General features: G+C 39.1%; 2 protein-coding genes across 3 annotated transcripts; one reads left to right on the top strand and one right to left on the bottom strand.

Moving 5' to 3' along the window:
• Positions 1–23715: 23715 nt before the first annotated feature.
• MRPL19 (mitochondrial ribosomal protein L19) lies at positions 23716–31846 on the top strand. The gene is made up of 6 exons (XM_025868317.2): positions 23716–23840; positions 24013–24130; positions 27345–27463; positions 27699–27833; positions 30620–30801; positions 30937–31846. Exons 1-6 carry the CDS (start codon positions 23738–23740, stop codon positions 31156–31158), a joined length of 879 nt encoding a protein of 292 aa, XP_025724102.1. The 5' UTR covers positions 23716–23737; the 3' UTR covers positions 31159–31846.
• A 20610-nt stretch (positions 31847–52456) lies between these two features.
• On the bottom strand, positions 52457–100203 carry GCFC2 (GC-rich sequence DNA-binding factor 2). Of its 2 annotated transcripts, XM_025868312.2 has the most exons (17): positions 99862–100203; positions 96350–96475; positions 91881–92105; positions 90681–90775; positions 85885–86000; positions 80442–80628; positions 78310–78433; positions 77286–77367; positions 76690–76802; positions 75553–75752; positions 73356–73506; positions 68662–68783; positions 62184–62260; positions 59928–59994; positions 57916–58062; positions 54754–54878; positions 52457–54063 (listed from the first exon to the last, which is right to left on the bottom strand). In XM_025868312.2, the coding sequence occupies exons 1-17, from the start codon at positions 100136–100138 to the stop codon at positions 53946–53948; spliced, it is 2352 nt and encodes a 783-aa protein (XP_025724097.1). In that variant the 5' UTR covers positions 100139–100203; the 3' UTR covers positions 52457–53945. The 2 variants fall into 2 exon arrangements, with proteins under 2 accessions (XP_025724097.1, XP_025724101.1); XM_025868316.2 differs by lacking the exons at positions 52457–54063; positions 54754–54878; positions 57916–58062; ... (7 more) ...; positions 78310–78433; positions 85885–86000 and having other exon boundaries at positions 80448–80628.
• Between the last annotated feature and the right edge of the window lie 14546 nt (positions 100204–114749).

Here is a 114749-nt window from a genome sequence, read left to right as displayed (position 1 = left end):
TCAATGAGGATTCCAAACATTGTAGTTTGGGCAGCCGAGGGGCTGAGTATTTCTTTTTTTTTTTTTTTTAAGATTTTATTTATTTATTTGCTAGAGAGAGAGAGATCATAAGCAAGGGAGAGTGAGCGAGGACACAAGCAGGGGGAGCTGCAGGCAGAGGGAGAAGCAGGCTCCCTGCTGAGCAAGGAGCCCGATGGAGGACTCGATCCCAGGACCCTGGGATCATGACCTGAGCTGAAGGCAGACACTTAACCGACTGAGCCACCCAGGCGTCCCAAGGGGCTGAGTATTTCATCAAGATAGAAATACAGAAGCGGGTCTGGGTAGGTAGGAAATGATCAATTCAGTTTGGAACATGGTGAATTTGAGATCCCTGTGGGAGATTGTGTGGGGATGCCCAGCAAGCCAGGAGTCTCTGGACATGTGTGAAACATACGGAGAAAAATCTCACACAAGAGACTGAGAGGGAAGAGCCAGCTTTAGGAAGCACCCAGGGACTAGTAGCATCTGGGGGAAACAACCCGCCAGCACACACAGACCCCTGGTCATTCTAGGTCAGCCATGCTTCCCCACTGAAGCCTCCTGTGGCCTTGAGGACCCACTGCACAGATAGTCCGTGGCAGATAGTCCTGGCTGCCCCAGGACCAGCACGCCCTTCCTGGCGTGAGCTGGACCAAACCTTGGCAAATGCAAATTTAATAACACTGGAACCTGCATAGCATGTCTCTCCTGGGGGAAATAGCAAGGGGAGGAAAGATAATAAAACCAACTAATCAGGTTCCATCCCACGTGGAGGGGTGGCTGGGGAGAGGCATTTAAACCACAAACCCTTCTCATTTATCTCTATCTGGGAGATACATAGGATGCAGATCATAATTTTTGTCAATATCTCATAAAGTCCTCAACAAACACAGCTTCAAGCTCCCCCTACCTACACATTGCTGCATCTAACTCCTCCTGCAAGAGAACCCTGGGGCTGCCACAAATCGCATCACTGCTGCTTCGTGGACCTCACATTCTCATCCTTAATCCTTCCTGGGATGTGTCAGCAATGCTGAGTCCAAGGGGGAAGGATTCTCAGAACATTGCTCCCAGCAGAGAAGGACTGGCCTGGAGCCAGCTGTCAGGCCATCATCTGTAGGTTAGAAATGTGCCCACCTCTGAGTTCCTAAGAAGTCTACTCAATATTTTCAGGAGGATAATTTCTTGGTTCATTTCTTTTGTTCCTTTCACTTGTTCACCCCATGAGGGATTATTTCTAACATGTGCTACTGGTATTTCTGGGTCCCCAGCTCCCCAGGTACCAGGACGGCGAGCTGTCACACTGAGAACACACAGCCCGGCTGGCCTGTGTTGTCACCTGAGTGGCCACTCTCTTCTTCCCTTGGGAAAGTGAGAGGGAGACAACACAACCCAAGTCATGGTCTTCTCAGATCTTGTCTTGGTTTATTTACTTAGTTGTTCAATCTGAACATTTTCTTCCTTTGTAAGATTATCAAGACAGATGTTGTTTTCTTGTATACTTCCTGCTCAATTCATTTTCTGTTACAGTTTTAGCACCTCACATGCATCTCTGCTAATTAATATCAAGATATACAAATACAGTAATTTCCTCCCAAGGATTCTACACAGATCAAGCAATCATTTTTCCCCCCAACTTCAATTTTGAAAAGTAATATAGCATCTTATTTAGCTATTACCAAAAAAACCACATGACATCATTGACACCCATCATAATGAATACTTGGTGTAAAAATACTTGCTTGAGATTCCCTCGGGTTTGGTTTCTTGAGGGCAGAAGCATGAACTCTCAGTCCTAGCAGAATTGCCAGTCTGTTAGCATCTCAGTATATATTTAATAAACTGAATGAAGAGGAAATAATGAATAGATGATGGAATAACATAAAGAGCTCTGAAATATGACCCAGCTTGAGGAGCAGGGGCCTTCTGAGCTCAGAACTGAATGTGGTGTTCTGCTGTAGAGATCAGTCCTTATTCAAAGCCATTCTGGGGCGACTCTGCTGAAATTTGACAGCAGGCTGGTGAAAGGACAATTGTAGGCTCTGTGAGGAAACTCTCACCACATTCTGAGACAGAGGACATTAGCACCATCTCGGGGGCACCTGAAGTATCATCCTTGAGATTTGGGGAAATGGAGACCCCTCAGGGACCCTTCCTGAGTGAGTCATCCCAGTCCCAAGTAGTAAGTCCAATAATATATAAGGAGTTTTAGCTATCCCTAACAGGAGCATTTATGCCACAGTTTCAAACACATAATCAGCTGAATTTGATGTGTGACTCCAGTGGTTGCCCATAAAGCTCGCTCAACTTCGGATCCATTTTGTAGAACTAAATTAACAACGAAGTTGATGGAAAATGTATGTAAAAGGTAGATTTTACTCCTTATTTATGTTTTCACCTTTCCTATAATAGGTACTATTGGGAGGGATAATCCTCCACAAGTCTCTGGAGCTCCTACATGTCTTACTGGGTATGCTCTGACTGCTCTTTATCCAGATCATTACTCAGGATTGAGTTTGCAGTAAGCAACCTTGAGGGATAAGGTCATGTTTCACCAGGACAAAGAATAGGCTTGTTTACTGTTTGCTAAAAAAGTAGAGGATTCACCAAGTTCACTATTCCTCAGGTGCAAAGCAAACCCATTGCATGTGCACCATCTGTTTGTGTCCATGGTATCACCCATGTGGGATGGGGAGGGGGCAAAGGGAACTTTGCAAACATGTGGATGCATGAGCAATAAAGTCCTTTGTCTCTGGCCAGCAGCCTTGTGTTTTCTACCAGTATCCCTGAAACAGCAACAGGCTCACTTACTTTTGCTGATAAGTAGGGTAAAATCAAATCCCACTTCCCTCAAGTATGTGTTACTTTTGTGATAGCAAACCAATAAACATTATTATAAAAATGATCCTTCTCTAGCAACTTGTTACTTTCCTTCCTTGAGTCTCTAGTTAACATTGATTAAAATGCAGTGATATGTTTCTATAAACAATTGCCTAGGACAGAAAATGGGAGCCTAAGTCATTACATTTTATGACTATTTCCCTTAAGATTAGAAAACATATTACTCAAGCTAGTATTCCTCAAGTCTCAGCAAAAATCAGTCTTCTAGGGCGCCTGGGTGGCTCAGTCGATTAAGCGTCTGCCTTCGGCTCAGGTCATGATCCTGGGGTCCTGGGATTGAGCCCCACATTGGGCTCCCTGCTCCGCGGGAAGCCTGCTTCTCCCTCTCCCACTCCCCTTGCTTGTGTTCCCTCTCTCACTATCTCTCTGTCAAATAAATAAATAAAATCTTTTAAAAAAAATTCAGTCTTCTAGTAAAACTAATTCTTCTGGATAGTCTGGGGCTGATCCCTGCAGCACCCCTCCCTTCCATGATTGGCATCTTGCAATGATTTCCCCATCCAGCCTCCTATATGCCTAACAGTGGGCAAGGGACTCTGCCCACACATTGTGCATTCTTCCAGACCCAGGCCCCCCTTCTTCAGTAACAGCTAGATCTACTCTTTCTAGAGCCCAGGCGGGGGGTGGGGGGGTGGGGGGGACGACGACACTTCAACCTCTCTTCCAAACAGAGGTCTCTCTCCTTGTCTTCCCAGAGAGAAGCATGATCTCCTCAGGGTCCTAAAACCCTTAAGCTCTGGATTTCCCTGGGAGGTGGAAAGAGGGGAGGCGAACTCACATCTTTAGACCTACAAAGGAGGCTTGCCTTCCAGTGGGGGTGGGGGAAAAAAGCACTAAGACTAATTAGCTGTAACCCAGCAAGTGACTCTGTAATATCTGTGCTCAGTGTTTTCAGGCCCTCAACTCTGGGGGCTCCTGGCTGGCTCCCTCAGTACAGCATGACTCTTGATCTCAGGGTCGTGAGTTCAAGAAAGAAAAATCAATCCCTCAACTCTCATACGTTCTCTAAAAATGTACTGATTAAGTTAACACTAGCAATGTGGCTTCTTACTAAATGGTGCTCACTAAGGTTACCATTCAACTCTGGAACGATATCAAAAGCCAGCAGTCAGCTTGCTCTCAGCAGACAAGCCAGGACTTTGGTGCTGGCTGACCATCCATCTGCTGCCTCCTCTCTTCCATCAGCTTGCCCGCACATCCGGCTTTCTGTCTCCGGCAGCTCCTTTTCTGGATCCTTTATGGCTCACTTTACCTACATGTCGCCTGGAAGTTGCTGTTCACCCGGCCTCTGTCCTAGGCCCCCTTCCTGTCTCACATCCCAGCCCCTCCTGAGCGGCCTCCTCATTTCCATGGTTCCACCGTCTGCTGCCCCACCCAGGGGTCTCTCCCGAGCTCCAGGCTCCTCTCCAGCTTTCTAGTGAACATTTCTTCTTTCTTTTTTTTTTTAAGATTTATTTATTTATTTATTTGAAAGCGAGAGAATGAGAAAGAGAGAGAGCACAAGAGGGAAGAGGGTCAGAGGGAGAAGCAGACTCCCCGCTGAGCAGGGAGCCCGATGCGGGACTCGATCCCGGGACTCCAGGATCATGACCTGAGCCGAAGGCAGTCGCTTAACCAACTGAGCCACCCAGGCGCCCCTTTCTTTCTTTTTCTTTCTTTCTTTCTTTTCTTTTTCTTTCTTTCTTTCTTTCTTTCTTTCTTTCTTTCTTTCTTTCTTTCTTTCTTTCTTTCTCTCTCTCTCTCTCTCTCTCTCTCTCTCTCTTCCTTCCTTTCTCTCTTTCTTTCTTTCTTAAAGATTTTATTGGGGCACCTGGATGGTTCAGTCAGTTAAGCATCTGTCTTCTGCTCAGGTCATGATCCTGGGATCGAGCCCCACATCGGTGTCCCTGCTCAGCTGAGAGTCTTTGTCTCCCTCACTCTCTGCTCCTCCCTGCCCTGCTCATGTGCTCATTCTCTCTCTCAAATAAATAAATAAGATCTTAAAAAAAAAGATTTTATTTATTTATTTAGAGGGAGGGAGTGTGTGAGCAGGGGGAGGGGCAGAGGGAGAGAGGGAATCTTCAAGCAGATTCCACGCTGAGTGTGGAGTCCAGCTTGGGGTTCGATCCTACCACCCTGAGATCATGACCTGAGCCAAAATCAAAAGTTGGATGCTTAACCGACTGAGCCACCCAGGAGCCCTTCTAATGGACTCCTCTGCTTGCAGGTGACACATGCACCCCAAAGTCAACAGTTCCAAAGCATACTTGGCCTGTTCCCCCAAATCTGCTCCCCCCTCAAGCCCCCTATCTCAGCACATGATGCCACCACCCACTGAATTGCCCAGGAAGGAATGAGAAGCTTCCCCATACCCTGTGAATTAGCAGGGCTTGTTGATTCTTTGTCCTCACTTCTGTCACTTCTCATCGGCCCTCAGATGCCACCTGAGTCCAAGGCGCTATCATGTCTTGCTGGGATCACCCCCCCCCTTAAATCATCTCCCTAAACTCTGGCTGCAATCCATTCTCCACTCTGCAGTGACAAAGACCTTACTAAATTGCAAACCTGACCTTGTCATTCTTTTTTTGTTTTGTTTTGTTTTGTTGGGGGGGCGGTTCTCATCTGGGATATGAAACCCTTGTCATTCTTTTTCTTTAAATATCTGAACACCCGTCAGTGCCCTCCTAAAGAAGAAATCATTATGACTTCCAAATCCGTGCATGCCCTGGTTCCACCTTCCCATCCTCATCTTCTCGGGAGCTAGAACTTCCAGCCTTGCTGTGTGGTGCTGTATCCACCAGAGGGCAGCCTAACCAGGACCAAGGCGGATCTCGGCCTTCCAGAATCCCAAAAATGCAGTTTTCCAGAGAGCTCAGGCCTGATCCCTGATATCGTACATCTCAGTTTGGTGAAGGAGGCAAATGAAAAAAAAATGAACCACTGACAGAATAGCTGTCATTTGTTCCAAATGTTATTAAAATAGGTAACAGGAATAACTAGGGACTCTATTGGGAGGGTGGTCAGGTTTGGTTTGCTAGGTTTCCCCAAGACCAAGGACCAGGAGGAGGAACAATCCAGAAAATATTATAAAGATCTGATTTTGGTAATAAGGATATCTGTAATACATTTTTTAAAGTATCGGCTACTAGTTTTAAAATATATTTATACTACCCAAAGCGGTAACTCAACTTGCCAGAAAACTTGTCCAGTTGAAGACTCTAGAACTTCCCGTGAAACGGAGCATTCACCATCCGTCCATCTTCCAACTGAAGTCTCGTATTTGTGTCAGGGAGGGGGGTGATATCCTTCCCTGGTCTCCTGACTGAGCTAGTCTTCGGACTTCCTCAGTTATATACATTGTATCTTCAGAGCTCAGTGCAATTCTCCATCCTGCTGGGAAACTTTCCCAACTGCCCTAGTCTGGACAAAATGCATGGTGCACGCCTCCATCCTAGCAACCGTCATTCTGTACTTTCACGCTTTCTTCAGAGTAAATTATTTCCCTATGTCCATCTCCATGACTGGTTCATAGTAGATGCACAATCTCTGTGGCTACAGAAAACATCCAACACATGTGCTGTGTGACCTCTGACCAGTCATTGCTTTCCTGCAAGCCTCAGTTTCCTCGTCACTTGAGAATAACAGCCTACAACATTGTGAGAAGGCTTACCTAAGTGTCTTATACATATTAGTTATAAGAATAGGATTCGTTAGCAAAGGACTGTCTGGAATATCAGAACCTGGTGTATTTGCTCCAGGGTTTCTTCTCCAACTTATCTTCTGGGGTGTTTGCTGAGGGTACCATTCCATTGTAAAAATACAAGCCTTCTGAGGAGTGGACCTCGAACTTCCAGCCTCGCTGTGTGGTGCTGGATCCACCAGAGGGCAGCCTAACATCAATGTTGCGGAGCTCAGCCTTTTCAGAGCCTGGAGAACGCCCTGTTTTCCAAAGAGCTCAGAAGCAACTTTCCTCCCCTCCCCGCCCCTCCCTCCCTCCGCCCCCCCCCATTTGGATGAAAATCTTTATAAAATGTATTCCATGATCTCCTAACCATTATAAGTACATTGTTATCACGATTTCCTGTGAGTTAGCCTCACCATTTCCTGTCAACTGTAGGTATTAGCTTAATTTGGTCATTCAGTCATTCTGTAGAAAAAATCGTGTAAAGGAAGTAAGAACTGGCCATAGTCTATTCATTCATGTTTTAGAAATAAAGTAGAAAAAATATATTAAAAAATAAAAATAAAGTGGATTGCTTTCTCATTGGAAACCCAAAATACACTTATTTGAGAAGATTTAGATGAAAAAAACAAAAAAAAAATGGGAAGACCCCCAACCCCTTACTCTCATCACTTTTCTGTACTTATCAGGAGCTAGGATATTCCAGATTTTGTGCTGGGCCTTAGAAGTGCAAAGCTGAATACAGTGATGAGCTTGCCTTTAGGGGGGTGTGCCGTCCAGTGAGAAAGGTGGACAAGCAAGAGATGATTATAATCAAGTGTAATGAGTGCCTTAATACAAATATGCACCAGGTTCTTTGAGAGCACGCAGTGGAGGCCACTTTGGCTTGAGTGACGGGAAATGCTTTTGGGAAGAAGGAGCAATGAAGTTGGATTTTGAAAAATCGTGTATGATGAAGGGGTGTGGGTAGAGGGAACAATAAATCAACAGACAGAAATATACCTTCCTCTTTCCATATCCTTATGGACAGCAAAATTCTGGCCTCCCCAGCAGTTTGTATTGTTAGCACCCAGAACAGAGCCTGGTACACAGTAGGGGCACAGGAAAAGTTTGTTAAATATACCAATACGAACCTCTGATTTTGCGGGACTACTGATGCTCCTATAAGTTTTTGTCCCTATGCTACTAGCCAATTTCAGGTGTTCACATGACCTGCTCCTTCTCTTCATTCTGCTCTCTGTTCACATTATCCACTTCATTCTCTTACCCTTCAGAGCACTTACTGTTCCCCGATATCATATTATTCTTACTGTCTGTGTCCCCCACAAGAATGTAAGCTTAATAAGGGTAGAGGTCTTATTTCACTCACTACCGTATCTCTAGTGCCAATAACAGTCCTTAAAATACAGGAGGAGCTTGGTAAATACTATTTTGAGAAAGAAAAAAGAATGAGTATGAGTCATCAGCCTTAGCTTTACTTTGTGATTGGAAAATACGAATATTTTTTTAAAGCAAACAATGGAGTGAGTTTGCTCTAACATGTTGGGACATGTATTGGGACATCCAATATTTTACTGGAAAACTCACAAATAAAATAAGAAAAGAAAGAAACAGTTGTGCCATTCAGCTCACATCCTCTTCCTCTTATTTATCCTAAGGAAAGAGAAGAAAATCATCCATGACAAGTCATGGCGTCAGAAAGGCAGTTTCATGCTCGGGGGAAAGCGAACTCTCCCGCCATCAGAGCGGCGTAGGTCAGCTTCAAGTACACTTTTCTTCTGGAGGAAAATGAGCTCACGCATCAGCATTACCTCCACCCTTCCTTGTCTTTGTGGTATTTTACAGCTCTGCAAGTTATAGAAAACTGCCAGTAATACAAGTAATTCTTGTCCATAGAAAACAAATAGAGTTTGATGGAAAGTGAGGTCACTCTATGGCATCTATTGGTGAATTCCTTCCGGCACTTCTCCGAGTATAAGTGTGGGCAACTTTGAGTCTCCTTTGAACTGTTTATATAGCATGCTATTGCTCTCCTCAGTAATTAATGAGCTAAATGGGACATTTCACAAGTGTTTATTTTATATTTGTATGAGAGTCATGATTTTACATTTTTTAAAGATTTTTTAAAAGATTTTATTTATTTACTTGACAGAGAGAGACCCAGCAAGAGAGGGAACACAAGCAGGGGGAGTGGGAGAGGGAGAAGCAGGCTTCCCGTGGAGCAGGGAGCCCGATGTGAGGCTCGGTCCCAGGACCCTGGGACCATGACCTGAGCTGAAGGCAGGCGCTTAACGACTGAGCCACCCAGGTGCCCACATTTTTTAAAGATTTTATTTATTTGAGAGAGTGTACTCATGAGCAGGAGGGGGGTGTGGGGGGAGGGGGACAGGAGAGGCTGATGACTCCCTGCTGAATGGGGATCCTCGTAGGGGCTTCATCCCAGGACCTTGAGATCATGACCTGAGCAGACAGCAGATGCTTAACCAACTGAGCCACCCAGGTGCCCCATGATTTTACATTTTTAAAAGAATAATCTTTTAACACTCGTCACGTATTAGAAAAATATCACCAGAAGTATTGTCATATTATGCAATGCACCTTTTCAGTGGAAGGATACTCATTTGCATTTCCCTAATGAAGGGAATTTTTTCATCCCTATGACTTAAGGGGATGGAGTGGGGGGTTCTACAAAACACCCCCTCCAGATAGCAAAGGTCAACAAGGTATTCTGAATGCTGTTGAGAACTACTTTTTAGTCCTTAAAGACTGGGCATCTCTCATGAACATGTTACTGCTTGATAGCCAATCACAAGCTTGCCTCTCTATGCTGTTAATGCTATTCTGCAGAACATCCCCAAGATAGCTTGTTTGCAGTGGATGTGTGTGACAGGAGTTAGGAGAAGAATATGCATTTGCTGCTGAGAACGGTGACAGGACCCACAGCAACCAGGAACCTTTGTTTTCATGGGGAAGAGGGCAGTCTTTTGAACAAATGGTATTGGGTAAACTAGATATCCACATGCAAAAGAATGAAATTGGGCCCTTACCTTATACTCTACAGAAAAACTTATCTCAAAGTGGATTAAAGACCTAAACCTAAGAGCTAAAACTATAAGACTCTTAGAAGAACACATAGGAAAAACACATAATGATATTGGATTTGGCTGATTTCTTGGATGTGACACCAAAAGCACAGTCAACAAAATAGATAAATTGGACTACATCAAAATTACAAATTTTGGTGCATCAAGGGAAACTATCAAGACAGTAAAGAGTCAATCAATAAAATGGGAGAAACTACTTGCAAGACATATATCTGATAAAAATTAATATACAGAATATAAAGAACTCCTACAACTCAACAACAAAACAAACAATCCAATTTTTAAATGAGCAAAGAACTTGAATAGACATTTCCCAAAAGAAGACATATGAATGGCCAATGAGCATATGAAAAGATCCCCAACATCACTCATCATCAAAGAAATGCAAATCAAAATCTCAGTGAACTACCACTTCACACCTATTAGGATGGCTATTTTCAAAAAAAAAAAAAAAAAGGAAAAAGGAAAAAACGAAAGAAAGAGAAAATAACAAGTATTGGTGAAGATGTGGAGAAACTGGAGCCCTCCTACCTTGCCAGTGGGAATGCAAAATGGTGCAGCTGCTGTGAAAAAGTTTGAAGGTTCCTCAAAAAGTGAAACATAGTATATGATGTAGCAATTTCATCCCAGGGTGTATCTCCAAAGAACAGACAGCAGGAACTCGGATACTTTTACATCAGCATTCATAGCAGCACATTCAGGATAACCAAAAGGAAGAGATAATCCAAATGTCCATCAACAGATGAATGGATACGCAAAATGTAACATATACACAAGGAACATTATTCAGCCCTTAAAAAGAATGAAATTCTGATCATGCCACAACATGGATGAACCTTAAAAACAGCATGCTAAGTAAAAGAAGCCAGACACAAAAAGGCCACATGTTGTGTGATTCCATTCATATGAAGTGCCTAGGATAGACAGATTCATAGAGTGAAAAAAGTAGAGTAGAGTTTACCAGGGGCTTGGGAGGAAGTCATCGAGATTTAATGTTTAATAGGTGCAAATTTCTGTGGGGATGATGTTCTGGAGATGGATAGAGTAATGGTTGCAACAGCACTGTGCAATTGAATGGTCACTGAATTTTACACTTAAAAATAATTAGGGGAGGGGCTCCTGGCTGGCTCAGTTGGTAGAGCATATGACTCTCGATTTCAGGGTTGTGAGTTCAAGCCCCACATGGGATGTTGAGCTTACCGAGAATAAATAAATAAAAATTAAAATTAAAATGGTAAAATTTATGTTATGTACATTTTACTACAATTAAAAAAAACAAAAAAAAAAAACAAATTGGTATGTTACTGGAAATGACAAAGCTGAAAAGGAATTAAAACAAGAGACTAGGCAAGACTCAAATGTTATGGGAACAACTAAATAGCAAAGACAACATTTTGAACCAGTAGGGAAAGGATGTTACTCCCATGCACCAAAAAGTATCACAGTCAAAAGAAATAGTAATATCTAATTAAATAAATGTCTAATGTGGGAGTAGGTAGATACAGTGTCCTTTTGCACCCAAACCTGACTCCACTAGCTTCCAAATGTATGTATTTAATTTGCATTGGTTGACTCTATCCAGAATTTAAAATGGACTCTGTATACTGAAGCTGGGGACTTGGGGGCAATGAGGTGAAGAGACCCAGGACCAGCTGGAGCGTGGAGAGCATGTCCAGGCACCACACCTTCCTTCTGTTGTTTCCCCTCTGCGGGCTCTTTCCAGAGCTCCCTTCCCTCTTACCTGCTTGCCTGGGAACCAAAACAGCGGATCTGCTGAGCAGCTTTCATCTGCTGGAGAAGCAACCCCTCCTCCTCAGAACATATTTCCCTCCCATGTTCAACTAGATGATGCTTTTATGCAGTTATTTCAGTAGCTTCCTAACTGGTCCCCTTGCATCCATCCCTGCATCCATCCCTGGATCCATCCCTACATCTATCCCTGTGTCCGTCCCTGTGTCCGTCCCTGCATCTGTCCCTGCGTCCGTCCCTGGGTCTGTCCCTGTGTCTGTCTCTGCGTCCATCCCTGCGTCTGTCCCTGCATCTGTCCCTGCGTCCATCCTGCATCCTTCTCTGTGCTGCAGCCAGAGTGACCCTGCTAATGTGAGATCATGGTGCCCCTCTGCTCAGATGCCTCTACAACTGTCCTTTTCACTCAGAGTTAAACCAAAGTCCTCCCAAGGCCCGACAGAAGTTGGTCTCCCATTCTCTCTCTCTGCCTTCATCTGCCAGACTCTTATCTCCTCAGGCACTCTGGCCTCTTTGCTGCTCCTCTCTGTACCGTGCAGAACAGGGACCCTCGCAACTCAGGGCCCCTGTGCTTGCTGTTTTCTAAGGCTGGAAAACCCTCCTTCTAGATACCCACATAGCCACATAGCTCAGTCTCTCAACTCCTTGAGGTCTTTGTTCAAAGTTTACCTTCTTGGTGACCTGTAAAACCATCTCACTTAAAACTGAACACAGCACTGCAGGCTCCATCCTGTCTATTCCTTTCTGCCTTGTTTCCTTTCATAGAACTGGTTGGTATCTAGTGCATAACATAATTTCCTTACTTATGTGTGGTTTATTGTCTTTGTTCCCATTAGAGTATAAGTTCCATGAGGTAGGGAGGTTCTTACCTGTTTGGTTTATTGATAAGTGACAAGCTCCTAGAATAGTGGCTGGCACATAGTAGGGCTTACTAAATATTTGTTGAATGAATGGATGGTCAACTGTTGACTCTGCACAAAGACCACTATTAAAAACCTGTTGACCAAGCAAAGCTGATTATTACTTATTGCAGCATGGGGAAACACCACCTGATAGAGTCAAAGGGAAAGGTAGGGGGAGATATTTATAGAGTCCTGGAGTCTATGCTCTCATGATTTAAAGTAAATTTTTCAAGGCAGGGAACTGGTTGGGATTGAGCAAAAGTCCTGACATAATAGTTTAGGATTGGTGGTCATGGAGACTTAAGGTGTGTTTTTATGAGGAAAATGTTGTCCTGATAAGTGACTTATTGGTTCCAGTAAACAAACTGTTTTCTTGATAAGATGGCTGTTTGTCCAGGTAGCAAACCACCCAGGTAACTTGGTTTACAACAGTTTTCTGCAGCACACAGTAAAGTTATTAGTTTACAGTCTTGTTCTGTTAAGTTTCTGTTGATGCAGGAGGTCTCAGCTCCCAACATCAGTTAGTGTGTACAACTCAGTGGATTCAAACATGTTTGGCCTTGGTACCTTTTTTGGAAACAGAATCTTACCATGGAAGGCTAGTTCACAGAACAGATCAATAATGGAACTGCCTTGGTGGAGCTGAGACAGCCCAGATTCTGCTGCCCATGCTACCCCTGACCCCAGCAACATTTGAAAAGCAAATACAAATTTGGAAAACAGAAGATACCTTGCTTGAGGACATCCTTTTCCCAAACAGTGCTTTTCCAAACATTTTTTCAAGATAATAGGTTTACAAAGCTTTTGTTATGGAGTGATAATAGGCTGATAGAAGCAGCGGGTATGTACAAGAATTGGCACATTCTTGGGGCGCCTGGGTGGCTCACTGAGTTAAGTCTGCCTTTAGCTCAGGTCATGATCTCAGGGTCCAGGGATGGAGCCCCGTGTCGGGCTCCCTACTCAGTGGGGAATCTGCTTCTCCCTCTCCGTCTGCCCCTCCCCCACTTGTATTTTCTCTCTCTGTCTCAAATAAATAAATAAATAATCTTTAAAAAAAAAGAATCGGAACATCTGTTCTGACTGGCTGATGCTCCTGCCGTAAGATTGTGAAATAATATTTGAGTACCACGCATGACTACATCTATGATGGAAAGATGTTAGAGGAGGCAAGAAAGAAGGACAATTGGGGGACATGTACAGAAGACAGGGTGGGTGCCTTTTTCCACATTTGCTCTTCCTTTTTTTTTTAAATTTTATTATGTTATGTTAGTCACCATACAATACATTATTAGTTTTTGATGTGGTGATCCACGATCCATTGTTTTCATATAACACCCAGTGCTCCATGCAGTACATGCCCTCCTTAATACCCATCACCAGGCTAACCATTCCCCCCTCCTCCCTCCCCTCTAAAACTCTTGTTTGTTTCTCAGAGTCCATAGTCTGTCATGGTTCATCTCTCCCTCCGATTCCCCCCCCTTCCTTCCCCTAATGTCCTCCATGCTGTTCCTTATGTTCCACAAATAAGTGAAACCATATGATAATTGACTTTCTCTGCTTGACTTATTTCACTTAGCATAATCTCCTCCAGTCCCATCCATGTTGATGTAAAAGTTGGGTATTCATCCTTTCTGATGGCTGAGTAATATTCCATTGTATGTATGGACCACATCTTCTTTATCCATTCGTCTGTTGAAGGGCATCTCGGCTCTTTCCACAGTTTGGCTATGGCGGACATTGCTGCTATGAACACTGGGGTGCAGATGGCCCTTCTTTTCACTACGTCTGTGTCTTTGGGGTAAATACCCAGTAGTGGAATTGCTGGGTCATAGGGTAGCTCTATTTTTAACTTTTTGAGGAACCTTCACACTGTTTTCCAAAGTGGTTGTACCAACTTGCATTCCCACCAACAGTGTAAGAAGGTTCCCCTTTCTCCACGACCTCTCCAACATTTGTTGTTTCTTTCCCTGTCCATTTTTGCCATTTTAACTGGTATAAGGTGGTATCTCAATATGGTTTTGATTTGAATTTCCCTGATGGCTAGTGATGATGAACATTTTTTCAAGTGTCTGTTAGCCATTTGTATGTCTTCTTCAGAGAAGTGTCTTTTCATATCTTCTGCCCACTTTTTGACTTGATTATTTGTTTTTTGGGTGTTGAGTTTGAGAAGTTCTTTATAGATCTTGGATACCAGCCCTTTATCTGTAGTGTCATTTGCAAATATCTTCTCCCATTCTGTGGGTTGCCTCTTTGTTTTGTTAACTGTTTCCTTTGCTGTGCAGAAGCTTTTTATCTTGATGAGGTCACAAAAGTTCATTTTTGCTTTTGTTTCACTAGCTTTTGGAGATATATCTTGAAAGAAGTTGCTGTGGGCGATGTCAAAGAGGTTACTGCCTATGTTCTCCTCTAGGATTTTGATGGATTCCTGTCTCACATCGAGGTCTTTCATCCACTTTGAGTTTATCTTTGTGAATGGTGTTAGAGAATGGTCGAGTTTCATTCTTCTGCATGTGGCTGTCCAATTTTCCCAGCACCATTTATTGAAGAGACTGTCTTTTTTCCATTGCATGTTTTTTCCTGCTTTGTCAAAGATTATTTGACCATAGAGTTGAGGGTCCATATCTGGGTTCTCTATTCTGTTACATTGGTCTATATGTCTGTTTTTGTGCCAGTACCATGCCGTCTTGGTGATCACTGCTTTGTAATATAGCTTGAAATAGGGCAACGTGATGCCCCCAGCTTTGTTTTTCTTTTTCAACATTTCCTTTTTGATTCGGGGTCTTTTCTGATTCCATACAAATTTTAGGATTGTTTGTTCCAGCACTTTGAAAAATGTCATTGGAATTTTGATCGGGATGGCATTGAAGGTGTAGATTGCTCTGGGTAGCATAGACATTTTAACAATGTTTATTCTTCCGATCCATGAGCGTGGAATATTTTTTCCATCTTTTTGTGTCTTCTTCAATTCCTTTCATGAGTGTTCTGTAGTTCCTAGAGTATAGATCCTTTACCTTTTTGGTCAGGTTTATTCCGAGGTATCTTATGGTTTTTGGTGCTATTGTAAATGGAATTGTTTCTCTAATTTCTCTTTCTACAGTTGCGTTGTTAGTGTATAAGAAAGCAACTGATCTCTGTGCATTGATTTTGTATCCTGCCACATTACTGAATTGCTGCATGAGTTCTAGTAATTTGGGGGTGGAGTCTTTTGGATTTTCCACATAAAGTATCATGTCGTCTGCCAAAAGAGAGAGTTTGACCTCTTCTTTACCAATTTGAATACCTTTTATTTCTTTTTGTTGTCTGAGTGCTGTTGCTAGGACTTCTAGTACTATGTTAAACAATAGTGGCGAGAATGGGCATCCTTGACGTGTTCCTGATCTTAAGGGAAAGGCTCTCAGTTTTTCCCCATTGAGGATGATATTCGCTGTGGGTTTTTCATAGATGGATTTTATGAACTTGAGGAATATTCCCTCTATCCCTATACTCTGAAGAGTTTTAATCAGGAAAGGATGTTGTATTTTGTCAAATGCTTTTTCTGCATCAATTGAGAGGACCATATGGTTCTTCTCCCTCCTCTTATTAATGTGTTCTATCACATTGATTGATTTGCGAATGTTGAACCACCCTTGCATCCCCGGGATAAATCCCACTTGGTCGTGGTGGATGATCCTTTTAATGTATTGTTGGATCCTATTAGCTAGGATTTTGTTGAGGATTTTGGAATCCATATTCATCAGGGATATCGGTCTGAAATTCTCCTTTTTGATGGGGTCTTTGCCTGGTTTTGGGATTAAGGTAATGCTGGCCTCATAGAATGAGTTTGGAAGTTTTCCTTCTGTTTCTATTTTTGAAACAGCTTCAGGAGAATAGGTATTATTTCTTCTTTGAATGTTTGGTAGAATTCCCCAGGGAAATCCATCAGGCCCTGGACTCTTGTTTTTTGGGAGGTTTTTGATCACTGCTTCAATCTTGTTACTGGTTGTTGGCCTATTCAGGTTGTCAATTTCTTCCTGTTTCAGTCTTGGCAGCTTATAGGTTTCCCGGAAGGCCTCCATTTCATCCAGATTGCTCAGTTTATTGGCTTATAGTTGTTGATAATAATTTCTAATAATTGTCTCTATTTCCTTGGTGTTAGTCATGATCTCTCCCCTTTCATTCATAATTGTATTAATTTGGGTCCTTTCTCTTTTCTTTTGGATAAGTCTGGCCAGTGGTTTATTGATCTATTTAATTCTTTCAAAGAACCAACTTCTAGTTTCGTTGATCTGATCTACTGTGTTTCTGGTTTCTAATTCATTGATCTCTGCTTTAATTTTAATTATTTCTCTTCTAATGCGTGGCTTAGGTATCGTTTGTTGCTTTTTCTCTAGTTCTTTAAGGTGTAGAGTTAGTTGGTGAATTCGGGATTTTTCTGTTTTTTTGAGTGAGGCTTGGATGGCTATGTATTTCCCCCTTAGGACCACCTTTGCAGTATCCCATAGGTTTTGAACTGATGTGTTTTTGTTCTCATTGATTTCCATGAATTGTTTAAGTTCTCCTTTGATTTCCTGGTTGATCCAAACATTCTTGAGCAGAGTGGTCTTTAGCTTCCAAGTGTTTGAATTTCTGCTAAATTTTTTCTTGTGGTTGAGTTCCAGTTTTAAAGCATTGTGGTCTGAGAATATGCAGGGGATAATCTCAGTCTTTTGGTATTGGTTGAGACCTGATTTGTGACCCAGTATGTGGCCTATTCTGGAGAAAGTTCCATGTGCGCTGGAGAAGAATGAGTATTCTGTTGTTTTAGGGTGGAATGTTCTGTATATATCTATGAGGTCCATCTGATCCAGTGTATCATTCAAAGCTCTTGTTTCCTTGTTGATTTTCTGCTTAGATGATTTGTCCATTGCTGAGAGTGGAGTATTGAGGTCTCCTACAATTAACGTATTGTTATAAATATGACCCTTTATTTTGGTTAACAGTTGTCTTATATGGATGGCTGCTCCCATGTTGGGGGCATGGATATTTACAATTGTTAGATCTTCTTGTTGGATAGACCCTTTAAGAATGATATAGTGTCCTTCTGTGTCCCTAATTACAGACTTTAGTTTAAAATCTAATTTGTCTGATATAAGAATTGCTACCCCAACTTTCTTTTGAGGTCCGTTGGCATGGAAGATGGATCTCCGTCCCTTCACTTTCAGTCTGGATGTATCTTTAGGTTCAAAATGAGTCTCTTGTAGGCAGCATATGGATGGGTCCTGTCTTTTTATCCAGTCTGCAACCCTGTGCCATTTTATGGGAGCATTTAGGCCATTCACGTTGAGAGTGATTATTGAAATATATGAATTGTCATCATGTTGCCTGTGAAGACGTTGTTTTTATAGATTGTCCCCGTAAATTTCTGTTGTATATCACTCTTGGGGTCTTTCTCCTTCTGTAGAACCCCCCCTTAATATTTCTTGCAGGGCTGGCTTAGTGGTCCCATATTCTTTCAGTTTCTGCTGGTCATGGAAGCTCTGCATCTCTCCATCCATTCTAAATGAAACCCTTGCCAGAAAAAGTATTCTTGGCTGCATGTTCTTCTCATTTAATACCCTGAGTATGTCTTGCCAGGCCTTTCTGGCTTGCCAGGTCTCTGTGGATAGGTCTGATGTTATTCTGATGTTCCTCCCTCTGTACGTAAGGAATCTCTTCCCCCTAACTGCCCTTAAGATGGTTTCCTTGGTTCTAAGATTTGCAAGTTTTATTATTACATGCCGGGGTATTGGCCTATTTTCCTTGATCTTGGGAGGGGTCCTCTCTGCCTCTAGGACATGAATATTTGTTTCATTCCCCAGATTAGGGAAGTTCTCAGCTACGATTTGCTCAAATACATCTTCTAGTCCTCTCTCTCTCTCCACTCCCTCTGGGATTCCAATTATTCTGACTTTGGAACGCTTCATGGTGTCACTTATTTCTCTGATTCTATTTTCATGGATTCTGAGTTGTTTTTCCCTGGCCTCCTCTTTTCCCTTTTTATCTATTATATTGTCTTCCAGGTCACTGATTCGTTCTTCTGCCTCAGTTACCCTAGCTGTTAGATTATCTAGATTGGATTGGATCTCATTGATAGCATTTTTAAGTTCTGCCATTTCAGCTTTCATTTCTGCCTTAGAGACTCTATGTTGCCTTTAATTGATTTCTCCATTCTAGCCATTGTCTTCACAATTGCTAGCCTGAATTCCATCTCCGACATCTTGGTTATATCTGCATCCATTTGTAAATCTGCGGCATAAGTCATAATCTCTGAGTCTTTTATATTTTGGGGGTTCCTCCTTCTAGTCATTCTGTTGAGGCATGTTTGAGGGAATGTATAGAGTCCAAATTATTGAACAGAACCCAATCAAGATGCACTTGTTTTCTTGGGACCTTAGGGCTGTTGGCCTCTTGTTTTCCCAGCCTGTCTTCTGGGGGAGGGGCCTGCCATGCTGTTAGTCAGGCAACCCTGTTTGGGCCGAGTTGCCCTGCCCCCTGTGGTGGGGGATGGCCTCAGTGAGAACCAGTTTTGGGGGCTTTTGTTCTCTGGAGGCTTTCCCTGGCGGCTTTCCGTGTCTCTTCCGCGAGTCAGAGCAGAAGAGACCGTTTCCACCCCTCTGCCTCAGAGCAGAGACCACAGTCTGTTCTTCATTGAGCTCTCCAGGCCACACTATCTCCGTTTCTGTCTGTGCGGCTATAAACTGCATGTCCTGGGTTGTGCGCCCCTCCTCAGCGCCCCCAGTTCTGCCTCCAGGTCGGGGCACGTCTCTGCCCTTTGTGCTTCTAAAACTGCCAGCCGCCCCCAGATCGCACACGCGACCCCGCCGCTCCGGGTTTCCGCCCCGGGGGCTGCCCTAAAGTCCTTTCCCCGCTGCTGCCGGTCTGCGAGTCTGTGCCCCGTCCCCAGCGTGCAAAGCTGTCCCTCACCGGCGGTGTAGGATCCCCACGTGCCTCTTGTTTATCCTCAGACATCTGCCCGCGGAATCACGGCTCCCCTCTTCGCACCTCGAAACCAACCGCCTGCGATATTGTTTGTAGAGATCCAGATCTTCTTACATCTCAGGCTGGTTTCATGGGTGCTCAGAGTGGTCTGGTAGATATCCAGCTCAGTTCCGGGGACCCGTTGAAATAGGGTCCCCTACTCCTCCGCCATCTTTCCTAGTCCCCCACATTTGCTCTTCCATGGACCAATGGAACAGGCTCTGTTGAGCTGCAGTATTGAGCTGCTTGTAGAAGACAAATATTATACTTTTGCACATTTGAATACAAAAACAGCTTTATGGTGGGCAGCTTCTAACGTGGTCTCTAATAATCCCTGCTTCCTGGTGTTTATGATCCTGTGGACCTCTCCCCTTGACTGTGAGCTGGACCTAGTGACTTGCTTCTAATGAGTAGAACATGGCAATAATGATGGGATATCACTTCTGAGATTAGATAACAAAAAGACTGTGACTTCTGCCTTGCTCACTTTCTGTCTCTTGCTAGCTGACTCTGAGGGAAGCTGCCATCATATGATGCCCTTTGGAAAGGCCCATGTGGTAACAACTGATGTCTCCAGCCAACAGCCAGAGAGGGGCTGCCACCAGACACATGAGTGAGCTTGGAAGCAGGCTCCTCGTACTCAGGCCCACATCTTGATTACAGCCTGGAGAGAGACCTGAGTCAGAATAACTGAGCTAAGCACCCCCTGGATTCCTGACCCCCAGAACCGTGAGATAATAAATGTTTTAAGCTGCTAAATTTTGGAGTACTTTCTCACACAGTAATAGACAGCTAATATAGGGTGTGTGTGTGTGTGTGTGTGTGTGTGTGTGTGTGTGTGGCTTCTGAGGCCATATCAGAGTATTTTATCCAGGCAGGATGTATACCACAAGACTTTACATATAATATGTTTGCTTTGGAGATTTTGTCATGGCCTGGATCTGCCCTCTGGCTTGGAAGCCCAGAAACAGACTTGTCAGCTCAGCATAACAGATGCATCTTCAGTCAGTCTCACATGAACTAGATTTATGGGACTTATATGACAACACCAAATGCTAGTTATTAATTTATAATGAGACCAAAAAATAATCATACTGGCCAGCATAACAGAATACTTAGGTCTCTATGACAAGTACTTTCTCTGAAGGCAAAATTTAATGTCAAATAATGAGTGAGTTGCTTGATGAACATAGAATCAGAACAATGGAAGTTAATTATACGTTTCAAATGTTTGGTGGCAATAGTCTAAGTCAGGCTAGGAATAATTTCATCAGTGGAACCAGACAACTCCAAAATTGTTGGTTACAACCCCATGAGTCTATCTTTATCCCAAGAGGAACTCATCAATGGGCCTGGGATTTCCCCCAAATCACTTGGTGAAAGCTCCTTCCTTTTGTGGGCAGTGACTGGCCAACATCTTGTGTTATGACCGGTTTTCTAGACTACCATGATGACCAACCCCTCTCCAGAAGGGAAGATTTTTTTCTTTGGGTGAGTTAATACATGGACTAGCTTATATAGTCTCTTCTTGTTGGTCTAAGAGTTGTTTTTCAACTTTAAAGTAAGTTTAATGCTAATTATATTAAGACCATATTGTGATCCAGACATCTACCTAACAACTTTATTTATGGATTGTCTGAGTTTAATCCATACAGCAACCAAGTGAGGTAGGTATACTAAATCCTAGTACCAAGAAGTAAACTGGTAAAAGCAGAGAGAAGATACTCAAAATCTGACAGCTAATACATGTCAGACCCTAATTTTGCCTGAATTTGCTTCAGATTGATTTCTGCTAACCACCTTTTCCTATCTCCTTTGACCTACAGCAACGGTTCTCAAACTTGAACAATCATCAGACTCACATGGAAGATTGCTTAAAGCACAGATTGCTGGGCTCCACCCCCAGAGTTTATGGTTCAGTTTGGGGTGGGGCCTGAGAATCTGCATTTTTAACACATTCCCAGGTAGTGCTGATGCTGCTGATCCAGAGACCACACTTTGAAAACTTTTTTTTTTTAGGTTAGCAATATCTCTCTTTTGGAGTACTTTCCTGCCTCCTATTCATTTTCTAAGTGCAACTAGAATGACCCTTCTAATTTTCCTTGGAAATATTTAGAGTGTCAGGCACCATACGAGGCATAGAGGATGAAATAATAAGCAATAACCTGAAGTGGGGCATTTGCCTGGAACACTTTCTTTCCCTGGCTGAATACCATGTGATGTTGTTCATGTTCTCCTTTTTGTGGGTATAAAACACAGAAGTAATATAACTGAAGTTCTATTCCTGGAATCAGCCCACAAAATGGTTGAGGCAGCTCTGTGCTCTTTGATTTTGCTCTGTGTAGTTGTTTGGTGGAATAATTAAAACTATAGCTTCTTCTTCACTCTGAGATAATGTCAGAGTGAACTGATGGGTTTTTGGGTAAGCAGGAATACGGGAGAAGGCGATAAGATTCTTTAGGCTCATTCTCCTGGTTTTGTAAAACTCTACAAAACCATTTTTCATCCTTAGAAGGGTGGGACAACAGGAATGACTTGGAAATGTTTACAAAGTCCTGCCTGCCTCCTGTGAAAGTCTATCTTTTATTTCTCTGCCCCTACCCTATAGGTCCAGTCCCAGCAAGAGTGATGATCAAACTGTTCTGGGCTTAGTTAGCCCAGGAAAATCCTCACCACTACTGGTCACAATTATCTTGGTCTTTCCTCCCTTTCCCTCTTCTCTTAAAGTCTCCTTTTTGGGTAGGCAGAAAAAGTCTAAAGTTTAGCTAATCTGAAACTTTGGTTGTGTTATTCCTTGTTATTATAGGATAAATTCTGTTCTAATCAAGGAAGCTGGAATTAAATATTAAACACTGTTTCTCTTCGTGACATCTTGAATTCTGTCCTCAAAACATGGCCCTCTTTTCTCAGGCTGATGTAACAGCTCATGTATCTTCAAGTGCCCAAGTAGAGTACATGGGGTGCAGGCTACAGAGGTTATTTTGGGTGTTTTTTTGTTTATTTGTTTTTTGTTTTTGAGGGGGTTGTTTTTGTTTTGAGCATTTGATTTTTATCCCGGGGTCAACTGAAAACTATGGAAAACTTTAAACTGGGCAAAGACAAGGACAAGGTATGTATGGTATGTATGTCTGAGCCATCTTTTGGGTTGCTACTTGGAGAAGAACTGGAGGGACCTGGAGGAAGGAAGACCAATGAGAAGACAGGTGCAGTGGTTTGCAATGATCCTGAGGAGAAAGAATGGTGACCTGGATTAGAGATATGGATGACAGGATGAGAAAGTATAAGGATTCTTGAGATCTTTTATGGTGCCAGGTGTAGTTTTAGGAATTTTACCTAAGGAGAGACAGGGAGACATCAAAGATGGCACCAAGGTTTTTGGTGTTAAGCACTGGATTGGATGTCGAAGCCATTACTCGAGATAGCCAATAGTGGGGAGGTGGTTTGGAGGTGAACATAGTGTATTCAATATGGACATGGTGAGTTTGAGGTACTTTGGGACATTAATTCAACGGGAATGACCAAGTAATTAATGATCACATTACTCTGAGTGTGAAATCCTGTCAGTGGCTCACCACTGTCAAGGGTACAAATTCCAAATCTCTTAGCAAGACTTATAATTTACCCTTTTCAGTTTCATCTCTGCCACCTATCCCCAGGCACAGTTGCCCATCCCAAACTCAATTTTAGCTTTTTATTTATTTTTTTCAAGTACTCTCTACAACCACCGTGAAACTGGAGCTTACAACTGGAGATCAAGAATCAAGAGTCACATGCTCTATGACTGAGCCAGGCTGGAGTCCCCAGTTTTAGCTTCTTAAAAGAGTAATGCTCTCTGTAGTCTCAAAGACCCTGTGCCACCTGTTCTTTCAGGAACTATTTTCTTTTCCTTTTCTTGCATTCAACAAAGAGTGAGGGCCAGGTAGCTGGGAAGTGCTGGGATAAAATAGTGGGCAAAAGATTAACTCATCCGTCCATGCACTCTTGGAGGAGGGTAATGTCGGAACTAGACAATAATCCAATAATTACACAAGTAATTAAAAAATTAAATTAAATTAAAAATTGAATTGCAGATTATATCAGAGGTGCTAATGGAAGATACCGAATAAGGTTAAGAACTTATAACGGGGTTTTGAAGTAGTTAAGCCTGAGAAAGTGAAGACAGAATTGATTCAAAGGAGGAAGAAAGTTTTCTAGGCTGAGAGAACACCCCTGTGGAGGGGTGAAACTTGGCACATTGCGGGGAACTAGAGAAATACCCGCTTTCCCTAAAATACTTAGGCCGGGGTTGGGGGTTATTGGGGAGAGTGGAGAGGAAGTGGGGAAGTCTGGGCTATTTTGTCCCATAGCAGCCACCATCCAACCTCAGGTAGCCGCGACCTCGTCGCACTGATTATTGGGAACTGTAGTCTTGACCACAGCGAACAGGCATGGCGGCCTCCATTGCAGGGGCCTGCGGGGCCGCAATGGATTTGTCCCTAGGCTTTCGAGCCGCCAGGGCGCTGCTCCCTGCGCCAGCCTCCATCGCCTGGCGTAAGTGGAGCGGGGCTTGCAAGCCGGGGCCAAGAAGGAGCTCAGGGCCAGGTTCGAGGGAGGCGAGCCTAGAAGTCAGGGCAACCCTCGTGGGACCGCGAGTTGGGGGAGATTGCAGGGCTCCGCGGGAGCTCAAGGCGGGCACTGTTGACCTCTGTCGCCCGCATTGCAGGGGCCCGCGTGGGGCCGGGCCGGCCGCAGAGCACCGGACCTTCTGAGCCCGGCGCGTTTAAGCCGCCGCCGAAACCAGTCATCGTGGACAAGCGCCGTCCCCCGCTTCAGGAAAGGAGGTGAGGCCCAGGCCTGGGCAGCATTTTGGGTGTGTGCGCTCACGAACCTCCCTTTGCTTTGGAGATCTCGGCTGTAAAGCCGAGCTGGAACTCTTTGAGCTTGTGTGCGGGATTCATGAGGCTTATATGCAGAGCGCTACCGACTCAGGTTTGTCTTCCTCGTTTCTCCCAAGCCAGCGTTGAACTTTCTCTGCAGTCCTACTAAATCAGAACTTCAACCAAGGATTCCCCCGATTTGAAGCTCTTTGCTCCGGCATTTAGCCTGTACTGAGAATTTTTCTCGGAAGCACATCGTATTTATTCTGTTTAAGGAGCCAAACATTCCTTGCCTCGGTAGAAATGGATTGGCCAGAACTCACCAGTTTTCCCAGCTCCCATGTTTCAGTTTCCTGAAAATGCGATACATTGATAAATTTTCCGCTAATTTGCTTCTTAAATTTGCTTTTCAAAACAGGTTTAAAAGCCTGGCCCACTTTAATGAATGATGGTAACTTTGGAGGTACCTGTAAATTTAGATGACCTAGGATTTGCACAAAGTGTAGAACTTTATAGCAACCTTATTAAAAAGCCAATTTTAGTGGAAAAAATTTGGTGTGATTTTAGGCTTTCTGAAAGGGCCCTTCCTTGTTGATTGGATTATGTCTACGTGCCTTTGTGTTTAACATGGCAAATATCCTGTTTAAGTTGAAATAACACTGAATTTATGGAAGCTAGAGATTCAGAAAAGATTTCCTTATACAACCTTTTTTAAGGCGGGAAAGGAATATCTCTCTTGAATGGCAAAACTTCATACCATTCAGTTAAATGGGAATGTAAATCGTGTAACTACTTTGGGAAACAGTTGGACAAAATTTAGTAAGTTTGAGGTTGTGTGTATCTTTCCATCTGGTTGGTACACAACTTAAAAGTAATATGAACAAAAATAATAAAGCAAGTAATATGTGCAAGGAGACATGTAAGGGAATGAACATAAAGATATCCATTAGTAGGTGAATAGGAAAAATACATTTATGTAATAGAGTATGTTTACGGTGGTGAAAAACAAATGAACTAGAGCTAACATGGATAAACTTCACAAAAAGATGTGTGGAAAAAAAGCAACCTGCAGAAGAATTGATACAGTATGACAACATTTTTATATTGCCTAGACATACATGCATATGTAAAATATAAAATTTACAGGGGAAATTCTCCACTTTCACAGAGCAATCAAACCTAGCTTCCCCAGTAGCCATACAAGCTGACCTTATATACCTCCTGATGTGATAGAATAAGATGATCACATCATCACCTCTGTAATATTTTTACCCAAGATGTTTAACCTCGGTCTAGGCTTGTGGAAACAATGAACAAATCCAGAATCCAGGGATGGTCTATAATACAGTGGGCTTTGACTCTTCAGAAAAGTCAGTGTTATAAAAATACAAAGATGAGGAATAGTACTAGTTTAAGAGACTAGAGACTAGAGAGTAATATCCAGATGTAATGTGTGAAGCTTGTTAGTTTGGATTGAGTAACAAACAGCTATAAAAGACCTTTTCCAGGACAGTTGGATACTATGAGTTTAAATAGGTTTAAATTAGTTTAAATGCAAACTACATGTTAGATTATATTATTGAATTAATGCAGAAATTCTTAGATATCATACATGTAGCAGAAAGTTCCTATTCTTAGAAGCTTTCTAAAGTATTCAGGGATGAAACACCTTGCTGTTTGACATTTTCAAATAGTTCAGGAAAAAATTATATGTATATATGAAACAAGTATGTCAAAATCTTGGCAGTTGGTGAAACAAGGTGAAGTATATATGGGTGTTCATTGTATTACCATTTCAGTTTTTTGGTGGCTTTAATAATTTTCAAAGGAGGTAATTGAGTGTTGGGGATCATCATCATCAAAAAGACATGACCACTGGGGCACCTGGGTGGCTCAGTCAGTTAAACATCTGACTTCTGCTCAGGTCTTGATCTTGGGGTCCTGGGATCCAGCCCTGCATCGGGCTCCCTGCTCAGCAGGGAGCCTCCTTCTCCCTCTGCCTCTGCCACTCCCCAGCTCGTGCTCTCTCTCTGTCTCTCAAATAAATAAATAAAACCTTAAAAAAAAAAACGACATGACCACTGATTGATCTGTGGGCTGGGTGCCACCTCCTCACTCCTGCCTTGGAATGTGGGTTCTGCTTGCCTTTCCTGCTCCCAGAGGCAGCTCCAAAGACCTAGCCTTGAGATGTGATGATGTGTTGAAATGACTACATGGTATATATGACTGAGCCCTCTTAGGGCCTCTTTATAAATTTTTAAGATTAGGCAGTGGGTATGGGGATCGATTTGTCCTGCTGCCGCCCAAGACAAGCCCGTATGTTAAGTTCCCTTTGCTGTTATTGAAACTGCCACCTACCCACCTGGAGTGGCCTGCTTTCTTTCTTCAGTATCTCCTTGCCCTTAAGAGTATGGGGGCCAGTTTCAGAGTACACCTGGGAACTCCTTAGAGACTGGTGACTCAACTTTAAGGAAAAGGAAGAAACGCATAGGAATAATCATCACCAAATTTAATGAATTACGCCATAGTAATTAACTGAGGGGAGGGACTGGTGCATTGGGGCTTCAGGTATATTGATAATTTATTTCTTGGGATGGGTAATCAGGACATGAATTTTCATTGTCATGTCATTTATACCTTAAAGAAGTTAACTTAGAGAAGTTAAGGAAGAGAATAGGGAGATTACTTTTTAAAGTTAGTTTGCAGTTAATGATTTCTAGGTTTATATTTTTCCAGTGTTATTTCTTTTCACAAATACAACTCAGTGTAAGGCCTGTGGTTTATAGCCATGGGTTTTGTAGTCTGACAGACATGCCTACATCTAAATCTTGACTTGATAAGTTTGTAGCTAATATAACAATAGGTCAGTTATTTACCTTCTCCAAGCTTCGTTTTCATCTGTGGAAAGGAGATTGTGACCCCATACCTGTCTGATGGTTGTAAGGGTTAATTTAGGCTCTCGGCTTTCATAAACCCTTAAATACAGTGCCAGGTGAGTACTTGGGAATTGTTAGCTATTTTCATGAGCATTGACAACAATTTTAGAAATAAATAATTGACTTTTCTTTAGAGAAGAAAGAATAAAACACGTCAACATCATAGTCTTTCGTTTTTTTGGTAAAGCAACAGTTTCTCTTTTAAGTTTGCCTTTCATTTTTTTTATTTCTATTTTTCACAGATTCCTGAGTCCCGAATTTATTCCTCCAAGGGGAAGAACAAATGCTTTGAAATTTAAAATAGAAAGAAAAGATATGTTAGAAAGGAGAAAAATACTTCATATTCCAGAGTTCTATGTTGGTCAGTAAGAGCTGGATGCTTTTATTATTAGTGGTGGGAGGGGCTCGTTTTTGATATAGAAATTCATATAGATATATGAAAATAGAGAATATTGTTTTCCACCTATCTGTTTTTTGCCCAAATGGGGTCCTTCCTAATAGATTAAAATATTTAGGAAGTTATGAGGTTACCTAGACATGCTGTTTGTGTGTTTCTGCATGTCATGTCAAAGCTCACTTCTCCTCTGACTGTGTAGGAAGCATACTTCGTGTTACCACAGCCGACCCATACGCCAGTGGAAAAACCAGCCAGTTTCTGGGGATCTGTATCCAGAGATCAGGAGCAGGCCTCGGAGCCACTTTTATCCTTAGAAATACTATCGAAGGACAAGGTGGGTTTCATTGCGTTAGTTTGATTTTCTGGAAGGTGTTCTCTCAGGATTCCATTTTGCGTTCTGCATCCTGGGATGAGACACCTGGGACTGCCATAGAGCCTGGGGCCTGAGAGCGGACCGGACGGAGGCTGCTGGATCCACGGTCAGTGCGGCGCTCTCCTGTGAGGGCAGCTTCTGGCGCAGCCCAGTGACCAGCAGACCTGTCAGCCTCTGGCCGCATCACAGGAGGAGGCAGGGGACTGTACACAGTGGGGGGACATTCATTGGTGGAGTAAATAACCCATGAGAATGTTAAGATAAACACAGTGATGTCTGTATGAGTCACTTCTTCCTAAAATGGATGCCCCCATTTTGTTTTATATTGCGACGGTCACCACAGTAGATACTGTTTGATACGAATTGGAGGAATCTTTAAAAAGGCAAAATTTGTTTCTTATGCCGAGTAAGACAGAGGCCCAAGTGGCAAAATTCTAGAAAGATTATGAATCAAAATGGCAGTACAGTAAAGTTTTCATACTCCAAAGTTGTGTGTTTCATGATCCCCAACAGTGAAGTATTATATTCAAGGAAATTTAACAGTGAGAACAGTGACTCTTCCTTATCTGGTTGTGGCCCGTGGTGCCCTGCATGGAGGGGCTCAGCAGGACTAGACTGGTTGCAGAAATGTGTGCCTTCCATCAGGTCAGGTGCTCGGAGAAGTTTGTAACAGACATGAGCACACATGTGAATTAGACCTTGGTTTGATCTTTCTTAAAGTTGAGATAATAGTAGTTTCTACCTCCCAGGGTTGTGGTCAGCTGTGTGTGATACTATATATGAAGTACTGGACATTGAATCCTCCAGAGATGTTCACTCCCTGTTGCCCTCCCCTAAAGTATTTTCAGGGGACAGGTAGCGGCAGGGGGACAACAACAAAAAATAAAGTACTTTTGACTACTGCAACCTGCCTTGACCTTCCCCCTTGATACTCCTTTCTTTGGTGGTTCTTTTCAGTCCATTGGCTTTAAATACCATCCATATGACGATAAGCCTCAAAGGGAACTGACCCTTTCCAAGTTCCAGATTTGCACATACAACTAGCTTTTTGACATTTCCAACTGGATGTCTTTTAAGCATGAGACAAGTTCGGAATAGAATTCTGTGTCCCCTCACGGTGTGTTCCTTTCCGTTTTTTTGTTTTTTTTTAAGATTTTATTTATTTATTTGACAGAGACACAGCGAGAGAGGGAACACAAGCACGGGGAGTGGGAGAGGGAGAAGCAGGCTTCCCGCGGAGCAGGGAGCCCGATGTGGGGCTCGATCCCAGCACCCTGGGATCGTGACCTGCGCTGAAGACAGATGCTTAACTGACTGAGCCCCCCAGGTGCCGCCCTCTTTTTTCTATGTCCAGAAACACCTGCACTGCCTACCCATTTACTGAAACCGAAAATTGAGGAGCTATAAATATAGCTTATTAATAGCTTATAAATAGTTTGTTTATTCTCTTTCCCACATCCAGTCAATCAGTTTTTCTTGACTTAATCTCCAAAAAATATGTCCCAGTTTTTGTTTCTCCCATCTCCATGGCCACCACCCCGCCATGCCACCACTGCCCCCTGCCGGCAGCTGTGCTGTATTTCAGGTTTACTTTCCTAGCCCACTAACTTACTAGGCTCCAGCCAGAAGGACCTTTTTCTGTTTTTTCCCCAGTATGGCAAATTTGTTAAGACCCCAGGGCCTTTACATTTGCTGTCCTTTCTGCCTGGAGCTTTCTTGGCTATTTATAGTTTCCGTTTATTTATTTATTTTAAGATTTTTAAGTAATCTCTCCACCCAATGTGGGACTCAAACCTAAAACCCGGAGCAAGAGTCGCATGTTCTACTGACTGAGCCAGCCAGGTGCCCCTATCACGTCAGTTTAGATCATCTTCAGAGAGGCTTTCCCTGACTGTTCTATTTATATACTACTTATTCCCCAGCCACATGTCATCACTGTTTGTCTTGACTCTATGAAATTAGCTGAAATTATGAATTGTAAATGAAATAATGGTGTGTTTATTGTTTGTCATCCACTAGAATGTCAGCTTTATGAGAGGAAAAGGATCTTAACCTACTTTGGGTTTGCTCTAGGTATAGTTCCTAAATGCCTCGTACCTGGAGCAGGTGTATAGTAAATCATGGATTAAATCCTGGTGTTTAATAGTAGATGTTAATGATGATGATATATATTTGTAGTTCTCTTGGGGTTCTTTCAGGAAACCTGAGAATATGCTCTTTCCCTCTAGTGTTTGACACTACAGAGGATGTATCTTAAGCTGTTCCTAGCTTGCTTCACATGGAGAGCCCCAGCATGTTTTAAACCCAGGCCATCCTTAAGAGGGGCTTCTAAACCAAAGTTAGAACTTAAAATTTTATTTACCCTTTTTACATCATCAATCCTGTTGCCCTTAATGCAGAAGAATAAGTTTTACTTAAGTAATTGGGAAATAAACAAGAACATGACAGAAGAATTTACTCAAACTTTCTCCAAGTTAATACTATCAGAAGTGAAGAATGTATGCCTGTTTATAGAAGACATTTTTCTTTAGATTATCATTCTAACTCAGATTTTTTTCACTTTTAAATCTACACGGACTTTATTTCTTTTTCTTTTGATAATCTTCATCTTAAAAATGACAAATTTATGTCACAGTTCCTCTGTGCAAAACTCTATGCCAGTTCCATTATGAAATAGTTTTTACTGTTGTATGAGGCATATGCAGACATATGGGTTCAGACTGTAAGAATATATTTTCTCTTTTTAGGTGTTGAGATTTGCTTTGAACTTTATAATCCTCGAATCCAGGAGATCCAAGTGGTGAAATTAGAGAAACGGCTGGATGATAGTTTGCTATACTTACGAGATGCCCTTCCCGAGTATAGCACTTTGGATATGAATATGAAGCCGGTAGTACATGGACCTAGCCACGATGTTCCTGTGAATCAGGTATAAGTTGTACTTTTGGAACTGAAAGTTCTCTATACAATAAGAAAGAGTCATCTTAACGAAAGCTTTGAGAAGAATTTTTGCTTGTGACTATCAGCCTAAATTATTATTATTATTTTTTTCTATCTTCTGTAGCTGAAAGTAAAAATGAAGCCTAAACCCTGGTCCAAGCGCTGGGAACGTCCAAAATTTAATATTAAAGGCATCAGATTTGATCTCTGTTTAACTGAAGAGCAAATCAAAGAAGCTCAGAAGTGGAGTCAGCCGTGGCTTGAGTTTGATATGATGAGGGAATATGATACCTCAAAAATTGAAGCTGCAATATGGGATGAAATTGAAGAATCGAAAAAGTCCTGATTCTGAGAATCAGTTTGGTTATTTGCAGAGGGGATACTGCCTCCCGGAGGATTTATTTAAAGACCAATTTAATTTCATATATGAGGACATAATCATTAAATCAACTAAACGTTCATTAGTTTATGAGTACTGTTGTAAAAAAAATAAGATGAGCACACCAGTTTATTACTTTAGAGTTTAATCATTACCAAAATGCTCTTCATTGAGCCTGGATCCTGAACACAGAAGTGGTAGGATGATTTTTTAAGTTTGTGAAATCAATTATAAGTACAAGAAAGTGGATGATATGAAGAGTAGTAATAAAGTGAACATTGATGTGCCCACCTCAGGGTAAGAGGTAGAAGATTTAGTAATCTCTAAGAAGGTTAAGAAATAGAACATTTACTCGGATTTGAGTAGACCCTTGTGTGTGTGCAATTGCACCCTTCTCCCCTCCCTCAGATATAAGCACTATCGGGCGCCTGGGTGGCTCAGTTGGTTAAGCGACTGCCTTCGGCTTGGGTCATGATCCTGGAGTCCCGGGATCGAGTCCCACATCGGGCTCCCTGCTCAGCAGGGAGTCTGCTTCTCCCTCTGACCCTCTTCCCTCTCGTGCTCTCTGTCTCCCATTCTCTCTCTCTCAAATAAATAAATAAATAAAATCTTAAAAAAAAAAAGATATAAGCACTATCCTGACCGTGTCAATCATTCTCTTGCGTTTCTTTTAGTTTATGACGTACATATACATTCTAAAACAATGTACCTAGTTTGGGGAAACCTATTGGCAGATACAAAAGGACAACATCATTATTATGTGGAGGCTTCAGGGAGGATGTAGCAGTCTTTCAGTCATAGTCTGGCTGCATTTTCCCCGAGAGCATACCAAAGTCGCTTTGAGGCGGTTCATGGCCAAGGTCGTGAGTGAATCCTGCTTAAATAGAAGGCTCACCACAGGCCATCTGGTAGGCTAGAGTGTCAGTAATTGAGGCCTGGCAGAAATGTGGTTGGAGGGAGTAGACTGCTCTATATGTTCTGGTTTTCAGCTCATGATGAATCAAACTCCAGCTCATAGGACAGGTCAAAACAATACTTGCGTAGGATAATGTCAGTATCCTTGCGATCATGTAGCTGAGAATGGAGTGGAAATCTGGCGTGTAAGGGCACGGTGAAAACCAGCCTCCAGGTAGTTTGAGCTAGACTTCCTGAGCATGCCGTTCCTCGGGTTAGGAAGAGTACAGTACTAGCACAGGTCTTGATGAGGGCAACCCTCAACCTGTCTGTCTGAAATCATGCTGTGTGTATCTACCCTCCAGTGCTTGACTCATTGGAGTTTTGCATTCACTTCTCTCCTGTGCTGATTGGTTTTCTGGATTTTTTGTTTTCCATTTTACTGGTTACTAACCCTTTTGGAGCATATCTTTTGGTAGCTTCTAGGGGAAATATGTATGGAGGTAAATCTTTTGAGACCTTGCATGTCATCATATTTGATATTTTGTAGAATTCTGGGTGGGAAATAATTTTCCTTCAGGATTTTGAACATATTGCTACATTGTCTTGTTTCCAGTTGTGCTGAGAAATCCAAAACTACTTTATTTCTGTTCTTTGTATGTGACTTGAAAGCTTGTAGACTATCTTGCTCCTCAAGGTAATGAAATTTCACAGTGATGGGCCTTGGTGTGGATATATATTTATCCATTATGTTGGGCATTTGATGAATCCTTTCAGTATGCTAACTTGTATCTTTCACTTCAGGGGAATCTTATTCATTGATGATTTCTCTCTTTCGGGAGCAGTTATTTTGATGTTGGATCTCCAGCACTGGATCTCTATCCCTCCCTCCCCCAACCCCATCTCTGTTTTTTAGCTAATTCGATCTTCCAACTCTTCTTTGCTCTCGTATTTCTAAATCTGAAGATTCCTTTTTGATTTCTGAATGTTCCTTTTCTTATATAGTACTTTGTTCTTATTCTGTATCCTTGCCTATGGATTTGTTCCGTTACCATTGAGTATATTCATGATAGTGTTTGTGTGTGTGTGTGTGTGTGTTTTTTTTTGAAATTGTTTTTCTGCAGGATCTGTTTTCTTCAAATTTGTTTCTGTGTGTGTGTGTGTGTGTGTGTGTGTTCCTGTTTTAGGCTTTTCCAAGACATTAGGCAATTCTTGGCTGTCTACTTCTGGTTGAACAGTGGACTAAAAAGCTGATTAGGAGCCTTGGACTTGTGAGAAGGGGTTGTTTTCAGGATTATCTGGGTGGACTTCTTTGGGGGGTCCCATCCTCCATATGAATGTCTTGGTTTGGTTAAATTCTCCAGAGTAGAGGCTTCTAGTCTCCTTTCTGGATGGTAAGGATCTGTCTGCTAGTGTCATGGGAACCTTACGGGAGAAGAAGGATGGACTTCCTGCCATGGTACATATATGTGGCCGTCTTGTCCATCCTCCCCCTTCCCTACCAACACACTTCTGGCTTGCTACTCACGCAGTAGCTGAAGTACAGAAAACCCTCTTTGGCCAGACAAACCATGGTGAGGAATAGGGGAAGGGATATTAGGGATATACCCTCCAAATAGTTTTCATTAGGTTCTTATTTTAACCACTGTTAAACCCCCATTGCCGAAGTACTGGATCTGCTGACCGGACAGTTCTGAGGGGTGAATTAAGTGGATTCTCACCTTTCCCCACTGCTGGCTCGATTGGCCTTTCTTGAGTCTGCCAATCAATGCATATGCTTTGTCAACTTTTAGGGTTGTGTTCTGATTGTTTCTTGTCCTGTTCCGTCCCATGGTTTTATGTCTCATTTGTGTGCTTGCAGTGTTTCGTACCGCTTGCATGTTGTCCTGTTTGCTCCTTCCTTGTGGATTTGTCTCTTTCTCTGTGGTATATTTTAATGGTCATTTGAATAACTCATTTGACAAATTAACCTATGTAGCCCTTTTTTTCAATAATAGATGTCCTCTCCAAAAGAAATATTTAGGTATTAACCTTTGGGGTTCTCAACATTCAGCGCATCCTTGATCTTTTCCACAAATAGTTGTTCCGTGGCCATCTGACTGCTTTCAGAAAGGAGCGGATATACCATGTATGCGGATTACTTGCCGAAATAGCTTCTGAAAATAAAATTTTAGCAAGAGTCTGCATTTGGTATTTTTCTTCTCTTTAACTTGTCAAAAGATAACCATTAAATCCTGTTCATTTTTTACCTCGATAAACACACTTCAACCTTGGTAGAAGAGCAGATGAATGATCCATTTCAAGATCTAAAGCTGTGTAAATACGATCCGCTCATAAGTACACGTCATGCTCATAACAGCACAGCGAGTCATGGTTTTCACTCTGTAAAGTTATCTTTAAAATTCTTGTGAATTTTCCTCCAGAAACAAAGCAAATCTTAATGTATTAAATGTGTATAGGATAAAAACTTTATTGTAAGATATATAACATAAAATTTGCCATTTTAACCATTTTTAAGATGTAGTTTCTGTGGCATTAATTACATTCACAGTGTCGTGTAGCCATCACCACTACCTCTAGAACTTTCTCCTCATCCCAAACAGAAACTCTGTGACCATAAAGTAATAAGTATTTCTATCCCCCCCCCTCCAGGTTCCTGGTAAATCCCACTCTACTCTTAATTTGTCTATTCTAGATACTTCTTTTAAGTGGAATCATACAATATTTGTACTTTGTGTTTGGCTTACTTCACTGAATATGTTTTCAAGATTCATCCATATTGTAACATACCAGAATTTCATTTCATTTTTGGCTAAATAATATTCTGTCGTGTAATATACTTTATTTTGTTTATTCATTCACCTGTTGATGAATACTTGGGTTATTTTCACCTTTTGGTTATTGTGAGTAGTGCAGTGAACGCTTACATACACATATCTCTTTGAGCTGCTATTTTCATGTTCTCTTTATACTCCAGGTATATACCCTGGAATGTGATTACTGGTTCATATGTATTTAAATGTTCTTTCCAATTTCTTCTTTAGCCCATTGGTCCTATTTAATTCCTACATATTTGTGAATTTTCCACTTTTCCTTTTGTTACTGATTTCTAGCATCTTTCTGTTATGGTCAGAGAAGATACTTTTAATTTCAATCTTTTTAATTTATTGAAAGTTTTGTAGCCTAGCATATGATCTATCCTGGAGAGTGTTCTATGTGTACTTGAGAAAAATGTGTATTGTGTTGTTGGATGGAGTGTTTTATAAATGACTGTTAGGCCTGGTTAATTTATAATGTTCAAGTCTTCTGTTTCCTTATTGATCTCAGTGTTTTATCCATTTTTGACAGTGGAATATTGATGTTTTCAACAATTATTGTAGAACTGTCTAGTTTTCCCTTTAATTCTGTCAATGTCTGCCTCAAAGATTTTGGGGGCTTTGTTTGGTGCATAAATTATTATATCTTTTTGATGAATTGACATATCAATATGTAATATCTTTTGTTACTTTTACAATTTTGTGCTTACAGTCTGTTTTGTCTGATATTACTAAAGCCACCTCTGCTCTTGTTGGGTTACTGTTTACATAGAGTATCTTTCATGGGGCGCCTGCTGGCTTAGTAGAGCATGTGACTCTTGATCTCAGGGTCCTGAGCTCAAGCCCCACATTGGCGGTAGAATTTACTGGGGGGAATATATATATATTTATATTTATATACACACATATGTATATATCTACATCCTTTTCACTTTCAACATATTTGTGTCTTTGGTGCTATGGTGAGTTTCTTGTAGACAGCATGTAGCTGGATCTTGTTTTTGTCTGCTTTTTATTGTTTTGATAGTCTCTGCCTTTTGTTTGCAGAGTTTAATATGTTTACATTTAAATCAGATTGTAAAAGTCTGGACTTCTGATATTTTGTTATTTGTTTCCTTTAAAATATACCATTTTTGTTTCTTATTTTCTCCATTACTGCCTTCTTCTGTGTTAAGTTGATTTTTTGGAGTGAACTGATCCTCTTCTCATTTCTTTATGTATATATTTGTTAAATGTTTTCTTTGAAGTTACTGTGGGGATTACATTTAACATCCTAAATTTATAATAATCTAGTTTGAGTTGATACCAAGGACTTTAATAGCATATAAAATCTCCACTCGTATAAAGTTCTGTTCTCCCTTTATATTATTGATGTCACAAATTTCATCTTTCTATATTGTGTGCTCAGTAACTGATTTATAATTATTTTGTATGCATTTGTCTTTTAAATCATGTAGGAGTTAAAAACAAAATACAACCCAGTATTAGCTTTTATATTTGCCCCTGATTTACCTTTCCTGGAGTTCTTTATTTCATCATGCAGATTCAAATTACTATCTACTGTTCTTTTATTTCTGCCTGAAAGACTCCCTTTAGCATTTCTTGTAGGGCAGGTCTCATTGCGGTGGATACCCTTGGGTTTTGTTTATCTGGGAAAGTCCTCAGTTCTCCCTCATTTTTGAAGGACAGTTTCGTCAGATACAGAATTATTGGGTGACTGTATTATTCTTTGAATGTGTTAAATATGGCACCCACTGCATCTGGCCTCTATGGTGTCGATGAGAATTGGCTGTTAATTTTATTGAGGGTCTTTTGATCATGAGGAGCTGCTTCTCCTTTGCTGCTCTTGGGACTCTCCCTGCCTTTGTCATTTTATTTTTTTTTAAAGATTTTATTTATTTATTTGCGAGAGAGAGAATGAGAAACAGAGAGTACGAGAGGGAAGAGGGTCAGAGGGAGAAGCAGACTCCCTGCTGAGCAAGGAGCCCGATGCGGGACTCGATCCCGGGACTCCAGGATCATGACCTGAGCTGAAGGCAGTCGCTCAACCAACTGAGCCACCCAGGCGCCTTTGTCATTTTAGCAGTTTCATTGTACTAGGTCTTGGTGTGGGCCTCTGTCTTTATCCACTTGGAGTTTCTGTTGAGATTCCGGTATTTGCAAATTCATGTCTTTCATCAAATTTTGGATGTATTTGGCCATTATTTCTTTATTTTTTTTAAAGATTTTATTTATTTGAGAGAGAGAGAATGAGAGATAGAGAACACAAGAGGGAAGAGGGTCAGAGGGAGAAGCAGACTCCCTGCTGAGCAGGGAGCCCGATGCGGGACTCAATCCCTGGACTCCAGGATCATGACCTCAGCCGAAGGCAGTTGCTTAACCAACTGAGCCACCCAGGCGCCCCGCCATTATTTCTTTAAATATTCTTTCTGCTCCTTCCTTCTGGGACATTCATAATGCATATATTGCTGGTCTGTTTGGTGGTGTCCTACCAGTTTCTCAGGCTCTGTTCACTTTTCTTCTATTTTCTTTCCGGTCCTCAGACTTGGTCATTGTAACTGTCCTGCTTTCAAGTTTGCTGATTCTGTTTTCTGTTTGCTCCAATTAGCTTTGAACTCCACTAGTGAACTTTTTTTTTTTTAAAGATTTTATTTATTTATTTGAGAGAGAGAATGAGAGATAGAGAGCACGAGAGGGAAGAGGGTCAGAGGGAGAAGCAGACTCCCTGCTGAACAGGGAGCCTGATGTGGGTCTCGATCTCGAGACTCCAGGATCATGACCCGAGCCGAAGGCAGTCGCTTAACCAACTGAGCCACCCAGGCGCCCTCCACTAGTGAACTTTTAATTTCAATTATTATACTTTATAGCCTCAGAGTTTGTTTGGTTCATTTTTTTAAAGATTTTATTTATTTATTTATTTGAGAGAAAGAGAGAGAGAAACAGCATGAGGGGGAGAGGGACAGAGGGAGAAGCAGGCTCCCCGCTGAGCCGGGAGCCCAATGTGGGACTCGATCCCAGACTCTGGGATCATGACCTGAGCCGAAGGCAGTTGCTTAACCTTACTGAGCCACCCAGGCACCCTTTTTGGTTCATTTTTATAATTTCTTTATGTTTATGGATATTCTCATTTTGTTTGTATATCCCTTTTCTGATTTCTTTCAATTGCTTGTTCATGGTTCCCTTTAGCACTTCAAGCATATTTAAGACAGTTGTTTTAAAGTTCTTGTCTATTAATTCTGATGTCTGTGCTTCTCCAGGGATGTTTTCTATTATTTTGTTTCTTTGATGGCCATACTTTCCAGTGTCTTTGAATGTCTTGTGACTTTTTTGTTGTTGTTGAAAACTGAACATTTAAATATGATAATGTGATTCTGGAAATCAGACATTCCCTCTCCTTCCCCAGAGTTTCTTTTATCATGATTATTGGACTATAGTCCATTTGTTTGGACTATAGTTTCCAAACTATTTTTGCAAAGAATTGATCCCTTATTGTGTGTGATCACTGAAGCCTATCTCTTAACTTGTGTTTAGATAGCATTTCCTTGAAAGCCAGGAGCTAGAACAAACACCTCTCCCAGTCTTTGCCAATTGTCTCTTTTCTGGGTTGCTCCCCCAATACTTATCCAGGCTTGCACTAAGTCCAACAGCCTGAGTTGAAAGCTGAGAATATATCTGCCATTTTCAGGACTGCTGCCACATCAAAAGGGCAAGTAAAAAGGCCACAAATCTTTCCTATCATTTTGTTTTTTTCCAGTTTAATTGAAATAGAGTTGAGGGGCGCCTGGGTGGCCCAGTCATTGGACGTCTGCCTTCGGCTTGGGTCATGATCCCAGGGTCCTGGGATCAAGCCCCGCATTGGGCTCCCTGCTTGGTAGGGGGCCTGCTTCTCCCTTTCCCACTCACCCTGCTTGTGTTCCTGCTCTCACTATCTCTCTCTGTCAAATAAATAAATAAAAATCTTTAGAAAAAAAAAAGGCCTGCTATAAAAAAAGAAATAGAGTTGACATACAGCAGTATGTAAGTTTAAGGTGTACAGCATAATGATATGACTTTCATGTATTGTGAAATAATTATCACAATAAATTTAGTTAATATCAATCATTTCATACATATACCAAAAAAAAGGGGGGGGGGAAGTGGGTTTTTTCCTTGTGATGAGAAGTTTTAGCTTCTCTCAACTTTCAAATATACCATAGTTCAGTGTTTATAACCATTGTGTGGTACATTATTACATCCGCCCCCAGTACTCATTTATAAAACTGGAAGGTTGTACATTTGACCACCTTCATCAAGTTTCCCCACCCCCTGCCTTTGGTAACCATGAATCTGATCTCTTTATGAGTATTTGTTTGTTTTACTTCCACTTTTAAGTGAGATACAGTATTTGTCTTTCTCTGTTTGATTTTTTCACTTAGCATAATACTCTCAAGGTCCATCTGTATTGTCACAAATGGCAGGAAATCCTTTTCTGTGGCTGAATAATATTCTGTGTATGACGTGAATGTGTGTGTGTGTGTGTGTACATACGTATATAACACAATTTCTTTATCCATTCATCTGTACTTGGACACTTAGTTTCTGTGTCTTGCCTATTGTAAATAATGCTTCTGTAAATGTGGGGGTGCAGGCAATTCTTTGACAGTGTTTGTGTTTCCTTCAGATATATGCCCACAAGTGGAAATGCTGGATCTTATGGTAGTTCTTCTCTAGCTTACTTTATTGGAAGAATACAGTATATATATTGTATTAAATACATGTGACATACAAAATATGTGTTAATCGACTAGTTATGTTATCAGTAAGGCTTCCAGTCAATAGTAGGCTATTAAGTAAGTTATGTTTTGGGAAAGTGCAAAGTTTTATGTGGTTTTCGACTGCATAGGGGTTGGCACCCTTAAGCTCTACATTGTTAAAGGGCTATGGGAGCTTTCCTGGTGTTCTAACCAAGCTTTCTGGCCAGGTGGGATTCAGGAGCTACACTCAGCAGTGGGAAGGGCTATCAACCAGCTTCCCTGCCTGGGTAGAGTAGGAGTTTTAGCTCCAAGCAGCCTCCCACGTGTTCCTGATTAGTGTTTCTACTAAGATGGGGCCAGAAGCTACTCAGCAGTGATTGGGCCTGTGATATAGCTCCCTGCCCGGACTAAGCAGGAAAGCCAGCTCTAAGCATCCTCTTAGGTGTTTCTAGTCAGGCTTTCTGGTCAGGAGGGGCCAGGAGCTACACTCCGTGGTGTTATAAATTAGCTTCTCTGCCCTGGTGGAGCAGGGGAATTAGTTCTAAGTTTGGGCAAGTAGGTTGTTTATAGTCTTGATTCAAGCCGACTTGCATGCCAAAGTCTGGCTGAATGGTGGCACTGGCTTTGATCTGAGGATGACCAATTCTGCCTGCTGGACTCTCTGCTCAAGCGCCGCTGGGATATGCAACTTCCAGGTATTCTGAGCTGGTTTTTCCTGTAAGGTAAGACTGGGTGGGACTCCCAATAAGTGACCAAATGTTCTGGGGTTCAGGGAAGGCTCAGTGAAGACCTTGTTGGGGTGCTGCCCCAGCCAAGAGGAGGGGGCAATGTGGTGAACGTGTAGATGCTCCCCCTCTTTTAATGCAGTCTGTCTTGGTCTCTGGTGCGCACTGGGGGTGGAGGGTGGTGCGGCACCCCGCGGGCTTCAGCCTCACGTCCATGTTCTAGGATTTTTCAGTGGTGTCTTGTCCATGAGTACTTGTTAATTCTTGTGAGGAGGTGCAAAGTCTGGAATGACCTATGTTGCTATTTTAGTGACTTCTTGCCTTTATAAAGTTGCCTTTTTTTTTTTGATCCCATGTTTGCTTGGTTGCTATAAATGTGACTGTTTTCTAGAGTCCTGAAAAAGTTTTTGACCATTCCTGCTTGTTTTCTAATGTTTCTGTGGGAGGACGAGACCTTGACGCTGCCTACTCTATCATTTTGCTCAAGTGTGTGTTGTTTTTAAATCTCCCTTTAGCGCTGTGGTAGGACAATTGCTTAAAAGAAATAACTCCCTGAATCTTTTATATAATGCACAACATTCAGACTGTTAGGCTTTTCCAATTAGAAAAAGAAAAATGATGTATTTAAATTTTCAGTTTTCAGGGATAGGCTAGTCTCTGACCCGTTAGTAGGGCTGACATGTTCCAGACACTGAGCAAGGCATTTCATGTCTCTTGTTCACAAAACCTTGTGAGTCAGGTGCTTCTGCTCCATTTCACAGACGAGATCGCTTCAGAGAGGTAAGCAGCTTGTCTAAAGTGCCACAGATAGTAGGTGGTGAGGCTAATGTTAAACCTCAGGAGTGCCTGAGCCGGAACTCTTAAAATCAGTTTTTTTTTTTTTTCAAAGTCTCCAGATTATATCAGCACAGGATGAGATGGTAAGGGATGTTTTAAAAAGCTCCTGATATGATTCTAATGTACAACTAATTCTGAGAATCACTGCACTTAACATTTTGTTTCTCACAGAAAAACGGCGAAATGGAGGTGAAATTCAAGGCAGGTCATTTTGCTCTAAATTAGGCCTCTAACTAAAATGCTCGGGTCATTTCCAATGAAGGCAGTAGAGTAAGCAACTTGTCCTGGTTTGCTGGGGACTTCTTCCATTTTAGCACTGGAAGTCCTGCATCTTGAAAAACCCGAGCCCTGGCAAACCACTATGGCTGGCCACCCTATCAGGCAGATATTTATGGAATTTAATGATCTGTATTAGTCTTTTATGATTTAAAAATCCTAGATGTGTTTCTGAAAATTTGAGCACAGTAGAGAAGTGGTTTCCCTATGTATTTCTTTAGCTTTAAGAAGTGCCTGGCTGGTTCAGTCTAGTGCGTGTGACTCTTGATCTCAGGGTTGTAAGTTCGAGCCCCACGTTGGGTGTAGAGATTACTTAAAAATAAAATCTTAAAAATAAGCCCAAATGTGTCTAGGAATATTCTGCATTTCTTGATGAACAAATTCTCAGTGGTTCTTAACAGAGAACTTAGTTTTTTAGAAATTTTTAAAGGGCACCCCCTAGACCAGAAGAAATACTGAGCACCATTTATTAACCATTTAGGTTCAGATATTTAAAAATAATACACAGGGGCCCCTGGCTGGCACAGTGAGAAGAGCATGTGACTCTTGATCTCACAGTCGTGAGTTCAAGCCCCATGTAGGGTGTAGAGATTACTTGAATATTTAAAAAAACTGCATCCTTAAATTACAATTACTAATTGGGATGTTTGTATCTGTTGGCTACTGAACAACTTATCAGACCTTGGAATCAGATTGGACACTACCACTCATTTTCTGTTCCACATGGAATTTCATGGGGTACTTGCTTTTTATCACAGTGTCAAAAGTTCAGAAATAACAGGAGTAAAACCAGTGAATCACCAAAGTAGTAATTAGTAAAAATAGTTTGTGAACTAGGAGCACTTAAGCCAAAACATGGAACGAAGCTCAGGTGTATGCTGTTATTTATTTATTTTTAAAGATTTTATTTATTTATTTGACAGAGACAGGGAACACAAGCAGGGGGAGTGGCAGAGGGAGAAGCAGGCTTCCTGCCAAGCAGGGAGCCCGACGTGGGGCTCGATCCCAGGACCCCGGGATCATGACCTGAGCCAAAGGCGGATGCTTAATGACTGAGCCACCCAGGTGCCCCTGTATGCTGTTATTTTTAAAGTTTATTTATTTCAGTAATGTCTACACCCGTCGTGGGGCTTGAACTCACGATCCCAAGATCAAGAGTAGCACACTCTTCCAACTGAGTCAGCCAGGTGCCCCTCAGGTACATGTTCTTATGAACAGTTTGTATAGATAAAGCAGTGACTTTATTCTTCATTGGTTACATTAGAATTTTCTTAAATGATAGTGAATTGGTCAGTGGTGACCTTATATCAACCTGGGGAAACAGTTCAAGTTTTGCTTATGATTTCCAGAAGTGTAAACAAAAAATGGCCCAGGTCATGGCAGTCTTGCAAAATAAGCTAAATTAAACTTTGCCTGTAGGACAAAACTGGTTTTGCCTGCTCAGGGAATTTTCAAGGCTGGTCTCCATTTGCCTTTAACAAGAGCAACCTCTGGTAACCCAGCTACACGAATATATATAGTTTTCTAAAGTAATGTAACATGATCTAATGTTGACCCTGAACAACCTTGAGCTGGAAGCTCCAGTGGTTTGTGACTAGTGGTGAGTACTGCTCTCCCCCTTGAATGCCTTGTGAGTTATAGCAGAGCCTGGGGCATCTCAGCTCAGTTTGGGAACTGTGGGTCTATAGTTATTTAATTCTGTCTCAATACCATCTACATTTGTTATTATACATGAAAATACTCAATTGAATAGTCAACCTTAATCCTCCTTTGACATTTAATAAAAAGCCTGGAAAACCTTTATTGACATTAATTCACATTTCTTGGGACTAACTCCATGAGACTTGACGATTTAAGAGAATATTGTCAACATAAATTAGTCTTTGATTCTCTTACAGAATCTTCCTGGGGCATTTCTGGTTAGCAGATAACACTGAATCCCTAACAGGAAATCCTTAAGGGCAGTGGTTCTAAGGCATTATTCTTGATGGAAATCTGTTAGGTTTAGGTTTGTTTCGGTAGAAAGGGCTTAAAAACCACTAGTCTAATGGACTATGTATGTTAAAAACAAAAATATCTCTGGATGTTCCTATCCATTTTCCTCAGTTAATGTCCACTAATGACCTTTGAAAACTATCATGAAGAGCAGTTAGTATGGTCTTCAATGGTACTCAACCCATTGATAACTGTCTGAGATTGTTCACTATTCCAGACACTTGTCTGATCTATAACGTATTTAAAACAATTGATGAATCACTACAACATTCAGTAAAATACACAGATCTTAGGTTTTCCATTCAATGAGTTAAAAACCGAATACACCCATGTACCCATCATGGAAATCAAGTTATGGAGCATTTCCATCACTACCAGAAAATTCCTTGTCTATTTTCATTCCTCCATCATTTTAATTATGTCTGTTCTTACATTTGTTATACATTGAATCATAAGGCATGCATTCTTTTCTAACTTCTTTCATTTAATGATGTTTTGTGATTTAGTTGTTATATGCCTTGGCTCATTTCTAATGCTGAGTAGTTTTCTATTTTATGAATCCACCAGTTTATCCATTCTGTTTTGGGCTATTACTGAGGCTCATATCAACACTGTTATACTTACGTATACTCTAATGTTTTTGTGAACATTTTTAAGATTTTGGTTATTTACTTGAGAGAGCGAGAGAACACATGTGAACGTACAAGCCAGGGGAGGGGCAGAGGGAGAGGGAGAGAATCTTAAGCAGGCTCCATGCCCAGTACAGAGCCCAGTGCAGGGCTTAAGATTTCACGACAGAGATCATGACCTGTGCTGAAATCAAGAGTGGGATGCTTAACTGATTGAGCTACCCAGGCACCCCAACCTATTTTTATTTTCTTGCATAAATGCTTAGGAATGGATTTGCTGAATTGGATGGCAAATGAATGTTTAACTTTACTAAGAAACTGGTGAACAGGTGAACATTTTACACTTCCAGAAGCAATGTAAGAATGTTTCAGTGGCTTCACATTCTTGGCATTTGTGGATGTTAGTCTTTTTTCAGTTATTCTAGTGGGTGTGAAATGGTGTATCATTGTGGTTTTAATTTGTACTTCCCAGAGGACCTAAGATGTTGCATAAATTTTGAATTTTGATGAAGTCTAACTTGTCCTTTTTTTTCTTTCTTGGTTAGTACTTTGTGTCCAACCCAAGAAATCTTTACCTACTCCAAGATCAAAGATAAATCTTTTTTTTCTACATGCTTTTTCCCCCTGGGTTTTACATTTAAATCCACGATTTTGTGTGTCGGGGGGGGCACGCACGTACATAGGCACATCTGAGTAGAAAAGGGTCAAGGCTTTCTATTTCATACAGATACTCAGTTGTTCCACCAACAGTTATACTTTCCTTTTCCCATTGAATTAACTTGGCATCTTGGTCAAAAATTGTTTATGTGTAGGTCTGTTTCTGGACTCTTGATTCTGATATGTTAATCTATTCTCCTAATACAGTCTTGATTACTTAAACTTTTTTTTTCTCTAAAGATTATTTAGTAATCTCTACACCCAATGTGGGGCTTGAGCTTACAACCTCGAGATCCAGATGGCATGCTTTTTTTTTTTAATTTTTGTCTTTTTTTTAATATTATGTTAATCACCATACATTACATCATTAGTTTTTGATGTGTTCCATGATTCATTGTTTGTGTATAACACCCAGTACTCCATGCAGAACGTGCCCTCTTTAATACCCATCACCAGGCTAACCCGTCCTCACACGCCCCTCCCCTCTAGAACTCTCAGTTTGTTTTAGAGTCCATCGTCTCTCATGGTTTGTCTCCCCCTACGATTCCGCCCCTTCATTCTTTTTTTTTTTTTTTTTAAGATTTTATTTATTTGCCAGAGAGAGAGAGAGAGGGAGAGTACAAGCAGGGGGAGTGGCAGGCAGAGGGAGAAGCAGGCTCCCTGCTAAGCAAGGAGCCCAACGCGGGACTCGATCCCAGGACCCTGAGATCATGACCTGAGCCGGAGGCAGACGCTCAACCATCTGAGCCACCCAGGTGCCCCATCCCCCCCTTCATTCTTCCCTTCCTGCTATCTTCTTCTTTTTTTTTTAACATATATTGTATTATTTGTTTCAGAGGTACAGATCCGTGATTCAGCAGTCTTGTAAATTCACAGAGCTCACCATAGCACATACCCTCCCCAATGTCTATCACCCAGCCACCCCATCCCTCCCACCCCCCACCACTCCAGCAACCCTAAGTTTGTTTCCTGAGATTAAGAATTCCTCATATCACCGAGGTCATATGATACATGTCTTTCTCTGACTTATTTCGCTCAGCATAACACTCTCCAGTTCTATCCATGTAGTTGCAAATGGCAAGATTTTATTCCCTTTGATGGCTGCATGATATTCCATTGTGTGTGTGTGTGTGTGTGTGTGTGTGTGTGTGTGTGTGTGTGTGTACCACATCTTCTTTAGCCATTCATCTGTCGATGGATATCTTGGCTCTGTCCACAGTTTGGCTATTGTGGACATTGTTGCTATAAACATTGGGGTGCATGTACCCCTTCAGATCCCTACATTTGTAGCTTTGGGGTAAATACCCAATAGTGCAATGGCTGGATCGTAGGGTAGCTCTATTTTCAACTTTTTGAAGAACCACCATACTGTTTTACAGAGTGGCTGCACCAGCTTGCATTCCCACCAACAGTGTAGGAGGCTTCCCCTTTCTCCGTATCCTCACCAACATATGTCATTTCCTGACTTGTTAATTTTAGCCATTCTGACTGGTGTGAGGTGGTATCTCATTGAGGTTTTGATTTGGATTTCCCTGATGCTGAGCGATATTGAGCACTTTTTCATGTGTCTGTTGGCCATTTGGATGTCTTCTTTGGAAAAATTTCTGTTCATGCCTTCTGCCCATTTCTTGATTGGATCACTTGTTCTTTGGGTGTTGAGTTTGATAAGTTCTTTATAGATTTTTGGATACTAGCCCTTTATCGGATACGTCATTTGCAAATATCTTCTCCCATTCTGTCGGTTGTCTTTTGGTTTTGTTGACTGTTTCTTTTGCTGTGCAAAAGCTTTTTATCTTGATGAAGTCCCAAGAGTTCATTTTTGCCCTTGCTTCCCTTGCCTTTGGCAATGTTTCTAGGAAGAAGTTGCTGCGGCTGAGGTCGAAGAGGTTGCTGCCTGTGTTCTCCTTTAGGATTTTGATGGACTCCTGTCTCACATTGAGGTCTTTCAACCATTTTGAGTCTATTTTTGTGTGTGGTGTAAGGAAATGGTCCAGTTTCATTCTTCTGCATGTGGCTGTCCAATTTTCCCAACACCATTTGTTGAAGAGACTGTCTTTTTTCCATTGGACATTCTTTCCTGCTTTGTTGAAGATGAGTTGGCCAGAGTTGAGGGTCCATTTCTGGGCTCTCTATTCTGTTCCATTGATCTATGTGTCTGTTTTTGTGCCAGTACCATACTGTCTTGATGATTACAGCTTTGTCGTAGAGCTTGAAATCTGGAATTGTGATGCCACCAGCTTTGCTTTTCTTTTTCAACATTCCTCTGGCTATTCAGGGTCTTTTCTGGTTCCATACAAATTTTAGGATTATTTGTTCTATTTCTTTGAAAAAAGTGGATGGTATTTTGATAAGGATTGCATTAAATGTGTAGATTGCTCTAGGTAGCATTGACATATTCACAATATTTGTTTGTCCAATCCATGAGCATGGAACGTTTTTCCATTTCTTTGTGTCTTCCTTAATTTCTTTCATGAATATTGTATAGTTTTCTGAGTACAGATTCTTTGCCTCTTTGGTTAGATTTATTCCTAGGTATCTTACGGTTTTGGGTGCAATTGTAAATGGGATCGACTCCTTAATTTCTATTTCTTCTGTCTTGTTGATGTATAGGAATGCCACTGATTTCTGTGCATTGATTTTATATCCCACCAGTTTACTGAATTCCTGTATGAGTTCTAGCAGTTTTGGGGTGGAGTCTTGGGGGTGGATACTCCACATAAAATATCATATCATCTGCAAAGAGTGAGAGTTTGACTTCTTTGCTGATTTGGAACACTTTTATTTCTTTTTGCTGTCTGACTGCTGTGGTTAGGACTTCTAATACTATGTTGAATAGCAGTGGTGATAGTGGACATCCCTATCGTGTTCCTGACCTTAGGGGGAAAGCTGTTTTTCCCCATTCAGAATGATATTCGCTGTGGGTTTCTCAGATGGCGTTTATGATATTGAGGTATGTACCCTCTATCCCTATACTCTGAAGAGTTTTGATCAAGAAAGGATGCTGTACTTTGTCAAATGCTTTTTCTGCATCTTATTGAGAGGATCATATGGTTCTTGTTCTTTTATTAATGTATTGTATCACATTGATTTGCGGATGTTGAACCAACCTTGCAGCCCAGGGATAAATCCCAGTTGGTCATGGTGAATAATCCTTTTAATGTACTGTTGGATCCTCTTGGCTAGTATTTTGGTGAGAATTTTTGCATCCATGTTCATCAAGGATATTGGTCTGTAATTCTTTTTGATGGGGTCTTTTTCTGGTTTGGGGATCAAGGTAATGGTGGCCTCATAAAATGAGTTTGGAAGTTTTCCTTCCATTTCTATTTTTTGGAAGAGTTTCAGAAGAATAGGTATTAATTCTTTAAATATTTGGTAGAATTCCCCTGGGAAGCCATCAGGCCCTGGGCTTTTGTTTGTTGGGAGATTTTTGATGACTGCTTCAATTTCCTTAGTGGTTATGGTCTGTTCAGGTTCTCTATTTCTTCCTGGTTCAGTTTTGTAGTTGATACATCTCTAGGAATGCATCCATTTCTTCCAGATCATCTAATTTGCTGGCATATAGTTGCTCATAATATGTTCTTATAATTTGTATTTCTTTGGTGTTGTGATCTTTCATTCATGATTTTATTTATTTGGGTCCTTTCTCTTTTCTTTTTGATGAGTCTGGCCAGGGGTTTATCAATCTTGTTAATTCTTTCAAAGAACCAGCTCCTAGTTTCGTTGATCTGTTCTGCTGTTCTTTTGGTTTCTATTTCATTGATTTCTGCTCTGATCTTTACTATTTCTCTTCTCCTGCTGGGTTTAGGCTTTATTTGCTGTTCTTTCTCCAGCTCCTTTAGGTGTAGGGTTAGGTTGTATATTTGAGACCTTTCTTGTTTCTTGATAAAGGTTTGTATTGCTATATAATTTCCTCTTAGGACCACCTTTGCTGCATCCCAAAGATTTTGAACAGTTTTCATTTTCATTTGTTTCCATGAATTTTTTAAATTCTTCTTTAATTTCCTGGTTGACCCATTCATTCTTTAGTAGGATGCTCTTTAGCCTCCATGTATTTGAGTTCTTACCGACTTTCCTCTTGTGATTGAGTTCTAGTTTCAGAGCATTGTGGTCTGAAAATATTCAGGGAATGATCCCAATCTTTTGGTACCGGTTGAGACCTGATTTGTGACCTAGGATGTGATTAATTCTGGAGAATGTTCCATGGGCACTAGAGAAGAATGTGTATTCTGTTGCTTTGGGATGGAATGTTCTGAATATATGTGTGAAGTCCATTTGGTCCAGTGTGTCATTTAAAGTCTTTATTTCCTTGTTGATCTTTTCCTCAGATGATCTGTCCATTTCAGTGAGGGGGGTGTTAAAGTCCCTCACTATTATTGTATTGTTGTTGATGTGTTTCTTTGCTTTTGTTATTAATTGGTTTATATAATTGGTTGTTCCCATATTAGGGGCATGGATTTTTACAATTGTTAGATCTTCTTGTTGGATAGACCCTTTAAGTAGAATATAGTGTCCTTCCTCATCTCTTATTACAGTCTTTGGTTTAAAATCTAATTTGTCTGATATAAGGATTGCCACCTCAGCTTTCTTTTGGTGTCCATTAGCATAGTAAATGGTTTTCCACCTCTTCACTTTCAATCTGGAGGTGTCTTTGGGTCTAAAATGAGTCTCTTGCAGACCACATATCGATGGGTCTTTTTTTATCCAATCTGATAGTCTGTGTCTTTTGATTGGGGCATTAGCCCATTTACATTCAGGGTAACTACTGAAAGATATGAATTTAGTGCCATTGTAGTTCCTGTAAGGTGACTGTTACTGTATAGTGTCTGTGTTCCTTTCTGGTCTATGTTGTTTTTAGGCTAGGCTCTCTCTTTGCTTAGAGGACCCCTTTCAGTATTTCTTGTAGGGCTGGTTTCGTGTTTGCAAATTCCTTTAGTTTTTGTTTGTCCTGGAAGCTTTTTATCTCTCCTTCTATTTTTCAGTGACAGCCTAGCTGGATATAGTATTCTTGGCTGCATATTTTTCTCATTTTGTGGTCTGAATATATCATGCCAGTCCTTTCTGGCCTGTCAGGTCTCTGTGGATAGGTCTTTTACCAATCTGTTTCTACCACTGTAGGTTACAGACCTCTTGTCCCGAGTTGCTTTCAGGATTTTCTCTTTGTCTCTGAGACTTGTAAGTTTTACTATTAGATGTCGGGGTGTTGACCTATTTTTGATTTTGAGAGGGGTTCTCTGTGCCTCCTGATTTTGATGCCTGTTTCCTTCCCCATATTAGGAAAGTTCTCTGCTATAATTTGCTCCAATATACCTTCTGCCCCTCTCTCTCTTCTTCTGGGATCCCAATTATTCTAATGTTTCGTCTTATTGTATTGCTTCTCTCTCGAATTCTGCCCTCGTGTTCCAGTAGTTGTCTCTTTTGCTCAGCTTCTTTATTCTCCATCATTTGGTCTTCTATATCACTAATTGTCTCTTCTGCCTCATTTATCCTAGCAGTTAGAGCCTCCAGTTTTGATTGCACCTTATTAATAGCATTTTTGATTTCGACTTGGTTAGATTTTAGCTCATTTCTCCAGAAAGGGTTTCTCTAGTAATTTCCATGCCTTTTTCAAGCCCAGCTCGTATCTTTATAATCATCATTCGGAACTCTAGTTCCGACATCTTACTAAAGTCCATATTGATTTAAGTCCCTGGCAGTCGGTACTGCCTCTTGTTCTTTTTTTTGAGGTGAGTTTTTCTGTCTTGCCATTTTGTCCAGAGAATAGATGAATGAGAAAACAAAGTGCTAACAGGGTAACAGTGACCCCAGCAAAATATACACTAAACAAATCAGAAGAGACCTGAAACCAGGGGGAAAAGAAAGGGAATGAAGAAAGAAAAAAAAAAAAAAGATTAAATATGATCAGGCTGGTGAACAGATCAGTGCCACACACTAGGTTTTGGGTGTATTTTGGTCTGTTAGAAGAAACTGCCTCCCAAAATTTTAAAGAAAAACTTATATATGTACAAAAATAAGGGTAAATATGAAGGGATGGAATATGACTATAAAGATGAAAAGTATAAAAGATTTTATAAAAGGAGTTGGTAAGTTGGTTGAAAAAGAGAAATTAAAAAAGAATGTGATCAGGCAGGAGGCTAGAACAAAGCCATACACTAGAGATTTAGGGTACATTTGGTTAGAAGAAATTGTATCCCAAAATTTTAAAGAGAGAACAACTTATATATATATATATACCAAAAATAAGGTTAATGATAAAGGATAGAATGACTAAAAATGAAAAATAAAAAATTTTTAAAAAAGTGTTAAGATATTGGTTGAAAAAGGGAAAAAGGAAAAAAAATAGAAAAAGGAAAAAGAAAATTAAAATAACTATGAGAGACTAAAAGAATCATGGGGGAAAAAAAGCCATGAATTCTATGTGCTGTATTCCCCTAGTGCTCGCATTCTGCCATTCTCATTGATCTGTAAACTTGGTCTTGGTTGGCTGTCCTTGCTGATCTTCTGGGGGGCCTGTTGCAGTGATTCTTAAATGTCTTTGCCGGAGGCGGAATTGCCCCGCCCTTGCCAGGTCCAGGCTAAGTAATCTGCTCGGGTTTGCTCTCGGGAACTTTTGTTCCCGGCAAGCTTTCTGTACACCTTTGGAGGACGGGAGTGAATAATGGCGGCCTCCCAATCTCTGCGCCGGAGGAGCCGAGAACTCAGGGCCCCACTCCTCAGTGAGCCCCCAGAGAAAAGCAGTCAATCACTCCTGTCTCCCTGGTCTCCGGCTGCACTCTGTGCTCACCCAGCCTGTGACCAGTGTTTCTGTCTCTGGCACCCAAGCCCGTGTGGAGTCTCCAAATCCAGCAGATCCCTGCGGTGCGCTCCCCTGCCACTCCTCCCAGGGAGGGAGGGGAGTCTCCCCGGATCTGCTGCTTTTTGGGTCCCTGCTGGAAGAGCAGTGTCCCAATTGTGCTGCGGATCAATTTATGGCTACCCTGAGCTGAGAGCCCGCTCCTCGGCTCTGTCTCTGCAGCTGGCTTCCCTGCTCTGATACCCAGGAGCTCTGCTGCACTCAGGCATCCCCAGTCTTTCTGTGACCCTGAGGGTGCTGAGACCACACTGTCTCGCGAGGGTTCCACCCCCTGCTTAGCCATTGGAGCGATGTCCCTCAGCAGAGCCGATTTCTAAAAGTTCCGATTTTGTGCTCCACTGCTCTATCACTTGTCAGTAGTGGCTGATGGAGGCCCCCCCCCCACCGTCTATCTTCCCGAATATTGCCTCGGATTCACTTCTCCGCATGTCATACCTTCCAGAAAGTGGTTGCTTTTCTGTTCAGAGAGTTGCTGCTATTCTTTTCTTCGATCTCCTGTTGAGTTTGTAGGTGTTCAGAATGGTTTGATCCCTATCTAGCTGAATTCTTGGGACCAGATGAAAGTTAGGTCTCCTTACTCCTCTGCCATCTTGCTCCTCCTCTCACATGTTTTTGAATATCCTCAATCAGAGTATATGATGGATAAAAATCTCGAGGTTCAACCTCCAAGTATAATGAAGCCTAGTGTAATGAAATGTACTTAAACTATTGGGAGTTTAATTCAATTTGTAGTTTTAAAAGCAGGTTCTAAAATTTTCCATTCTATGAAAAAAGAAATCTCCCTGCCCAAATTAAAAATGTAGGGAACACATCCAATACATCTTTAATTAAAAATGCAGAAGTCTTAGGGAAATTTCCAAATACACATTTTAATAAAAATTAGAAATTTCATATGCAATAAATCTGTCATTTATGTTAACACACACACATATGTTTCTGTAAGTAGAGAAAAGGTCTGAAAGGATAACATTAAAATGAAAACAGTTACGTCTGGGACAGCAACTGTGAAGGAATGCTAAATGTCTCTCAGTAACAGTCTGAATTTTCTAGAAGAGATTCTATTCCTATATATTATGTATAAAAGAAAATTTAAATTGTTCCTACTAGTGAATCCCAAGTCTTCACTGCAGTAGAAATAACACATCAACTTGTTAAAATATACACAGCTTGAAAACTAGAGATGATAATGGCAGAAGCCACATGTTCAAATCAAATTTTTCCTGATTATCTTTGAGGCAATAATTTACAAAATACATATTCAGGGTTGCTCTTGTTATTTAACAAATAGATTTAAAAAAAGATTTCTCAAAATGAGCGTTTACTAATTTTTTTCAACTTCTTTTCAATTACACAAATTTTACCAGGAAATTTATCACATGTTCTGAGTATTTAAAATACCTGTTTCCTGTCTAAGCCTACCCCCAATGACAAAAACCCTAACAAAAGTAGTTAAGTACCTAACAAGTACTGCCTTAGCACACTAAAAACATCATACACAAAATTAAAATAAAAATGGCAATGAAGAAACTATAACATAGGACAGGTGAAACATCAATATCTTTAAAATATAAAGTTCTGACAAATCCCTAAGATGAATGGATTATTTAAAAAAAATTACAAATAGCCAAAAAAAAAAGTACTTACTCTCCAATAGCCAAAATGAATAATTAAAATAAGATTTTTTTTTACATCTAAATTTGTATTGAGTTAAAAAAAATGGTAATACCTATGCTGGCCTTTGATACACTTGTGTTGGCACAATATATTGGTGCAGATTTATTCTTTTTGAAAGATTCTGTCAGCATGAAGAGGGGGAGCAGCCTGCAGAGGGAGAAGCAGGCTCCCCGCTGAGTGGGGAGCTCAATGCGGGGCTTGATCCCAGGACCCTGGGATCATGACCTGAGCTGAAGGCAGATACTTAACTGACTGAGCCACCCGGGTGTCACTGGTACAGATTTCTGAAGGACAATCTGCCAGTTAATACTTAGCAAATAATTCATTCCAATTAAGATTTCCATTTTAACTTATTTGTAAATAGTTAAAATGAAAAGAACTAAAAGATATTTTTATGGTGTAGTTCAGAAGATTCACCAAAGCCCAAACAGCAAGATTTCTCCAATTTCTCTCTCCAATTGGAAACGTGAAAAGAATCAAAGGGAGTAAACTAAACTCTTAGTGCTCCCGTGTGCTTAATTCCTGCAACCACCACAGGGGGGCAGCCTTCATGATACCAGAAGGTAAGACGGGAATGGAGGGATGGAGTCCTGCTCCACCCCCCCCCAAGCAAAGGAGGCAAGTGTCACTATATTAAAATCTCGTGTTAGTACTTTCCTATAGTTTCTTCAAACTTCTTTAATTACTGATTTCAGATGGTCTAGGTGATACTCTTCTATGAAGGATTCTGCTTGATTCAAAGCTTTTATTTTCACCAGAATAGGAATTATTTCTTTGACTTCATCCCTGAAAAACAAAAAAAAGTTCGAGAGCCTAGTGAATCATTAGTTGTTAATCTGAAACAAAAATTTTAAGCCCATATCTAAAATAGCATAAAATATTCAGTTATCTTTTCCATACAGTGTTCAAATATAGGTTATTAGGGGATGTATGCTGGCAAATTTTAATGCGAATGACTGTAAAAAGCAGTTAAATCTATCGTCAGAAAACTGAGTTACAGTGTGGGGCTATCAGCTTGTAAGGACTATTACGGCGGGAGCCTCTGTGGGAATATTTACCCACAGGAATGCTACAAAGCTGTACTTTTAAAAATTTTTTTAAACTTTTGGGGAAGTGGTTTACCAGAACATTACTGTACATTTAGTGGTGTTAAGCCCCTAAACACTTAGTGCTGTTAATGAAACATCCAAAACAGATTCTAGTTATTGCTGGGTAAAGAGCAGGCTGCAGACCTGTACTTAACAACTGCTGAGATTTTAAAATGCTTATTTTGGAAGAGATTTACATTTAAAAATATGAACTATTAGGCATGAGGTGTGAGTATAAAATAGTGATTCCAAAGACTGCTAACTCTAGAGTGGTAGTCTCCACAGACTTTTAAAATAGAATAAAAGTACAAATCTTTCTAAAAATTGCTGAGTGTAAAACAGAATCCTTGAATTGTGCGTTTATGGAGATACAAATACGCAAAATTACCTGAATTCACTTCTAGATAATTTATGTGCAGACTGCAACAAAAACTGGATGAAGTTTTCTAGCTGGGGAACAGATGTTCTCATGGCAGAGTTTTGGAACCATTTTTCTGGTAAATATGCTGCTATCTGTTAATTAAAACACATGGTCAGTTTTTAATAACAGTTATCTAAGGCCTTTTGCTAACATCAGTCCATCTCATTTAATCCTTTATGGTTATGGTAGAATAAATTTTGAGAATTTTCCTTTGTCAAAGTTTATACTTCTTAAAAAAATTGTATTTTAATGCCAAGAGCTTAAAATAGACTATTCTTTATGATTACTCTCTAGGGGTATTTGTAATACTTTCTATACTCTGTATTCCTAAGCCATTAAATCTGTACAAATGCCATTTACAACTAAACACCAGAAATGCCTAGACACAAAACACAGTCAACATAAATATAAAATACATTTTAGTATTATTTCATACTAAGAAATTGGGTGACCTAGCATATGATCTACATAAACAAATTATAGTTAAGGAATCGAATAGAGGATTGTGAGATACACAGAATAAAAATTATGGTTTTGATCCTTTAATACACTGCTTTACATGTTCATGGCAGCATACAGAATCTGTTGCATTCAATTTTTCTTTTGGGGGGAAAGCACCAACACCATTATGCTAAAGGTAAAATATGATTTTGGGGAAAGTTTTAGTAAAAACAGATGTTTAAGTTAAAAAACAACAATAACAAAAAAAACACTTCCTCATAGCAGAAGAATAAAAGGAAAGAGAATGGGAGGAAGGAAAAACCTGAGATCATACTATGCAAAGAAATTCTTGGACAAATAGGTAGGTTATCCTACAGTTATTATCAAGATCAGTACTTGTAAAAAGTTGGGAAAAATACACCACATTATACATTATAAAGTATGTTAAATGAAAATTCTGGAATGTACTCTTTCAAACACAGTTGAGGAAAAAAGATTTATCCTATTCCTTAATCACCCTTTTCAGTTACAGAAAAAAATGCAGACACCCTGACTGCCTAGGGTAGAAATACTTATTTGTACATGCTTTTCTCTTGCTCTGTATCACATAACTCAATAACATTTTCACAGAACTACCTAGCTTTCCCATAAATGATCCCAGGATTTAAAGCCACACTGTCTTGGTATGGTTTTTCTTTTCCTTAAAGATTTATTTTCATTTGAGAGAGAGCATGTGTGTGTATGGGGGTGGGGCAAGCAAAGGGAAAGAATCCCAAGCAGGCTCCTCGCTCAGCAGGGAGCCTGAGGCAGGGCTCCATCTCAGGACCCTGAGATCATGACCTGAGCCAAATCAAGAGTAGGCCACTCAACCGCCTGAGCCACCCAGGTGCTCCTTGGCATGGCTTTCTAGCCATAAGCTGTGGAGAGAATGTCCTGCCACTTTTCTACTTCTGATAGCAGACTCATGGTCAAAAGGGACTAAACTGAACCTGAAATACATAGCATGGATGATGAATTCAATTTTGGGGGGGAAATGTAATTTAAAACTATGTGATATAAAGACCATAGCCCAAAAAATCATGGCGGGTTAGGAATTGCTATCTAATGATGTTTTTAAATTTATAAACATTTTTCCATACTCTTAAAAATGGCTTTTATCTGCTGAATAGACAATGTTTTTGGATATTTAGGTTGTTTCCAACTCTGTTATAAATAATGCTACAATAATATTCTTTGTATTAAAACTGATAAAGAAACAAGCCCCAAATAGTCATTTGCTCCTTACAACAGCAAAGCCAAGACTTTATCTGCAGTTTCAACTCATCCCAGTAATGTCACTTTTTTAACAGTCAATTCCCAAATGTCTGGATTCTCCTCTCCCCAGTAAGACCTTGTCCTGGCCTGAAATAATCCTTTTCCTTTGCTAATAGCTTTCTTGTCTTACCCTCTTTCTTATGAAAGCCTTCCATTTTGTACAACTCCTGAGAGTCTCTACTTGCTAGATGGAATGCTGCCTGATTCACGGATCCTTAATAGAGCCACTTGGATCTCAGATTTACTCCACTGAATTTTTTTTAAACAAATCTACATGTGCATCTCTTTTAACTTAGCAATTTTACTTCAAGGAATTTATCCTAAGTCAAGGGGTATGAACTTTAAAGGTTTGTAGCCATCATGCCAAAAGTCTCTAGAATTCTATCCCTCATTCCACCAGCAAAGAGTATTTCTCAGAACCCCAGCACCACCCATTCTAGGTGCCCGTGAAATAATGTGCCATTGTTTCCTCATTATGACAAGAATTAGGAAAAAAAAAAAACTGGCCAGCATAACAGGTAAAATAATATCCTTACTATATTATTTTGCATTTCTCTGATTAGTACTGTTAACCTTTTCCACGTGTTTAGAAATTTTTACATATTTTTTTGGTGAATTTCCTTTTGCATGTCTTGTCCATTTTTAATTGGAATATCTGAATTGTTTACTAACTTTAAAAAGGTGGATAGTAATCTTTGTGTGGCTTATAACTTTTATTTCTGTTTTCAACTCCCTTTCCTTTAAACTTTTCATTATAGAAAATTTCACACCAACAGAAGGAGTAAGTATGGTAACCCCAATGAACCTATCCTCCAGGTTTAACAATGATCACATAATCTTGATACCTTTTAAATGTTTTTTCATTCACTGAAGTTTTATACTTTCATCAAATTGCTTACTTTATCATTTCTTCTCTTGCTTTTAAATTCAAAAGGACTCTTACCATCAGATACATTTATCCTCTTAGTATAGTATTTTATAGTTTCATTTTTATACTTTATCTGAAATTTATACTGGTATATAGTGAAAGTTGAGGATTTAACATTCTTTTTATAAAGTTAAACTGTTGGCCCAGCACCATTTATTAACTATTTCTTTTCCCTGCTGGTGATAATTCAAACCAGTATACTAATTCTTAAATACTGAGGGGTTGGTTGCTTTTGGGTTTCTCATCTATTAAGTTGACTTATTATGTGAGTACCACAGTTTTAATTATTCTGTTAAAAATAGATTTTAAACTTTTTTTTAAAGTAATCTCTACACCCAAGGTCATGACCTTTGAGATCAAGAGTCACATGCTCTACCGACTAAGACAGCCAGGTGCCCCACAAAACAGATTTTAATAATTTTAAAAAATGATAAAATTACACTGACCTGGTCGCACTTTTTAACAACATCTGGCCCAGGTATGGCATTAAGAAGAGCTACAATAAGGTAACGATTTAGCAGCTTCCCTAGTCCTAGTTCTTGCAAGGTGTCATCTGGGAGGAGTCCATTCCAAAGAAGAATGTTGTGGAAGAGCTAAAATAAAGTATCAAGTGAGTATGTAGCTGTTTCTCTAAAGGAAAACTGTAGTAGTCTCCAACAAACATAAAACGTTGGTCAAACTATTTTATTTATCTTTTAAAGATTTTATTTATTTGACGGAGAGAGACACAGCACAAGCAGGGGGAGTGGGAGAGGCAGAAGCAGGCTTCCCGCGGAGCAGGGAGCCGGATGCAGGGCTCGATCCCAGGACCCTGTGATCATGACCTGAGCTGAAGGCAGACACTTACGGACTGGGCCACCCAGGCGCCCCTGGTCAAACTATTTTAAACTCATTAGAAGTATCAATTTTACTATCAATAGAAAACATTTCTGAACAAATACTTAATTCTTTCCAACCTCCATATATTTGCTCATCCTATTTTTTTTTAGGACTATCACCCAAAATCCATCTCAAATAACTTCACTGGTGCCTTTCCAGATCAATAATCTTCCTCTTCAATTCATACTCTCGGAGTCTGGGGCCATCAGGTGCAAGACCACAGGACCCAAGGATTCATGAAGGACTGCTGTTAAAGCCAGTGCCATTATTACTAATGTGTGATCCTGAGAAACCATTACTGCTCTGATATAGAAGATGAAAAAATATAAGATATTCTAATAAAATACTGGTTGCCTTTCCTTCCTCTAAATCCATACCTTTCTGTGAATTTTATGGTGTTTTCCATTTTCTTTCCAGTACTATATTTATTACTCTGCCATGCAATGCTTTTCTACACTTTGTGTCATTATTCATGTTGCTCCCTCTTCCTGGAAAGTGTTTTCCCTGACAACTACATAACAAATATGGATTCACCCTATTAAAAACTAAGTTTGCTGAGGGCACCCAAGACCTAATTGTCAAATTCAGTAAACATTTTCAGTCTTTCTCCTAATTCCCTTGGGTGGCATTTAATACTTTGTCTTCACTCTTAAAAACCTTTTGCTTAGTTTCCATAATGCTACCCTCTTGTGACCACTCTTAGGTTTCACAATAAATTCTAATGCTTCTTTGAAGACTTCACTTCCTCTGCCTGCCTCTTAGGTCAGTGTTTCCCAAGGTTGTGTTCTAGCCTTCTTCTCATGCTTCACCCCATCTCCTCAGAGGTTGTCATTCATGACCATGGCTCCAAATACTGCCTACATGTGGCTGACTCCCAAATCTCCAACTCCAAACTGTCCCCTACAATTCAGACTCATATCTATTTCTATATTTTCCCCCATCGATACCTTCAATTCACCATCTGAAACAGACCTTTATCTTTCCTTCAAACCTCTCCGTCCTGCATCCCCTCCAAAGCCCTCAAAGAATGTCACTAAGTTACCAAAGTCAGAAACTTGGCTAGTACCCTAGTCTTCATATACAATTATCATTTAGTCATCCTTTCAGTGCTCCAGCCTAAGTATCTTCTGAACCCAACTTTTTACCATCCCCTCCCTATTACCACTGACTTAGCAATGACTTCATCCTTTATCTTTTAGACTAGGAACTGGCCAACTATGGCTTGTGGGTTAAATCTAGCTTGCTGCCTGGTTTTGCAGAGCCAGTAAACTAAGAATGGTTTTTATATTTTGAAATGATTGAAAAAAAAAAAGTAAAAGGGTATTTTGTAACATGTGAAAGGACACTGAAATTTCCGTGTCCATAAGTAAAGTTTTACCAAAGCACAGCCATGCTCATTTGTTTACATACTGTTTATAACTGCTTTTGCACTATGAAGGCAGAGAGCTGAACAGTTCAACAGACATTCGAAGCAGAAAATATTTACTATCTAGTCCTTTACAGAAGTTTGATAATCTCTGCTCTACAGTATACGAGATTTAAAATAAAAAAAATTTTATTTTTGTAGTTTTCTACTTACCTTTACACCTGACCAGAACTGCCTTTCTTGGAACTTTGAATGTGGTGATGTTTTGTTTTCTACAGTCCTAGTTTGAAACCGAGACAGGACAAAATGCAAACTGTTAATCTTTCAGAACCAGAGTTTAAAAAACTCTTTTTTTAAACCAACCAAATTAAACCTTAACACATTAACAGAATGTAAATGGAGTGCTCTGATGATATCAAAATTACAATTCCATGTACACTTTGATCCAACAACCCCATTTCTGAGAATGCCTTCTGGAGGTATACTTGCACATGTACTGGATGGTGGGTCTATAAAATTCACAGCACTGTTGGTAATGGTTTACCACTCACGCTCACTAGTTACACTACATTATATGAAGGCATATTATGCAGCTTAAAGAATGAGGAAACTACTCTGGTGATGACATGATCTCAAAGATGTACTAAGTCAAAGTAAGGTACAAGACAATGGTTACAAATGTACTTCCTCTGCTATAGAATGGGGGGGGGGAGAAATAAGATTATAGCATATATAAGTAATTCTAATTGCATGAGGAAATTATGGAAAGGTAAAATTACTAACAGTGATTATTATGGCATGCATGTACGTATATGGAGGAGGAAGGGCAAAAACTGGATGGAGGGCAGGAGTGGGAGGGAGGAAGACCCCATTTTAAATATAAATTAAAAAATACTCATACTTTTGAACCATATGAATAGATTTCTTATTTAAACATTCTACAACAAGCCTTAACAGGGCATAATTTTTACATGCAGATATCTCTTCACAATTTAAATTAGCCAGAAACCTTAGAAGTTCCTTTCTTTTCTCTCCACAAAAACTCTTCGATCCTGTGAACACTCACTGGATAGCTTCAGTTCATGATCCAGTACTATAAACTGATGCCTTCTTAGCAAATGTATAAATATGCATCAAATACCACTTGCTTCATGATACTGTATATAGAATCCTGAAGATTCCACCAAAACTACTAGAACTGATAAGTGAATTCAGTAGTCACAAGATACAAAATTAATATACAGAAATTTGTTGCATTTCTATACACTAATGAAGTAGCAAAAAGAGAAATTAAGAAAATCCCATTTATAACTGTACTAAAAAGAATAAAATATCTAGAAATAAACTTAACCAAGGAGGTGAAAGATCTATACTCTGCAAACTATAAAACATGGATGAAAGAAACTGAAGACAACACAAAACACATGGAAAGTTAATTCCATTCTCGTGGATTGGCAGATCCAATACTGTTAAAATGTCCACACTACCCAAAGCAATCTAAAGATTTAATGCAATCCCTATCAAAATACCAACAGCATTTTTCACAGAACTAGAATAATACTAACATTTGCATGGAACAACAGAAAACTCCAAATAGTCAAACCAATCACGAGAAAGAACAAAACTGGAGGTATCACAATTCCAGATCTCAAAATATACTACAAAGCTGTAGTCAGAACAGTATGATACTGGCACATAGATAGACACATAGATCAATGGAACAGAATAAAGAACTAGAAATAAACCCATACTTATATGGTCAATTGATTCTACAAAAAAAAAAAGGCAAGAATATTCAAAGGGGAAAAGACAGTCTCTTCAACAAATGGTGCTAGAAAACTGGACCACCTTCTCAAGCCATAGATAAAAATAAACTCAAATTGGATTAAAGACCTAAATGTGAGACCTGAAACCTAAGAATCCTAGAAGAGAGCACAGGCAGTAATTTTTTTTGGCAACAGCTGTAGCAACGTTTTTCATCTAGAAAAATGTCTCCTCAGGCAAGGAAAACAAAAACAAAAAAAACCCCTACTTGTTTCCTAAAGTAAATCCACAATTCACAGACATTTCTAGCTTTCTGTGCCAGGCACTGTTCTGAGCATGCTCTTCATCTTCACAATGTCCTGTGAAGTAGGCATTAATACCTCACTTTACATACAAAGACACTGATGCACACAAAGGCCCAAAGTCAAGTATCTAGTAATGGTAAATTTGGGCTCCAGTGTATGGATTTAACCATTCTGTGATGCCCCCTGCTATGTTCTTAACATAAAAAAACTGATGTCCAAGTGTGCTAGGTATCATACATGGCATATAAAAAGTGAGAAATATTTTGTTGAAATCCAATTTGCACCTTAATAGGTGTATGTATGTTTGAGAGAACACTTAATAGTTTTTTTTGTATTACATTCTTAATTCTGTGTTACATGATTAGCTAGTTCATATAATCTAGAAATCAACAGCTCTTACCACTTTGGATACAGAGGAATAAACACATCATCTTCTATTGCTTTCTTCATTCTCACAACAACGGATTTAAGTAAATCCTATTATATAAAAATTTAAAAGCATCAGTGATGGCCAAAGGTAGAAGTCTATTTACCATTTTAAAAGTATAGTACAAATTTGTACACACAAAATTAGGTGTTAAAATAACTATCAATTAGGTACAAGAGAACTTTATTCACCCATGCTGGTGCATGTAGCTGTAGCTAGTGCATTCTCATTGCTATATAGCATATTCTGTCACATGAATACTAATGATGGGACCTTCAGGTGGTTTCCAGTTTGGGGGCTATATTACACACAATATTGTATAAAAGTTCTTATACGTGTCTTTTAATATACACAGGCCTACATTTCTAATGGATATACACACAAGAATGTAATTGCTGGAATTTAGTTTATGTCTATACATTCACCTTTGCACATGCCAAATTGTTTTCTGAAGCAGTGATATCCCATTTACATTTCCACCAGACATGTATAAGAAATCCTGCCTCCCTACACCTTTACTAATATGTGGTATCCTTTTATTTTTTAATGTTTACAATTCCTGGGGTATACAGTCATACTTTATTGATAATCCTGTTGAGTAATGTGATGATGAGCATCCACTCATATTAAGATTTATTTATTTCAGAAAGAATTTATTTCAGAGAGAGCGAGCGTGTATGTGGGTGGGGGGAGGGACAGAGGAAGAGGGAGAGGAGCTGAGCTCCTCCTCCATGCTCCGCTGAGCATGGAGCCTGAGATCATGACCTGAGCCAAAATCAAGAGTTGGATGCTTAACCGACTGAGCCAGCAGGGGATCTGAGTATCCACTCATATTCTTGTCATTTGGATATGCCATTTTGCTAAGTACCTAATTAAAAGCTGCTTGTATATGTATTTTTTAAAAATCAGATTCTTTCTTACTGATTTGTAGAAGTCTTTTATACACTTTAGCTATGGGTCCTCTGTTGGTTTATCAATGTCCTTTGATGTAGTAGTAAATTCACTTTGGCACATTCATTTTAATGTTTGTGAATCAAAAATTGGGAACAACTGGGCGCCTGGGTGGCTCAGTCATTAAGCGTCTGCCTTTGGCTTAGATCATGATCCCAGGGTCCTGGGATCGAGCCCTACATCGGGCTCCCTGCTCCGTGGGAAGCCTGCTTCTCCCTCTCCCACTCCCCCTGCTTGTGTTCCCTCTCTCTCTGTGTCTCTCTGTCAAATACATAAAATCTTAAAAAAAAAAAATTGGGAACAACCAAAATATTTGATCACCGAGTGTTTTTAAGATATCATGTTATATAATCCATTGCAAGAAACTATCACTAAGGTAAAGTTTATAAAGACGGTAGTAACACACAAAATTAAATAATGAGATAATGTTAAACGGAAAGAAGTAGGATACAAATGTACATATCCAATAGGATTATAACTTTGAAGTAAAAGGCTGGATAAAAATATCCTACAACGGTATCAAGTCCTTGTACGAGGATGAAAAGATAAGGGGAATTTAAATTTTTCATGTATTACCAAAATTTCTATAGTATTATTCTTATTCTTAAAAAGGAATCCATATTTGAAAATAAAAATGCCACAAAACACACTAGAATAGTTTTCAAGTCGGTGACAATGGGCATAGCACAAATTAAGCTCTCAAAAAGCCCATACTGGCCAAATCACTCATGAATGTAGAATTCAACCAAATGTATTTTTTTTCCACAAAAAGTATATCTAACTGAAGTCCTGTTTCTTCTTCCACTTAAATATCGAGGACATATTTCTCCAGTGGCCACATACCACTATTTAATGTTAAAAACAAAAAATTCAATTTTTTTTTACCCCATCTCTAAAATATTTTGAATTATTTTAAAAGAATAAAGATCATTTTTCTAGGCATTATCTCCACAAAGTAGTATCTGAACTTATAGAGATTACTGAGTTTGTGTTTGTACTAGACAGACAGTTATGTTTTGATTTTTTTCTAATTAAATTACATCATTGTAATTGAATGCTAGCCTTGACAAGTATTTCCATATCGTTTAAATTTTTGTTTCTTAAAAACAGTTCTCTAAGAAAATGCTATAAAGGACATTATTGAGTCAAATGATGGAAGTGGAATATGGATGGTAAACTAAGTATCATGAAGTTTACTGAAAATGGTAAGTGTCCCATGGTTATGTAACAGACTATCTTTATTCTGAGCAAATATGCAACTTACTCTCAAAGTGTTCAGGAGAAACAAATTGTGTATATATACAATGGGACAGCAGCTAATAAGGCAAAATATTAATGACAGGTGAATCTGGGTAAATGGCCTATGAGTATGCTATTTTTATTCATGAGAGTTTTCTCTAAGTTTGACATTATTTCCAAATATTTGTTTAAAACAAATTCATATATTTTATAACTCTGAGCTCATTAACTTTTTCAAGTTTTCAAATACATTATTTGGTGTGGGGGAAAAAAAAAGTTCTCCAAACAGTAAAGTTTTCTCACATACACACACACTATACATTCTTTAAAATAGCATTGAAAAGACTCTTAGAAGCTTTAGCTAGTAGTTTTTACACTGCTCTGTATATCCACGGAGATAATCCTGGGTGGCTTGGGCAGATGTTGAGGCCCTCAAGGGAGAGTGAGGGGAGGTGCTGACTATAGCAGAGCAGCTTTGCTTTTGTGTGTTTGTGTACAGGCGTGTGTTAAGATTTTATGTGAAAAAAGTTCTGTAGATAGAAGAAATTTGAAAACTAGCAATCTAAATACTTGATAACATTTTCACATTTCCACTAACTGGTCAACCAACTTATGCTTAAAAACATGTAGTGATAGGGAATCATGATCTCCTGAGGCCGCCCATAACTTTGGGCCGTTATTAACTATTAGATTTCAGTTAACAATGAGAAACAAACTTTTGTATACCTTCCACTCCTTGGTCCTAATTTACTTCTTAAGATCATACAGAACAAAACTAATCTCCCTTCCACATGACAATTCTTCAGATTCTAAGACTGGTATTTCACTTTTCTATACTTTCTCTTTCCCACACCATCTTAGACACGTTCCATTTAATACACTTACACCCAGAATTAAATGCAACATACCCAGGGAAGTCTTACCTGTGAGCAGAGCACATATTAACATTTTTATTCAAAATAGCACACACCCAGTAGAAAGAACTCCCCATAGTCTTTCTATTACTCAAGTGACACTACTGACTCATATTGGGTTTACTGTTGATTATACCCTTCTCTGGCTTACCAATGCTGCTTCAAGGCCGTTTCTTTCATTTTTGCAGTTGAATGTTTGAATCCTTTTACACCATATATTTTGAGAGTTAGTCCATTTTCTCAGTATTTGGAATCCTTTTGGACTATTCTACTATCCCTAAATCTATGCAGAATTCTTAGCTTTGTGCCATTGACAAATTTTATTAGCATGCATTTTACGTCTTCATCCAGTTCAATACTGAACATGGCAAATACTGAGAAGGTATCTAATACTAAATGACTCCCCGCAAAGGCAGCCACATCCCTCTCGGTCCAGTATTCTGTAGCTACACTCTACCAGTTTCTTGTACCTAACTGTACCACTAAGCTTATCTTTCCTCATTTAATTCACAGGAACAATCATAACATACTTAAATACACTACCTACTCTACCTGCACAGTATCTTAGTCATCAGTGAAAGTAACTGAGATAATATGGGAGAATTTGCTTCAATAAGCAATCACCTGTATCCTATCAGCAACAGATTATTGTAACTGCTACTTTCTTTTTGTGTTCATAGTCTATCTCTGTAATAATCTATTTTAGAATCTTAACAAGAATCAAAACTATTCTCAACCACGCATTAGCTTATAGATTCATTTGCTTCTCACTTCGAAAACAAGAACTACGCTGAGTCCATTCTTCTAGAACCTTTTTCATTCTCTTCAATTTCTTACACATCGCTGAAAAAAACACAGTGATCTCACTGGCAAGGCAAACTGTCTTAGTAACCAGGAACACTATGTAGTTCAGTGATTCTTACGTAGGAGTGACTGCGCCACGCCCAGGGAATATTTTATGTCTGGAGATATTTTTGGTTTTCATGACTAGGGAGCACTACTGGCATCTAGTGGTCAGAGGCCAGGGAAGCTGCTAAGCATACCATGGTGCACAGGACTTAACACAACAAATAATTATCTGCTCCAAATGTCAAGACTGTTGAAGCTGAAAAATCCTGATGTAGTCCAGTCTCCTACTAATTACACAAAGAACCCATTTGAAATTTCCACATTTATTGCGGGAGGGCTTCCAGAATAAAAATTACTGGTATAAAAACTTCATGAGTGAATCTGTAACACTTTTGAAAATTTTAGTTACTACAAATTACGAAGTGCCAGGTCTACCACTTTAGTACGCAAGTGACCTTTTACAAGGGACGTGGCCCTCTGGGCCCCAGCTTCTTCGTCTTTGAAAATGCAATTAAAGTCAATACATTTCGTAAGGTTGTGATGATCAAATGAGACAATGTGAAAATGTCTAATAAACAGTAAAACACTATACATATTTAGGTTACAATTACATAGTCCCATATAGAGAGCAAATGTCAGATTCCGTATCTACTTCCTTGTGGCTCTTATCTACTAATCCTGGTTCTATGCTCTGTAACAACACAGAATAAACCCATTCCTTCTTCAAATATAGAATCTTCATGTATATATTCTTCTAAGTTAAATATCTCTAATTTCTGCAATGATTTTCAAGTTATAGGTCTTTATTCTGTTGGAGGAAGGTGAAGAATGTCCTCTTCCCCATCACAGTTGCTATATGTTCAAATCCTTTACTTTCCATTAGGTCTCAGCTCAAATGCCACCTTGAACATTTCACAGTATTTTATCTGGGCTCCTCAGGTGGTGGGGGGTGCGGGAAGGTGGGGAGGCAATGTGGTCAGTGACATGAGCTTAGGCTTTAAAATAAGATTAAGGTTCAAATCCTAGTTCTAATTCAAGGTATTACTATGAACAAATTTCTGAGACTCAGTCTCTTCATCTGTAAAATGAAGCTATCACCCATTTTTTAATAGAGCTGCTAGAACTAAGATGACATTGGAACAAAACCTAACAGAGTACCAAGTACTTAGCAGGAATTAAATAAGTGTTCCTTGTCTTCCCCCACCTCTCACTTCCTATTTTAAATAACATTTCTTTTCCTTTTTAATGTAGGCTTCACACCTAGCATGGAACCCAGCGTGGGTCTTGAACTCATGACCCTGAGGTCAAGACCTGAGCGGAGATCAAGAGTTGGAGCTTAACTGACTGAGCCACCCAGGCGCCCCTTAAATAACAATTTATCTACATCTTATTTCCTTTTAGATTACATGCTTCTTGAAGATGGAATCATGCTGGTTTCCCTCTTCTCCCTCTTACTTCTTACAGCTTCCCTCCTTCGTAATTCCTAGTGCTAAAATTTAATGGTGTTGGGAATATGAATGCGACATGCCTCCTCACTTCTCAACCACCTTGCTTATCCAGAAGCTCTCCAGACCGTCAATCTCTCTCAATTTCCTTAAAGGTCAACATATAATTGGTTTACTGATTTAACTGTATGAATATATGACATTCTCATCAACAAACAGAATGACAAAAAACAGTACCACAATAAAAGTAAGATTTAAACTCTCACCAAAGCCTCTAAAAGGTCTCTCCTTATGTCTTATGTTGAATAAAAATTCTAAATCATGGTAAGATGAAAATCTATCCTATTGAACTTTTTTTAAGGATTTTTTTTAATTTTAAGTATAATCTATACCCCAATGTGGGGCCTGAATTCATGACCCCAAGATCAAGACTCACATGCTCTACTGACTGAGCCAGCCAGGTGCCCCATATTCACTGAACTTTGAATCCTTAAAGAGATTACTGCTTTTAACTTTGGCAGATTACAAATAACTAGTTCATATAATGAATGTTAACCTAATTTTAAAAATCATTGTTAAAGCAAAGCTACACTACTAGATTTTTGCCAAAAGAAAATAATTTTTTCCTCTTAGAAGAAACCAATTTGCACAATGCATTTATGCCTGTTCATCTCTGTAGGGCCAATGTATATTCACAAACCTGAAAAATGGCTGGCTGGACCATGAAAACAAAAACCAGACCACTGAACAGAGAGGAATAAACTAATAAAAATAATAATCTGGGTCTTATTACATGTATGTGTCTCCTACAATTAATAATGACTGTCATCCCTGTTAAGAGTGTTCATAAACATAAAGATATATTCTTTCATCTTATTATTCTAAAGAAGAAATGGTCAATCCTAGTTTCTATAAATCAGAAGTAAATCTATTTTTTCCCAAATTGTTTTTTGGTAATTACTTCTTTTGCATCTTCTGGAAACAAAGATTTAGAACAAAAGTACATTAACCTATAAATAAATCAAGAAGTTTATTAACTCTAGAAATTATTACCTGTTTGCCTTTACTAACTTCATTTGCACAAGTGGAAAGTTCTTCAAGAATCACTCTGCAGTGTGTTATTAAACTTGTTGTCTGTGAGGTCGACAAGGGATCCCAAATGAATTCTACAAAGTCTGAAACAAAAGTTTCAGTAGTGTACAATTTATTTACTAGATTGCTTTGCTTTTCACGTATAAACAACTGAGGCCTTTAGCAAAGACTTCCATCCTGTGCGATTTAAAATCCATGCCAATCTTTACCATTATGTATTTGCACACATCCTCAATTTCCTTGTCCTTTTTGGGCTCTGTTGAACTTGTCTAACTCAAACACAGCCCTAGTTAAATCCACTTGTCACCGAGTCTGTGCTCCAACCATATGGCTAAAACAGGGCTGGAAAAAAATACACTTTACATTTATCATGGTGAAACTCCAGTGAGCCCCTCATGCCGCCCAGCAATCAGATTTCCCTGGCCCACTCCCTCTCCCTCTCATCCAGGTGATCACTTCCTGTCCTTTTCTCCCTTCTTGCTTTCTCAGTTAATGGACTTGACTCTTCTAGACAACTATTTACCTTTTCTTTTCTCTTCCCTTGCTCTCACCCTCATGCTGATATTTCCTCAACTGATGAGAAAACAGAAGAAAAGTTCTATAAGCAACTACTGCAGAATCTACATACCTACCTACAACTATGCCCACATACTCGTCTTCCATTCTTATGGATGAAGCACCCAAGCTCCTCACTTTGTGCAAAAGGTCTCAACCCCTTTGGCTTACTGGAAGATCCTGTTCCCAGAATTCTACCCTCTTAACTTTGGTATTGCCATCACTTCTACTGGATCTTTCCCATCAGCCTACAAACAATTATTCTCTTATACTGAAAATAATCCCTCCCTTGACCCTTCTTTCCCTCTAGTACTGCCTTATTTCTTTCCTTCACTTTACAACAAAATTCAAAAAACTGTTGAAACTATCTCTGATTTCTTTCCTATTAACTCTTGAATTCACTTCAATTAGGCCTTATCTCCAACCATTCTACCTACACTATTCTTACCATTGCAGATGATCTTCACATTGCAAAACCTAATGGCTGATTCTAGTCCCCATCTGATTTATCAGCAACAATTGGAACAGCTGATCATTCCCCTTACAAACATTTCTTTTCTTGGCATCCAGGATAGCATTCCTGGTTTCCCACCTATCTCTGTGGTCTCCTTTGCTGGCTGCCTGTCATCTCCTTGATTCATAAATGCTGGAGTACCTCAAGACTCAGGTCACTTACCTTCTCTTTCCTGTCTACATTTATACCCTTAGTATTTAAGGTCAGTTTTGTGGCTCTAAATGTCATTTATGTGCTGATAAATTCCAAATTTATGTCTGCTACTTGGCCCTCTCCTTTAGACTCATATATTCAACAACCTAGTTGACATCTCTACTTGGATGACAGGCATTGCAAACTCAACATTTGTCAAACTGAGCTCCTGATAACACCCGCTTACCCTAACCATGCTCCTTTCAGTCTCTTTCACTTCAGGAAATGGCAACTCTGTCCTTCCAAATGCTCGGACCCAAACCCAAGCAGTCACTCTTGATTCCTCTCTCTCTTGCTCCACACAACCAGTCCATTAGAAAATTCTGTTAGGGCTATCTTTAAAGTGTATGCAGAATTCAACTTTTCAGCACTTCCACTTTTAACACCCTAGCCCAAGCCAGTATCATCTGTTGCTTGGATTACTGCAAAGACTTCCTAAGTGGTTTGCCTACAGTTCATTCTCAACACAGTAACCACAGTGATTCTGCTAAAATGTTAGGCAGACCAATTACTTCTCACTCTCTGACTTACAATAAAAAGTGAAGTCCTTACAAATGATTATAAGGATCCATATAATGTAGCCCCTGTCATTCTTTTTTTTTTTTTTTTAAGATTTTTATTTTGGAGAGAGAGAGAAAGAAAATCTTAAGCAGACTCCACACTGAGTGCAGAGCCCAATGAAAAGCTCAATCCCATGACCCTGATATTGTATCTTGAGCTGAAACCAAGAGTAGGATGCTTAACTGACTGAACCACCCAGGTGCCTGAGCTCTTACCATCTTGTTAACCTCTTCCTGTTCTCTGCCCATCCTCACTCCACTATAGCTAAAATGGCCTATGTGCTGTTTTTCAAGCAAATCAGGCTGACTCCTGCCTTGCTGTTTCCACTGCATTGGATTCTGTATCCCCTGATATTCTTATGGCCCACTTCCTCCTTTCAGAATCTATTCAGTTGTGACCTTCTCAGGAAGGCCTTTTCTGGCCAATCTATTTTAAATTGCACTCCTCTTTGATAATCTGTATCCCTTTCTCTTACTTTTTCATCTCAGCCCTCATAACTTTTTCCAGATTTTATTTATTATCTGTCTTTTTCACAGAATGTAAGCTCCAGGAGGGAAGGGATTATTATTTTGTTCACTACTGTATATGCTGAGTCAACAAAAGTGCCTGACACAGGGTAGACCCTTGTAAAATACAAGTTAAATAATAGAAAAAATGAGATACGTTAAAAAAAAAAAAAGAAAAAACAGTGCTTTCTCAAGCACCTAGAAGGTTAGGTTTTTTTTTTTTTAAGATTTTATTATTTGAAAGAGAGAGCATGAGAGAACACAAGCAGGGGGAGCGGCAGAGGGAGAGGGAGAAGCAGGCTCCCTGCTGAATAGGGAGCCCAATGCAGGGCTCAATTCCAGGACCCCAGGATCATGACCTGAGCTGAAGGCAGACGCTTAACAAACTGAGCTACCCAGGAGCCCCTAGAAGGTTTTTAATAACCTTAGAAATATTTAGTCAACTAATACTGAGAGCCTACTATGTGCCTAGTGTTCAATACAAGAGACACAGCAATGAATAAGATCAGGTAGGTAGCTGCCTTTGAACAACTTTATCTAAGGGCAAATACATTTATATAAGCAATTATAATTCAGTGTGTTGGTGTTACCGTAAGTATGAGTTCAGAGTGCTACAGGAACCCAGAGAGGTATGCATGAACCAGTTCCTAAAAGTGATGTCTATACTGAGTCCTGAAAGATGAAGGGGACTTAGCCAGGTGGAAGAGGTGGGGCTAGGAGGTTTGTCAAACGGATGGAACATAGAAGATACAAAGGCCTAGGAAGAATATAGCTGAAATGTGGGAATGAGGAAAAGAAGGAATAGAGCTTAGCAAGAGATGGGGCTGGAGAATTACTAAGCAGAGAGTGATTCTGAAAGGCCAAGAAAGCCATGTTAAAGAGTTTAGGCTTCATCCCAACGGCAGTTAAGAATAATGAAAGGGTTTTAAAAGTGAGGTATGACAGAATCAGACTCACATTTTAGACAAATTACTTTGGTTGTAGTATAGAAAATAGATTAGAAAATGGGAGAGAAAAGAAACCAAACAAACCCAAACCAGATGTGGCAACTGCTTATATAAGTGAGAAAGATGGAGTGAACAACTCGAAAATCCTGGTTTGAATACATGGGTAGATGGAGATGTCACTTTCTCGATAAGGAATATAAGAGGAGCAGATCTGCAGCAAAGATGGTAAGTATGATGTCACTTGTGGACTGCGAGGTGCCTGTTGGACATCCAAGTGGATGTACTTGGAAGGTACTTTGATAAGAGAGATCTGGACTTCCTCCGGTTCTTTTGGATTTAAAATTATGTAGAGCAGCACTACCCGAAGTAACTTTCTGAATGATGGAAAAAACACATTATAGCTCTACTATCTGATAGCTATGAGCTACATATATATGACTATTAAGTATTTAAAATGTCATTAGTGTGACTGAGCAACTGAATTTTAATTTTACTTAGTTGAAAATTTTAATAACCACATTTAGCTACTGGTTACCACACTGAACAACACAGATATAGATGGCACTAAAGGAGAGCATGAAATTACCCATGGGGATCATGAAGAGAACAAGAGGGTCCAGGATAGACCTGAGAATAAATATATAGTATTAATTTCTCATAATTCTACTTATTTGAGGGACTGTTTAATTTTAAGTGATGTATTTGGAGTTTTTAGAAGAGTACTTAAATGAGGCAAACATATTCTGTGCTATCATTAACAGAGCTGGGTAAAAGTAACTTTCTAATACAACCATGACTGTACTGCAAGATACACTGAGAAAAATAAAGTTTAATTAAACTGGTGAACAAGTAATACAAAGGTGGTTGCTTCACTTTTGAAGAGTTCTGTCGTCTTTGCTATCAGAATCTGTTCTCAAGGACATGGTCAATCAGATCCTTATCAAGTACAATTTCAAATGAAACAAGTCTTCAGACTGAAGCACAAACAAGCATCAATGATAAGTGCAGATGTGGGGAAGATGTAGTAAGGTTTTTTAAAGAAAGAAATGAAAAGAAACGGGGAGAAGTCAAGGGAAAGAAATCCTACTGTAGTAGGAATGAAAGTATGTCACTAACAAATGACTTAGGTGTTATAGAAGCAACACCAATGTCACAAATGTTAAAGGCTGAACAATACTAGCAGTCTGGTAGCCGATCACTTGTGCAAAGAAGCACTTTTTAATCACCTTCAATTATGACATCTATTGATTTTTACTGCATTTTACATTTCCCTGTGTTCAAAAACTTCTGAAAAAAAATCTGTGAATGTAAGAGAAATTAATGATCTTCGACTCTGCCAGAGAATAATTTAATTTTACCAAGATTACAAAGCAGTAGTACCTGTAAGTCGAGGAATAAGTGTTTTGTTGATGACAGTGGACAAGATTTTCTTGTCAGCACTATCTTCCTTCTTTGAATCTTCCATACTGCTAGCCATAAATTCTTCTATAGATGTGAACCATGGCATCTGTTTTATACCTATGGCATCAAACTTATAAATAAAATTATCAAAATTATCAATACATTCTGAAACATGATTTTAAAATAGTTATATTTTTCAGTAATCACTGGAACTTTTCGGAGAATCAAAAAAGAACAATTCCGTATTTTAACCCCTTGTATTTAGCACTAGACCACCAAAACTAGGCAGGATGACATGACTAAGACATGATGTCTAAACAGTATGACAAGAAACTACATTCTATCCATCATTCATATGACAAATACTCCAAAAATGCCCACTACGTTCAGAACCTACCACACTTTACTTTTGGGAACAAAATATACATTGGTAAGAATAGCGCTTAGAATAACCATGGAATTTATTTATTTATTTTTTTTAAAGATTTTATTTATTTATTTGAGAGACAGAGAGAATGAGAGAGAAAGCACATGAGATGGGGGGAGGGTCAGAGGGAGAAGCAGACTCCCTGCTGAGCAGGGAGCCCGATGCGGGACTTGATCCAGGGACTCCAGGATCATGACCTGAGCCAAAGGCAGTCGCTTAACCAACTGAGCCACCCAGGCGCCCCCATGGAATTTGTTTATAAAAATTCATTTACCTCATGCAAAATTAATTTCTGGTTCTCTCAATTCTCATAGGGACAAATATGTATTTTTACAGGTGGTTTAGCTTAATAGGCAAGTGGCAGATGGCCAATTATTATTTGTTGAATGAATGAACAGATCAGCTTGAGTGGTTAACAACTAGGCTGCTGTCCAACCAACTACTAATTTTCTGAGGGATCAGCTTAGTTCCTGTACTATGAAGACTGCCTGGACCTGAACCTAACACAGCAACAGGCATGCATGACTAGGACAGAGAAAGATAAAAGGACATGGTTCTGTCTCCTTTACTCTGTTAAATCTTTACCTTTGGTTCTCCTCTATTCCTTCAATTTCATTTTCTCATTTGTTTCCTTACTAGACATATCCACATGGATATTCCACTATCAGTAAAACTTCCTTCAAAATCTTTTTCTCTCCTGAAAGTCCCCATTCCTATTAATGGAACTACCACTGTTCTAATAACCCAGAATCAAAACATCGGGGTCACCTTTCGATGTGATAATGTGTTATTCTTAGTATTTTACGAATTCTTCCTTTTAATTCCAATATAGTTAACATACAGTTGAGTTAGTTTCGGGTGTACAATGTAGTGATTCAACACCCCATACATCACCCAGTGCTCATCAGGGACAAGTGCACAGCTTAATCCTCATTGCCTGTTTCACCCATTTCCCTGTCCCCCTCCCCTCTGGTAACCATCAGTTTGCTCTCCATGGTTATGAGTCTGTTTCTTGGTGTTTCTCTCTCTCTAATCAACCCTTTCTTTCTCTCTCCTTTGTCACTACCATTCTCTGTGAGGAATTCACTACCTTGGACTTGGGGTTCAGCAGTAGCCTTTCAGTATTATATCCACCTCTTATCTCCCTTCCCTCCAAGTTACCTTGCTGCTAGGGCTTCCTAAAACATTACTTTCATAATGCTACTCCTCCCATTATTTACCAAAATAAGTTCCTATCTCTTAATTTAGGATCTGAATCTCTATATAGTCTCTAGCTCCTGAAGTACGATTTCTCCTTATTCACCTTTACAAAAAAGTTTGTCTCCTGTTTAAATCTTCGAGACCCTTCCAATCCTCATTTCAACTCCCCCTCCTCAATGCAGCTTTCCAAACCAAATTACCACCAATATATCATCTCCAACTTCAGAACTCTTGGTACCTATGTTGAATTTCCTCAAACAGACTAAAATTCTTAAAATACTACCTTTACGTTTTTAAATCATTTAAAAATATCAAACTTATCATAGAAGAAGCTAAAAAAAAAAAAAGTGCTTCCTTGACAGATGCTTAGTGCTATTCAGGCTTAAAAATAAAGGGGGAACCAAAAATAAAAAAGATGAATGCAAACTATTACCCCAAAACACTAATTATCAATTCCAACTCTATGTATTTTAAAGCTAACCTGATACCAAGGGCATTTAAATAATGAACATGACAGAATTATTTCTTTTATATGTTAAGCTTAAATACCTTAAGAGGATTCCAATCAATCAACTGAACTCGGATTAGGGGATTTAAAAGCTTCGGTATGCACAAACTAATGAAAGCTTCATAGTAAGAATCAGAATACTTTTCTCGCCATTGTTGAAATTTCAACAAAATATGCTGGATATCACAAAAATCATCATGTACATCTTCAAAAATCTTCTTATGATCCTGTGAAATGTCACCTGTGAACAAAATTAGTCTCTGTATATAATACATTTTAAGTTTGTGAACTTTGTTTCCTATAAAGTCATGTACAAAGATGTATATAATCAACTGAGTTGAAAACTTTCCTTCGATATTAACATATAAATTAGCTTTTATTAAAAAAAATCACTTTAATAGCAATATTGACACTAACAAATTCCACCACTTACTGAGTCCCTGCTATGTCAGCATCACAACTACAGCAGGTATCACTACCCTATTTACAGACAAAAAACAAGCAAACAAGCAACATGAGATTCAGGGAGATCAATGGATCTGCCTAAGATCACACAGAATGCAGCCCTTCTTCAAACCCATCTATTTGACTGTAAGGCCCACATCCTTTCAAATATACAATATTTTACCTTCTCATATCACTAAAATTTTTAAGTACCCTCTACCAACAATGTGGGGCTCGAACTCACAATCCTGAGATCAAGAGTTGCATGCTCTAGTGACTGAGCCAGCCAGGCACCCCTAAATTTAAGTTTTCAATTAAAAATGATGATATACAAAGTATGTAGTAGAGAAACAAAATAAAAATGGCCATGGTTCCTTTACAAAAGATGAGGAAGGCTGAGGGAAAAAAACTATAAAGATGCAGAATACCCACAATGTTCCTCCATTTTATCCCATTTTTTCAGAGGAAGAAAAAGGTGTTTTTGTTTTGAGTAAACTCTAATCCCAAAGTGGGGGCTCAAACTCATGACCCCAAGATCAAGAGTCACATGCTTTACTGAGGCAGACAGGTGCCCCAAGAAAAGTCTAAAAAGGGGGAAAAATGTGTTCTTTTTTTCCTAAGTTTTCCCAATGATTTTATATAGCTTATGTATTTAAGGGGGGGCAAGCACTGTGAAGCATTTCCTACCATTTCAATATTTCAAATTAAGACATATTAGAAACTTGGTAACTGACCTTGGGTTTTTTGGAAGTCAGTCATGTCTGCTGAAGACAGTTCATCATCACTAGATGTCCCTTCCTGATGATCACAATTCCCAGAAAGTGTCCTTGCTTGTCTTCTTCGTGATCTATGTTTTGCAATAAACCGAAAACAAATTAAAAACAAACAGTTCCTGCTGAAAAGAAATGCTTTAAAACAAAAAGTTGGACTCATCAATGCCCAGAATATACACCACAGAATTTTATGCTAATATTTTTGGCATTTCAGCTTGATTAATCTGAATTGGTGGTTCTCTCCCTTTTTCTTACAGAACATTCCCATGGGCTACCCAGACTTTAAAGAGGTGGTAACAATATAATAACGACTGGCTGTAGTTACAAGCAATTCCTGGACCAATAAATGCCATCTTACCCATTCCTTTTGACTGACCTAATACACCACTGTGTCTTTAAACCCTGGGGGTGAGGACTGTTTAACTAAATTTTGGTTTTACATCATTCTCACAAATTAATGTTCAGTTATGGTTAATTATACCATACGGGTTAACTGTATTTAAGTAGTGAAAAATACTTGCTTAATGATGCTTTAAGTCTTCAGTTTATATAGCTACCTTCGAGATTCAATCTCTTCTAAAATCCATTGAGTTTTTTCATCTACAGCCAAGCTTTCATTCGTTGATGTCTCAGCTCTGCCTGTTAATGAATAAAATTGATTTCATTCTTAAAAGAAATAAAGTGGGACACTATTAAACCAAAATTGTATCTTGGGTGTATATACATATAGGTATATATAAATACACTTAATATGCTTAAATTGCATATTTCATCATGCAATGAAATTTCAATGGTAACTCCCTATCACAATATTAATAGGCATTATTGGGCTTGCTAGCCTGATACCTTGGCTGGTGAATACAGTTCAGCACTTGAGAATACTAACAAAATTCTACCAAGTTTCTTTTTCTCATATTCTTTTTCCAGTAGTTTTCACCATTTTTTTTCTGTCCCTGAATTGCCAGAATTGTTTGCATTACCAATATTTTATATTATTTTCTACTTTAGTATGTATAATTTATAACCAACTACAGTCATGTGTTTGAGAGTCACTTTGCTTTAATCAGCTATTTAGTTATGATCTCATCTCTTTCACTATTCCCTGGACTGCACTTTAATCAACGAAGGCATCTCTGAAAATACAAAACCAGTGAGAGAACTAAAAGGTAGCATCCAAATCTTATTTGAGATCTCACAGATGATTCTCTCCTGAAACTCACCAAAACATCTTTAACCTCCATAAATAATCTGTGGGAGGGCCATGAAATCTTTATTAAGTTAGATTTCTGACAGAGCCTATAGGTTTATGTCAACTCGTCTCAAAACACTCATTATCTGACCATATATCCTGTCTCAAATACTAAATGATTAGAAGTTATAATTTTTATTCTTACTTATGTCTTAGACTGAATTCAGGACATTTTGAAGCCCTAACTCTAAATATTTTGAAGTTTTTAAAAGGGGTGAAAGATCAGTGGGAAGATACCCAAAAAGCATTTTTTATACAGGAATAAAAATATTTTATTCTCTGATTGTCAGCTTAATGAATAATAAATTATATTGAACATGAAAAACACTAACGTGATAACTGCTGTAAATACGCTGATTCATGTTTTAATTCATCTTGCCTGCGTTTCATTAAGGTCATGGCTTGTTTTAAAAGGAGTGCATGCATGGATGATTCTATTTCTTGGATGCTGATAATCTGAAATACACATATAAGTAACATTTTGCAGGTCATCAATAATGAATTATAAAAAGTAATACGTTCTTATACAAAGGAACATTTTCAATACTACATTTTAATTAAAAAAAATATGGTGAGATACAGATGTGGTTGCCAATGTTTGTAATATTGATAAAACCAGAAAATCAACTTACTGTACTAAAACAGCTATAACTATCATAAATAATGAAAGCAAATGGGCTGGAGTCAGGAATATGGGTAAGAATGGATAGATAAGAAATAGGATTATTTGAGATATGAGGAGAAAATGAGGGGTGCACCTATTTTTCACAAGCCGAGGGGGCAGACTGTAAGAGCACACTTGACGAAACTGATAAATTTGAAAAAATGGAGAATGGAAGAGACCTAACCAGACAGGTAGAAAAGCTGTGAAGCAGAAATGAATGATTATTTAAAATCGGTGTTCTTACATTTCTTGGGCAACAATTCCCCCCACTCCAATCATGTTCCATAATAGCTGCCACGGGTACATCAATGTGTAGGCCAAGAAATTTTAACAATGTCATTCTTCAAGGATCAATGAAGAAAGTTGTATTGCAATAAATACTTCAGAAAGTAACTACCAAGGGACAGTAAAAAGTAGTCAGCTTGAAACAACAGGAGAGAAGAAATCTGATTGGTAACATTTTAAATGTAAATAAAAAGCAACGAAGAAAGTAGAGTGTATTTTTAAAAATGATTCACCCTCTGACCCTCTTCCCTCTCATGCTCTCTCATTCTCTCTCTCAAATAAAATCTTTTAAAAAAAATAAAAATAAAAATGATTCATCTACTTAAAAAGAAAAAAATGTCAACTCAAGACCCTAATGCATGGACTTAGTATGTATAAAACAGAAACAGAAATTATAAAGGGAAAAAGTGATTCACAGATTTGATTAACATAAAAATTTCAAAGCATCAGGATGTCAAAAAAAACCACTGCAAATGAAATCAAAAGATGAACCGTAAGTTTATCTACATCAAGTAGGATAAAATATTTAAAAATTTTAAGCAGTAAGAAATTTTCACCATATAAGGAAAAAAAGAAAGGAAAAAGAAAAATTCCCACTATGAACTAAAAAGATAACAGGGCAAAGAAGACAATTCGCAAGAAAAAAGACTACATGTGTTAATAAAACAAAGGGTTGTTTCAGATCAAAATAAATACGTTAAGACGAAATCAGAAAGGAAGACAAACCATGAGAGACTCTTAACCATAGGGAAAAAACTGAGGGTTGCTGAAGGGGGTGGGGGATGGGGGGTAACTGGCTGATGGACATTAAGGAAGGCACATGATGTAATGAGCACTGGGTATAAGACTGATGAATCACTGAACTCTACCTCTGAAACTAATAATACACTGTATGTTAATTGAATTTAAATTTTAAAAAAGGAAAAAAAATGAGAAAAAACAGTTATGTAAAAACAAAAATCATTTTTTAAATGAAATAAGCTAAAAAAAAGTGATACAATCCTTCTGGTGAATAATTAAACAATGTTTCATAAGTCTTAAAGATATTTAGACACTGACTTATCAATTCCCCTTCTAGGAATTTTTTTTTTTTTCTTTAAAGATTTTATTTGACAGAGCAAGTGCGCGCGCCACAAGCAGGGGGAGCGGCAGGAAGAGGGAGAAGCAGGCTCCCCATAGAGCAGGGAGCCGGATGTGGGGCTTGATCCCAGGACCCCGGGATCATGACCCAAGCCTAAGGCAGTTGCTTAACCAACTGAGCCACCCAGGCACCCTCTAGGAATTTTTCTTAAACAGATGGAATTTTAACATAAAAATTTATATATAAAACTTTATACCAAAATAATTGCAAAAAATCTGTCCAACATTAAGCGGGTACTTAATGTTGCAGTATGTCAAAGATGTATAAGAAAACCCTAGAGGAAAGTATTTAGTTGTAGGATTTACTTTTAAGAAATCTCATGGTAAGGGGATTTCTTTATAAAAAAGGAAATACTGTGTTTATAACCACGTTACCTTTTCATTAAGACAGTCAATTAAATTTTCCACATAAATTTTCATGCTTTTATAGAATTTAAAATTTAGAGCTTGATTCGATGAATTCTCTAGGTTCTGGATGGTACTCTTTGAGCTCTTGACATCTTGTATATATTTTTCATATTCCCTCAGGTGTGAGCGGTGAGTATCCTGTAGCAATGTTAATCTATAAATAAACAAAATAAAGAAAAATGAAAACTAAAAACTGCTTTGTTTTTCCAACTTTTATTTCTACTACAGTAAATAGCAGTCTAATGAAATTTTTTCAAAGCTACCTTTCAGAGACCACCAAGGAAACTGACAATCCTATAAACCTGGGTTTATGAGACTTGCTGTGCAAAGGAGAGCGCCACAATGAAAAGAGGTCTCAAAGGAAGAGGTAGGAGAGGACACTTACAGGTTTTTAGGTGCTCGAGCTAATCAGAGGGTAATTTTAGAAAGTTAGTAAGTGTGGACTGATCAGAATTGGTGAGTTTCTAGAACAATCCTAGGTCTTATATTTGAAACTCGGGAATCCATCTGGAGTTACTATTAGATCAGTCTGTGGTCTTTCTTGGAATATCTGAATAAGCTGGTATTAAAACCATTTGAGCATGTTATAATTTGGTATAATCTGTGACTCAATGGTTTTATCTGTCATTAGAATTCGATGTTCTTTGAGGCATATTTCATTTCCTGTTTTTGCTGTAGCCCCCATACACTTCTCTACTGATAAGACAGCCTTTGTTTTCAACCCTTGTGAATATCACATATATCAACTGATGTAACATGAAAAAAAGTGTCAAATGTAATTCAATGTTTGCTTATTTTTTAAAACAAGCTCTCTCTCCATACACCTGCCAGTAGAGGAGTAAGAAACCTATTTCTTTAAAAATATCTGGAAGGTATTTTCCACTAATATTCGACACTGTTAGTACATTAGAGAGAATTATCTACAAATGAAATATCAAATTTGTAGTATGTGGTCTTGAAGTGAACTTTTTTTCAAAAATTCAACTCCTCCAGCTAACCTGCTGTACACTGAAAAGTCATTAGTAAGTACTTGCTTAAACCAAATGTCATTAAAGTTTCCCTGGAACACTGACTAAATGCATTTGTCTTTCAAAGTTTTTCCTTGCTTTATGTAAAGAATGGAGACAGTTAAGAAATAAGACAATAACGGACAGAAAACATTATGAATAAAATGCTTGAATTGACTGGAATATTATTGGCTATAGCAATAAGCTCATAAATATGTATTACATGAAAAAAGCAAGGTAAGGACCAGGGTATACAGTGGGCTTCATGTTTGTATAAAAAAATGGGACAATACATAAGTATATATGTGCTTGTATAGATATACAGACTACTTCTGGAATGAAACATAAGAAACTGGGAAGAGTGGTTTCCTCTGGGTAAGGTGACTTCCTTTTCTCTGCATATCTTTTTGTATTGTTTGATTTTGTCTTTAGTATTTGGACCATGAAAACATATTTTCTTTTTAAAATAAAAAACCCAGTTAATAAAAAAATAAAATAGGGGCAGCTCAGTCAGTTGGGCATCTCTTAATTTTGGCTCATGTCATGATCTCAGGGTCACGGGATCAAACCTTGCATCGGGTTCCATGCTCAGCACAGAGTCTGCTTGGGATTCTCTCTCTCCCTCTGTCCCTCCCCTTGCTCTTGTGCCTTCTAAGAAATAAAATCTTAAAAAAAATGCACTGAAGTTGAAAATAAAACCTATCCAGATAAAGTGAAATGCTAATCTCTATCAGTGGTCTGCTACCTTTTTCCTATTCTATAATTCATGCAAGACAACTGTCTTCAACACAATTTCAAAAAAGCCAAAAAACAAAAACCCCCAAGTCCTGAGTTATATGCAATTTTTGATGCAATAAGTATAATTCTAGCTCTTTTCTTCCAATTAAGGAAGGACTATCAGAAGGAGAGTAAATAATAGTGAGGTTATTACAAAAATAGTCTTGAATCAAGGCAATCATCATCATTTAATATCACTACTGAAAAACAATGACCTACAACACAGCTTGGCAAACTTTTCCTATAAAGGTCAAGATAGTCACTATTTTAGGATTTGGAGTTACATGGTTGCTATTGCTACTATTCAATTCTGTGATGTAGCACTAAAACAGCCAAAGACAATACATAAATGCATAAGTATGGCTGTATGCCAATAAAACTTTATTTACAAAATAGGCAGTGGGGTGGTAGTTTGCTAACTCCCTATAATATAGTCTAAAACTAAAACTAGTACATCTAAAAATTTTTAAATTTATTTCACTATACAATGCTATAAAATGTCCTTTTCTATGTCAAACCATTTAAATGAGCGACTATGACCAATATATCTTAACTGCAATATGATTACGGAATGAACCTACTTTAAAGCTGATTTATACAAAAGATACAGGGGAAGAAAATTTGGAACCTATTACTGTGTATTAGAAAAAAAATTCCCATAAAAAAAAAAGCAACGAAAATGTTCTTTATGAACATCATCATTCCATTGTGTTTGGAAAAGATACTTGGTGTGACTTCAATCTTACATATGTTAAGACTTTTCTGTTACCTCACATTTGATCCTTCTTGAAGAGTATTCCATGTGTGCTTGAAAAGAATGTACATTCTGCTGCTGTTGGGTGGAATGTTCTATGTGTCTGGTTAGGTCCATTTTGTTCAAGAGCACGGTTTCCTCATTGATTTTCTGTTTGGATGTTCTATCCATTACAGAAAGCGGAATACTGAAGTTCTGTACTATTATTGTATTGCTATGTCTCTCTTCAGCCGTCTATATTTGCTTTATATAGGTGCTGTAATGTTAGATGCAAATTTGTAATTGTTTACAGTTATAATTCCTGATAAACTGATCTCTTCATATACCATAGTGTCATTCTCTGTCTCTTGTAATAGTTCTTAATTGTGCCACTACTGCTCTTTAGTTTACTATTTGCATGGAGTATACTTTTCAATCCTTTCACTTTCAGTCTATATGTATCCTTAAATCTTAAATGAGTCTCTTGCAACAGCATGTAGCTGGATCTTAAATTTTTTTATCCGTTTAGCCGCTCTGTCTTTTGATTGTACAGTTTAATCTTTTTAAAGTAATATTAATACAGGACTTGCTATTGCCATTTTGTAAATTGTTTTCTGTCTTGTAGTCATTTTCTGCCTTTTATTCTCTTGCTACCTTAGTGTTTTGTGGATTCTTTATAGGGACATGCCCTCAGTCTTTTCTCATTTTCTTTTGTGTATCTTCTATAGGTTCTGTGCGTGCGTGTGTGTGTGTGTGTACACCATAGGGATTACAAAATACATCTTATAGTTCTAATCTATTCTAAGCTGGTAACAACTTCAATCACATACAAAAAACTGTACTTATTCCTTCATATGTCCTCCATTTTTTTAATTGATGTCACAAATTACATTTTAAAATTTTGTATTCAGGAACAGTATTAGTTTTTTGTATGTGTTTATCTTTTAAATTCTATACCTGAACTAAAAGTGATTTTCGCATCACCTTACATTAGGGCATGAGTATCTATTTGTCTACACATATATGTTTACCACACAGCTTTATATTTTGTTTTCATATGCTTCATGTTATCGGCTGGCTTCCTTTCAACTTGAAGGACGTTTAATAGCAATTTTTGTAAGGCAGGTTAATGGTAATGAACACCCTCAGCTCTGACTTATCTGAGGTCTTTGTATCTCCTTCACTTTTTGAAGGACACCTTTACCGGTTACAGGTCTCGGCTGGGAGTTTCAGCACCTTGTATATGTGACCCTACTCCCTCCGGCCTATGATGTTTCTGTTGAGAAAGCTAATCATCTTATGAAGCTCCCTAGTATCTGAGGAGGTGCTTTTGTCTCATTGCTTTCAAAATTCTCTTTCTGCCTTTTGAAAGTTTGATTCTGTGTCTCAGTGTGAGCTTCTCTGGGTTCACTCTTCTTGTCCTCTTCTATGCTTGAGAGTGGATGTCCACTTCCTTCCTCAGATTGGTAAAATTGTGGCCATGGTATCTTCAGATAAGCCCCCTGCCCCACTCTCTTCTCCTACTTGGATTTCCATTAATGTATACGTTGTTCTGCTCGACGTATCCTGTAAGTCCCTTAGGCTTTCTTCACTTTTCTTCATTTTTTCCTTTTTGTTCCTCTGACTTGATAATTTCCAATGACCAGTCTTTGAGGTCACTGCTTCTTTTTTCTGCTTGATATCAAATAGGCTGCTGATCTCCTCTAGTGAAGTTTTCTGTTCACTTACTGTATTGCTGAGCTCCAGAATCTCTGGTTCTTTTTTATAGTTTCTCTTTGTTGGTATTTTCACTTTGTTCATGTATTCTTTCCCTGATTTTGTTTAGTTGTGTGTTCTCTTGTAGCACTTTCAGCTTCTAGCAGATTATTCTGAATTGTCAAGTAATTCATAGATATGTTTCTTAAAGGTTGGTTCTGGAGATTTATTTTACTCCTTTGGTTAGGCCAGGTTTTCCTGTTTATGTCCCCTGTTATTTTTTGTTGTTGTCTTATGCATTTGAAAATGCACTTAAGGGAAATAGTTTCATACGGGGAAGGAACATCACCAGTCAGCCTGTCTAGAGACATGGGGGGCAAGGGGAGGTCTCCTCAAATCTTTCATGGAGGATGTATCTTCTCTGGGCTTCTATATGAAATTTCCCTATTAGAGAGGTTGTGTGTTTCTTTTTTAAGGCATTCATAGTCTCTTGCTCCCTCTGGTGTTTGTCTCCAGTATGGCAGGTTTTCTGGCTCTGCAACAACTGAGCTGTCTTTTGCTCTTTGTGGTCCCCAGTCAACCAAGGTATGACAGTTCCCCATTACAGCTCTGAGACAGATGAGGTAGAAGCAGTCCCTCAGGCAATCCCTCCAAAAGCCAAAACGTTGGAGGTTCGTTCCACTCTTCTTTTTTCCCTCTCAGTGGAGAAGCTGTGAGTTGGGCTTTTTCTCTCTCACAAGCAATGCAGGCTTGCAAGAGTGGTTGATGCAGATGAAATGAAATGGCTTTGGTGACAGACATTAAGGAGGGCATGTGATGTAATGAGCACTAAGTATTATATAAGACTGATGAATCACTGACCTCTACCTCTGAGATTAATACATTATATGTTAATTAACTGAATTTAAATTAAAAAAAGAAATGGATTCTTACCCATTTCAGTGTGGCTATTCTTGGCTTTGAGCTAACTGGTTTCTGGAATTCTCAAAAAGGCTTTTTAGACTGTATATTAAATTGGTATCTCTAAGGGGAAATGAGGTTTGGGGCTTCCTACTATGTCATCTTCCTGACATCACTCCCAACTTATTTTTGTACTTTTGTACTTAAGTACTTAAATTTGTACTTAAGAAGAACACAGTGCTTTTTTTCACTATTAAATGTCTAGGACAAATGTATTTTAAAATCAGTATTTACTTACCTAGTATTTAATTGCTTCTTTATAATTTCTAAATTTACTGGTGGTAATGAAATCAAAGTATCAAACTTCTTTACTGTTTGAGGTTCACTGCTGTAGGAAAGATCTAGGTCTGGTCCCTAAAAATATGAAAATTTGTACTGTTTTAAAAGACTCAATCTTATAAAGATTAATAGCATGAAAGCAGACTGGGTATTCCAATGTCTCAACCAGCTCAAAATTCCGTGCCTTTGACGTTTTTTATAGTTACAATAAAATGTTTTTATAATTCTTAGTTTTAAGATATAGAACTTTAGGGGCACCTGGGTGGCTCAGTTGGTTAAGCGTCCGACTCTTGATTTCAGCACAGGTCATGAGATTGAGCTCTGCGTTGGACCGAAGGGCTCAGGGCAGTGTCTGCTTAAGATTCTCTCCCTCTGCCCCGCTGCCCCCCCACCTCCCGCTCACACTCTCAAAAATAAAAAAACAACAAAAAATATATATAACTTTTGCATGCAAGAGGCAAATTACAAAATCTTACTTTTCACAAAAGCTTGCTTCTCAGTGTTTTTAAAGCTAGTTTTGTTTATGATCTAATGTACTCTCAGAAGATTATGTTTTCCATGATGGGAGTATCCACCTAACTCCTCTAGTCAAAGAAAAGTAAATGGAAGTCTTCTGGAGGGTTTCTGGGTAAAGCTTTTAGTTTTGTTTAAGCTACTGTTGTTATTTGGGTTATCTATTACTAGTCGAGGACCATGTTCTAGTTAGTACACCTTATAACATTTCGTATTACTATCCTCTGACTAATCATAGCTTATCACCATCATACTTAGCATGTTGAAAGGGTTCTAAGAATGTGTTTTAGATAAGGATATGCAAAGTGGACCAGATAATAAGCCAAATCACTGGCTTAACTATCCTTGTATTTACCACAAGGCATCATTTCTCATGCTAATTCTTAACCAATCCTCTCATCCAGCTCTAATCACTCCTGCAAATCCTCAAATTAGTTAGATTATTTCACATCTTATGTCTTTACATCCTGATATATTGTCTCAAATCCCTTACATTATAAACCTCTTTCAAAGACCCATCTAAATATGATCAACTTTTGTAGAGGCTCTTCCAAATCTCCCTATCACCTATAAAACTGACCACTCACTTGCTCCTATGTGCTATCTCAGGACCCGGTATAGGTTCTGTCAAAGAATCTGTAAGATTTCACTACAATTACTTTGTTTAGCTCTCTCTTCCATAAAAAGATTGTACATTCTAGTGTCTATCATTATTAAGTGGTGTAGGGGCTGAATGGCGACTCCAGAAAGTAAGTCGATGTCCTAATCTCCCAAACCTGTGAATATTACCTGACATGGCCAAAGATGTGATTAAGCATTTGGAGAGATGGAGCTTATCCTGGTTTATCCAGATGAGTCCTAAATGCAATACACATATCCTCATAAGAGAGGTAGAGGGAGTTCTGGGGCACAAAAAAGGTATGTGAATATGGAGCAGAGAGAGAGGTGGCTACATCCCAACAGCTACCACAAGCTGGAAGAGTCAAGAACAGATTATCCTCTAGAGCTTTTGGAAGGAGTGCAGACTTACTAACACCTGGATTTTGGACTTCTGACCTCCAGAAATGTGAGAAAATACATTTTTTTTAAAGATTTTATTTATTTATTTGAGAGAGAGAGAGAGACAGCAAGAGTGGGAACACAAGCAGGGGGAGTGGAAGAGGGAGAAGCAGGCTTCCCACTGAGCAGGAAGCCCCACGTGGGGCTTGATCCCAGGACCCCGGGATCATGACCTGAGCCGAAGGCAGATGCTTAACGACTGAGCCACCCAGGCGCCCCTAAATTTCTGTTGTTTTAAGCCACAAAGTTTGTGGTTGTTACAGTAGTCACACGAAACTAACACAGTAGCATGTGGTAGATCTTCAATAAAGGAACCTGTAAATATACTCACAGTTAGTAATAAAAAATGCAAATCAAATAGCTTGAGATTCCATTTTTTGGTGCAACTAATCTTGCATCTAAGCTGGCAAGACTGTAATGAAACATTCCCATAATATCAGCAGCATTACAGATTGTTCTAAATTTTCTTTAGAAAGCAATAGGGAAAAGTGTAGTAAATGCCATAAAAATGTTCATGTCCTTTATTGGTAACACCACGCTTGGCCACTATCCTAAGATAACATACATCTGAACAAAAGGAAGAAAAGAAAAAAAGGCAAGCAAATATTTACCAATTCTTACTATTTCTTTTAAAGTTTTAAGTAATCTCCACACCCAACGTGGGGCTCAAACTCACAGCCTTGAGATCAAGAGTCATATGCTCTACTGACTGTCCCAGCCAGGTGCCCCTTCTATTTTTTATTAATAGAAAAAAAGGGGCGCCTGGGTGGCTCAGTCATTAAGCGTCTGCCTTCAGCTCAGGTCAGGATCCCAGGGTCCTGGGATCAAGCCCCACATCGGGATCCCTGCTCAGCAGGAAGCCTGCTTCTCCCTCTCCCACTCCCCCTGCTTGTGTTCCCTCTCTCTCTGTCTGTCAAATAAATAAATAAAATCTTTAAAAAAAAAATAATAGAAAAAAAGATTCAGACTGTTAATAATTTAAAATGTTTGCCAAAAGGAAGAATGGCTAAGAAATTATGATTCACTGACTCTAATAAATATTATGCAATTTAAAAAATTAGTTATTATGATAACTATGTATAGAAATAAGGGAAAATATTTATAACATGTCAAGCAAAAAACCCAGAATTTGAAACTGTATGCATACTGTAGTTCCCAAACTATGTGCCAAGGCATCCCCATGAAATCAAAGGGTGCTATGAAATATTTTAAATATACATTTTAAATACAGATATTTAAAATATTTTAGGAGAATACATATTCATCATTTGTTGGACTACTAGTTTATACTAGTTCACAGTTGCAACATTAGATTGTGCTACAGTCCTCTGATAAAGTCTTATTAGTGAAGGTGGGTTCTTGGTGGACATAATGAAAAGGAAGTAGTGATTGAAAATCAACTTGGAAAGGAGGTGAGAATGACAGTGAATAATATGATTCCAAGGTCTGAGATGTCATGCAGTGCCCAAGAGGTGCATCCTATTAATAAGTAATTGTGGTTATTTAAAAATGAAATTAATAGATTTTTTTAATTTATCTATGTGTTTTCCAAAAGCTACTAAGTTATTAGGACATAAACATTATTAAATTCTTTGACCCTAACTACTTCATAAATAGAATTGTTTGGTACTTCTTTTGGCCTGGGGGAACCAAGATAAAGTTACTGACACTGAGGGCTCCATGAATGGGAAGTCTGGGAACTTCTAATATATACTATGACTCCAGTTAAAAAAATACTTAAAAAGGAATAATTATGCAAACTTGAGCAGTCAGAGTAAGGACTGTGACATGTTTTTTCTCAAAGTATTTTTTTCATGCTGTTTAGCTATACTGACTTTACTAAAAAGAGGAGGGGGGTCCTACATCTATTATTTTTACATCATAAAAATAGCCCTCTAAACCATTTCTCTGGTCAGAGATTTTAAATGTTGTTACAACCAAAAGCTTACCTTTACTTAGCTTTTTAGTTTTAATAACGTAGAGATCTGAACAATACTTTTCTTACCTAAAAGAGCATATAATCTTTCAAAGCATTCTTGTTAAAGATTAAAAAAAATAAAACCTTTATATTTGAATATTATATAATTTATAAGTGCTTTGATTTAAATTATGATTTTGAGCCTATAGCCAGCTACTCATGTAGTTAACATTACCTTCCCATTTTACTGATGAGAGAACAGATTTAGAAAATGAAATAATGTGGGGTGCCTGGGTGGCACAGTCAGATGAATGTCTGACTCCTGGTTTCATCTCAGGGTCAGGAGATCAAGCCCTATATCGGCCTCTATGCTCAGCCTGGAGTCTGCTTGAGAGTCTCTCCCTCTCCCTTTCCAACCATCCCCCAGCCCCTGCTCAGGCATGTGTGTGCTCTAAAATAAATAAATCTTAAAAAAAAAAAAAGAAATAATTTGCTCAAAGTTGCACAAATATTTATTGAGCACTCATAGTATTAGGCACGGAGGGATAAACACTGAATAGTTAGTAATTCTTGACCTCATGGAGCATATATTTTAGTGGTACAGCCAGAACCCAAATCCAGGACTTTTGACCTCAAGAACAGTATTTTTTAATTAGTTTTGTTTTAAATCTATTTATTTGTTTAAACTTTACATTTACACACCTATGTCACAGTTACTATAAAATTAAAGGTAAAATATGGTCCCCTCAAGTGGTCTGTAAAATGTGGAAGGTGTTTAAAAGGAAAAGAACATAATAGAAGGTATAGTATGTTGAACAGTGGCCTCACAAAAGATATGTCTATGTCCTAACCCCCAGAACCTGTGAATATGACCTTATTTGGAAAAAGGGTCTTTGTGGTTTTAATTAAGTGAACTATCGCAAGATGAGAAATCTTGGATTATTCAGGTGGGCCCTAAGCCCATTGAGAAGTATTCTTATAAAATAAGACTAGAGGCACAGAGAAGGCCATATAAAGGAGAGAGAGAGAGGGGTTATGCAGTCACAAAGCAAGGAACACCTGGGGTGACCAGAATTTGGAAGGCAAGAAAAGATTCTCCCTCAGGGCTTTCAAAGGGAACACAGCCCTGCTAACACCCTGCTTTTGGACTTCTAGCCTCCACACCTGGGAGAGAATAATGTGTCTTGTTTTAAGCCATCAAGTTTGTGATAATTTGTTATAGCAGCCACAGAAAATTAATACAAATGGTATAAAAAAATTACTACCTCTGTGATTTTAACAGCTTTCCTCATTTGCTGCTGTTCCCAAATATCTTGATTTTCATCTTCCTGACTTTCTTCACTTGTTTCATTTCTGGGTGCTAGGAATAAAAAAAAAAAATTCATGAATAGTCCATATTTTTCCATTCTAATAGCATCAGCTAACATTTTTAGGGGGTTTATAACTTGCTGGCTTAGCAGCTTTACATGTGTTAACTTATTCTTCACAATAATTCTAGGAAGAAAGCACTATTATCACTTTTTTTTTTCTATCAGGAAGTTAAATAATTTGTCTGAGGAATGTGCTGAAGCCGAGTCTTGAATCTGGGAATCTGTACTCATCACCAAACTGTCCCACTAAAAACACTACAGTTTCACACATAGGAAAAAAAAAAACTTGGAAAAAATGAAACATTTGGTATTCCTTATCAGAGATTATTAATTCCACCTTAGAATCTAAATACTGAGGGGCACCTGGGTGGCTTGTCTGCCTTTGGCTCACATCATGATCCCAGGGTCCTGGGATCAAGCCCCGCATCGGGCTCCCTGCTCAGTGGGAAGCCTGCTTCTCCCTCTTCCACTCCCCCTGCCTGTGTTCCCTCTCTTGCTGTGTCTGTCAAATAAATAAATAAAATCTTAAAAAAAAAAAAAAGAATCTAAATACTGAAAAATAATTTCTGGGTTATAAGGAAACCAAAAGTCTCATTCTGAAAAATTATTATTTGAAGTAACAAAAGTTTTGGTAAAACATATTGTTTATAAATGTGAAATGTAAAAATAGTCCTTTGAGACCTAAGGATTATCAGTAGAGGAAATATTTTATTAGAGCAGGGGAGATTTTAATAAATGACAGCTAAAATTCCTGTAGATGCTTCCATGTTAAAAAAAATCTTTATAAAGGTGAGAATGAAAATTTTCAATATCAAAAATAAGATTCTGTACAATTTTTTTTAACCTGTCAAAAAAGATCAAGTGGAGGTCAGATAACAGTAAATGTTATTACACATTATTTGATAGTAATATTTTAATAGACATGTCTTTCAGAGACTATGATGTCATTGACCAAATTGGTATTAAATAAAAACCAACTTCTAACACTTTTAAAGTATGAGACACTACATTATGTTTTTATGGAGATTTTAACATATTATATTCGAGTGAAAAATCCCTTAATATTAATATATTGTAAATAAATTAAGTATGTACTTGTTTCTTCAGCCATTCTTTGTTTAAGGGTTTGAGGCTTTGGGGTAAATGGTATTCTCTTTTCATGGTCGTCAGGCTCACTCTCAGAATCTTCATCACTGTTTTTCTTCATCCCAGGGATGGCAGAGGTATGTTTTACATCCAAAGAGATATAGTCATCTTGGGCCCTGGCCAATTCACGTTTTCTGCGGGCTGCCTGAATAAAAGCTGCATCAGGGATATTTACTGAAAGAAACAAAGAGGAAGACAATGAAAAACAAACACCAACAGAAATACATATCCTCATTATTTAATTAAGATAAAAAAGCAGTGTCTTTCCAATCTTTTTCCTATTCTGATACAAATGTAACTGCACAGCTCAAAATCTACATCATAAGAAAATTACTTTTGTAGAGATTAAATATAAATTAGAAAATGAACCTAATCTAGAAGTATCAGAAAATATACTGATATCACTTCAATTTATCTTTTAGCTCTCTTATTCATCAGCTGTTGTTGCTGGCTTTTAGTTGAGGACTATTTCTCATTTCTAGAAGCTCTGAGATTGTGAGGTTTGGGATGTTGAGACTGCTGAGCATGGAGTTGCTTTAGTCAGTCAGAACTGTAGAGGTTAGAATGATGGGGGATAGGCCAGTCTGACTCACAAAGAGGGAGAGGATGCCCCTCCCCTTAGGGCATCCAGGCATATAGGGAGCGAGAAAGAGACTAAAACCAGCACACAACTAAGTCAGCCTCCAAGGTCCTGTGGTGATTTCCACATGAATAAATATAAGAAGTTAAAAAGTGTAAAGAAAATAATCAGGTTCATTAACTAGGTGAAAAATATTTAAGTGACATCTTTTAGTACAGGCTTTAGTTTTTCTTTATAGAGTATAAACCATATTAATGGGTACTCTTCTAATTCAAAACAAGTTTCTTCATGCATGATCTAAGCTGAAACTGATCTTTACTTTCTGGAAAAAAAATAGTTTCTTAAGCAAAATACCAAGGTAAACAAAATGGTAAAAGAAATTTTCACTATTTCAAGCACTTCAAAATGTTAATTAGGGATGTTAAGTTATCAAAGCTCAAGTAAAAGGTTCTAAACTTAACCATAAACTGTTCCAAATTCTTTGAGAAATAAAAAGATGTCCTATGCCTGGAGATGTGGAAATGTTCCAACTTTTGAAACAGAAAAAAAATAAATATAGAAATTATGGACCAATATGCTTGACATTGGTGCTAAGGAAAACAAGTGCTTGAATTATCAAACAGTAACAGGTGATCAGTAAAAACCGACATATGTTCACTAAGAACAAGGAATATCAGGGGTGTCTGGATGGCTCAACAGGCTAAACGGCCAACTCTTGGTTTCGGCTCAGGTCGTGATCTCAGGTCATGATATTGAGCCTGCATTGGGCTCTGTGCTCAGCACAGTCTGCCTGAGATTCTCTCCTTTTCCCTCTCCCTCTCCCCACACCAGTGTGTGCTCTCAAATAAATAAGTAACATCTTAAAAAAAACCAAACAAGGAATATCAAATCAAGTGACTTACTTTTTATAGACTTTATATAGATTAGTATCAGGGAAATAATACAGGTCAGATGTTTCTTCATCCTCCCAAAGAATTTAACAGTTGCATATTTTCCTTGTGGATAATGTTAAAATGTGTGTGTGGGGGGGGGGACATCACATATTGCACAGAATTAACTGGTTGAATAATAACTCCAAAAAAATGTTGATTATGAAGCATTGTAAGGATCTGCTAAGGGCTCTGTGGTTCGTCTTGCCTGGTTTAATGATCTTAATGTGATGTGAACGAAGATAAAAAGACATGTCCTTAAAGCTGGGAGGGGCATGTCTAAATATAACTTAAAGCAGAATTAAGACTCAAAACCTTCACAGGTTACGCTAGCATTTTTCTTTTTTTTTTTTTAATTTTATTTATTTATTTGACAGAGACACAGCGAGACGAAACACAAGCAGGGGGAGTGGTGGAGGAAGAAGCAGGCTTCCTGCTGAGCAGGGAGCCCGATGTGGGGCTCGATCCCAGGACCCCGGGATCATGACCTGAGCCGAAGGCAGACGCTTAACGACGGAGCCACCAGGCGCCCCAACACTAACATTTCTTGACGCTTGTTGCACATCAGAATCACCTGGGAAACTTGATAATCTATTGGTACCTAAGCCCCCCATCCGAGATTCAGATTCAGTTGATCTGAGGTGGAGCTGAGCAGCACTATGTTTTTATAGACCTCTAGGAAATTTTAATGTAAAATGATGATGTACTTAGGTTCAAATACTCAAGTGTATGAATACAAAAGCAGAAATGTAGGAAGTGTAAGTGATTCATCTGCAAATGACCTGATGGGGTTTAACAAATCACAGGCAACAGACTCACTGGCAAAGTACTAGTGCTACATAAAGCTACCAATAAAGAAAAAGGTTCAAGACAAGAGTTACTATCCTGTCCTGTCTACACCCAGCATTTAGCTCTCAGCGACACTGGCCAAACGTGGAATGAATAACGTTAGCATACTGCTTGATAATATAAACACGCAGATCTATAAGCTAAATAATTTTCACATACATCATCTTATCTAAGGAGTACAGGTTAACATCATGCCCCGTGTGTAACATGCTGCATCTACAACATCTCAAGGCAGATATTCCACTACTGGATCATTCTAACAGTTCCACTGTTTGAACAAAAAACAAATGCACTCCCTCATCCACAAACCAATCCCCAAACTTCTCACATTCCTTCATCTTTTCTTCTCCAGAAGAAAGAAAAACAGGACAAATTTTCAACTTTCAGTGTTTCTGAAATGAGCTTTGGGGAGGGACAATTCTTCACTGTGCTGAACTGCCCTGTACTCTGAGACACATGTCATTTCTTGCCTCCAGGGCACTACATGCCAGCAACACCTCTGTCACAACAATAATTAAAAACTATCCCACGCACTGGCAAACAATGTCTTCTCTCCTTAGATGTGCAAGGCTGCCAACACTTTACAACTACTGGCTTATCCTGTCTAATCCACCATTTTCTAAAGCAGCACTGTACAATACAGTGACCACGAGCCATATGTGACCATTTAAATTCAGCCAAATTAAAAATCCAGTTCCTTAGCTGCACTAGCCAGCCACATTTCAAGAGCTCTACAGCCACATGTGGCTATGGGCTAATATACTGGACAATGAAGATATAAAACTTTTATATCATCGCAGAAAGTTCTATCGGACAGCACCATTATCTCCAGTCTAGACAAGGCAATCACTCATCTACCAGGCTTCGATTCTTAATACTGGTTTCATCATTAAGTATTTCTGTACCTCGTGAACTTGTATCAGAAAAAAATTACAAGAGCTACTGGTTCTTGTTATTTAATAAGTTAATGAAGCACTTTCACTATATTACAAGTCTTTTTTTTTTTTTTAAGATTTTATTTGAGAGAGAGAGATATCATGGGAAGGGGGGGAAGGGCAGAGGGAGAAGCAGACTCCCTGCTGAGCAGGGAGCCTGATGGGGGACTTGATCCCAGGACCCCGGGATCATGACCTGAGCCCAAGGCAGACGCATGACTGACTGAGCCACCTAGGTGGCCTATTTCCAGTCTTTTAAAAATGTATTTAAACAATTACATTTCAAGTTAATTTGTTTCTTTTATAAAGCTACATATTTTTATTTTCTCAGAAGGGGTCTCAGACTTCATGGGACTGACAAGTTCAAAGCACAAAACAAGTTACAAACCCCCGAGCTTGAGTAACAGGCCAGAGAAATACTTTCAGCTTTCAGAAATTAGCGGTCACAACCTCTAAACTCTGTTACTGTAATGCAAAAGCAGCCACAGACAATATGTAATTGAATGAGAGTGGTTGTGTTTTAATAAAGATTTATCTGCAAAAGCATGTGATGGGTCACATTTGGCTCACAAGTGGTAATTTGCCAACCCCTGAACTGGTTTATCTTTCCAAAACACAAAAATAGTCATGCCATTTATTTGCATAAAATTCTCCCAAACTCTATATTGTCTGACTCCAATTTGTCTGTTTTTGTTGTTCCTCCTTCTTAAACTCCAACCAAATATTTTCATTTCAACAACTATTTTTAGTTCTCCGCATATGCTATGTTAAGTTCCCTAGAGTTTTACATTTGCTATATCCTATACTAGAATCATCCCTGGTAACAAATTCTTACCATCCTTCAGATACTGGCATCAATCACTCAGTATAGCACAGTGCTTAAGAACAAAGGTTCTGAAGCAGACTGCCTGGGTCTGAATCCTAGCTCTGCCTCTTATAAGCTGTCTGACCTTGCACGTGGCATGTAATGGAAAACAGCAGTTAATTTTGGCACTTTGACAATCATTGGTAATGACTTACTTGCTCCATACTTCACTAGAGCTGTGTTATCAATAATAAGAATCACTGGTATAGAAAATACTGATACTAGAAATAAAGTTAATCAAAATTACAAAATTTACTAACCTATTGATGAAAATTCTTCTTCCAAAGAGCTAGAGCTGTTGGATGATGAACTCTGATCATCCTTACTTTCTGAGGAATGAGGTGCTTCACCCTCTTCATCTGTTGAAAGATCAACCACTCTGGATTCTAACAGGACATTTTTTGAATACAACAACAAAGAGTCAAGATAGTGGAATAACTGAAATTCTACACAACACATAGCATTATACATGTACAGTGTTTTAATTTTTCTCCATGTATTTAAAGTATATATACAGATCTTTCTCCGTTTCCCTTCTTTCTGAAACCAATGGATGATCTAATAAGTGTATAGATCTACTTATCTAATAAAATATTCTCTTAAAAGATGCAATGAGAAAAGGGAAGGGAACAGTAGAGAAAAAAAGCATCAAAAAGTGAAGGAAAATTTAACACAAAAAAGAAAAATAGTGGTAGTGAATAAGTTCAAGATGAAAAAAACAACTGAATGTACACTTACTATATGCTACATTTAAATCTGTTTTACAAGGTCTATTTCACACAATTACAGAATTTCACAATTCTATAAAGTAAATGCTATTATTGATGGGGACATTAGGGATTGGAGAGGCTAAATAACATGTCCAGTGTCACAAAGTTACTAAGTGGAGAAGCAGGGCTTTCAATCTAATTTTATTCACCTCTGAAATTTAGACTATGCCATATGTCAATGGCTGGTGGCAAGTAGTACTGTAATGAGCACTGTGGTCTCCATTAAATAACGGATCTCTTTGTTTCCACTACGTGATTTTGGGAAGGAAAGTCTGTCCATAATCTATTAAGCAAAGATAACATTAAGAGATAACACCCATAATGGTGTTAAGGGTGTTGTGAGAATTGAATGAACAAAATGTGAAAGAATTCATGGTATTATTGACAAGAAAGGGCTGGCTAGTTTATAATTATTTTGTATTCTTTATGAACAACTTTAAAACTTAAGATTACATAAATAGTACTCTTTACCTTAAAAATGTCCCTTAATTAATAGACCTATAAAGAATTTAAAAAATCTGAAGATCAAAACTTAGAACACAAAGTAATATAACTACAAATTATATCTTTCTTTGCTACTAGTTATGACAATTCCTACATGCTGTCAAAGTGGATTAACACCAGAGCCGTGGTTCTCAAGAGCATCTGCCATCAACCCCTGGAAATCCCTAGGACCCTTTCATAGGGTATGTGAGTTCAAAACTACTTTCATCACAATATTATGTTATTTGCCCTTTTCAGTCTGTTGCTATTTACATAATGAAGCAAAAGCAGTGGTGGGTAAAACCCCTGGCTTCTTCGTATGAATCAAGACAGTGACAGCCACTGTATTCGTCACCATGCATTGCCAGGAAAAAAACAAAAAACAAAAAAGTTGTACTTACCATCCTTAATGAAGCAATAAAAAGTTATTAACTTTATTAAATCTTGACCTTTGAGTACACATCTTTTAAATATTCTGTGGGACAAAATGGAAGTGTGTATAAAGCACTTCCGGAGCATACTGAAACACAATGGTTGACTCACTGAAAAGCATTTGTACGATGAGTTACAAGTGGAACTACCCACTGTCTTCAAGGAGCAACACTGTTTTACTTGAAAGAATGACTGACAAACTCTAGTTATTCCTACATGTATAGCTGACAAATTTTCTCAAAAATGAACAAAGATGTGCCTATCACTTCAAGAATTTTGGAAAACTTAACATCCTGCTCTGTGAACTTAATATCTTTCAGTCACTTAACGACTGATGATTATCAGAAGTAACGCAGTGACATTAACAGATTTTTTTTTTGGATATTATATAATAAAATGTACCAACATTTGCAAACTCAGTGAACCAATACTTTCCAATAGTCAATGCATGATGTTACCAATCATGCATGGGTAAAAGATTCATTGAGGTGCAAAACAGACCAATGGATTTTAATGTAATGGAGTATAAAAAAACTAACAGGTATGGTTTCAGCTGCCATGTTGCAAACTATCTTTAAGAAGCTACTATTTGTTGATCTTTGTTGTAATATCAAAGCAGAACACACTCAATTATCTAAAAAGGCTATTAGGTATTCCTATTACACCACATACATCCCTGTGGTTTTCTTTTCATATTTCATATGAAACAATGTATCACAAGAGACTGAATGTGGAAGCTGCTTTGAGAAGTTAGCTGTCTTCCATGAAGCCAGACATTAAAGATTTGCAAATTGAAAACAATGTCACTCTATTTTCTGGAAAAGTTCCCCCCCCCCAAAAAAATGTTACTTATCCTTACGTGTAATGATTTAATTTAGAAAAAAGTGAATAAAAGTTTATCTTAATTTCTAACACGGTAAATATCAATAGATATAATACACAGAAACAAAAGCTCTCTGGGATACCATTATAAAGGGGATACTAAGACCAAAAAGTTTTGAGAACCACTGTTTTAGAATGCAAGCAAAAAGGCAAGTCCTGGGGGCGCCTGGGTGGCTGAGTCGGTTAAGTGGCTGCCTTAGGCTCAGGTCATGATTTCAGGGTCCTGGGATAGAGTCCGCACGGGGCTCCCTGCTGGGGGGGGCTGCTTCTCCCTCTGCCCGCCCCCGCGGGGGGGGACTCCCCCCTCCCCCGTGCTCTGTAATAAAATCTTAAAAAAAAGAAAAAAGGCAACTCCTGGCCTCACTTCTCCCTATTAAGGTTTGACCAGGTGACTTCCATAGAGTAGAAAAACATAAGTCTTCAAAGCTTTAGACAAACAGGTCATAATTAAGAAATCACCAAAATCACTTGTACTAAAAATAGTGGGGTAGAAAAAAATTTTTTTTACCTGAATACTAACCGAAAACTGCATTTTTATTAAGCTCCAATTCAAACTAGAACACGTTTTATGTAAACAAGTTTAGGCTCCTTAAATTCTGTAAAAACGAAAGGGTACTTCAAAACTATTACATTGTACTTAACGCCATTATTGGTACCGTCTACAGCGTCGTCAACCCATTGTGTTACTTAGGGACATAGTGGATTATTCTCATCTCCGTTCTTGCAAATAACTGATGAAAAACAAAACAAGCAAAAGAAAACGTCCCATGTGTCTGTCACCTAGATTCTTCTAGTGTATTATCCTGGTTAAGTGTTTTCTAGAAAAATAACTGGGGCTGTTTCCAAAAGTACATAAAACTTTCCCCTACCTAAAAGTATCAGGATTTTTTTTTTACACTTCTGTGACGATTCAGATTCTTCACAAATGGCAAGTACTGCACTAAAGCTACAACTCATTAGAGTTCACCTGATGGTGCAAACACAGACGAGTCACAAACCATACAGGATTCTTTCTGGTCTTCCCCCCTCACCCCCCACCTCGGACTTGCGGGCTGCGGGCGAGTGCTCGAAGTGGGCTGTCTTGTTTATTGTCGCCGCGACTGCTCTCGGTCAGCAGCGGGTCACAGGAACCTCCGGAGAAGCCCGGGGGCCTCTTCCCCCCACCCCACCTCGCTTCACCTCCGGCGGACCCCGCCCTGCCTCACCTGGGACGCCCGCGCCGCCTTCAGCGCGCGGAGCCGCTCCCGCGACGCGCCGGGAACTTGCCCACACCCGGCCCCGGCCCCGGCCCCGGCCCCGGCCCCGAACACGCCGGGCCGTCACCTCCACGCGTCCCCCTCCAGAAGGCGGCCCTTCCTCCGTAAGGCCCGGGGCCGCCTGCTCCTCCGGCGCCCCGGGTTCAGAAGACGGCTCTTCGGCGCCGTCGCTGTCACTAGAGTGGGCTCGGCGCTGCCGGAAGGTCCTCTTCGGCCTGTAAGCCATGGCCGAGGCCCTGCCGCCTCGCGCACGTCCTCTTCCGGCCCACGCCAGACGAGTCTCCGGCGTCCACCCCGGGGCGCGCTCCCGCCTATACGGTCTTAAGACCGTCTGCGCGCGCCCGGTCCGCGCGCTGTCCGCGCCCTCTTCGCCCTGCGCATGCGTGCTCTGTCCCTTTCGATCTGGTCTATGGAGTTGTGTTTCAGGGCTGGGGCTTGGAGTTGCTAAGTGTTCTCTTTCCGAGGCCAGGTTGTGCTGGTGGCGATTCGTTGTGGAGAGAGTCCGGCAGACTCCTGGAGCTGAGTGCCGCGGAGAGCATCACTCACAGGTTCTTGTGCAAACCCTATCTAGGAATCAGGCGCTATACCTACATCCTAGACTGGAACCCGATCTGCTGTCTTCTGCTTTCTGAAGAGAGTAAAATTCTCTCCAACCAAGAATTAAACAAAAAATGAGAAGAGTGTGTGTGTTTGGGGAGATTGCTTCTGAAAGCTAAAGAGTAAAATCTACACATAAATGATCGATGCACAAGAAAGCAAAAATCAAATGATTGCTCTAGGCGGCCAGGTTTTAACAGAGCCTGGTTAAATGCTTTGGCCCATCAGAAAAAAGTGTTTATGAGAAAAGGGGGTGTTGTTTAGAAAGACGTGCAGTGGTAAGAAGGACGGCAAAAACCGTGGGAAACTTGGACTGGATTCATTAAGCACTGCTGAGAGAGGAAGCCTTCACCGTGGACTGAGTTCTTGGTCTCCCTGGTAAAGCCCATTCTTAACTTGGATGCCTCTGACCATATCCGTCTGAAGCAAATAACCATTCCGTTCACTTAAATTCTCTTGCTGGTTTTGGCTGCATGCTCCACAAAGTTTCAGTTCGTGCTTTAAAGTTCAGGAAGACTTTCCAAGAGGTTCATAAAAAGAATTGTTTTAAGAGATCAATTCCTAGATGCTCACCTCCCTCTGTATGTAGCTGCCTGAAAACCCCTACATTCATGCAGCGCTCTGCCGATATAATCTTCTCTCCCCTTCTTACAAAGAAGAGACGTAATTTGCTGTCCATCCTGAATGTACTACAGTACATACACCCACGTGTAAAAACTCCTGCACATCTAAAATTTTATTGTCAGGTTGAGAATCAATACCTCTAAACTCAATAGTTCTGCTGGAAATCAGACCATTTCCAATGTCTTGCTTTCAACAACAATGGAGAACCAACTCCGGCTTTCAGTTGACCACTCAAAATAATTTTGGAGTATGAATCACTGATTTTTGCAGAGTTCAGACAGAGTTCTAAGAATTGAACTAAGAATAGGGGTAAATACACCCCTTCATATGTGGAAAGTTTTCTCAGTGCCTATATAATGTAAAATAAAAGCATAATAATGCAATTAATGAACACTATACCATTTTAGCAATAAGTAATAGCTGTCTTTGGATGTATGAACTAATGTGTGTGGGAAGACTGTCTTTGTTATTATGAGATGCATTCCCAACATAAACGTTCTTTTGTCAAAAAAGTTGAGATTTATTTTGATGTATTTATAGTTGTGTTGATCAAGTGCGTTGAAGCCCACCCCCCTGAAGGCTACCGGGAGGACACTAAGTCAAATAAAGTTCATTTAGCTTGTCTCAGGAAAGGAACACACAGACCAAAGAAACTATGGTGTTCCTTAGTAAGAGGGAGTTGAGTGGAGCTTATTACAGAATTTGGGTTTGTGCTAGATTTTTTTTTCTTTTCAAGTTTTTATTTAAATTCTGGTTAGTTAACATATAGTGTGATATTAGTTTCAGGTGTAGAATTTAGTGATTGAACACTTCCATAAAACAGTCGATGCTCATCACAAGTGCCCTCCTTAATCCCCATCACCTATTTCACCCATCCCCCTACCCACCTCCCCTCTGGTAACCATCAATTTGTTCTCTATAGTTAAGAGTCTGTTTCTTGGTTTGTCTCCCCTTTTATATCCCCTGTGTTTGTTTGTTTTGTTTCTTAAATTCCACTTATGAGTGAAATCCTATCGTATTTGTCTTTCTCTGACTGACTTATTTTGCTTTGTGCTAGGAGATTTTTAAGGAGAGCTAAGGGAAGCAGGGCCAGATTTGGATTGCATAATGTCAAGAAGTTGGGAAAGTTCAGCAGTTGGGTACCTTTGTAACTTTGTTCAAGAAGTGGGAGGAACAGGAGGAGACTCTGGGGTTGGAGTGTCATTACTAAGAAGGGGGAGTCACTCAGAAGTAATTCTTGCAGTGGCAGTATGGTCTTGACTTCCAGCTGAGTTGATTTTCACTTTCTCATTATTAAAATTATGAAGACAAACTCAATCCAGGATAAAAAAAATTAGAGCTTCGTAATCACAAGAAATTTTATATATATATATATAAAATTTTATATATATATATAAAACTCACACACACATATATATAGTGTATACACACCATACATACTTTTATAGGGAAGTATACATTGATCAATAAAAGACTTTCAAGCATTAACTATATTTCATCAGATGAAATGTTGTAGGTGATAAGAATATATATTTGAGGAGAAAAAGCAATGATGTCAAGGGTTTGTGCATTTTTTAAATGGATGATGAGTATTAAATAGGTTTGGTATTTAGATTACATTAGATACATTTAAATGAATGACAGAACACATCTATTTTTTTTGTATGCTTTCTTTTTGCCTGTCACTCTTACACATATCACATGAAATTATGAATGTTAATGAATCAGAATGACTCCATGGTAGCTCCTCAATAAATGGTAATAGTTATTATTTTTTCTAGATCACAACCTTAAACCTTTTTTTAACAGCCACATTTTCTATTGTCTTCATTCCTATTTCCTTTTCTTTCTTCCCAAGTTTGAAGTTACATTATTCCTAGTTTTTTAGTGTTAGCCTGGAAATCCTAACATATGTATTTAACTTAAAAACTCCCTATGATCAGTATCTTTAACCTCTTCCCAAACAACACAAGGACCTGAGAACATTTGAACTCCAACTACTCACCTTCCAATTTATATGCTATTGTTACTGGGGATTTTAACTGTAGTTTCATTTTATCCCTGTAAGTTAGACATTGTTGTCTTTATTTTCTTTGACATCAGTATTCAGATTTAGCACCATGTTTACAATTTCCTTTGCTCATCATTCCTTCTTGAATTTTAGACTTCTCTTAAGGTAATTTTTCTTCTTCTTGAACTATTTCCTTTAGAAATCACTATTGGTAGAAACTTGTTTTTGTTTGTCTGCAAAGGCCTTTATTTACTCTCATTCTTGGAAGATTGTCACTGATGCTAGAATTCCGTGTTAGCAGTTCTCTTCTCAGTGCTTTGAAGATATTATTCCACTGTCTTCTCTCTCTTCTCATTGAGGTTGAGAAATCAGTTGTCAGCCTAAATGTCATTCTCTGGAAAGCAATTTACCTTCTGGGTATACTCTAAAATAATTTACCCTTGGTGTTCTGTAGTTTCATTTTGATGTGTCTAGGGGTGAATTTTATTTATCCCTCTCGGGATTCATTAGGTATCATAAATATAATGGTTGTATTTCATCGATTCTTGACCACCACTTCTTCAAATATTGTCATATTCCTGTTTTCTCTATTATCTCCTCTTGGAACATCAATTAAAGGTACACTGGGATCTTTTTACTCTATTCTAGGGATGGGCAGACTATAACATATGGTCCAAATCTGGCCTGCTGCCTGTTTTTGTAAAGGAAGTCTGATTAGCATCCAGCCATACCCCTTCATTTACATATCGACTACAGGCTGCTTCCACACTACAATAGCAGAGCTGAGTAGTTATGACAGAGACCATATGGGCCACAAAGCCTAAAATATTTACTCTCTGGCCCTTTAAAGAAAAACTTTGTCAACCCCTGCTCTGTTTTCCTGCCTGTACACCTCTTCCACATTTTCTATCTTCTTTTCCATCATCTATATAATTTCTTCAGAAATATCTTCCAGGGGGCGCCTGGGTGGCTCAGTCATCAAGCGTCTGCCTTCAGCTCGGGTCATGATCCCAGGGTCCTGGGATCGAGCCCCGCGTTGGGCTCCCTGCTCCGCGGGAAGCCTGCTTCTCCCTCTCCCACTCCTCTGCTTGCGTTCCCTCTCTTGCTGGGTCTCTCTCTCTCTCTTTCTAGCAAAGATCCAGGCTTCTCCAAGTGGGATTCTCCCTCCGGGTTTCCATGGACGGGGTAGTGTGGGGGTGACCCTCCACCGGTTTCCCCAGTGTGGCAACCATGCTAGAGATGCTGTCTCTGCCCTCTCGCTTTTCCAGCTACGGCCAGGGAGTGGGCTGGGTCTCCTCCCCCGGCCCTCCCAAAGGGAAGGACCTCTCAGGTTCCTGGAAGAAAATGGGTGCAGGGGAGCTGGACAAGTGTCTCTGGCCTTGCTCTCCTCAGAGGGATGGTTCCCCAGGAAGTTCGTGCTCCCCACCTCAACCCCCAGCTCTGGACGGTCTCAACAGCAGAGCTTTCTTAAGAAAATGCTTGTCATGGCAACAGCTCCAGCCAACTCCAGAACACATCTATTTTTTAATTTAAATTCAATTAGCCAACATATACTACATCATTAGTCTCAGGTGTAGTGTTCAACAATTTATCAGTTGCATATAACACCCAGTACTCATCACATCACATGCCCTCCTTAATGCCCATCACCCAGCTACCCCATCCCCCTACCCACCTCCCCTCCAGCAAACCTCAGTTTGTTTCCTATAGTTAAGAGTCTCTCATGATTTTTCTCCCTGTTTGATGACTTCCCATTCACTTTTCCTTCCCTTCTCCTATGCTTCTCTGTGCTGTTTCTTATATTCCACATATGAATGAAGCCATATGATAATTGTCTTTCTCTGACTTATTTCACTCAGCATAATACCCTCCAGTTCCATCCACATTGATGCAAATGGTAAATATTCATCCTTTCTGATGGCTGAATAATATTCCATTGTGTGTGTGTATATATATATATATATATATATATATATGTATACATATATACCACATCTTCTTTATCCATTCATCAGTCGATGGACATCTTGGGTCTTTCCACAGTTTGGCTATTGTGGACACTGTTGCTATGAACATTGGGGTGCAAGTGCCCCTTTGGATCACTGCATTTGTATCTTTGGGGTAAATACCCAGTAATGCAATTGCTGGGTCATAGGGTAGCTCTATTTTCAACTTTTTGAGGAACCTTCATACTGTTTTCCAGAATGGCTGTACCAGCTTGCATTCCCACCGATAAGAGCACATCTATTTTAAAAGAGTGGGGCACCTGGGTGGCTCAGTCTGTTGAGCATCCGACTCTTGATTTTGGCTCAGGTCATGATTTCAGGGTTGTGATATAGAGCCTGTGTTGGACTCTGTGCCTAGCGGGGAGTGTGCTTCAGATTCTCCCTATCTCCCTCTCCCCTGCTTCCCCCCAAGTGCTCTCTCTCTCAAGTAAATAAATAAAATAAATATTTAAAAGGTGCCAATATGTACAATACACCAGAAATTACATCCTTGGCAACTGTCAAAATTTATAATGAGAACTCATAAATGTATACCTGAAAATGTTCTGAGATAATGGATTTTTAAAACTTCTGAAGGAATATACAAGCAAAAAAGTGTGAACTTCACCATCACAGATGACTATACCACTTCTAGCTTTTTTCTGCTGACTATGGAAACTCCAGTTGCTCAAAAGACAGAAAAAAAAACTTCTTGCCTAGGAAGTCTCATAAGGATTGTATTTTAAAAATTGGTTGGAGGGTAGAGTCATAGTTAGAATAGACATTGCCGTGCATTTCAAGGGGTATACCCTACCAATAAGCCAATTCTTCTCCAGAAATCCATCCTCCATCCCAAATTAGGTTTCTGTAGCTATGTCCACCTCCTGGGACAAGGCTAGCAGGATCAGAATAGACACCTAACCATGGCAGACCAAGTAGAATCTTTCTCTAGGATATTAGCTTTGAGAAAGAGCCACATTTTCTTCTCGGTGTGTGGCAGGAACCATAGCCTGTGAATGTCTGAGCTGTGGGACAGCTCTTTCAGCGGTGAGCTGAGGTCATCTCCTGTGTGTGCTGGACAGGTGCTTGCAAAATGTTCAGGCAGTGTGTGAGCCAGTTGTTAAACATAGTCATCATTAAAAATGGAATTAAAGAAATACAATCAAATAAAGTATATAAAAAATAAAGGTAATAAGTACTCAAAACTCACCACTTTCTAATTCCTACCACCTTTCTCTGTTATCTCTGCTGTCGAGGTTATTTATGTCCACTGTATCTGTATGGTGGAAATACTGTGTATTGTTGTGCTCCTACACATCTATTACCAACTCCGTGTTCAGTGGTGTCATGTTGGTAGCTTGAAATCAGCCATGGTGGGAGTATTCATACCACAGAAACTTATAGATCTAAAAAATCAGGACTTTTCTTCCAGAGAGCCAGTTTTCGAATACTTACCATTGTATTGCTGACAATATTCCACCAAAGGGATAAGGAATAGGCAGAATTTCCCTGACTGATTTAGTTCCTTTCCATGGCTCATCTTGATGAAGTTGTACTTTCTAGAACACACTTGGGAAATGCTATCATCAAGTATTATCAGTTATTCATAACTTATTAATGACTTCTAAAGAGAGCTTTTAAAAAGAATTTAGATAAGATTAGGGCACTGCCTGAAAGACTTTTTATTCGGGTGGTGGCGAATAATTGGAAATGGAGATATTAGTGTTATCTAAAAGAAGAGCTTCCCAGCACATGGACCAAGCATTCGTTATAGCTAGAAAGAACTCCAAAGATTGAAGGTGGGGCATGAGGTGTCAGTGAATATTTCCTTTGGCCCAGTGCTTTTTGGCATACCAGCTACCCATATAGAATTCCCAAGTCCTGCGGGGAGTGCTGCTCTATTCACCCTAAGCAAAGGAGGATGTCTTTCTAAATCACACTACAAAGCACTTAATGTAAAACCAGTAAGTAGACTATAACTTTATTTATTTATTTTTAAAGATTTTATTTATTTGAGAAAGAGCTAGAGCGTGCATGAGCTGGGGGAGGGGGCGGGAAAGGGGCAGAGAGGGAGGGAGAAGCACGCCCCACTGAGCAGGGAGCCTGATAACTCCCTGGTCCTCTATCCCAGGACCCTGAGATCATGACCTGACCTGAAGGCAAACGCTTAATGGACTGAGCCACCCAGGTGCCCCTAGACTATGGCTTTAAAATGGTGAAGAGAATGAGGTAAGATGATCATGATTGTAATTAGAAGGAAATTCAGTGTTCTTTTATGCACTATATAAAGAAACATGGTCATGCATTATACAGTTCAACCAGCATTTATTATGCATCTACTAGTCCAAGCACCGTGCTAGGCCCTAGGCCGGTGCTCCTCAAATCTAGTGTTTGTTCTTCAAATAATCTAGGAATGGTGTGGAAATACAGATGCTGATGAATCAGGTCCGTAGTGAAACCAGAGTCCTCATTTTTACCAAGCTTCTAGGAGAAGCCAAAGCTGTTTGTCTGAGGACCACGTTTTAAGTAGCAAAGTTCTAGGGCAGATACTAAGAAAAATTAATGACCCTCAAGAGATTAAAAAAAATGTTGTGGGTAATAATCATTGATGAATTCCATTTCAAATTGTGACAGCATGCAAATGCCATTATGTACCTCAAAATTTGGAAGCTAAATAATCCTCAAAGAGGGAAACTAATAAGAAGCTATTCACATTGATTGAGTTAATCTAACTGTAGTAGTTAGTTACCATAAGGGATATCTGTCTACATTTTCTCAAGGAAGGATTCTCCACCAGTCTCCAAAATTGCTTTAGGCATTTGTCTTAGTTTGAAAGGTGGTCAACAGGAGAGAATTAACTCTCAGTGTTGCTCACAAAGGAGGCAGTTTATTTAAGAATAATCTAAGTGTGATGCTGGTGTTCCCTTTCCCTTCAAAAGTCAGCAACTCACAAACCCTGTCTGTTAAAACAGTAGGGAGACGTCACTTTTTCGGTTGGCTTCTGAGCCATCAGCTGATATGAGCTATCAGCTTGTTTACTTACTCATTTTAAACTACACTGCCTTGCCAGACAGGACCCTTCTCTTTCTCCTGATATGCTTATCAGGAGATAAGCTGGTATAGTGTCTCACGCATAGCATACATTGAATTAACATGAATTCAATGAACTAAATGTGTGGATGAGGCAATTCTGAAACACCTCTCTTTGATCATGATAATGAAACCTGAGAACAAATCACTTTAACTTGTTGGGCACACATAAGTTACCAGATAGAAAGAAAAACTTGGTTATTTAAAACATAAACCAAATATATGTTCCAAGGGAGAGAAGTGAGATAAGTCATCTTCTCTTGATATTGTCTGAATGGGAGAAGATAAAATAGGACTCATTTAGGGGTGCCTGTGTGGCTCAGCTGGTTAAGCATCTGCGTTCAGCGTCAGGTCATGAGCCTGAGATCATGGATTGAGCCCTGGGTCAGGCTCTCTGCCTAGCAAGGAGTCTGCTTCCCACTCTCCCTCTGAGCGTTCTCTCTCTCTCTCCCCCAAATAAATAAATAAAATCTTTTAAAAAAAGGAGATTGAGCCTAGGATTGAGCCCTGGGTCAGGCTCTCTGCCTAGCAAGGAGTCTGCTTCCCACTCTCCCTCTGAGCGTTCTCCCTCTCTCTCCCCCAAATAAATAAATAAAATCTTTTAAAAAAAGGACTCATTTAACAAAGGGGGAGGAATTCTGAGTTTCCTCCTCTGATCCCAGGGGAAGCAGAGAAAAGCCTCTAAGGTAGTGTTGCTAGATTTAGGAAAATTATAGGATGCCTAATAAAATTTGAATTTCAGATAAACAAGGAATTGTTTTTTAGTATAAGTATGTCCCATCCAACATTTGGGACATACTTGAAGAGGACATATTGGAGCCCTAGCCTAGGAAAAAGAAAGATGTGAAAAATTTCTCAAGGTAGAGTAAGGTTTTGCAACCTGTGGGTGGTCGTGTTTTTGGAACCTGAGGAGAAACGGTGCTCCAATGACGCGAAGGTCCCAACTGCGGAGAGTGAGGGGCAGTGGGACAAGGGACCTTTAAGGTGCTCTTCTCGCCAAGCCTTTCGTAAAACTTTGCTCCCCCAAGTCTTGAGTTACCACTGCTGTTGGGGGTGAAGGACTTGACAGCTGAGGCCACGGTGGTGGCGGCCCCTTTGAGATGAGGAAGGGCTGGTGGCTCTTTAGTTTCTCACGTGAGAGCGTCAGAGGAGATGTAGGGGGTGCCAGGGGAAGAAGCAGGCTGCTGAGCATACTGGCTTTGGTGTGGCCCTTCCCTACAGGTTCGCAAGAAGGCGCAACTTTAAAGGGTAAGACGCCCTGCATGTCTACCCACGGAGATGGGAAAAGAGCAGCCAGAGAGTGAGAATTATATTTTTCCAAAGAGCCTTTCTGGGTACCTATACTCATTACTGCCTTATATTGTTTGCTCTTTTTCATGAATACTGGGAATTTTTTCCCCTAAAAAGGCAAAGATAATGCCATGTCTCTTTTTTGTCCTACTTACACCCTACTTACAATAAAAGCTTATTAAATCAATTGACTGTTTATTAGGAGACTTTGTATTATTTACCTATTATATAATTAAAAATTGAAGTTAATAATTGGCATATGAAAAATTACCAACTCCTGGAAATCAATGTCATGTTTACTCAGATTCTTTCCCCCCCCTCCGACCCGAAGTGAAATGACATTTTAGTCAGCAGCTCTTGCCCTTGATCAGTGGGTTCTGAGCTCCCTCTAGTGAGACATGGGTTACTTACAGAAGAATTGTGTCAAATAATCTTTTGGAAATTGCCTCCTTCTTATTATAGAGCTATTTTTTCATTCACTCTTGTTACAAGTAATGGATATATGTTCACTTTTAAGCCAACCTATGTCAAAATTTCTCAGATGACAAAATTTTGCAAAGTCATGTTTATAAGTAAAGTATCACTCTTTCCTTTGAAGAGTTTTCCTTTTGAGTGAATTCCTTTTTCCTCTTTTTTTTTTAAAAGTTATTGTGGAAATGCATCCGTAAAATATGGACCTAATTATACTTTCATTATTCACTATCTATTTCTTGAGTACTTACTGTGATGGGAACCTTGTGCTCGGACCAGAGGGTCACAACATATGGGGTCCTGTTCCCAAGGGTCAGGTGCTATGAGCCAAATTAGCTCTACAGTTTGGCTTACTGGAAATGCCTTTTTTTTTTTTTTTTTTTTTTAAGGGCAAAGGAGGCAAGAATATGCAATGGGGAAAAGACAGGCTTTTCAATAAATCATGTTAGGAAAACTGGACAGCTACTTGCAAAAAAATGAAACTGGACCACTTTCTTATACCATACATAAAAATAAACTCAAAATGGATTAAAGATCTAAATGTGAGACCTGAAACCATAAAACTGCTAAAAGAAACCATAGGCAGTAATCTCTTGGACATTGGCCTTAGAAACATATTTATGGATGTGTCTCCCCAGGCAAGGGAAACAAAAGCAAAAATAAACTATTGGGATTACATTGAAATAAAAAGCTTTTGCACAGTGAAGGAAACCATCAACAAAACAAAAAGGCAATCTAGTGAATGGGGAAAGTTTTTTGCTGATGATATGTTTGATAAAGCATTAATATCCAAAAATATGTAAAGAACTTATACAATGTAACACTAAAAAAAACCCAATTAAAAAATGGGCAGAGGATCTAAATAGCCATTTTTCCAAAGAAGACATACAGATGGTCAACAGGCACATGCAAAGATGCTCAACATCACTCATTATCCAGGAAATGCAAATCAAAGTCACAATGAGATATTACCTCACACCAGTCAGAATGGCTAGTATCAAAAAGACAAGAAATAAGATGTTGGCAAGGATGTGGAGAAAAAGGAACCTTCACGCACTGTTGGTGGGAATGTAAATTGGTGCACTGTTGTAGAAAATGGTATGGAGTTTCTTCAAAAAATTAAAAACAGTTATGCCATATTATCTAGTAAGTTCACTGGTGGATATTTACCCAAAGAAAACAAAAACAATAATTCAAAAAGGTAAGTGCACCTTTATATTCACTGCAGTGTTATTTACAATAGCCAAGATATGGAAAAAACCAAAGTGCCCATCAATGGGTAAATGGATAAAGAAGATGTGATGTATATATAAAATGGAGTATTGCTCAGCCATAGAAATGAATGAAATCTTGCATTTGCGACAACATGGCCAGAGCTAAATGGTATCATGCTAAGTGAAATAAGTCATACAGAGAAAGACAAATACCATATGATTTCACTTCTATTTGGAATCTAAAAAACAAACAAATGAACAAGCAAAAAAACAGACTCAAATACAGAGAACAAACTGGTGGTTGCCACAGAGGTGGTAAGTGAGGGGATGGGTGATATAGATGAAAGGGATTAAAAAAAGGTCCAGTATAAACTTCCTACACAAGTCACGGAGATGAAACGTACGGCGTAGAGAATATAGTCAATAATATTTTAATAACATTTTATGGTGACAGATGCTATCTATACTTACTGTGGTGAGCACTGAGTAATGTATAGAATTGTTGAATCAATATATTATATATCTGAAACTAATATAATATTGTATGTCAATTTTATTTCAATAATAAATTGTGGTAGGAACACTTAAGATGAGTTCTACCTTTTTAACAAAAATATTTTTTAAAGATTTTTCATTTTTAATAATCTCTACACCAACATGGGGCTCGAACTCATAACGGTGAGATCAAGCGTCACATGATCTACTGACTGAGCCAGCCATGCACCCCCCTTTTAACAAAATTTTAAGTGTACGGTACAGTATGATTAATTATAAACACAATGCTGTACAGTAGATCTCTAGGACTTTTTCATTTTGTTTAACTGACACTTTATACCTGTTCAATACCAACTACCCATTCTTCCTCCTCTAAGCGCCTGGCAACCACCCTTCTCCTTTCTGCTTCTATGAGTTTGGCTATTTTAGATACCTTATGTAAGTGGAATTATATAGGATTTATCTTTCTGTGACTTAGCATAATGTCCTCAAAGTCCATCCATATTGTTGCACATGGCAGGTTTTTCTTCTTTGTTAATGCTGAACAGTATTTCATTGTATGAGCGCACCACATTTTTATCCATTCATTGGCGGATGGACATTTAGGTGGTTTTCAAAACTTAGCTATTGTGAATAGTGCTACAATAAACATGGGAGTGCATGTATTTCTCTGAGATCCTGATTTCCATTCTTTTGGATGAATACCCAGCAGTGGGATTGCTGGATCACATGGTCATTTTATTTTTAATTTTTTGAGGAATCTCCATACTATTTTCCGTACCGACTCTCCCATTCCACATTCCTACCAACAGTATATAAGAGTTCCAATTTCTCAACAGTTTTGCCAACACTGACTGTTTTTTTAAATACTAATTGTCGTAACAGGTGTGTAGTGACATCTCATTATAGTTTGGATTTGGATTTCCCTGATGATGAGTGACACTGAGCATCTTTCACATACCTGTTGACACTTTGGAGAAAGTCTATTCAAAACCTTCGCCCATTAAATTAATTTAAATTAAATTATTTATTTATTTTTAAAACAGATATTTGGCTCCATGCTCAGGGCAGAATCTGCTTAAGATTCTCTCTCTCCCATCCCTCCTCCACTCCCCTGGCTCTCTCCCTCAAACAATGATGATGAACATCTTTTCATGTGTTTGTTAGCAATTTGTATGTCTTCTTTTGAAAAGTGTCTGTTCATGTCTTCTGCCCATTTTTTAGATTTGATTATTTGTTTTTTGTGTGTTGAGTTTGAGAAGTTCTTTATAGATCTTGGATATCAGCCCTTTGTCTATAGTGTCATTTGCAAATATTGGAAGAATAAACATTGTTAAAATGTCTATGCTGCCCAGAGCAATCTATACCTTCAATGCCATCCCAATCAAAATTCCAATGACATTTTTCAAAGTGCTGGAAAAAATAATCCTAAAATTTGTATAGAATCAGAAAAGACCCCAAATTGCCAAGGAAATGTTAAAAAAGGAAAACAAAGCTGGGGGCATCACGTTGCCTGATTTCAAGCTATATTACAAAGCAGTGATCACCGAGACAGCATGGTACTGGCACAAAAACAGACACATAGACCAATGGAACAGAATAGAGAGCCCAGATGGGGACCCTCAACTCGATGGTCAAATAATCTTCGACAGAGCAGTAAAAAACAGGCAATGGAAAAAAGACAGTCTCTTCAATAAATGATGCTGGGAAAATTGGACTGCTATATACATGTTTTTTTAATTTGAGGGAGAGAGAGAGCCAGGGGAGTGGTGGAGGGACGGGAGAGAGAGAATATCAAGCAGACTTTGCCCTGAGCATGGAGCCGAACATGGGGCTCGATCTCACGACCCTGAGATCATGACCTGAGCCGAAATAAAGAATTAGACACTTAACTGACTGAGCCACCCAGGAGCCCTAAAACCTTTGCCCATTTTAAGATTGGATTATTTGTTTGTTTGCAATTGAGTTGTAGGAGTATCTTGTATATTTTGGGTATTAATCCTTTCTCAGATATACGGTTTGCAAATATTTTTCTCCCTTTCCATAGGTGATCTTTTCTTTCTATTGAGTGTGTCCTTTGCTGTGTAGAAACTCTTTAGTTTGACGTAGATCCACTTGTATATTTTTTATTTTGTTGTTTGTGCTTTTGGTGTTATATATAAAAAAAAATCATTGCCAAGACCAATGTCATGAAGATCCCTAATATTTTCTGAGTTTTACAGTTTAATGGTAGAACTCATTGCATTAATGTATTTTGAGTTGATTTGTCTGTGTGTGTGTGTGTGTGTGTGTGTGTGTGTGTGTGTGTGTGGTGTGGGATATAATTCCAGTTTCATTCTTTTACATGTGGATACCCAGTTTTCCCAACACCATTTATTGCAGAGGCTATCCTATTCCCATTGTGTATTCTTGGCACCTTTGTCAAAGATCAGTTGACTGACTATATGTGTGGATTTATTTCTTGGCTCTCTATTCTGTGTCCTTGTTCTATATGTCTGTCCTCATGGCAGTACCATACTGTTTTTAATTATGGTGGCTCTGTGATATGTCTTAAAATCAGAAAATATGAAGCCTCCAACTTTGTTCTTCTTCCTTAAGGTTGCTTGACCATTTGGCATGATTTATGGTTCCATATGAATTTTAGGATTGTTTTTTCTATTTCTGTAAAAAATGCCATTGGGATTTTAATAGGGATTGTACTGAATTTGTAGATCATTTTGGGTAATACAATTAATGCAACAATACCAAATCTTCCTGTCCATGAATACCAGATGTCTTTTCATTTTGTCTTCTTTAATTTCATTAGTGTTTTGCAATTTTCAGTGTATTAGTCTCTCTCAAATAAATACAAGCTTAAAAAAAGTTTTTATATGAATATTCAATTGATCCAATTTAATTAAAAATTATGGAAAACTTCTAAACATATGTAGTAAGTACACAGAACAGTTTAATGTACTCTCACCTCTCAGCTTTGATCATTTTTAACCCATGGACAATTTGTTTCATCTCTACTATTTACTTCTTTCCTCATACATTATTTTTGAAATAAATCACAGTCAT

Source organism: Callorhinus ursinus, unplaced genomic scaffold (genome assembly GCF_003265705.2).
Source record: "Callorhinus ursinus isolate GAN/ISIS: 27379988/994484 unplaced genomic scaffold, GSC_fseal_2.0 scaffold10, whole genome shotgun sequence".
NCBI classification, from domain to species: Eukaryota; Metazoa; Chordata; class Mammalia; order Carnivora; family Otariidae; genus Callorhinus; species Callorhinus ursinus.
The sequence above is the reverse complement of the archived record's forward strand: the minus strand, read 5'-3'. Positions and strand labels throughout refer to the sequence as shown.

Excerpts from the sequence above, each read along its gene's own strand:
- GCFC2 (XM_025868312.2), bottom strand. The coding sequence starts at position 100,138 with ATGGCTTACAGGCCGAAGAGGACCTTCCGGCAGCGCCGAGCCCACTCT. Across the intron at positions 59,995-62,183 it reads ATTCCTCTGTATCCAAAGTG|GACTGTAGAAAACAAAACAT; the intron begins GTAAGAGCTGTT and ends GTTTCAAACTAG. Across the intron at positions 58,063-59,927 it reads AGTTCTGGTCAGGTGTAAAG|CTCTTCCACAACATTCTTCT; the intron begins GTAAGTAGAAAA and ends ACTTTATTTTAG.
- MRPL19 (XM_025868317.2), top strand. The coding sequence starts at position 23,738 with ATGGCGGCCTCCATTGCAGGGGCCTGCGGGGCCGCAATGGATTTGTCC. Across the intron at positions 23,841-24,012 it reads GCCAGCCTCCATCGCCTGGC|GGGCCCGCGTGGGGCCGGGC; the intron begins GTAAGTGGAGCG and ends CCCGCATTGCAG. Across the intron at positions 24,131-27,344 it reads CCCCCGCTTCAGGAAAGGAG|ATTCCTGAGTCCCGAATTTA; the intron begins GTGAGGCCCAGG and ends TATTTTTCACAG.